Here is a 121,896-nt window from a genome sequence, read left to right as displayed (position 1 = left end):
GCGTTGCCGCGCGCGGGTGCCGCCGCTGCAGTACCGGCTCCGGCCGGCCAGGGGGCGCTGGCGGCGGGCGCGGCGCTGCGGCGCGGGGCGTGGCCCTCGCTGGGCGTGGCCGGGGGCGTGGCTGATGACGTAGCGCCGCAAGCCCCGCCCCGGTCAGCTGAGCGCGCCGCACCGCCCCCCCCGCGCCCCCCCCCGCCCCCCGATCCCCCCCTCGTCCTCCTCCCTCTTCCCTCCGCCCTCCGCATCCCTGCGCCGCCACCCGCAGCCTCGCCCGGCCGTGCGCGCCTCGGGGTGCCCCCCCCATACCCCCCCTCCAGCCGCTGCGCCGCCCCCCCCCGGCACGGAGACATGGCCCCCATCGGACTCAAGGCTGTGGTGGGAGAGAGTAAGATCCGCGCCCCCCCTCCCCTCTCCCCGCGGGGTTTGGGGGGTGGGGGGGCAGCGCGGGGAAGCCGCGGGGGCGGGGGGTCGGAGCGGCCCGGCCGGGGGTGGGGGGGATGCTGCGGATGCGCAATACGGACCCTCGGGGGGGAGCGGGGGGGACACACGGCCACGCGGGACACCCCCGTGGGGACACGCTGGCGCTGTGGGCTAGGGGGGGGTCGGAGGTGCTGTCACCTTCCGGGGTTTATTTGTTTAATTTTTGCGGGTGTCCGGGGCTTTTTCTGCAGTGCTGGGGCGGGGGGGGATTGGTGACGGGGCGACGGTGGAAAAGCGGGGGGGGGGGGGGACCAGGGAAGCCAGAGACCCTCGAACCCCCCACGGTTTTATCCCCCCTCGGCCCCCGTGGTCCCCAATCTCCTAAAGGGCCGAGGGGCCTTCCCCCCACGGGAGGCTGAGCCCCGGGGGGGGGCACAGAGGGGTGCAGACCCCCCCAAACCCTCCCCCAGCGCAGTGCCAGGCCGGGCCCTCCCGCTTTGTCTGCAGCGAATCCCGCTCAAACGCTGCTTTGTATTTTCATTATTATTATTATTATTATTATTATTATTTCTATTATTATTATTATTATTTCCCCGGATGCGCCTTTCCTCTCCCAGTTGGGGGTGTCCCTGTGTGTCCCCCTCATCCCCGGGCATCCCTTGCCCGCGGGGGTCCCGCTCCCCCGCGCTATTCCCGGCCGGGAATATTCCTGGGAGCCGCGGGCGGGGGCACGGCACCATCGTCCCCGGCTCCGCTTCCTCCTTCCCGGCTGTTGCAAGGCGATATTTTCCCGGGGGGGGAGCAGGGGGGGGGGGGTTTGTTCTCCAAAACACCCGAGGCTGGACGAGGAAGGAGGGGCGCTGCTTTCCCCGGGGGCGAAATTAAGGCGGAAAAACTCCGCATGATATATTAAAAAAAAAAAAAGAGGGGAAAAAAAAGAAGAAAATGAAAGGGCAGGAACCGGTGGGAACTTCCCCCCGCAGCCATGAGCCTTCCTCCTCCTCCTCCTCCTCCTCCTCCTCCTCCTCCTCCCCGCCTCTCGCAGGGTTTATTTCCGTGGCACCGTGGCCGGCCGCGGCCGGATCTTGGTGTTTTTTTGGGTTTTTTTGGTGATTTTGGGGGTGTTCTTGGCGTGCCAGCCGTGCCCGTGGCCGTCCCCCCGCCCTCCCGCGCCCGCTGCAGATGGCGCGGCCGGGGCTGGTGGTGTGATCGGGTGGGTGGTGATGGCGAGGGGGGGAAATCGGGGGGGATTCCCGTGGATTGATGGCCCTGCTGCCCTCCCGACATCATGAGGGGGGGCTGCGCCATCCCCCCGCCCACCCCAAGGTGCTGCAGCGAGGAGAGAGCCCAAAATGGAAGGGGAAAAAGGCAGGGAAATGTCCCGGTGTTTGTCTGCTGCAGGATGAGCGCTGGGGAGGGGGGGGGGGGGTTGGCTCTGGGGCTTTGCTGGGGTTTATTTGGAGTGGGGACAGGGGCAGCCCCCAGCCCGGTGGGATGCAGGGAGGGGGGTTTGGTGCCCACGCACCCCCTCCCCTGGCAGTGCCACATGCGGTGCCCTCGCCGGAGAGGGGACAGAGCCCAGCGCCACTGCGTGTCCCTTATTTCCATTCATTGTCTCTGCGCCGGAATAGAGAGAGCACAGACACACACACAGACACGCAGAGAGAGGTTCGAGGCAGCAGCAGGGAAATCTGACTCAATCCTCCCCTTCAGGGTTTAGTGACAAACCGCTCCGTTCTTCCCTGAAAAACATCATTCCCGACTGAAAATGATAATGTGGAGCCGGGCAGCAGCGCCGGAGCGGGGCTGGCGGGGGAGCGTGGGTGGCTGCAGGGGGGGAGCGGGGTTTGTGCAGGCAGAATGCTGCAGAGGAGCGAGGGGTGGCACCGGGGGAAGCACCCTCGGGTCCAGCCCTCCCCCAGAGTTGGGAGCAGCCCGCAGGGTCCCCAAACCCCCTGTCCGTGGGCACCGCTGCGGCTGGCAGGAGATCTCCTGGGCTGCACCAGCCTGCCCTGGGGCTGGCACTCCCTGGAGGTTTTTCTTCGGGAAAAGCAGGAGCAAGAGGGTCAAGCTCGGGGCTGACCCCGAGGCAGGACCTCTCCTCTGAGCTCGTTCTCCAGGAGGGAGGGAAGGATGGATGGGGAGGATGAGGAGCATGCTGCCGCGTTGCCATGGCTCGCTCCGCCAGCCCCCCCTCCCGAGCTGCATTCTGCCCTGGCTTCCCTCCAGACCCGGATTATTCCTCTGACCAGCTGGTGCCATAACAAGACGGGGTTTGGAGGCCTCTGAGGAGGTGGGAGGCAGTGGGCAGGAGGTGAGGTGGGCCAGGGCTGCAGGAGGAGAAGGGCAGAGGTGGATTGTCACCCCCCAGAGCTGTGGGGTGTGTGCTGAGGGGTGTCCCTGCACCTTCCCGAGGTATCCAGCGGCGGTGGCTGCGTCCTCCTGGACGTGCTGTCATCTGGGCAGGGTTGGAGCTGAGTGTGCTCGTCCCCAGAGGTGATGCCTGAGGACCAGGTCCTCCTGCTGTGGTTTGTGTTCCCTCTGTGTCCCCTCCCAGGGAGCCCCGCTGGAGAACTGGCCCTGCTGCTCTGGTGCTGGTTGGGAAAATCTCACCTGAGAGTGGTAGCTCTGAGGACACCCATCCCCAAATCTTCACCTGACCCCCACCACATGGACACCCATCCCCGAATCTTCACCTGACCCCCACCACATGGACATCCCTCCCATCCTCCTGTGCCCCTTGCATCTTCTCAGGGCCACCTGCCCCGAGCTTCGCCTGCCCAGCCCGGTGTTGGCTGTCCTGCAGCAGCCTGCAGTGGAGAGGAGGAGGAGGAGGCTGGTTTTACTTCACTGACCTGTCAGCAGCAAGGAGAGACGGGCCCTGCTGCAGGGGTGACACCTGTGCAGCGCCTGCTGGCACAGGACATGGAGCTGGAGCATATGGATGTGATTCCATGCTGGATCCAGAGATCCCTGTGCCCCTTCAGCCGTTCCCAAAGGCTCCTTTCTCTCCCGCTGCTGTCCCGGGCAGCTGGGAGAATCAGAGGAGCCCTGGGATAAGGAAGCATCTTGCAGAGACAGCAAGAAAACACCTTTGCCCCAGGCTACCAGGTGATCTTCCCACACCTGCTCAGCCTCCCCCAGAGCTGGCCTGTGCCCGGTGCCTCCTGCCAGGGCCGTGCCCGGGAGCCCCACGGCCAAATCCTGCCTGGACAAGGTCTGACAGCGCCCACGTGCAGCACTCCCTGCCCAGTGTCACTCATGTCCCCAGCTGGGCCTCTCCAGGGTCCAGCCCTGCCTGGTGGTGACTCAGGGGCTTGGGTTGTGCTGCACCTGCAGGGACAGGGAGGTGGCAGGGGCAGGGCTGGTACCTGCTGGTACCTGACTCACCCCGGCTGTTTGGGGCACCTTGCAGCTGCCCCCAGCTCCTGCTGAGGGCACAGGGAGCCTTGGAGGGTCAGGTGCTGCTCGTGGAGGATGTTCTGAGCCCACCTCAGTGCCCAGGGGACACGGCTGCCCCGTGCCAGGCCTGGCAAGGGCTGTGCCAGGCAGAGAGGAAGAGGAGGCAGCGAAGGGCACAGGGGCCATTGAGGGGTGCACGTGGCATCCTCCTGCCTGCACAGGGCACAGCCTGCTGCAGAAGGGGATGGGTGAGGAGCAGGAGGTCTCTGCACCCTGAATGGGAGTAAACCTTGAATCCAGTGGCTCCCTGGGCAGCCCATCCTCGCAATTCCCACCTTCCAGGAGCCCCCGTGGTGCCACCAGCCTGCTGTGTGACTACAGGAATGGGCAAAGCCTCTGCTGGGGCTGTGGCTCTGTCACCAGGCTCTGTCTCACCTCCGGTGTTGGCCAAAAAGTTGGAAAAGCTTGAAAAAATCATTGTAAAATTCAGCGTTCACCATCCCAGGCGCTGCAGAACAATTTCAGTCTCTGGACCACAGCCTGCACCAGGGGCTGAGAAACTCCTGCCCTTGTGTGACCATGGAAGGTGACCAAGAGTGACAAACCTCAGTTTGGCAGGACTGCATCCCCTCAGCAGGGTCTGCACGTCTGAGGAGGTTTAAAAAAATCCACCAGTGGAGAGAATTCAGAGTCTTTCCCTCTTAACAAGAAAAGAAAAAATGAGCTCTGTGTCTGATTCCTCCACACCTCTTGGAGAAAATGTCCCAGGAGAGATTCCCTCCTCCTTCCCACAAAATCAACACCTTTCAGAGGAGAATCGTCGCCATCACATGGCTTTTGGTCGCACGCTGAGGAGCAGATGCTGCTCCCTCCAACTCACGGTGCGGGGAAGGAGCTTGGCTCTGGAGAGTGCAAAAATAGAGCAGGGCTGAAGGTGCTTTAATCTGTGGGCTCAGGGTGTGAGGAAACCTGGGAATGTGCACGCAGGAACACGGGAATGTGCGCACACCTGCTGGCACCTGGGCTAGAGGGCCTTTTGCGGAGCCCATCAGATGGTTTGACCCTGGGTCAGGGAGCAGCAGGGATCACTCAGCCACGTGCCAGCTGCCCTCCAGCCTGTCCTGGTGTCCCCGAGGCCACAGGAGCCTGGCCCAGCCTGGATTCCCACCAAAGAACCCCAATTTGTTGGTGTTTTGCTCCGTTTTGGTTCAAGGCACACAAGAACCAGCTCGGAACGTCATGGCCACACGTGTGGGAGCGTGAGGGTCACCTCCCCTCGGGAATGCTGTGACAGCCTGTGTGTGCTGTCCTGCTCAAGGACAGCTCTGGGCTTCTCCTGGCACTGAAACACCACCAGCACCACAGCCAGGGACAGCATCTGCTGGGATGGAGCAGGAGGACAGGTGCTGGTGAAGGGTGGTGATGCCTTCAGCAGGGACCTGAGGGGCTGCGGGTTGTTGCTTCTGCTGGCACAGGGAAACTCTGCTCAACCCCCAGATCCTTGTGCAGGCTCAAGGAAATTGTCTGGAGTTACCACAGAATATCCTGAGCTGGAATGTCCCTCAAGGATCATCAAAGTTCAGCTCCTGTCCCTGCACAGGACACCCCAACAATCCCAGCCTGTGCCTGATCCCGCAGTGGAAAGCTGAATTTTCCTGTTTCTCCAGGGCACTCGGAGGGTTCACGGGTGTGATCACGTGTGTCATTTCCCTTTTTCACTTCTGGCTGTGTTCCTTGACTTCTACAGAGTTCAAGACCTCCAGGTCTCCATCCTCCTCCTCCCCAGGCTGTGCAGCTTTCCCAGGGCTTTGCCCAGCAGGGATAAATGTGGGCATCCTCCACGAGAGCAGTGCAAACAGGAAAAGGAGGAATTAAACACAGGTTACTGATGACTGGGACTAATCCCTGGATTCCTGGGGGACGAATGTGTCCTCCAGGAAGGCTGAGGGCTTCCAGGTGGGCATAGTCCAGCAGGAAAAATGGGTGTTCAGGACTTGGGCTGCTGAAGGGGAGGTGTTTAGGACTTGTTTGGGTTATGGGCACAGCGGTGTCCAGACTCAGATCATCCCTGGATGGTTCTTGGATGTGCTGAGGGACAGCAGCTGGGCTTCGTCCCCTCTCGGTGATTCTCCATCTGCTGGGTGGTGTTGGTGGCCATGGAGGGCCCTCCTGCCACCCTCTGGGCTGTTGGAGGTGGGGATGGCACAGTGGCACCTGAAGAGCCCCGGCTGGGGACGTTTGGAGGTGGGGACGTGCTCCACTCGGTCCAGCCGTGCTTGGATCAGGGTAACATTCACACTGGCTTGAGCAATTAGTTAATGAACCAGCACAAAAGCAGTTGCCAGGCCAACCCAAAGCCAAACGTGTCCGTCTGGGAGATGCAGCCTGACAGCTTTTTAGGAGAAGTGGGACTCCAGCAAACCTCGCCGTGGATTTGTGATCCGGCTCTCCGGAGCTGCCCCGAGATTTGGGATTGCAGGGTGTGTGAGGGGAGTGAAAAACCCACGGTTGGGATCAATTCCTGCCCATCCATAAAGCAGCTCCATCTTCCTGTGCCACATCAGGCGAGGTCCCGGGATGTGGCAGCCAAGGAAGCGTTTCTGAGCAGCAGGAATTTGGGTTTGGCCGTCGTTGCTGGCACTGGGGTCAGCACAGCAGCTGGAGTGTCCCTGGCTGCAGCATTGCCACCATCCTGGTGTCCCAGCGTGGGGTGGTGGCCAGGACAAGGCTTTACCACTTCCACTGGAGAGGTCAGGGCTGCTCATCAGCTTCCAGGCCTGTTCTGATGGGTAATGGGTTTGGGGAACCCCAAAATGGGTCTGTCACCTGGGGCATCCCAAAATGAGTGCATCTCTTGGGGCATCCCAAAAAGGGTCCATGTCTTGGGGAACCCCAAAAAGGGTCCATCTCTCGGGGATGCTGCTGTGTTGGTGCAGGCACCAGCCATGGCAGGGATGCTCTGTCCTTCCCCAAATCCCGTTGGACACATGGGGCTGGTTCTGTGTCCATGACCAGGGTGGGACTGGGCAAAGGCCAGGGTACAAATAACGTGGGATAAACCTCTTGGAGGGATGGATGGGCTCAAGTCCTACTAGGCCAGCGTGTCACCCGCTTGGAAATGATGTCCATACCTTGTGTCACCCTGAGAACGAGCCTGGCTGCTGGTGGTGGGCTGGATCTCCAACGTGTCACCTTCCTGGTGGCACTTTTAGGGCCATATTGCTCCAGAGGTTCTCCATCCACAGCCCTGTCCATGGCTCTGATGCTGGAGGAGGATCCAGAGCTGTCTGTGTTCCCTGTTCCTGGGGGAAATTGTGGTTAAAATTCTGCAGCCTGAAGGAAGCAGATGTGACGTGGTGGGTCCAGACAAGCCAAGGGTTGGGGGTACTGCATGAGAGGCTCATATGGATTTTTTTTTCCTCTGAAACCTGGTTTTATCTCCAAGATGAAAAACTTGGCTGTGAACGTCACCCACTGATGTCAGACCCCAAAAACTCTGGCTGGCCAGATGTTTGAGGACATGGACAGCAGCATCTGGCCTGCTGATGTGGAATGGGACAGCACCACTACCGGGAGGGGACTGGGCATGACTTGAGGACCTTGGGACCTCCATTTCCCCTGGGAGTCCAGAGCACTCTTCCCTAGGCTGGGGTTTAATGGCTGTTGCAGGGACACCCCACAGGGGAAGTTTGTGGCCACTTCTCCCTGAATGTGGCCCCAGTCTCCAGCTTTTGCTCGAGTTTGTGCCCTTTGGCAGGACCCTGGAGCTCTTTGGAGGATGCTCTGTGGATCTGCCTCTTTCCCGGCCCTGTCTGGGCTCTGAGCTGGCTCTGGCAGCCTGTGAAGAGCCAAAATTTGGAACCAGATCTGACCCATGGTCAGGGCAGGAGAGGACTTCGATGTAGGGAATGACTGTGCCTGGGGATCGGAGGACTGACACCCTAAACCCCCAAAGCTCAGAGCAATCACCCTCTGAGGTGCCCAGTTCCCACTTTGGGAGGCCCATCTTGGTTCCAGGGCTGGGCTGGGATGTGGCAGCACTTTCTGCAGCCACGCAGATGCTCCCCCCCTCAGGCATCCTCGGTGCAGCCCAGCCCATCCCATCCCCCTGCAGGAGGGACACGGCGTTCCCACAAAGCCACAGCGTCCCCTGCAGCGGCTGCTGCAGCGAGGACACGCTCGGGAGGGGGCTGAGGCAGCAATTTGGGAGCCCTTTCTGGGCTCTCGTGCCCTTGGGCCCCCTTTCCTGATGGGAACACCATCCAGTTGCACCATGGCAGCTTCCCCTGGGCCACAGGATCCGATCCTCTCCTCTCCTCTCCTCTCCTCTCCTCTCCTCTCCTCTCCTCTCCTCTCCTCTCCTCTCCTCTCCTCTCCTCTCCTCTCCTCTCCTCTCCTCTCCTCTCCTCTCCTCTCCTCTCCTCTCCTCTCCTCTCCTCTCCTCTCCTCTCCTCTCCTCTCCTCTCCTCTCCTCTCCTCTCCTCTCCTCTCCTCTCCTCTCCTCTCCTCTCCTCTCTTCCCCTTTTTTTCCCTTCCCCTTTTCCCCTTTTTTTTCCCTTCCCCTCTCCCTGTCCCCAGATTTCCATTGCAGGGGTAAGAATTCTTCCTGGCTGCTGCTTTTTCCCGGCCCCTTCCATGGTGCACCCCTGTGGCCCCCTGTGTTTATTGGGATGGAGCTGATGCGATGGGATGGGATGGGATGGGATGGGATGGGATGATGGAGCCTCAGAGCTGCCATGTAAACAGTGCTGTTGTTGCTGGGTCCTGGCTCCGGGGCAGGAGCCAAATGTGAGTAATGGCAGGAAGGGCAGGGAGGCGCTGGCATCGCTCCTTCCCGAGTCAGGGACGGAGCCCTGGGGTGCACGGGCAGCCCTCGCTGCCAGCTGCTGCCCACAGGGGACAGTTCCTGGTGCGTTTGATGGATGCAGGTGGGCAGCACGCGTGGGCACAGGCAGCAGCTTTGCCTGCCCAGTTCAGGTAGCCTCCATGCCCCCTTTCCCAGCCTGGAGCTGCCCTGCACCCCCTGGCCCCATGGAGAGGCCGAAGGATGTGACCAAGGGCAGGAAGGACCCCGAGTGCAAGCCCTGTGTCCTTCTGGGGCTGCCCCCAGGCTGGGAAAGGAGCTGGATGGATGTGCAGTGGCAGGAATGGTGTTTGGGAATGGCTGTTTTCTCCAGGTTTTGCAGCAGGACAGACAGACAGCGACGCTCAGAGGCTCCTGTTTTATCCCTGCTGGCACCAGTGCCAGCTCTGGACCCTGCTGAGCTTTACCCAGGGAACCAGCACCCACAGGGAAGGGTCCCAGGGCTGAGGCCACCAGGGTGACACCCTCACACCTCTGGTTTGTGATTAGGGACATTCCTTAACTGGCTTTTTATTGGGCATTTCCATCCCCATCCCTGGGACCAGGGGCTCAGAGCAAAGCCCTGCAGGGATGAAATCCAGGGGAAAATGCTCTGTGAGGATATGGCATGGACTCTTCCTGAGGCTCAGCTCTGCGAGGGACAGTGATTCACACACCAGGGTCAAAGCAGACCTGCAGGGTTTGGGGAGCACCTTGCTCCCCCAAAACAGATGTTTAGGCAGGAGGGCAAGGCTTGAACCCCCCTTCCTACAACCTGACCCCAAAGGTGACGTCTCTGTCCCACTGCCACTTCCTCATGTCCCTGAACCTGCATCTCACAGGGAGCTGGCCCGGGGTAGGAGCAGGGGAATTTTGGGTGGGGGGCTCCCAGGGGTGCTGCTGTCCTGCCTGGTTGCATAAGCCCAGCAGCCACGGGAGGTGAAATGGGATTGTGAGGGATTACAAGGAACAGGCTCAGGCCGCTGGATTCTTGTTTCTAAAAGGAGCTCTTAAGCTGCTGTTGTTTTTCCAGCACTTTGGATTAGGGCTGAACCTCAGGGGGCAGCCTCCAGGCTCCCCAAAGGGACCCCCCAACCAGCCCATGCTCCCCACCAGCCTGGGGTCTGTCTGTGAGTGCCAAGCATGAGAGAAAAACAGGGCTGGGGGGTGACTACCCTTCCCTGGGTACCCCAAAACCAGCCCCATCCCCTCCTTCATCCCCAGTGAGGCACGGGGTGAGGGGGGCTCAGCGTGACCCTGCACATGGGTGGGGGTGTGGTGCCCCCAGTGCAGCCCCTGGGGTGCTGTAGGAGGGACACTGGAGTCTCACCCTTGCCCATATCCCCTTTCTTCCAGAGATTATGCACGATGTGATCCGGAAGGTGAAGAAGAAGGGGGAATGGAAGGTGAGCACCAAAACCGGGGTGGGGCCAGGAGAGGAGGAGGAGGGGAGGAAGCAGGGAAGGGGGCAGGTGTGGGCAGGGTGGGGAAGGGGAGGGGAAGGGCAGGACGTGTGTTCCCAGCTCCCAGGGAGCTCCCAGGGCGCTCACAGGGCGCTCACAGGGCGCTCACCTGTCCCCAGGTGCTGGTGGTGGACCAGCTGAGCATGCGCATGCTCTCGTCCTGCTGCAAGATGACCGACATCATGACAGAGGGCATCACCAGTGAGTACCCCCTCCCTGCCTCCCACATGCCCTGCAGGAAGGGCCAAATCTCCCTCAGCACCAGGGCACCCGCAAAGGCATCTCCAGGCTGGCACGGGGCGGTTGGCACAGCCCCCACCCTGCCCTGTCCCACTTGGGATGGAGCCACCCCAGCTCCCAGCGCCCATGGCCAGCTCCTGCTGCCAGGCTGGAGTTCCACAGGTCCCTCCTTGCCTGCTGGGGCTGGAGCAGCCAGAACACTTTGTCTCCTGACACTCCTTCAGTTCGAGGAGGGGACCAGGTGTTGGTTTTTATCAGCCCAATAATTAAACAGCTCCTGCAACACTTGGGAAGGAGAAGGAAACTTCAGGCTGGGTCGTGGGAGGTGTTGGGGACAGTGGGTACAGCCAGAGCTTCAGCTCCAGGTGGTCTCCTCTGTCAGGGAGATGTGAGGATGAACCCAGGGAACAGCAGCACAGGAGCACGGACAGATCCATGGCCCCTGGCCAGGTGCTCGCACCCTCAGCTCCAGCAGGGACCACGGGGCTGGGATGGGGTGGGCAGGGGTTCCCCAACTCCTGGGTGGGCAGGGATGAGTGGCTGGGGGGGTTTTGGACATGGAGGGGTTGGCAGGGCTGGTCTTGGGCTGCCATTGGGTGTCCAACAGCCCTGCATGGCTGAGTGCCCTGCCCTCACCCTCCCTGCCATGATCCCTGCATCCCTGCTTTTCCCCCCAAGTTGTGGAAGACATCAACAAGCGCCGGGAGCCGCTGCCCAGCCTGGAGGCCGTGTACCTCATCACCCCCTCCGAGAAGGTGAGCACGCTGTGGGACACAGGGACAGGGCCTCTGGCTGGGGTGAGATGCTGGGGCGGGCAGCTGTGCCCATGGGAAGCATCCTGGCTCCAGTGAGGCTGCCAGGGTGGTGGGATGGAGGTGCAGAGCTTGCCCCCAGTGCCATCCTGCCCAGCCCAGCTGCTCCCTCTCTCTTGCAGTCCATCCACTCCCTCATCAACGACTTCAAGGATCCCCCCACCTCCAAGTACAGAGCTGCCCACGTCTTCTTCACTGACTGTGAGTACCCGGAGGGCAGGGACAGTCGCTGAAACGGTGCCAGCAGGTGGGGAGGGATTTGGGATGGAGAGATGCTGAGCACCACCCTCCTCCTCCCCTCGCAGCCTGTCCCGACGCCCTCTTCAACGAGCTGGTGAAATCCCGCGCTGCCAAGGTCATCAAAACCCTGACGGAGATCAACATTGCCTTCCTCCCTTCCGAGTCCCAGGTGAGCTTGGGCTGGGGTGGGACAGGGGCTGGGACAGCTTGGGGGGGGCTCCAGGTCCCTCTGCAGCCCCTCAGGGTTTGTGTTACAGCCTTGCACCCCCAGCTGGCTCAGCCCTTCCTCCCTGTCTCCTGAGATTACTGCCCAGGCTGATCCTGAGGGGGATTTAGCGGGTGCTGTGCCTTGGCCCCGTGCCCACAGCTGCACTGGTCAGCTCTGCCACCAGCACAGCCACCAGCCAGGGGCACCAGGGAGCTGGCCCCGGGCCATCTGCTGCTGCTGGGGACAAAGGGACCAGGGGGCAGACAGTGCCAGACCTGCTTGGTGCCATTAACCCTTCAGTCCTCAGCATTCCTAGGGAGCAACCTCTTGGCGTCTTCATGTGCAGCCAAAATGGCTGCTGGTTTTTACTGGGGGCACAGCTGGTGTGTTTCTGCTTGTCCCCAGGTCTCTGGTTCCCTGCCTGAGAGCGGGTGACTGCTGAGGGCAAGGGTCTTCTGCCTCCTCTGCTCACCTGGGATAGGGATCCTACCATGGAGCTGGAGCTGGGGTCCAGGGGGCTGGAAATTCTGAGGGATGTCCCAAGCATCACTGAGCTCCAGCTCCCTGGTCCCAGGCTTGGCTGGGTCCATCTGGGGATGAATCTGGTTTCCAAATCCCGCTGGGGTGGGGCTGCTCTCCTGCAGACATCCCCCTCTGACCTCCCTCCCACTGCACCCCCAGGTTTATTCTCTGGATTCGGCCGACTCCTTCCAAAGCTTTTACAGCCCCCACAAGGCCCAGATGAAGAACCCGATCCTGGAGCGCCTGGCAGAGCAGATTGCCACGCTCTGTGCCACCCTGAAGGAGTACCCGGCTGTGCGGTACCGCGGGTAAGGCCAGGGTGGGCATCACAGGCCATGCCGTGATGGTCAGGGCGTGGGGGTGGACGGGGTGGTGGCATGGACAGACATCCGTGCTCAGTGTAAACAGGCCCAGACTGATGCTCTGGAGAGCTGGGGGGGTTGGGATCCTGAAATCTTAAGAGGCACCAGGCAAAGTGGAGCTTGTCGAGGAGAGGTGCAACAAAACCTCCTCAGGTCCCTCCTCTGCCACGAGCCAAGGATGTTGCACAGGGAAGCCAACATCTCCTCCCATCCCGTGCCCTGTGGGGCTGACCTGTCCCCCTGCCTCCCCCAGGGATTACAAGGACAATGCCATGCTGGCACAGCTCATCCAGGACAAGCTGGACGCCTACAAGGCTGATGACCCCACCATGGGTGAGGTGAGCGGTGCTGGCAGCCCCGGGGGAGGGTGTGGGATGTAAAGTCCCGCTCAACCTCTGCCCTGTGGCAGCCACAGACCCCGAGTGGGGACCCCAGAACAGCCCCCTGAGCACCTGTGGGGCCGAGGGAGCCCCAGCCCGGTGCTGATGGCTCTGCTGTGTCCGCAGGGTCCGGACAAGGCTCGCTCCCAGCTCCTCATCCTGGACCGTGGCTTTGACCCTGCATCCCCGGTGCTGCACGAGCTGACCTTCCAGGCCATGAGCTACGACCTGCTGCCCATCGAGAACGATGTCTACAAGTGAGTGCTGTGCTGCCATCCCCACCAGCCCTGGGACAGCCCTGAGGCCAATCCTAGAGCAGGAGTTGGGAGCTCAGCAGCCCTCCATCCGTCACGAGTCATCCACTGGGAGCCACCAGTGCTGCCAGCACTCTGGCCGGGCTGATGGGCAGGGTTGGGACAAAAAGGGCTTTACCAGCCTTCAGCCCTCGGCCCCTTGCCAACATTTAGGAGTTGAAGGGGTACAAGGAGGCAAGAGGTCAATTCCAGTTGAAATCGCTTTGCTGCTGGCACAGCCAAGAAGAGCCCTCATGTCCCCCCATGTCCCCAACCTCCCTAAACCCAGCAGCGAGGGGGCTGTGTGTGCCCTCAGCCCCATCCCCAGCCTGACATCGCTCCCCTCATCCCAGGTACGAGACGAGCGGCATCGGCGAGGCCCGGATCAAGGAGGTTCTCCTGGACGAGGACGATGACCTGTGGGTCACCTTGCGCCACAAACACATCGCCGAGGTGTCCCAGTGAGTGTCCCTGGGGTGGTTTGCTGGCTGGGTGGGATGCTGGCTTGCCATTGCCGCCCACCCCGCTGTGAGGGTCCCCTCCCCCTCACAGCTCTGCTCTCCTCCTCTCCCCAGGGAGGTGACTCGGTCCCTGAAGGAGTTCTCTTCCAGCAAGAGGATGAACACGGGTGACAAGGTGACCTGGTGCATCCACCGAGCTGGGGACGGGCTCAGCCGTGGGTTGGCACATGGTGGGGTCTCCTGGGCGCACTTCGCCGAGGAAGAAGGGTGGTCAAGTTCCTGGTGGGGAGTGGCAGGGAGTGCCAGCCCTACAGCTGGGGCTGGAAATGGGGTGCTTTGGGAGAGCTCTGCACCCAGGGATCAGTTTGTCCCCTGCACAGAGTCTGTGCACCTCCCACAGCAGCTGCTCTGTCCCCATTCCCTGAGTTGGTGGCGGGGAGGGGACCCTGGTGGCAGTAGGATGTAAAAGTGGCCAGGGCTGAAAGGACCATCTGAGCCCCAGCCAGGCACATGGGGATCCTGGAGGAAGATCCTCAGGGGATTTCTCCCCACTACACCCCAGGCTGCAGAGCTGCAGACCCCCACTGCCTCTCCTCTTCAGTGAAGGAGGTCTGGCAGTGACACGTCAGATGTCACCAAACCCCCACGGGGGGCTCAGTGGGGACAGAAATCCTTGGCAGGGTCATCCCCTCTGTGCTGGTGGCCCCCAGGTTGCTGAGGGTGAGTGACCATGTCCCCTTCCCTCGCAGACCACCATGAGAGACCTGTCCCAGATGCTGAAGAAGATGCCGCAGTACCAGAAGGAGCTCAGCAAGGTACAGGGAGGGGACACAGTGTGTTCAGTGACCGAGCCCACCCGGGAGCAGGGGGTGGCAGCTCTCCCCTGGCCACGGCTGGTGGCACAGGGGCCCTCAGCTGCTGCCAGCACTGCAGAGGTGACCGCTCTTGTGTCCCCAGTACTCGACCCACCTGCACCTGGCTGAGGACTGCATGAAGCACTACCAGGGCACTGTGGACAAGCTGTGCCGAGTCGAGCAGGTACCAAACACCTCCTCCAGCCCCACATTCCCACAGGAACAGCAGGGGCTGCGGCTCCACCCTCCCAGGATGGAGGGGTGACGAGCACATGTCCCCTACAGGACCTGGCCATGGGCACCGATGCTGAAGGTGAGAAGATCAAAGACCCCATGAGGGCCATTGTCCCCATCCTGCTGGATGGCAACGTCAGCACCTATGACAAGATCCGCATCATCCTGCTCTACATCTTCCTGAAGAACGGTGAGGGGGACGCCCGGGCAGGGGTGGGGGTGGGCAGATGCAGGTTTGGCCAGGACGATCCAGCTGCGAAAACCCAGCCCTGCCTCCCTGACCAGCACCAGGCTGAGTGTCCTAAGGTGGCAGCAGAGGGGCTGTGTCCCCTTGGTGACACGTTCCCGAGGAGAACACCCCCTCCCTGTTGCATTCCCAGGAATCACCGAGGAGAACCTGAACAAGCTGATCCAGCATGCCCAGATCCCGGCAGAGGACAGCGAGATCATCACCAACATGGCTCACCTCGGGGTGCCCATCATCACAGACGTGAGTGTCTTCCTCCTGCTGCCCTGCCCCTCTGCCCTGGCGGTCCTGTCCCTCCCGGGGTGGCCTCGGGGGTGTCCCTGCCGTGTCTCAGGGTGTCCCTGTGCTCTCTCTGTGCCCAGTCCACGCTGCGCCGCCGGAGCAAGCCAGAGCGCAAGGAACGCATCAGCGAGCAGACCTACCAGCTGTCCCGGTGGACCCCGGTGATCAAGGACATCATGGAGGTGAGCCAGCGAGAGGACAGGGCTGGGGGACAAAGCAGGGAATTCCAGAGCCACCCAGGAAAGGAGCTTTGCTCCCAGCCCAAAGCCCGACACCTCTCTCCGAGCACTCGTCCTCCAGGCTGCTCCCTGTCCGGGATGGCAGCACGGTTGGGGTATTTTGGGAGGCTTTCCTGGCCTCACGAGCCTGCTGGCCCAGGTGGGATGCAGAGAATCACAGAATGTGCTGAGCTGGAAGGGATACCAAGGATCAGCCAGTCCAACCCCTGGCCCTGCACAGACCCCCCAACAGCCCCACCCTGGGCATCCCTGGCAGCGCTGTCCCAACGCTCCTGGAGCTCTGGCAGCCTCGAGGCCGTGCCCATTCCCTGGGGAGCCTGGGCAGTGCCCAGCAGCCTCTGGGGGAAGAACCTTTCCCTGCTCTCAGCCTGAGCCTGCCCTGGCCCAGCTCCAGCCGCTCCCTGGGTGCTGTCCCTGGCCCAGGAGCAGAGATCGGAGCTGCCCCTTCTCTTCCCCTCATGAGGAAGTTTTAGACTCCAGTGAGGTCTCCCCTCAGTCTTCATGGCCCAAACCAGGCTTGCCCAGCACCCCTGCAGTACAAATGCAGTAACAAACTGGCTGGTTGTGTGTGTGCCCCCACAGCCACCAAGGCTGGGTGGCCTTGTCACAGCCTTGCTCACGTCCCAGCTGAGCCAGGGGACTGATGTGGCTCTGTACAGCCGTGCCTGTACCCTCAGGAGCTGTCCCAGGAGCTCTGCACTTGGACAGCCCTGGGCAGTTCAGTGCTGCCTCTGCCCTCAGGCCAGCAGAGCTCCCTCAGGTCCCAAAAGCACAGAGCTTTGTCACAACCCCCACCCCGGGATGGCTTCACCCCCAGAACACCCCTCAGCCTCACGCCCGGGACAGAGGGGCCTCCCCAGGGCAGCAGCACCTCAGCAAGGACCCCCAGGTGGCACTGACCCTCGGCCACTGGTGATGCAGCAGCGGGTCCCCTGTGCTGGAGGGGGATCCCGGGGCTGAAACCTCCTGCTCCTGAGCTCCTCAGGAGGGGAATCCTGGGTGCAGCCCTCCCGAGGGGCTGTGGGGCGGGGGGCTGTGCCTGGCTCCTCGCTGACCCTGGCCCCGTGGCTCTCTGCCCTCAGGATGCCATCGATGACAAGCTGGACACCAAGCACTACCCGTACATCTCCACCCGCTCCTCCGCCTCCTTCAGCACCACTGCCGTCAGGTGGGTGCCCCTCCTGCCCTGTCCATCCCCACCCGGATCACTGTCAGCGTCCACCCAGAGGGGCTGGATCCGGCAGCAGCTCTGGGGGCTGCTCTGAGGGCATTCAGACATCCGTGCCTCAGTTTCCCCTCAGACACTTCATGTCTCCATTCCCTTGAGGCATCCCATTCCTCAGTGTCCCTCCAGACAGCCTGTGCCTCTGTATTCCTTTAGGAATCCCTTGTCTCCGTTTCCTTCAGTCATCCTGTGCCTCAGTTTCCCTTCAGGCATCCTGTATCTCAGTTTTTCTTTAGGTATCCTGTGCTCCAGTTTCCCTACAGATATCCCATGTCTCCGTTTCCCTTTAGGAATCCCACGCCTTCATTTCCCTTCAGGCATCCCGTGCCTCAGTTTCCCTTGGGGCATCCCATTCCTCAGTTTTCCTCCAGGCATCCTGTGCTTCTGTTCCCCTTTAGGAATCCCATGCCTCATTTTCCCTTCCGACTCCTGGTGCCTCAGTTTCCCTTTAGGAATCCCGTGCCTCAGTTTCCCTCCAGGCATCGTGTGCCTCAGTTTCCCTGCCTGTAACAGCGAGCAGCCACTCGTGGCTGGAGCACTGGACTTGCCCTGCTGTGGCAGCAGTGTCTGTGGGATTTAATGAAGATGTGGTGCCTCGTGCCCCTCCTTCACCCTCCTCTTCCTCTCCTCAGTGCCCGCTACGGCCACTGGCACAAGAACAAGGCCCCCGGCGAGTACCGGAGCGGCCCCCGCCTCATCATCTTCATCCTGGGCGGGGTGAGCATGAACGAGATGCGCTGCGCCTACGAGGTGACACAAGCCAGCGGCAAGTGGGAGGTGCTAATAGGTGAGTGGTGGCCCCGGGGCTGGCCCCTCCTGCTGGCTGCTCATCCCACGCTCCATCCCGCAAATTCCCGGCTCCAGAGGACTGCGGGAGCTGGAACTCTGCGGAAAGGTTTTCTCCGGACATCTGTTATCACCCCTGTGTGTCCCCTCCCCTTCCCCATGTGGGTTGCGTCACTCCAAAACATCCTCATTTTTGCTTCCATTTTCTCGTCTCCCTTGGCTGGTTTTGTCCGAGCGGGGCTGGGTGAGAGGGGAGGAGGTTTGGCAGCTTGGATTGCTCCTTGGTTTTGGGGTCATTACAGGAGGAAAAGTGCAAAATAAAGAGGGGTGCAAACAGGAACCGCGGTTTTGAGTTGCACAGGACGTGCAACAGGACATGCTCAGGGTCAGCTCCCATCTCTGCTCCCAGGGGAGCTGTTGAGGCAGGCACAGAGGACACGGTGGAAGCTCTACCAGGAGCTGTTAGGTCCCCTAAAATTCCTCCGGGAAGCACAGCTTGGATACACGCCTCACAGGGCAGAGGCAGGTGTCCTTCACCATCTCATCTGAGCCCTGCATTCTTGCCCTGGATGCCTGGTGGAGCCTGTCCCTGGCATCTCTCCTGCTCTTTGGGAGCAGCATCCCAGTCTCCACCACTCGCTGCCCCAGCTGTGTCCCCCCTGTCACCGGCCACCCATCCCAGCTCCATCCCGCCTGTCACCCACCCCATCCCGCCTCTCTCCGGGGTCCATCCCCTGCATGCGCCTCCGAAGCTCCGTCCTTCCTCTTCCTCGCCCCAAAAGCAGCTGCTGGTGGTGGTGGTGGCGCGGGGGAGCCTCAGCGCAGCCGTCAGCCCCGCTCTGTTCTCCCGCAGGTTCTACTCACATTCTCACTCCCACCAAATTTCTCATGGACCTGAGGCACCCCGACTTCAGGGACTCCACTAGGGTATCATTTGAGGATCAGGCTCCAGCAATGGAGTGAGCCAAAGAAACCAAGTAAAGGCAGCTTACTAATGAAAAAGAAACTCTTCCTCCCCGAAGGGTTTTCTTTGATTCTTCCGTTCCTCCTTTCTTTGGTTGTTGTTTTGGGGTTTGTCGGGTTCTCCGATAAGAAAATGCTTGCGGTTCCTCCGACCAGGTGGAAAAGCATCCGGCGTCGCTCCATCATCCCTCAGCCATGTCCCCTGGCCGGCTCCTTCATGCCATGAGTTCCCCCTCGCCAGGGCCAGAGGGGTCAGGGTCCTGCCTGCCCCACAGAGGCGTCCCAGGGCCGGGCAGGGGGATGAAGCTCCCGGGATGCTGCTGCAGCGGGGCTGGGGGAGAGGGGCAGCAGTGGAGACCCCAGCACTCGTCCTGGTCCGTCCCCACAGGCTGGGCACTGCTGGGAGACCCCAGCTCTGCGGTGCCTTGGGGCTGGAATCCCACTCAGCTCTCGGACCCCTTGGATAGGCAGGAGCCTCCCGACATTGCAGACCCCAAACCCTGCTCTGGGGTTTAGCTGCTGCTGGTTTCACCAGTGAGTGCCACCCTGGCATCCCCCGTGTGCTGGTCCCTGCAGTGCCAGGGTGGCTGTGGGGCTGAGCCACTGTGGGCACCGTGCTGGGGGACCCCCGAGCGAGGGGCAGCAGGAGGCGAGAGCCCTTTTCCTCCTCTCCTCCCACCCCTCGCAGCCACCTCTGTGTCCCCAGGATGCTCTGTGCAGGTTGGGGGACCTGGGGAAGGTCCCTCCGTGCCGGCTGTTCCCTGCATCCCGCACCCCTGCACCCCACCAGTGCCTCCTGCATCCCCCGTGGGTCCTGGAGCGACCCCAGTGCCACAACCCCCCTGCACAGGCACCTCCCGGCCCCCGCCTCACCCCGCCAGCTCCATCCCTCACTTCCATCCCTCCTTCTCCATCCTTTTCCCGTTCTCCCTGCCCCCACAACCTCCCCCCCGTCCCCACAGACTGCATTTCCTCGCAAGCATTTCCAGCGGTGCGGGGCCGGCGCCGCCAGGTAAGGGGGACCCGGGACAGCGGGGATGGCGGTCGGGGCGCAGCGGGGTGGTCCCAAAGCCATCGCTGATCCCCTCCCACCCCTTCTCCTCTGCTCCCACAGGGTCCACGCACATCCTCACCCCACAGAAACTGCTGGACACGCTGAAGAAACTCAATAAAACAGAGGAAGAGAGCAGCAGTTAAAAGGAAACGCTGTCACCACTCGATGCCAACCCCACGTCCCCGCTGGGCGCCCGGCCCCGGGTGCCACCCTGCACCCAGTGGGCCCAGCTTCTCTCTTGTTCTTGTGTTGACCCCCTCCTCTCCCCTCCCAGCGCCTCCCCCATCTCATTTTATCCACAGGGAGGGGATAACAGCCAAAAAAAAAAAAAAGAAAAATAATATATATATATATATATAAAGAAAATGGATGCATTGTGTTTAAGAGAAAAAGGAAAAAAAACCCAAATCTATATATTTGTAGCTGCAGCTGTGGGAAGTGCCCAGGAGCTCATTGCTGAGTACCCATCTGCCCATTGCTAGTGAATGTGGTGGGGAAATGACAGAAAACCACATTTTTTTGGGGAATGCTCCTCCTTGGGGTCTTGTGTGGATGGGAGGACAGATGGACGGACGCCCCACACCGCTCCAGCCGCTGCCCAGGCGGGCACCGGGCTGGCACCACCCTCTGTCCCATGGCTTTTGGGGTGGTGGGTGCTCCTTCCAGATGTGCACGCCAGCATCTGGATGGGAATTTGGGATGAGGGTGCAGCCAGGACACTTCACACCGTGGCAATTCCCATGTGAAAAAGGGACCAAACCGGTCAAAACTGGGAGCTGGGGCCTGTCTGCTTGCACGGCCCTGCTGCAGCCCCGCCTCCCTCTCTCTGGGAATTCCTTATATATATATATATATATATATAAAACAAAAATCTGGTTTTTATATATATATATATATATATATCTCTGTGCTATCTCTCCATGGATACCTCTCCCCATCCATCCCCACGGGAGCTCGGTCCCCGTGCCCGGCTCCGCTCGTGTCGTCCTGTGGTGAAGCGTTTCTGAGCGTGCCGTCACCCTGAGGCCCCCCCAAAAACCCTCTGGGGCTCCCTAAAACCCCTCTGGGCCCTCCCCAAAAACCCTCTGGGCCTTCCCCAAATCCCTCTGGGGCCTCCCCAACCCTCCAGGCCCCCCTCCAAACCCTCTGGACTCTGTGTATATTAATGACTGTGTCTTGTGACGTTCTTACGAGCTTGGTGTATAGTGATTTCCCCAAACCTCTGATTTGAGTTGGGTTTTTATTTGACTCCCCTGGATTGCCCCCTCTCCCCTTGCCATTAGATGCACTGCAATATTTTGGGGTCTATGGTTTTGTTCTCTTCCCCCTGAAGGCTGTGACCCCCCCTTTTCCTTCCCCAAAATTGCTCTTTCTTGCCTCGTTGGTGGTTTAGCCCCCCCCCCCCCTCCTTTTTCCTTTCCCTTCCCGTCTGCTCCTTGCCCATAAAGTTAAATATATATTTTTAGGGCAAAGGCTGTATCATTGCACTGATATTTGTTGGTTCCCCCTCGGTCTCCCAGCCCGTTTCTGTTCCTCCTTGGTTTAGCAATGCAAATGCTTCAGGATCTTGTATGTTGGACATTATTATTATTATTTTTTTTTCTGTTACAGTTATTTATATAAAAAATAATTTATCAAAAAGGAAAACTTTAAAAAAAAATAATCTAGTCTGTCTTGGAACTTGTTTACCTTGAAATTACTGGAATCTAAATGTTTGAAAGTGTTGAAGCACAAACATGTATCATCTCTGTATATCTGTTCTTCTGTACTAAAGCACTCGAGTGACTAAATAAAAGCGATCTCCATCCCTAGTGCAACTGGGGCTGTGCTGTGCTGCTCCCTCAGGGCCAGGAGAACAGGGAAAAGGCATGGGAAAATATTCCATCCGACCCCAAGGGAGGGCTCCTGGTGTGGTGATGCCAAACCTCCCCTGAGGAGTGGCTTTGGGGAAGGAGAATCAGCACACGAGTCATCCAACGGCGTTTATTTCCTTCAAAAATAGGCGATTTCTTCGTACAAAATGCCACCCCAGGGCGTTAAAAAATAGGGGATAAGGAAAAAAACCCCATCATTTGGTCCTGGCTACTGCTTTTGGGATAATTAACCACACTTCCCACACACTCCCATCACACCCTGGCTGGGCTGGGGCAAGTCACAGCTTCCAGCTTGGGGACAAACATGAGCAGAGGCAACCAGAGATGCATAAAACTTCTTTTAAATCCCCCAAACTTCTTTAAAATGCCCCAAACTTCTTTAAAATCCCCTAAAAAAGGGGGACAGACAGGCCCATTCCCAGCCCCTCTGGGCTCGTGTCAGGATCAGGCTCAGGGAGAGCTTGGACGGCTCCAGGCCTGAGTCACGCACTGATCCCACCCCCCACATGTGGGTATTTGTACAACAAATAAAAGCAAAAATAAATACATTTGACACTGGCACTTCAGGTAGGTCCTACAGATAAACACAGGCTGGGGTGTTGGGGATGGAGCAGGGCATTAGGCTGGAAAAGCTGCCCCGACCACATCGTTTTCCCTAAAGAACAGGCGTTAACTCATTAGAAACCCAGCTGGGAGGGACCAGGGGCTCTGCAAACCCCACACCTGCTTTGGTCTCAGCAGGTGGTTTTTCCTCTTCCAGCCCAGATCCCCTGAAAATCCCAGGGGGAAAAACCTCAAATCCTTCATTTTATTTGATGCTGTGGGCGGCCACATCCAGGCATGAGCAGAAAAAACCCCACAAATGCCCTAAGGGTTGTGCTGGAAATGAAAACCAGAATTTATATAGAGATATATATATATATATGTATCCATAAGAAGATATATCTGTGGAATCAGATACAATCTGTATATACACAGATCTATTTATATCTGTCTCTCTAGATATAGATCTATAAATATAGATAAGGTCTATATCCAGATATATCCGTTTATAGATACACATATATCGCACACACACATTACAGACCATCAATCAACACTCAAAAGAGTGATTGAGCTGCTCACTAGCTACAAAAATTCACATAAAAACCACCAAAAAAAGAGCTTCCCCAAGGAGGATTGTGCTGGGTTCAAGTCCAAGGGCAGAGGGGTTGAGCCCCCTGAGGAGGCCTAAAGGTTGGGAAAGGGGTGGGATAGGGAATCCCAGGGAATCTCAGGAATCCCGGGGAATCCCAGGTATTGCTGCCCACACAGGCACAGAGGTAACACAGCTGCCAAGGGGGCTCGACCTGTGCAGGGCCCACACGAGGTCAGAGCATCCCCACAAGTGCTCAGGGTGGGGTGGCCACTGCCTTGGGGGGACACAGGCCCACCCCATTGGTCCCAAGGGATGCTGCAGGTCCCAGGAGATTTCTGCCCACGCCATCCCCCCCCTCCTGCAGCTTGAGGGGGTCCCAAAAACGGCCAGACAGACGGACAAGCCATGCAGGAACTGCAGGGAGAGCGGGAAGGGGGGTGGGAGCCAGGGCAGGACACCCTGGAGACACCTCCAGCCCTGCTGCCCCCAGACTTGGCAGGGAGCACCCAGTGCCGGGATGCTGAGGGGGCCCATCCTCCTCCTCCTCATGGCAGGGAGGCTTTGGAGGTGCTGGCGGGACCCTCAGAAGAGGCAGGAGCCGCGCAGGCCCCGCGCCCGGCCCAGCTCTGCGGCCAGTGCCCGGCTCATGCGGGTTGTGGTCAGCCTCACGCTCTGGGCAGCCTCCACGGCCCGGCTCAGTGACCAGTTCAGCTCCTCCAGCTCCTCCAGGTCCAGGCTCAGGCAGCGGTGGTGGCCCTGGGGCCGGGGGGGGCTCTCTGCCTGCCGGGGTCCCACGGGGACACCGAGGGGGACCCCGGCCAGGACTGGGGCTGAGGTAGGAACTGTGGGGGAGCAGTAGCTGGGAAGGAGAAGGGACATGGGCTCAGCATTGCTCAGTGGCTGTGGCCCCACACCACCTTATCTGCATCCCTCTTCCCCATCCCCTAAACACAGATCCCCCCCCCCCAACAGGAGCTGGTGGCCGTGTCACCCCATTGCCATGGGCAAGCCAGCGGGTCCCTGGGGGGGATGGACAACCCTGCACCCCTGGGGGATGCTGACCCCTTCCCTAAGCCCCCTCCCAGCCCCAGGGCATCCTTACAGCATGGAGGGCACATAAGGCACGAGGGGGACGGGTGCCAGGCAGACAGTGGCAGCGGTGGCAGCAGGGGTGGCTGCCAAGTACCAAAGGCCGCGTTGCTCCGGCTTCTTGGCTCCAACGCGGGGGCCTGGGGGACAGGTGCCACCAGGGCCACGCTCTGCTGAGGGGAGGGAGGTGGTTAGATGTACCCAGAAGGGTTAGGTGTCCCCAGGGGGGTTAGGTGTCCCCAGAGGCGTTAGGTGTCCCCAGGGCTGCGCATCGAGTGGCAGCCCCAGGTGCCATCACCCCCTGTGCCACACCAGGCAGCCACTGCTGGGTGAGCACACCTGAACCCCAGGTGCCAGGTGGCACCACTAGCTGCCACTTCTGTCCCAAAGCAGCGTCAGGGGGCTGAGGTTGTTCCCTGTCCCCCCACCCAGCCCCCACACAGGGATGAGCTGTGCCAGGCATGTGTCACCCTTGTCACCCACCAGATGTGGCTCTGTCCCTGCTGCCTGGTGCACCCACGGGTGCCCGGCAAGTGGGGCAGGACGTCCTCCTCGGGGTGCTGTGCTGGGGCTGCCAAGTGGCATCACCCCCCCCAAATCCACCTGTGGAGAGAGGAAATTGGGAATGTCCTGTGGGACCCAGCCAGGGATGTTTGGGAAGAGCTGAGGGGTTTGAGGGGGCTGATGGGATGGGAGGGAAGGGAAGGAGGGTCTGCAAAGGTGGGCTCTGCACTGGAACCTGGGACAGAGCTGGGGACAGGTGACACCGATCCCGGTGACACCAGGAATCCCAGGGAATCCCAGGAAACCCCAGCGAATCCCAGGAAACCCCAGGTATTTCTGCCCCCACAGGCACAGAGGTAACAGAGCTGCCAAGGGGGGACCTACACGAGGTCAGAGCATTCCCAGAGCTGCTCAGATTGGTCCCCCTGGGGATGGTGGGGTCTGGCTGAGGGACAGTGGGGACAGCCTCAGGCCATGAGGAGTGGGTTTTCTATTCCCTCCTTGAGTCTCCCCAGTTAATGAATTAATTAAAGTCGTTAGCAGCCGTTAGGGGTGGTAGGGAGAGCTGGAAGGGGCTGGGGGCCACTCACCTGATGCCATCCTGCCCCTGTGACATCGGGGACACCCCGAGGTGCCTGGCTCCTCTCGGGGTGCCGGGGTGGCACGTGGTGTCCCCGCCTGGTACCGTGTCCCTGCCAAAGCCCAGCGTGAGCACGGCCAGGGTCCCCGAGGCGAGGGTGGCCGCCCTCAGCCCCACCACCGAGCGCCAGCAGCACCCACCTGTGTACTGTCCCCGAAATGTCACCGCCCCCGGCGGGTTCCCACGGTGCCTCCGCAGGGACGGCGGTGCCCGGGGCCCGGCGGGTGAGGGCTCTGACCCCGAGGCTGCGGCGGAGGACAGGGAAGCGCGGCGGGATCCGCTGGGATCCTCCAGACCTGCAGGACCCGCCCGGGGCTGAGCGCTGAGGGGTCCCGTGGGACCACCAGGACCCAGCCCCACAGTCCTGCAGCCCCAGAACATCCTGCTCCGTTTGGGGAGGGGACGTGGTGTGCAGGGAGCAGCGCGTGTCCTCTGTCCCCTCTGTCCCCACCCTGGTGAGGTCCCACTTACCGAGGTCCAGCTCCGGCCTGTGCCGTGGCAGCGAAGCTGACCTCTCCCTCCATGTGGGTGTGACCCCGGGGGCCACCCTGCCCCGCACCGGGGGACTCGGGTCCCTGCGGAGGGGACAGAGATGCTGTCACCAGGCTGGCAGCCAAACCTCTCCCTGGTCACAGCAGAGGTGTGGACAGGCCGAGGCTGGGGGTGTCCCCACGCCGCCCCCACATGCCCAGGTCCCTCCTGCCACCTACCCCGAGGGTGCTGCATCCTGGGGGGACGATGGTCCGCTGGCCACTGGCGGCCTCCTGGCCGGGGTGCCACGGGGAGTGGCTTTTCCCTCGGGGTAGCTGCGGGAGCGGCGCAGACTCTCCTCCAGCCTCCGCCTCAGCCGCCACACCTCGTCCTGCAGCGCCCGGATGGCCTGGCTGCCCCAGGACAGATGTCACAGTGAGGGGGGCTGCAGCCAGCGGGGACCCCAACAGTGCTGGGTGCCCTGGGGGAGCACCAGCGACTCCCTCCCAGAACCCCCATCCCAGCACCAGCACCCAGCAGCTGTGACGCTCCCCAAAACCAAGCCTGGGGCTGGGCTGGGCTGGAGTCCGGTCTCAGCCGCCACATGGGTGCCCAGTGGGTGCCTTTGGGGGGTCCCTGTGTCACCCAGTGGGGTTTGAGGAGGTGGGGACACCGACACTCACTCGCGCTCCAGACGGGAGCCCAGGAGGTCACAGGGAGCCGGGTCGAGGGACGGCAGGTCGGGGGACAGGAGGGTGGGGGATGGCGTTTGGGGGGATGGCAGGGGGCTGGTTGGGCTCCTGGCCATGGCTGCAGGGTGGCCACCGGCGCTGGCACAGCTCCTGTCTCCCACCTCTGAGTCCGTGTGAGCTGGGGAGGAAGGGGAGCACAGCGAGCCAAGGTCAGAGAGCAGAGATTGGCACACACCTCCCTCCAGGAGGTTTGGGAACCCCAAAAACCAGAGCCACAGAGCCGGGGCCTCCCCAGATCTCTGTCCCTCGCCAAGCCCTGTGCACTCACTGCCATCACCGTCGGGGTCCGGCCCTGCCTCGCTGCTCTCGGCCCAGCGAGGGGGGGAGCTGCTCTGCGAGGGGCTGCTGGGGGGCAGCCGGGGCCCCCCTGTGCCCCCCGGGGGGTAGATGCCCATCAGTGCTGTCTCGGAGGGAAGCGGGGTCATCTCTCTCTTCCGTGGGGTGAGGAGGGTGGTGGGGATGGGGATGGACGGTCCCAGAGAGCCCGGAGTCCTGGGGAAGGGACAGGCAGCCCCCAGGGCTCATCCCGGGCCACGGGCACCCTGCACATCTCCAACCTCCCCTGAACCCCGCTCCCCACACCCTCACTGCCTCTCCTGCAGTGCCTGCTCCTCCTCAATCCCCCAAATCTCGCAGGCAGAGCCGAATTCCCGCAGGCAGGAGCGCGGGCCCTACCCTGTGCCAGCGGGATGGTGCTCGGGGGTGTGCACGGGGGGTGACACCCTGCTGGCCTCCGAGCCCACGAAGCCACTGTCGGTCTCTGGGGACACGATGCGCTGCTCCTGCAGAGGCACGGGGAGAGCAGGATCGGTGCCCAGCACCCCGGGACCCTCTGGGGGTGCAGGCAGGTGGGGTCCTGCAGTCGCAGGGACTCTCACCTTGCAGGGCCCGTGCTGGGTGGCAGCGCTGCCCGTCCCACTGCTGCGGCGGGACAGGGGCACCCGTGGTGGCCCAGGGACACCCAGCGGGGGCTTGGCAGAGGCTGGCGGCTCCTCAGCAGTGGCAGGGGATGGGTGGCCCCGTGTGTCGCCCAGGTTTGGGGGTCCTCTGGGGGGAAGTGTCGCAGCTCTTCTCTCCGGGAGGTGCCTGTGGGGACGGGATGGAGCAGGAATGATGGGGCAGAACAACCCCAAAGGTGACGAATGTCCTGGTGCAGCTCTGTCATGGAGGCCGTTTGCTCTGAGGTAAAACTGGAGACCCTGAGGTAAATCTGCTCACCCCTGCCTGGGGACTCGACTCGACAGCACTTACAGAGGGAGGCTCTCGATGTTGGCCCCCTCCTCGAGTGACCGGGTCCTGCAGGGGACCTTGCTGGGGCCACCATCCCCTGCTGTGGCTGCATCCACCTCCTCCTGGGACCCGCTCTCCGCCAGGCTCAGCTGCTCCAGGCTCAGTGACTCCGGTAAGGACTTGAAGTGCTGGTACCTGGGGGACCCACGTGTGGGTTTGGGGATGTGCTCCGTGCCCGTGTCCCCACTGCCCCGCTGCCAGGGCACTCACTGCTCCAGCAGGTCCCCGAAATCCTCCTCCACTTGGCGCTGCTTGTGCCACAGGGGCCAGGGCAGCCCCCCTGCCACCCCCTCGCTGTCCCCCGCTGTCCCCCGGGGACTCTCCACCAGCGCAGGGCTCTGCTGGGCACAGCAAAAGAGGCTGAGAGAGGCAACCCCCACAACTGCAGTGGGGTGGGGAACCTTTGCACCCCCAGCTCACCTCGGGGCGGGGGGAGTGGACGACCGGCGGTGGGGACGGGGCTGCGGGGCAGCGGGGCTGCGGGGGGGGCTGCGGGAGGGGCTGCCGCCTGCCCCCCGGCTCCAGCCGCTCTTTCAGCCCCTCCAGGCGCAGCCCCAGGCGGTAAATCTCCCCTTCCACCACCCTGCAAGACACCAGCCATCAGTGCAGGGGGGACAGCGACCCCCGGGGACTCTCCGGGGGCTCTGGGGAGGGGGGTGGCAGGGGGATCGAGCACGTACCGGTCAGGATCAAAACCCCCCGCAGCCCCCGGGAGCTGCTGCCGGCCCCGCAGGTATTCCCGCTCCAGCGCATCCTGTGCGTCCTTCAGCATCCTCATCCTCTGCGGCACAAGGGTGCGGGGTCCGAGCCTGCCCACTCGGCTCCGGGCACCGCCACCCCCCTGCTCCTGCCAGGGCTGGGCTGGTGGTCCGGGAAGGGGCTGACGCACCTGGAGCTGTTCCGAGGGTGTGGGAGTCCCTGCACGCATCCAGCTTTCGAAGGATTCCACCTGGCCGGGATTGCACGGGCTGAGCCCGGCCCTGCAGCCCCCCCCTCCGCAGCTCCCCCCAGACCCCCTCCCTGCCGCCCCCCATATGCAGCATCCCCACAGACTGCTCCAGAGCAATCCCCCACCGCAGACCCCTCCCCAGCCCTTCCTTCCTTCCTTCCCAGCTCCTTCCCAGCACTGCACAACACTCCCGCTCCCCACAGGCCCCTCTGGCAGCATCTCCCCCAACCCTCCAATCCAGACCCCCTCCCCAGCTCGCCCCAGCACCCTCCTCAAACCCCCTCTGCCCCCAGCCCCCCCCCAGCTCACCACCATAACCTCCCTCCCCTCAGGCTCCCCAGAACCCCCCCAAATCCCCTCCCTGCAGCCCCCACAGACCCCACCAGCACTGTCCCCAAGAGCCCTCCTCCATGCAGCCCCTCTAAAGCCCCCTCCAGCCCCTTCCCGCATCCCCCCAAGTCCTCCTCCCGGCCCCCCCAGTAGGCCCCCGGTCCTTACCTGTGCCTGCAGCCTGCGGCTCTGCCCCGCCAGCGCCCGGGTGAGCCGGGGGCCGGGGCAGCAGCACGGCCCGGGGCAGGCGGGGCAGCCCCCCCCGGGCGGAGGAGGGGACCGAGGTTGGGGTGAACCCCCCCGCTCTGACGGTCCCGAGGCTGCAGCTGCGAGAAAACACGAGGACAAAGTGACCCCGCAGCACCGGTGACGGCAGCGTGAGGAAGGGGCTGCGGGGGAGCATCCCCCCCCCAGAACCGGAGCAGGAGGGCGGCGAGCGGGACAAGGGACACGGATCAACACACCTGCACCTGGCGGGGCTGGGGCTGCGGCCGGGGCTGTGGCCATGCCCAGAGCCGCTGTCCGCGCCTGCGGGATGCTGAGGGTCATCACCCGGCACCCGGTGGCCACGGTGCCCACGGCGAGGCTGCGGCTGGGCTGCGGTGGGTCGGAGAACAGGCTCACCTGGGCAGGGAGAGCGGGTTCGGGAACTCAGCCTGCACCGTGCCCCGGGGACACCCCGGGCACAGCAGGGGAGAGGGGTGAAGGCGGCGACACGCGTGGGGGGGGGCGGTTGGCACAGCCCTGCCTCAGTTTCCCCACCCGCGCAGGGCGGGAGGTGGCGGAGGTGACCCGGGGACGCGCTTCCGCCTGTAACCCTGCCATCTCAGGGACGCGCCCCGCCATTCCGGGGACAATCCGGCTCAGCCACCGCCCTGGCACGGAGGGGACCCTGCCAGGCGAGGGGGGCACGGTGGCCCCCCAGTCTCAACCCCCTCTCCCTGGGCTGGGACTGCTCAACCGCAGCTCCCCGGGAGGAGGAAGAGGAGGGGGGCCGGGGGAGGAAGACACAACAGATAAACTCAGGGAGAAGCGAGCAGAGTGAGGACCCCCCCCCCCAGGCACCCTGACCCCCCACCCACCCTGGCGCCCAGGCGCAGCTGGTCGATGGTGTTCTCAGCCTCGGCGTACTTGGTCAGCAGCTTGTGGTAGTCGTCCTGTGGGGAGGGGACAGCAATGGGTGACAGCGGGGGGAGGGGGAATGCCCGAGGGGTGGGTGATAAAAAGGGGAGGCAGCCTTGAGTGGGGTGCGGAAACCTCCCCCTCCAGAACACCCGACCCATCTGTGGCCCCCGTTTCTCCATGCGGGGAGAGCTCCCCTCTTCTCCCAGGGGGACAAGCATCCTGAGGGTGACAAACTGTGGGGGGGTGATCAGCATCCCAGGGGGACACGAGCATCCTGTCCCCAGCCTGAGCGCTGCCCACATCCCTGCTCCTTCCCTCCTCGCCAGCTCCAAGCAGGACCGGGAAGGGGTGACCAGCACCAACCCCCCCATCGGTGTCCCAGAGACAGCGACACCTCCATTTCCCCTGCACCCCCTGCTGCTCCCAGCCCGGATTCCCTCCCAGTTCGCCCTCTCTGGCTGAACTGGGGGGAGCCGGGCGTTACCTGGAGCTGCTGCACCAGCGCCGTGGCTTGTCTGGGGGACCTGAACTCCTGCGGCAGCGCGGCCGTGCTGGGGGGCTGCGAAGGGACCCCCTCCCCATTGCTCAGCAGCACCTCCCGCACGATTTCGGCCGGAGATTTGAAGCCGATGGGGCCGCCGGGGCCGCGGGGGCGGGCGGGCAGCACCCGGCCCCGGGGTGGGCGGTAGCTCTGGTCGAACTTCACCCGCGCCTCCACCTTGGAGAGGTCGGGCAGGGGGTGGTTGAGGCGCCCTCGGCCGTACTGGGTGCCCTCGGTGCCCGTTCCCGAGGGATCCCTCGTCCCCTTGCCACCCGCTCGCCTCCTGGGGCTCAGGGACCGGGACTGCCGGGCGGGCTTGGGCGGCACCACGGCGGGCGCTGCTTTCTTGGGCACTCGGGATCTGTCGTGCCCTTGGGCTGCCGGGGGGTTCCCGGTGTCTCGAGGCTCCCCGGTGGGTGCCAAGCCGGCGGTGCTGGGGGCTGGCAGCCCTGTGCCAGCTGTCTGCGGCTCGGGGACAGGCTCAGGGCTGGGGTCATCGGTGGAGAGCTGCAGAGGGAGGCTCCGTCTCGGGGTCCACTCCTGCCTGTGCCCCCCGATGGTGTCGCCGGCCGTGCCCCAGCCCCGGTGCTGGCGGGACGGGGTGGCAGGGCCAGGGCTGGTGTCCGACAGCCCTGAGATGTCCCCCCCGTCCGTGCTGCAGCCCCGGGGCTGGCGGAGAGCCCGGCCGTCCCTCAGCACCTCGGGGCTGCCGCTGGAGCCCGAGCCCCAGCGGCCCTCCGAGGACAGCTCGGGGTAGGGCTCCCCATCGCTCTCCGCCCCCCAGGGCCCCTCGCTCCCCCCGGAGCTGCCCCGCTCCTCATCCTCCTGGGCCAGGTCCTGCCGTGGGTGCCAGCGCCCCTCGTCTGCCGGGGACCCCTCCTCCAGGTCCTCACTGTCACCTGCAAAACACCCGCACCGCGGGGCTGTCGCCACCCAGACCCAGTCGGTGGCCCCGTCCCCCTCGCAGCGCCCTTGGCTCCAGCAGCTCCTGGGACATTTGGGACCACCCTTTTTGGGCAGGAGGGAGGGCAGGACTCACCCCACGGTGGGCTCCTGGCAGCCTCCCCCAGGCCGATGACCCCATCCTCGTCCATCCGCCTTTCAAAGTCGTCTTCTTCCTCCTCCTCCTCCTCCTCCTCGCCGTGCCAGCGCGTCAGCTCTGTTTGTGTCCAGCGCAGCCATGGTGCCGGGCTGGCCATGGCCGCGGGCGCGCCGGCCCCGTCACTTGTGCCGCTTCATGGCCCGGCGGCGGTGGCGGCGGGCTGGGGACCTTCCTTGTCGCGAATGTAGGTCACAGCATCGCCGCCGCGTCCTGGGGGGGCCGGGGGAGAGGGAGGGATGCTCAGCGGGACATGGTGGGCTCTGCTTGAGGTGTCTCCCCCACGCTGGTGGGGTTTGCCGTGTCCCCCAAATCGCGGGGACAACACCAATCCCCGATGATGGGGGGGGGACGCCCTCGGATCAGGCCCCCCCGCTCTGCATGCCACCACGAAGCTGGAGCTGCCACATCGCTCACAGCCGTGAGGTCCTCGTGGGGAAAGGCCACCTCTCAGGGCCACCCCAAAAGGTTTGTCCCCCTTGCAGGGAACACCCAGCCCGTGCTGGCACCCTGTGGATGTCACCCCAGCTGGGCAGCCGCAGCACCCTGGTGATCACCAGCAGTGCTGATGGGGAGGGGGCAGGAGCACCCCAAGACCCCTCTGGATTGTGGGGGCTGACAGTGAGAGGGATCCCAGCAGAGACCTGGCACACTCATTCCACAGATGACCCCAAAGCAGGAGCTCCCCCCTCACCCCCTCCCAGGAGCTCCAGCAGCAGCCGGAGGAACGCCGGATGCTGAAACCCCAAATGTGGGGTGTGGCAAGAAAGGCCGCGGGGTTTTCCCAGCGATGTCCCCTCTGCAAGATTTGAACCCTATAAGCCCAAATTTTGGCCATGAAAGGCCACAGCAGGCTCAACCAGCCCCATGCAGGGGACACTCACCCTGTACCAGCATCCCCAGGACAGCCCCATTACTGTGACCCCATGGGGAGTCCTTCCGAGCACCCCAAAACCTTCCTGTGCCTGTGAGGCAGCCGAGCTTTTGCAGAAGGAGGAAATGATGTTTCCTGCAAGTTTGCAGGTGGCCACAAAAGTTTTAACCCCATCCGGCCCTGCGCAGTGGGGGCTGAACCCTCCTCCTGCAGCATTTTCCACCAAAACCTTTGTTTTTTAATCCAGTTCAGAGCAAAATGCTGTGGGAAGGCAGGGGAGGGAGATCCCTGGGACCGTCAGCAGCTGGTCTAAAGACATCAGCATGGGGATCTTCCAGGAGACCCAAAATTAAGCCTAAAAGCGCCAAAATTCAGCCAGGTGGAGCCTCCCTTTGGAAATCTGGGGAAATTTCCAAGGCTGGGGTCCAGCTGGCCCCATCCTGGGACACTGCTCACAATCCCAGGGGTGCTGTGGCAGGACCCAGGCTCTGAGGCCCGTCCTGGCACATTTGCAGGCAGACAATTAAGGCAGCTCGTTACTGTGTAATTAGTGGCACGCAGAGGACAGCTTGACGAGCTAATGAAACCGAAGCACAGTGCCTGGGGTGGCTGCTCTCAGCCAGAGGGTGCTGCGGTGATTTTGGGGTGCTGCTGCCTCAGGGATGATGGTGATGAGGTGTAAACCTATCCATGGCACCCACATGCTCCAGGAAAAGTCCTCTAACCCACTCCCAAGCCTCAGATCTGCAAATTCCCTGGGTGTTTGTGAGGTTTGGGGTTATTTTCCAGCAGCACCTGGCATCAAGGGCATCGTCCTTGCACCTGCCTTGCTCCCAACCCTGCCTGCATCCTTGGGGCATTCCAGGCAGGAGCAAAGCCCAAAGCATCCCTTAGGGTCTTGCAAACCTCCTGGGGGGGGGGGTTTACATGAGGTTTTTCCCCACACACCGAGGGGTAACTCCATTCTCCACACCTGGAGATGATCCACAGCTTCTCCTGGCACCGGGAAGGACGGGGCTGCCTGTGGGATGCTTTGGGCTCTGAGCTAATGAAACCAAAGAGGGATTTTGGCTTTAGCTCCTCCCTGAGCTGGGATGTTTCCAGCACGACGTCCTCACTCACATCCCAGAGATCTCCCCCCTCAAAGTGCCTCCTATCCCACCTTGAGCCCTGCAGGATCCCAGAGCGATGGGGAGCCCCAAACAGCACCCCCAGCATTCCCAGAAGGAGAGTGCTGGGTGAAAGCAGCCTGTGCTGCTGTTTTATCCCTTTATCTTGGCATAAAGGGTTAAAACATTCCCTACCCATTTCTGGTGGTTCTTTAAAGAGATTTTGCATCTCTTGAAGGAGGCCATGCCTCACCCACACACCATTGGCTGTCACCCCATTTCTGAGCAGCGGTCTCACGTGCACAGTCCACAGCAGCCATAGTCTGCAGGATCCACTTCCAGACCCAGCCACATTTATGGCTTTCCCAGAAAGTCCCTCTGCTGATGGTCACGGGGTGGCAAGAGTGAAAAAGCTCGGATTTTTTTCACCCCCTCTAAGTGATTTTCTCACTGTTATGGGAGCACAGAAAAGCTTGAAAAATGATGTGGCTCTGTGCTCAGCAGCCACAAAGCAAACACAAACAACCCCAAATGTGTGTGCATAAATACATCCACATATTTTAATTTTCCTCTTTGAAAGCCAGGATTTTTGCAACAGGGCAACTGCAAGAAGAGCTAAAAAGAAATGTAAAGGCCTCAGCTAGAAAACTCTGACCTCTGCTGTGCCCCAGCCCCTCAGCCCCTCTCCTGCCCCACAAATCTCAGCCAAATTATGAAGGGAGGGATGCTCCCAGCAGCGATGAGTGCTGCCAGGTCTCTGCCTGTCCCTGCCCTCAGCTCCAAACCCCTGATCCTTTCCGTGGGCAGCGATCCCATCCCCATCCTGCTCCCTGCCCAGTGGGAAAGGCGGAGGTGCGAGGTCAGCCCGCCCAGCTCGTTACACGTGTGCGGCAGGGAGGCAGCAGCAACCAAGGCCAGCACGAAGCCATCGTGGCTCCTGGGTTTATGAGCGGTGACAGCGGAGGAGACAGGAGCATCCTCCGCCCCAGGGCTCGCTCGGTGACAGGGAGGGGGGGACAGCGCTGCTGTCACTCTGCCTTCACTGCCTTGTCAACCCTGGGCACAGCAGGCAGGGCTGGGGGGGCTCTAAACCCCACACCTCCATCCCCACAACCCCTGAGGCACGGGAAATAACCCCCCTTCCCTGTGCCCCCCAAATCACTTGCCTGCGAGGGGTTAAAGCCCCCCTGCACATCTGGGATGCTGAGGGAGCTTAATCCCCGTCCCAGGCAAAAGATGGATATTTTGAGTCTCGTTTAAGGAGGTTTGAAGGAGGCCAGAACGGCTTCGGGCTGGAACTTGGCAAGGGGCGTCTGCGCTCCAGGAGGGAGGAATTCGTGGTGTATAAACCCTTTTTTAAAGCCCACAGAGTCCCGTTTTTATAGGCATGAAAGAGGGCAGAGAAGCGGAAACGCTGCGTTCTGAGTTTGCATTATTTCCTACCAGAACAAGAGAGGCACCATCGCAGCGAGGAAGAGCCTGACAAACCTCCCTGGTCCTCTGGAAGCACATGCCTGTCACCATCACTGCGACGCCCACGTGTCACCTCAATTCCAGCGGCTGGAGGGGCCATGTCCCTCCCAGATCCCCCACGGAAAGGCACCAAAACCCCGTGGAAATGTCATTTTCCCATCACTTGCACTGAAGCAAAGCCCCACAGCAGGACAGGGAACTCCTCTTTCCTACCTCCCCCTGGCACAGGGACCCTCCTGTCCTCGCTGGGGACACTCTGGGTGCATCCCCAGGGCTGAACTCCAGCACACCAGCACAGCCAGGGTTGGATGGCCATAATTCCCGTGAAGGACAGCCCTAATCCCTGTCTGGAGAGCGCTGCCGCTGTCACCGCGCCACAGCCGGTGGCACCGAGATCCCTTCTTAGCACAGGGCAGCCAGAGGCAGCGGGGACACGGCAGGGCAGGTGGCCGAGGAGATTGTGCTGGGGTGAACCAGCCACAGCTTCTCTGGGTAGCCTCTGCCAGGGCTTCACCACCCTCACAGGGAAGAATTTCTCCCCAATATCCCATCTAATCCTGCCCTTTGTCAGTTTGAAGCCATCCACCGCATCCTGTCACTCCAGGCCCTTGTCCCAAGTCCCTCTGCAGCTCTCCTGGAGCCCCTTTAGGCACTGGAAAGTACTCTAAGAGCTCCCTGAAGCTTTTTCATCCAGAGGCTGAAGAGCCCCAGCTCTCCCAGCCTGTACAGACAATGCCGTGCTTTCCGGCAGCCCTTGAACTTTAAGAACCGATTTCAGCCCTGCCCTGAAGGTACCGAAAGGCTGCGGCTGAGCACGGGACACCCACGACACCCGCGGGCACCCGCCGGCTGCCAGGATCACGGCTGCCTTTGAAATAAAACACGGAACTGAAGCTGAACGCTGCTGCCCCGGCGACTTCCTCGGAGGAGCCGCCGGCAGCCACCCGGCCCCGCAGCCTCCGCCGAGCCCCGGCCGTGCCTCCGAGCCGCCTCCGCAGCCCCTGACGAAACTCTCCCGGAATCCTCCGGCCCCGGCGGGGAGGAGGCACCGCCAGGAGAAAAGTTATGACAAGTTTCCTCGGGGCCACGAAGGCTGCGATGGCGTGGGGAGGGCACGCCTCGGCCAGGAGCGGCGTGTCCCGCATCCTTCCCGGCGTGTCCCGCATCCTTCCCGGCGTGTTCCGCATCCCTCCCGGCGTGTTCCGCATCCCTCTCGGCGTGTCCCATCTCCTCGGCCGCAGGGACCCCGCCAGGGCTGGGGGCTCTCCTCCTCCACCCAGGGACCCCGAGCAGCTCCCGGCTGCGGGCCAGCCCTGCCCGAGCCGCGCTCAGCAGAGCCGGGGGCTCTGGATGCGGCCCCGGAACGGGGCCCGCGGGCTGTGCCTCCAGCTGTGTCTCCAGCTGTGCTCCGGCGGCGCCCCGGGGCCCCTCTCCTTCCTTCCAGCTGCAGCAGGCGGCTTGCAGGGGGCAGCCGAGCCATTCCCGGCCCCCCCGGGCACAGCTGGGGCACATCTGGCCCGAGGGCACCGCTGGAGAGACACCCCCCGCCCCGCGAGCGCCCCGCGCTGCCCACCTGTAGGGAGAGCCCGGCGGGCGCCTCCTCGGCCGGCGCTGGGCGGCTCCGGTCCCGATCCCGATCCCGGTGCCGATTGTGATCCCGATCCCGGTCCCGACCCCGGTCCCGGCCCGGCCCCGCCGGACAAAAGCGCGGCCCGCGGCGCCAGGGGGCGTGGCCTCCCTTGATTAGCATATCCGCCGCACTCCGCCAATCCGCGCCCCGAGCGGGAGGTCGTTAGCATAACCCCCGCCCACTCTATATTTGCATAGCCCGCGGCTGGCACCCAATCAGAGCCGCGGTGGGCGGACTCATTGGCATAATTTATGCAGCGCGGGCACCCCCTGGCGGGGCGCTGCCCATTCCCCGAATCCCATGGGACGGGACGGGACGGGACGGGACGGGACGGGACGGGATGGGATGGGATGGGATGGGATGGGATGGGACGAGATCCCCGATTCCGGGGATCCTTGGCAGGGATTGAAATGAGAATGGGGAAGGGATGGGGTAGGAATGAGGAGCAGATGCGATGGGAAAGAACGAGATGGGATGGAGCAACATGGGGATAATGGGGCATGGGGTAGGATGGGAATAAGAACTGGATAGGTCAAGGATGGGATGGGGCTGACACAGAGCATCCCCTCCCAGACCACCACCACCACCACCACTCCCACCCGCCCTGCCAGCCCTGGGCAACTCCCAGGATATTAGGGAAAATATCCTGGCACCCCTGCCCCTTCTCACCCCCTCATCCCAGACCCGGAACACCCCCCAAGCGCAGCCTTTTTTCTACCCTGATAGATTTATTGAAAAATTAAAAGCACAAGCTCTGTATATATAAATACGACGACATTGCCAGCGATTTACAAGGCCTCCGGTTGCTCTCTCTGCATCCCCACCCATGGCCAGTGCCACCCACCTGGGCACCTTGGGGACGAGCACCCAAGGGAGCAGCAACCCCCCGAAAACCCCTCCAGCCTGAGCCACGGGCCCACCTCGCTCTGTGTGTGGCACTCAAATGACAGCAGGGACACCCAGACTCTGCCGCCCTCCCACCCCGCTCCCAGCCTGGCCGAGGGGGAGAGGATGTTCCCTGCCCCAGAGAGGACAGGGATGGGGACTTCAAGGGACGTGCACTGATCTCTGCCCGTTCTCAGCCTGCCCTACGCAGGCAGTGAGTCTGCAGCGGGCGCAGGGACATTTGGGGACAAGCCGGGGGTGTCTGCGCGTGCGGGGTGGCGCAGCGGGCGAGGGCTGCGTGCTGTGAGACGCTGCTGTCACCCCTCAGCGCCGTCCTTCATCCCCATCCCAGTGCTCCCCATCCACCAAAGCCCCGCTCCTAAAGGGCGACGTTGAATTCTGTGACCAAGAAATCGATGTAGTCCTTTTCCTTCAGCTTAAAGGCCTCGGCGATGATCCGGGCGGCTTCCCGGTGCTCTTTTCCTCGGAGCCCTGTGCCGTTCACCTCCAAAATGACGTGTCCCACCTTCAGCTTCCCGCAGTTGTGTGCTGAGCCTCCCCGCTGCAGGAGAGAGAGGTGTCAGCTCATGCTCCCACCACTCCCTGCATCAAGCAGGGGTGAGGGAAAAAATGGAGAATATTTCATATCTGATATGATGAAGGTGAAATATTTTGCTTTTTGCAGAGAGGGGATGAATTTGGCTTCTCTCCCCTGCTTGCTCCTGGAGTGTGAAGCCAGCTGGGGTGGCCAAGAATAACCAAGGCAGAGTTGGCTTTGCTTTTTTTTGCCATAAGTAACTTGAATTTTGCCCCAAGTAAACAGCAAACAGGGGGACAGCTCCAGAGGGCTCAGTTCTCTGGCTCCCATCCACCATTCCCCCTCCTCAATCCTCTGTCTGGCAGTTTCCAGACATCTGGAGACAGCAGCCAAGCTTTCAGGGCTGTCCTGACCTCCTTTGAGATGTCTGGAGCAAATAGCTGGCTCGCAGGAGGTGTGTTCTGGGATGGGATCATCCACGGGACATGGATGCCATCCCTCAGCACAGCAGAACCGTGCCTGTGGAGGTGCAGGGCTGTAGTGGGGGGTAAACCTCCGAAATCCCCGTGGCCACAGCTCAAGGGCTTTCCCCAGCCGGTCCAGGGAGAAGAAGGATGGGATGGGATGGGATGGGATGGGATGGGCATGGAATTCTCCCATCCCAGCCCGCCCTACCTGGATGGTGACGATGCGGGGCAGCGGCTGCCGCGTGTTCGCGCCGCCCTCGATGGCGATGCCCAAGGTGGGAGCGCTCTTGGACACCCGGATCAGACATGACGTGGGCTCCAGGAGCCCTGGCTGTGGGGACAGAGGGCAGCGCTGCTGAGGGGGCCTGGACACCACGTGCCAGCCGTGCTCCCTCGGCCAGGGCACCACAGCAGGCAGGGACGCTCTGGCTGCCACCACAGAGGGACAGACACAGCCTGCAGTTGCTTTCTGACTCCTGACATCCAAAACCCCAACTCTGGGCAGGTCTGGAAGGGTTTGGGGAGGAGCAGAGCAGCTCTCTGCCTGCCTGCCTGCCTGTGTCCCTCAGCCTCACCACCTGCAGAAACACCCAGCTTATATCTGAGAGCTGCTGCCGCCTTCCCTTTTGGGCGATGGGTGACTTCACTCATGTGGCCCGTGGATGTCCCAGGAATTCTCCCATGCCCCAGGCAGCTGCTTGCTGGAGCTGGGAGGGATGGGATTTACCCAGGACAGAGTGAATCAGCCCTACAGCGCCCTTCTCATCCACTCCTGACCCCTTTCCCCACAACTCAGCCCCCCAGAGAGCTGACTGGGTTCAGCAAAGAGGATAAATATCCCAGCAAAGCACAGACGAGTGGTTGCTGCCTGTGGGCAGAGGGAGTGGAACAGGCAGCCAAGGCAGTGCGGCACAGCCCCGGGTGCCCCCTCCCACACAGAGCAGCACCCCAGGCCCCCCTCACCGGCTTGGAGGCCCCTTCTGGCACCCCCTCGCTCCTCGCGGCCTCCTTGAGGCTCCGGCTTTTCCCGGGGCCTGGCTGCTGGCTCTTGTCCTTGCCGCTCGTCTCGACCTCCCCGATGTCCACCCCGCTGTCCTCGCTGAGGGTCTGCCCGCTGTCCGACAGCTGGGAGAGCGTGGAGGCTGGGGAGAGACGTGGCGTTAGCAGGTGGGCAGTGCCAGGGCCGGGGCCGGCTGAGCGCCCCTGGGCCACGGAGCGAGGGCAGCTCCTGCTCCCAGGGCTGGGCAGCTTCCCTGGGATTCACACCGGGGCTGCAGGGCAAGGTTCCCAAACAGGCTCTTTCAGAACCATGGAGTTGCTTAGGTGGGAAAAGCCCTCTCAGATCATTGAGTCCAACCACAAGACCAGCACTGCCAAGGCCACTTTCTAAACCGTGGCCCCAAGCGCCACATCTACATGGCTTTAAAATTCCTCCAGGGACAGGATCTCCACCACTGGGCAGCCTCTCCCAATGCCTGACCTCTCTCTCAGTGAAGAAATTTTCCCAATATCCAACGTGAACCTCCCCTGGCACAGCTTGAGGCTGTTCCCTCTTGTCCTGTCCTTGTTTCCTGGGAGGAGAGATTGACCCCAACTCACTGCAGCCCCCAGTCAGAAGAGCAGAGCTGTGCACAGGCAGCATCAAGGGACAAGTGGCCTCAAACTCTCGTCTGGGATCCAACCCAGACCCCAGACTGGGATGGAGGGAGAGAGTGCTGAATTCAGGCATCCTGCTAGAGGCCAGTTTATGCAGCCCACGCTCCACAGCAGGGTCAGGGAGGAGACAGGCACGAAGCCAAGCGAAGAGGCGCTGCCATGTAGGAGCTTTCTGCCCTTTGAGGATGACGGCCAAGTGCAGATGGAGACTGGAAATGCCAGGAGCAGCGGCGCAGCAGCACCTGCAGGGAGAGCCGGGGGTCCGGCACAGCGGCACCGCCGCCCCTCGCCCGCACTGACCTGCAGTGACGGCACCGCGCCACACGAGGGCGACATTGCCACTCGTGTGGGCCCCGCAGCGCGGGGGGCGGGGACCCCCCCTGGATCCCCTTCCCTCTCCATCTCCGAGAGCCCATGGGACCCCTCTTCCCTCTCCATCTCCGAGAGCCCATGGGACCCCTCTTCCCTCTCCATCTCCGAGAGCCCATGGGACCCCTCTTCCCTCTCCATCTCCGAGGGACGCATGGAGCCCTGCACGCTGCTCCCTCACCTCCACTTCTTTTTCCCGGGATAAATGTGACTCCCGAGCGGAGTGTGGGCACTATTAGATTCCCCCCCCCCCCCCAAATACACAGTTAATTGGAAAACACCAGAATTATTTCTGGTCCTTGAGATCACAGAATGGCCTGGGTTGGAAGGGATCTTAAGGCTCCTCTTATCCCACTCCCTGCCATGGGCAGGGACACATCCCACTAGACCAAGCCCCAATGTCCAGCCTGGCCTTGGGCACTGCCAGGGATCCAGGGGCAGCCCCAGCTGCTCTGGGTACCCTGTGCCAGGGCCTGCCCACCCTCCCAGGGAACAATTCCTGCCCAATCTCCCATCCAGCCCCGCCCTCTGGCAGTGGGAAGCCATTCCCTGTGTCCTGTCCCTCCATGCCTTGTCCCCAGTCCCTCTGCAGCTCTCCTGGAGCCCCTTTAGGCCCTGCAAGGGGCTCTGAGCTCTCCCTGGAGCCTTCTCCTCTCCAGGCTGAACACCCCCAGCTCTCTCACTCTCCATAACAGAGCTGCTCCATCCCTTGGATCATGAGATCCATCATGAGACCTGAAACCTTGAGATCTGCCTCCTGTCCCGTTCCTCTCTCTCGGAACACCCCAGGGATGGTTTTTTCCAGCTGCTAAGGTGACACCCACCTCTGGCCTGGGGTAGGGGCCTCACTTCGTTGACGTCGGGCTCGCTGTTGGGCTGGTGCACCTCCACCATGATGAAATGCTGGTTGGCCACGGCCTGGGGGCTGCCCTTGTCCGGGGGAGGGGGTGCCGGGTGCGGGGGCGGGGGAGGAGGGGACGGGGATGGGGGGCTCTGAAGCCCCTCCGGGGATGGGCTCTTCAATCTGGTTGGGGACTGGACCCTGGGGAAGGGCCCGATGGGGTGCTGGCTGACCACGGAGAGCTGGGCGTCCGCCGGCCGGCGGGAGCTGTGCAGGGACGGCGAGATGGTGGCGTAGATGGCGCTGGGGGCGGAATCCTCGGTGGACGTGGAGGCCGTGGAGGTCACGCTGACCGTGTCCTTCTCGGGGGGGTTGGGAGGGGGAGAGGGGTTTCGGGGGGCCACGAAGAAAAGGCCAGACTGGGAGGACTCGGAGGAGGGGCGCTTGGGCTTGTCCTTCCCTGGGATCCGGTGCTGGGCAGAGGAGGGGTCCAGGGTCTGGGGGGCTGATGGAGGAGGAGGAGGCTTGAAGTTGGGTGGTTCCTCTGGGAAGGAGGAGAGATCATCCTGCCAAAGCAAGAACAGTTTTTAGGATGCCATGCCCAGGCTCAGTGTCTTCATCTTCTCACACTGACCATGGCTAAAGGAGCTGGTTGCTATAGAAACACCTTCCTCACCTTCTGACCATGTTCCAGAAACACCTTCCTGACCTTCTGACCGTAAGAACATGACTCACAGATGAGCACAATTACAGGACAAACCACCCAACCTCTGCTTTGGTTTGCACAAGGCTGTTCCTATCCAGCCAGAATCCCTCTCCTAAACCCATCTGATCAGCTGGGTTCAGTGACGCCTCTGGGGGGTTGACACGGCAGAGCTGCTGAAGCTGAGGCACATCCCAGTACCCCCCAGTTTGCCTCCTGCTCCCACCCAGCTCCGTGCAGGGCTTTCCTTACCAGGGACACGTCTGGCAGGGTGTTGATGCTGCTCTGGTGGCAGTCCCCAGCTCCCTCCAGCTCTGACGTGTTCTGAGAGGGCAGAGAAGGAAGAGAAAGCCGTGGCACAGCAGCAGGAGCCACCAGCGCAGTGCCAGCGTCACAGGGAACGGGCAGAGGGATGCTCCAAACCCCTCCCCATGCAGGGCCAGTCTCACCCAAAGGTTTTTGCCTCCTTGGGGGTTCCCTGGAGACCCCCAGCCCTCCCAAGCATGCTGTGGACCTGATAAGTTGGGGTGAGCTCCTCTAGGCCCAAATCAGCTCCTCCTGCTGAATTTGGAAGCAAGGCAGGAACCTGAGGGCTGCACGTTCAATACCTGGACTTTTTTCCCCGAGGAAGGAAAATAGAAATTTAAAACCCTTCCCCGCATCCAAAGCAGTGGGTCTGAGACACAGAGAAGCCGCTGCCACGGCTTTATGAGTCAAAAACGTCACCAGGAAATGCCACACCACCGTTCTGAGGATCTCACAGCTCCAGCAATCCGGAAGGGCTGTGGGAATCTGTCAGCAGGGCTGGGCCCACGGAGAGGCCATGGATGCAGCCAAGGAGAGCAAACCAGCACCTGGCTAGGTCAGGGTGGCAGAGTGCGGGGCACAGCAGAGCTGTGCCTGGCCCTGCTGAGGGAATCCTCTGCCAGGGGGGACATCCCCAGCTCCCCCAGTGCCCCTGCCAGGGCAAACTCAGCCTCAGGCCCCCCTCCCACAGCAACTCCTGCTCTGCAGAGAGGCTGCTGCTGCTCAGAAAGGCTGAACTCGGCTCCTGTCACGCTCGCAGGGCTGTGTGGATGGGGCAGGGCACGGTTTGTGTGTGAGTGCCCGCTGTTTATTGCAGGGTAAACAGCTGATTAGCTGAAACGCCGCTGCATCTGCATCCCCCCCAGCTGCTGGAGGCTGCTGCTGTGCCTGTGAGATGTTCGCCTCCCAAAATAGACATGGGAGACAATTAAGACCATTAGAGGAACAGCAAAAACATTGATGCAAAGTGCTTTTATCTCCGTGGCTTCTGAAGGAGCCCTGGAGAATGGGAACACAAAGAAACAGCTTGTTCAGGGAGTGACAGGTAAAGGCTTCACTTGGGAAAGTTTCCTTCCTCGGGCAAAGGGTGGCTTCATCCTCAATTATTGCAACATAAGGGCAGGTGGCTTTTAAACGGGAAGCACAGAAGGATTTGGGTTGGAAAAGGATTTTAAAGATCATCTAATTCCAACACCCTGCCATGGGCAGGGACACCTTCCACTGTCCCAGGCTGCTCCAAGCCCTGTCCAACTTGGCCTTGGACACTTCCAAGGATCCAGGGACAGCCACAGCTGCTCTGGGGAATAGGACTGGGAGCAGCCAAACTGACACAGTTGTGTCACTACTAAAATGGGAAGAATCTGCCCAATGTCCCCCTAAAATCTCCCAGGGCCATGTCCCCCAACCCTGTGCCCATCACAGGCCACGTCCCCCAGCTCTGGCCCGGCAGCAAGGACCAGTCTGTCCTGAGCTGTGGCTCCTCTGCAGAAGCTGGGTGGGCACAGCAGCTGTCCCTGTGCCCCCCAATGCCACTGCCAGGGACACTGATGCTGCTGCTCCTCCTCAGGGCAGCTCTGGCTGCTGCAGGGTGTGAGCAGGAGATTTGCCTTTCCCCAGGCTCAGTTCTTCGGGGGCAGAAGCAATTAAGCAGTGATTGCTCTGGGCCATAAAACACGATGGCTTTTAAGCACATTTGCTTTCAGGAATTGGCTATTTCCAGGCTGTGCCTTCCTGGATTTCCCTGGAAAGATTCATGGAAGCCACTGCCCTGAAAAATGAGGCTCTATTGAGGAAACTGCTCCCTGCTGCTCCTCTACCCCATCTATTTTCCAGTTCTCCACAGAAACTGGGGCCAGGTGAGGCCTTTCCAGCCCCTTCTCAGAGCAGCTGGGAAATGTTTGTACTTCTTATCCTACAAAGAGTCCCCAGCAGGAGTGAGGGAGCTGCAGAGCATCTTTCAGACAGGCAGACAGTTTTCACTTGCAGATTAAAGGGTGGAGAAACTGACACCTCCCCAGGGAACGAAGCCCAACCTTTAATTAACCTCTCAGCTCCAAATCAGTCCCCTAATTTCCAGTTACTGCTAACGAGAGCTTTGCTGAGCTACTCAGCCTGAGTCCTGCGGGGTTTCAATTTTGAACAACTGCACCAGCCTGGGAATAAGCCTGTCTTTCCTCCTCTCTTCCCTTCCATCTCCCACTCCAGAATGCAGCCACAGGGATGGAGGAGCCCCAAGCCCTTGGTCCAGATTTTAGGGGCTCTGAGGGTGCACAATGACCCCCATGCAATGGTTTCACTGTCTCCATCCTCATCCTCTGAGAGGATCATTCCCAGCACGTGGGAACCCTCCAGGTGGGATATCCCAGGGAGCTGGGGTAAGCCAGCACCTCTGGAACCAGTCCTGGGAGGAGAAGACACCTCTGGATGGCAGCAGCTTTGCCAGGAGGTGGTGGAGAGGAAAAACAAAACCTACAGGGATATCAATTCCTTCATCCCAACACTGAGGGCTGGGCTGGAGGCAGGGACAAAGGGAATGCCAGGAAAAAACAGGAATTTCCACTGCTCTGGTCAGACATGCTGCACCTGCTTATTGCAGTCTGCAGCCAATCTCTGCCCTGCAGGACTCATCTCGAGTCCCAGGATTTCCAGGAGGTGCTGGTGACACTCAAGACAGCGGCTGAGCATCCGTGGCTGGCACTGTCAACCACAGCATTGTCTCATTCCCAAGAATCCTTCAAGCATTCCTTAACGGAATCCCTTATCCCACGGCAGGGCCTGCCCAGCCTCACCCTGCTGATTTTTGGTGGAAGTTCACCTGCCAACCCACGGGACAGCTGGCCTGGCCTGGTGTCACAAAGCCAAAAAGATCAGTGTCCCACGGTTTGGGGTGCCTGGGATAAACTCCACCTGGGAATGCTACAGCACTCTGCTGGATAAGCGCCATTCCCACAGGGAATTCCCCCAGCTCACAGCTGCAGCTCCTCTCTCCCAGCTCTCAGCTCCACCCTTTGCTCTCTGTGCTTCCACTGACCCTGTGATTCCCTCCCGGCCGAGGAGCAGGGAATGAGCTGCACACCCTGGAGCCTGCAGCTCCCCCCAGCCCTGATGGGCACTGGGGTTCCTGGGGCTCTGCCACGTCCCTGCTGCAGCCCACGCGAGGATTTCTCGCACGCATTTCGAGTGCACTGAACTGCCCACGGATCTCTGCACACCCACGGCCCATGAGGAAAAATTCTGCCCCATCCTGAGGTGTGCTGGGATGTGAGCAGCCAGCTGAGAGAGCTGGGGCTGCTCAGCCTGGAGAAGAGGAGGCTCTGCAGACACCTTGTGTGGCATTTCACTACTTGAAGAGGGCTCTAAGAAAGATGGGGACAGATTTTTTAACAGGGCTTGTTGTGATAACACGAAGCGGAATAGTTTTAAACTAAAATAGGGGCAGGTTAGATTAGATTAGATTAGATTAGATAGAAGGAAAATGTTTTTTCACAGGGAGGTAAGGCCCTGGCACAGGGTGCCCAGAGAAGCTGTGGCTACCCCATCCCTGGGAACATCCAAGGCCAGGCTGGAGCAACCTGGGATAGTGGAAGATGTCCCTGCTCACTGCAGGGGCATTGAATTAGATGGACTTTAAAGATCCTTTCAACCCAAACCATTCTGTGTTCTATGATTTTTCTACTGGTATTTAGCCAGGGTGCCCACACAGCCACATAGCCCAGCAGCAGGCAGGGCAGGGAGGGCAGGCTGGGCTCTGACAGGCTCCAAAACCCCATCCCCGAGGTGTCCGTGGCCCTCAGGTAGCAGCTGGGTCTGGTTCAAGCTGAGCCTTGTGTGCACTGCAGCGCCAAGGACTGGGGGAAGGAGCTCTCCTCAGCAGAGCCACGGGAGGAAAGCAGAGATGGGTGGCAAGAGGTGGCCGTGCAGGTGCAGGAGCCGCAGCTCTCCCTGGCCAGCCCGGCCCTCCCCCTGCCCACACACACACACTGACCCAGCCCCTGCAGCCCCTACCTCCATCAGGTCTATGAGCCACAGGAGCCGCTCCTGGGGATGTGCCAGGGGGAGGGCAGAGGAAAACAAGCAAAAAAGCGAAAATGTAACGTCAGGGAAGGCGCAGAACAAACGAGTGAGCTGAGCAAATCCCGACCCCAAAAGCCTCCCTGCAGAATCCACACCCAGTGGCATCCAGGGCTGGGTGGGAAGGCTGGAGTGAGCCCCTCCTGAGAGGGGTGCTGGGGAGGGGAACAGCAGCAGGGGCTGAGGGCAGAGAGAGCAGTTTGGGAGCCCTGCCCTGCATCTCTCCTGCTATCCAAGCACCCATCCACCGTGAGCTGGTGCTTGGCAGCTGTTTCAGCACGAGTGGGCACAACCATCTGCAGCGCCAGCATTCCCATCACCGGGCAGCGCCTGGAGCAGGGTGTGTTCTCACACCCATGGGAAGAGGTGCCACACAGCCAGGGATGCCCTGCAGTGGCACTGAGGGACACTGCTCTTGAAGGAAACTTTGAAAGCAGTGCCCACTCCCTTCTCTGTGCTGCAGCAGCACCCTGGTGTCTCTCCCCGAGCTCTGGGCTCATGTGCCAGGTGGGGTCAGGCCATTGCTCACACACCAGACCCAGCAGCCATGCCTGGCACATGCTGAGCAGCAGGAAGCACACCTGGGAGCATGTGGCACCAGCCCCGGGCACTGGCACAGCCTGAGAGCAGGGTGTCACGCTCAGCACACAGTCCTGGCAGACCTGTGCCAGCCCTCAGAAGAATTTTCCCAGCAGCTCCTTAGAGAGCAGAGCCAAACTCACTTTGTTTATGTGGATCCAGAAAGGATCTCACCGAAATCCCTCCTGACCAGAGCAGGTGGCTCTGCTACGGGTACTTGTGGATTTAACAGGACAAAAGCACAGCTCTGATGCTCTGACACGCTCTGAGGTCTCTCACAGGCAGGCAGAGGCCCAGGAAAGCCCCCTCCTCAGGGTGGACCCTCCCCAGCCCCATCCCAGCACCGCGGGCTGCTTTCCTTGCTGAGGAACCAGCACAGAGCCCATTGTTTCTCCTCCTTTCCACAAAGGGTTTAATTTCCAAGGTTACTAATGCATTTATGATGAAAGGCATTTTATGGCGAGGAAATTAATTTGGGGGCTGAGTGCCTGCACAGTCTGAGGTGATTACAGTAACTTAATTAGACGGTGCGTGCGACAGGGGCCTGGCAGAGACGTGGGAGTGCTGCTGCTGCTGCTGCTGCCGAGTGCTGGAGAATGGGCTGGGAATGGGATGCAGCTGCCTGGCCACTGTGGCTCCCACTGGGATGGGGAGCAGGCAGGCAGCATCTTCAGGGAGGTGACTGAAGAGCTGGCGATGAGCAGCAGGCACGGCATGGCAGCAGTGCACTGCTGGGATTTCAGTGTGGGTGCAGCTCCAGTGGATTTCTGGAAGCAAGGCAGGCTCCATCCCTCACTGGGATGAAGGGACACGCAGCCCTCAAGCAGGGGACAGCAGCATCTCAGTGTCAGGAGCACAGAGATACCCAGCACATGTCATGGCATCACCAACAAATCACCCAGACTGCACGGAAAAATTCCTTTGGGGGAGTCCATAGGGGAAACGGACCGGACAGGGTTCCCTGTGGGGTAAATGCCTTTACACCGCTCCAGGGAAAGCAGTTTGCTGTAGGGACTGCCAGGAGGAGGTGCTGAAAGGAGCGGGATCAGGCAGGAGGGACCTACCCGGGCCGAGCTGACGGTGGTGGCAGTGAAGTGGCTGCTGGAGGACGAGACGGTGTCACTGTAGGACATCATGGAGTAGGAGTCGGTGCTGGGCCCCACAGGCTGCCGGGCCTTCATGGACTCGATCTCCCTCTTCAGCACCAGGTTGTCAAAGCGGTCGAGGTCTTGTGGGGAGATCACCCCCCGCACCTCGGAGAGCAGCGAGAACTGGCCAGGCACACACAGCCAGAGACACGTTGGAGCACAATCACATTCCTGGGAAGCTGGAGACCTCCCTCCCACCATGGGCAGCAGTGGCAGTGAGATTTACTGGCAGGTAATGCAGGAGGTTTGGTCCTAAATGTGACCAGAAGCTCCTCTGCCACTGAACACCAGGGTGCATCCCCCCGAATGGCCCTGGCACAGGGTGCCCAGAGCAGCTGTGGCTGCCCCTGCATCCCTGGAAGTGTCCAAGGCCAGGCTGGACAGGGCTTGGAGCAACCTGGGATAGTGGAAAGTGTCCCTGCCCACGGCAGGGGGTGGAAAGAGATGATTTTTAAGGTCCCTTTTAACCCAAACCAGTCTGGGATTCTGTGATGGTTCCATGATAATGTGGATTTGGCTTCCATACCCTCCCCCTTTCCCTGAGCAGATCACTGGGCCACACTGTGACCATGTCCACACTGTGCCAGTGACTCTGCTCAGCCCACCAGGCCCAAGAAGCCGTCCCTGCCCCAGCGTGGGCCTCACCTTGGCGTGCGTGTTGAGCAGCTCGAAGAGTGCCATGACCAGAGCGTCCACGGAGATGTTGCCCTCCTTGTACTCGTCCAGGTAGTAGCCCATGGTGGCCCGCTCCTGCTCGTTGAGCAGGTGCCGGGCCTGCTCCTCCAGCATGACGCGGGTCTGGCTCACCATGGTGCTCAGGGTCACCTGCGAGCCGGCCAGCCCCCGGTAGAACACGGGCTGCAGGGGACAGGGGACAGGCTGGGAGGCCAAGGGGTTGGCAGTGGGAAGGAGGGCAGTGCTCTGCTCAGACAGCCGGGCTGGACCAAGGAGTGTCCCTGCTCTGGACTCTGCCCACCAGCCCACTGTGCCTGCGTGTCAGACACTGCCTGTGGCAGAGCTGGGAATCACACTGGAAGGAGGATTTTGGGAATGACTGGAAGGAGGTATCCTCAGGAATTCATCAGCAAGGCTGTTCAGTGTCACCACTTTTTTGGGTAGCTGCAGAGCCATGATCAGAGGAGCTGAGCTCTGCTCCTGGGCCAGGGACAGCAGCCAGGGAGCGGCTGGAGCTGGGCCAGGGCAGGCTCAGGCTGAGAGCAGGGAAAGGTTCTTCCCCCAGAGGGTGCTGGGCACTGCCCAGGCTCCCCAGGGAATGGGCACGGCCCCGAGGCTGCCAGAGCTCCAGGAGCGTTTGGACAGCGCTGCCAGGGATGCCCAGGGTGGGGCTGTTGGGGGGTCTGTGCAGGGCCAGGGGTTGGACTGGATGGTCCTGGTGGGGTCCCTTCCAGCTCGGGATACTCTGTGATACTCTGATTCTCTGAGTTCATGCAGCACCAGTTGAAAAACAAAACAGCTTCCCAGCCCTTTTCAGCAACTGTCCCCCACCGAGGCACTGATTTAACCCCAGGCTGTGCTCCTCCCTGGCAGAGCTGGGGGAACTGGGGCCACGGGAGACAGGCCAGCTCCCCATCCTGTGGAAAAGGCACATTTACCCCCACTGCCAGCTTGAAGCAGACCTCGGTGAAGAAAGAGCCACTGGCAACCAAAGGAGCCCCAGGGAGAGACAAGCCTGGCTGCAGATGAAAGACGTTTTTCCTTTGAGAGGGATTTCTGAGGGGAGATCCTTGCTGTTTCCTCCCAGGCAGAGCTGGCACAGGGATACAGAGCCAGACAAGACCCTGACTATCCCAGAGACAGAGAGGAGCTGAGGCTGGGGAACATGTTTTGCCAGCAAAGAGTACAAAGCTGTTATCATCGAGAGCCACCTGTGAAACCTCCCTTCATTTCCATTTAAAAGCAATGTGCTTTGCAAAGAGGTGCGGGGAGAAGATGCTGGCACGGGGCTGCAGGCACAGCACGGGATGAGTCCCTGTGCCTGGTGAGCTGCAGAGGGCTGGGACAGATCCCAGCAGCTGCCAGGGCCCAGAGACAGCCACCATGAGGAAGGAATCATGGTAGGGTGGAGGGGGTGCCCACGGTCCTTGGCCATGGGTGATCATTGCCCCTTGCCCATTAAGGTGCTCATTGCCAGGCCAGAGGGCACCAGATGTGCTCAGAAGTGACACAGGAGAGGGGACACCACTGTGTCACTGTCTGCAGAACCCAGCAGAACCCTAACCCAACACGGGGTGGGGAGCAGAAAGGCCCATTAAAACCCTGCTAAAACCAGGAGCACAGATCCCTCCCTCCCACAGAAAATAAAACACAATAGCAATGAGATTTTTTCCCAAGGCATCAGGAATGTCTTACCCTGGCTGCCACGTCCATAGCATGGTCACCCACTGCCCTGCGAGGAGGGAGAAGACCAGTTACCACTGAGTGCCTGGCACCACACCTGGCACCACACCTGGCACCTTCTCTCCTCTCTGGAGAGCCAAAAGCTTCTGGCCTGGGAGAAGGGGAAGGGACAGCACAATATTGTCCAGACCTGCTCCACCTTACAGGCCAGAGATGCTTCAATGGACCCCAGAACTGGGAGCTCCATGGACAGGCTGGGGACCCCCACCCTCCTGGGGAAGCACGAGCACCCCCAGGGACTCTGAGCTGACAGAACCCCCCTCAAAAAGCTCCCTGGGCACATACCCTGCTGAGCTGAGCAGGGTCTCTCCGAGCTGGGAGCTGGTGATCCAGCGCGTCTCGTCCACGGTGGTGCGGGCGTGGGGCAGGCGCCCGATGTCCTTGACCGTCATGATGAGGTGACGGGAGGACTTGAGCAGCTTCACGGCCTCGTCGTGGGGGATGCTCAGGAAGCTCCGGCCGTTCACCTCCAGGATCTGGTCTCCCACCTGTGGAATCAGGATGGGGGGAGCCTGGCAAGTCCATGGAGCTTTCCTCTTGGGAATAACACCTTCCTCTCCCAGCAGGGAGGAGCTGCCCAGTCTAACCCAGCACCAAATTAGGGACACAGCAACTGGAGGGACCAGGGGAAAAAAAAAAAAGCTGCTGGATGGAGACCAAGCCCTCAAGCTGGGAGCCAGTGAGGACCAGTCTGTGATGCCTGGAGGAGCCTGTTGAGGATCTCAACTCAGACTGATCTGCCCAGTCTCCTCCATCAACCAGACCAACCCCAAAGAACATCAGGGCCTCCAGCCCCAGTCCCTCCTGCTGCTCCAGGAGGCCAGGAACCCTCTGTGGAAGCCCCAAACCTCAGATCTCTGCATGCAGCAGGGAGGGTCTCACCACAGCCTCCAGCACTCTGCAAACTGCACCATCTGGGACAGCTGCATTCCATCTCCCCTCTCCTGTTTCCTCCCCAGCTGCTCCTAAGAGATTTCATTTTGTGGGCAAGGCCTTTGCTGGAATGAGGAGCTTCCCTGACAGCCAGGCCTTGTCTGAGACACAGCACCCATCTGGTGTTTCATCCTTCATCCCAGCTCCTCTTCCTCTGCGCTTCCAGGGCATCCAGAGCTGCTCCTCCTCACTCCCGTATCACAATTCACCCTTTTTCTGATAAAGCACAGTTTTGAAACTGCCCTTTCCTATCTTTGCTTAACCACAGGCCTCAGCTCAGCTCCACCAAAACACAGTGGGGTTTTCTTCTCTGCCCTCCCAGCAAGGAGACACAGGGAGGGAAAAGTTGCAGAGAAGTGAAACAAAAATAATCAGAGGCAGATGAAGGTGCCTGTGAAAGGACAGATGGAAGAGATTAGGCCTGTTAAATTTAGAGAGGAGATGATGGGGGTGGGACTGGATGGAGCTCTACAAAATACTGCTGGTAATAATGAGAGGCCAGAGAAGGGCTCCTGTTCGCCCTTCCCTCTGCTCAAAGGGCAGAGGAGGCGCAGTGAGGCCGGGAGGATGCTCAGAGTGGTCCTGAGGGGAAAAACGGAGCATCACGGAATCATCTGGGTTGGAAAAGACCTTTAGGATCATTGAGTCCAGATGCAGCAGAGCTCAGCTCCACGTTCAGCTCCACCCAGGGACCTCGAGTGGATTTGCCTCATTCTCCGTCATAAAACACGATGCTTTGTGTTGGAAGTGACCCAAAACACCCAGAAATGGGAAGGGAGGGAGCCCAGGGGAAGGCAAATGACACAAATGGCCACATTCCCAACCATGGGGCTCCACAAATACCTCAGGTTCCCTTGGAGCTCTGTCAGCTTTAAATCCCCTGTCAGAAAATTGCTGACTGCTCACATAACATGGGAGGGGAATTAAAAACTGCCAAGAGAAGCACCCGCTCAGGTGCAAGGAGTATCATCTCCAGGTCTATCTGATCCATCAGGCAGTGCCCTGAAATGCCTTTTGCTGGTTCACTGCAGCACCAAAACAATAAAAATCCCAATTTGATTAGGCAGTTTTATTGCAATTACGAATCTTTAATAGTGTTCCATAGCAGGGATTAAATTTTCATGATTTTTTGGTTCAGGACAGTTACACAGGTTTAATAATCTTTCTTTAATTTCTCCTTTTAAGAGTGAACCAGGAGGAGCTTGGCAAGCTCTTGTAACATCAGGGAGACCACAGGGGTCCGGGATTTTTTGCTAATTAACATAGACAATAATTATATTTTCCCAGCCCCAAAGTCAAAGACAAGTGGAGAAGTAACAAAAAAACTGCAGAGGTGCAAAAGAACCATTTACCAGAGCAAAGGCTGACCCTGAGAAATGATTTGCTGGATTCACAGCTCCAAAATGGCACAGAATAAAAGAAGTAATGATAAGACATTAAAAAAAAAAAAAAATAGCCACAATAAAACACAGGAAAACTATTGCCGTGGATATTTCAGGAATTACTTTTCAGCTATGGTGGGTGGATACCCAGGACACGCTGAATGCTTGAACACCTCGGAAAATGTGGATTATTCTCATTTCCTAGGGAAAAATGTAGCCTGAAATGCAGGGGCTGAACGTGACATGCAAAAGGTGACAGACCGTGACAGGAAGAGAGCTTGGAAAGAACACCTCGATGACAGCCTTGGCTCCTGCTCCTTCTGGAGACAGTGGGGAAGAGGAGACGCAGTCAAGAGAAACTTAATGGGCTTCAGACAAGGGTTCTGAGCTCCTAAAAAGAATCAGAATTGGCTCTGGGAGAAATTCAATCACACAGACAGAAAAACAGGTGAGAGATTTTAAATGTGAGTTGATGTTAAATGACACCAAACTGAGCTGGGAATAACAGGGCCAAGGGGATGCCAAATGGGTTGGCACTGGCATCAGTCCTCTTTAATGCCACTAAAAGGCCAGGAGAGAGGCTAAATGATGCTGGAGATACCACTAAAGTAGAAGGAGCCTCTCTCCAGCACAAATAATTACCAAAAGCCCCTCAAGAAATTAAAAATACGGGCAGGAAAATGTATGGATCAATTTGGAATTGACCAAATTAAGGCTTGTGGAAAAATAAGGCAGTGCTCAGCTTTTCCAGGAGGGAAACGGGTCAGGGCAGATGATCCATGTCCAACACAGGATCCAGGACAGATGTGGGAGCAAGGCAGGGAATGAGGGATGCCGTGGCTGTCTGAAAATGGGCCCTTTCCCCGAACACTGGGCAGCCCAAAGAGGAGGAACAGTCCAGGCACAGGGTGGAGATGAAAGCCCAGGCAGGGAAGGGGCTCTCTGGGCGTGGCAGTGGTTGTGGCACTGCTGGGGGGAGGATTCTGGTTGCCTCTCAGCTTTCTGTCCCCATCAAGGTGACAACATTGGAAGGAGCAGGAGAAATGCCCCATCTTGGGTACCACGAATCTCCTCGGTGACTTTCTCACCGTGGAGCTCATCCCCCACACTCTGAGGGAGCCACTTCGTTTTTTCCTGTGTCCAGACCTCAAACACAAAGCAGCTTTCAAGGCTTTTGGGATGAGGGGATTGACGGCACCCCCAGGGAGTTTTCAGATGGCACCAAATTGTGTCCAGGGAAGGGGCTGGAGCCCCAGGAGAGGCTGAGGGAGCTGGGAAAGGGGCTCAGCCTGGAGCAAAGGAGGCTCAGGGGGGACCTTGTGGCTCTGCACAAGTCCCTGACAGGAGGGGGCAGCCGGGGGGGTCGGGCTCTGCTCGCAGGGAACAGGGACAGGAGGAGAGGGAACGGCCTCAGGCTGGGCCAGGGGAGGTTTAGATTGGATCTTAGGGAAAATAAGGAGAATGTTGTCCAGCACAGGCTGCCCAGGGCAGTGGTGGTGTCCCCATCCCTGGGGGGATTTAAAATCCGTGTGGATGTGGCAGCTGGGGACATGGGTCAGTGGTGGAATGGTTGGACACGATGATCTTGGAGATGTTCTCCAGCTTAAATTACTCTCTGTTCTGTGACAGCCACTGCTGATGTAAAATCATCCACCTCTCCCTATTTACAGTCTCCCTTTCCCTCTCCTCTTATATCTGGATAAATACGGATCGTGGCAGCCCTTCTCACCCCAGCCCTCATTCTGGGAACTCAATATTGAGTTGTTTGCTCAAAGCAAGCTCCCTGAAATCCACTATTTCTGATTTAAAGGTCAAGGAGAGAAAACAAAAGTTGCTTAAGAAGGAAAAAAAAAACCAACCCCACTGACAAGAAACAGCACCAGGAAAAATGAACAAGGAAGAAATCAGGGCCAGCAGAGCCAGGAACAGCATCAGGAGCTCAGCTCGTGCATGGCACCGCTGGGAATGTCACGAAGGAGGCAGGAAGGACAGAAGCTGAAAGCAAACAAGGCTGACTCACCTCCCTCCTCTGCAGCTCTCTGCTAACCCCCACTTTTCACTCTCAGAACTTCCTCGGAGGCAGCAGATTTTAAAACATGCCCGAAGAACACATTGTCAGAAGTTTCATGAATGAATAAACATCAAGAAGGCCAAGGTCAAGACTATGAATATTTAGTTATTGACTGACTGCAGAGACCCAGCCTGGTTTCTGCTGGAATTCTGCCTGCTGAGGGAGCAGGACAGCAGCACCTGGACCGGCACAGCAGGGCTGGAGCTCCTCTGGGACCCTCATCCAGGACCTTGGTCCCTGTTCTCAGAGCTGGCAAAAGCTTCTGGGCCTCAGAGAAAGCCCCTTGGTTTTGCCTGGCTTTCGATGCCTTTTGTTTGCCCTTCGAGCAAAATTTAAGGGAAGTGTAAAATATTTATTATTTATTTTAGTTATTATTAAAACAGTATAAAATTCTGATTTGGTGCCATAGATACCAGGAGGTAAAAATGGAATGTGTGGCAAAATCACAGATGGGTTTGGGATGGGAGGGATCTTAAAGCTCATCCAGTGCCACCCCTGCCATGGGCAGGGACACCTCCCACTGTCCCAGGCTGCTCCAAGCCCCAATGTCCAGCCTGGCCTTGGGCACTGCCAGGGATCCAGGGGCAGCCCCAGCTGCTCTGGGCACCCTGTGCCAGGGCCTGCCCACTCTCCCAGGGAAGGAATTCTTGTGTCTCATCTAAACATCACCTCAGAATGAGCTCAATTCTGGTAACGAACTCAGAGAAAGCAGCAAACCCCACAGAAGGATCCACTCCTGGGAAGTCAGCAGGAACCTCCTCATCAACCCAGCAAGGCTGTGTTGAGCCCACATTGAACAAACCCCCAATTTTTCCATTTTAGAGAGCAACAAATTACCTGGAAATCACATTTATCCACCAGTTCTTGCTTCCTTGTGGCATCACATCCCTTCCACCACCTCCTGGAGCAGCAGTCTACACCCAACCATGTCTAACAGCAGGACATAAAAGGCCTTTTGTGCCCCCAAACCTCCAGGCAGCACTAAATTTACAGCCCGTAGCACACACAAATCAGGGTGGGAAATGCCTGTGAGGACCTGAAATCACACCAAGGCTGACATTGAGCACAGCAGGAGCCTGCTGGACACACAAATCACTGCCTGGAGAACAGAGCAGCGAGAGGGGAGATCTCCAGAATCAACAAGCAGAGGCTCAGGTGTGCAAACAACAGTGGCAGGAGCTGGGGGGACAGGGACAGGGACTGGCACTGCTCCGGGTGCTGAGTGTGGCTATTCCCTGGCATTCCAAGCAGGCATGGGATGAGGATGGAGGGATTCAGCTGGGTGTTCTGCTGTTGGGACTGTCCCTGTGGCATCTCCTCTGCTGAGCTCACTGGCAGGGGGATGGAAAAGAAAGAAAAGCAGCGATTTCCCCAGCGCAGCAAAACCGGGGATTTGGAGCAGTACGGAATCAAACAGGAACAAAAACCCCCAAGGAGAACAATGCAGCTTCTTTTTTCTTATCCTGTGTTTAAACCTTCAGGCTTCTGGTGTTTAGGAGATGGATCCTGACTCTGGCACAGGGGACAAATGGTGGCATCAGCAAGGTCACCCATGGCACCTCCAGCCAGTCCCTCCCTTTTCCAGCTCTACCAAGCAGAAACAAATTGTCCTGTGCCTCTTTTTGTCCCTGCCTTGAAATCCTGGCACCCCAGAGCACTGCCACTGACATCCCTGGGACACAGCTGGGCACCCAGCCAGGGGTGTGGGCAGAGGTGCCAGCCCAGAGGAGCATCCTGCACTCTGGGAGAGACCAAGGATCTGCAGGGAGCTTCCAGCGGCATTTCTGCTGCCTGAAAAGCACTCTGCCATCTCTAGGATGCTCCTACAGTCCCTGTCCCATGCCCCAGCGACCCTCTCATGGCCCAGGGTCCATTTTCCTGCTTAGAACCTGAAAGAGATTAAAACTTGGATTGATCCAAACCTCCAAGTGCAGCGTTTTTATTCTGTGACAAAAAGGGAAACAGGAGTCTGCAGCGCTCAGGACAGCTCAGCAGTGGCTGCATTTCCCCTAAAAGTCTCTTTGGCTACGAAGGGAACCCTGGTGACCTCAGTGCCACAACAATTTGAGGGACAGGATCGTGTCTGTCCCAGCCCTCTCCACCAGACTGTCCCCAGCTCGTGCTGCCAGCTTTGACAGATTTAAGGGACTTTACGGGGCCACTGAACAAAGCTAAGGCTGAGCCCTAAACAGGCCAGGGCTGATCGATGGAGAAATCACAGAATCACAGAATTTTAGGTTGGAAAACACCTTTAGGATCAGTGAGTCCAAGAAATGCCTCCCTGCACAGACAGAGAGGGGATCAGAGCAGATCACCCCTCACCCTCAGCAGCCCAGCACCAGCCCAGGGGACTGGGAGAACATTTCAGAGTTTAACATCCATCAGATGTTGACTGATATAAGGAATAGGAAAGAACTGACCCTCAGAGCCCATGAGATTGCACTGGAGGAAGCAGTGATTGGATGTCATTGCAGGGAATTGGGTCATTTCGAGAGAAAAACACACCAGAAAAGAAACATTGACCGAAGTAAAATGATCCAGCCTGAGGAGTCAAACGTGCCCCATCCCTGAGAGGCACAGAGATCCCTCCAGTGGCTCCCTTTCCAACTCATTTCACTGGTGAACACACACAATTTTAACCCCAAATGTCCCTTCCAGGATCAGCTGTGACCCCAGGCTGTTCAGAGAAGGGAACATCCTGGGATCTCCAGGGAAGGCTGGAGGAGCTCGGGGGTGATGTGTGTGCACGTGATGGGGTGAGTGAGGTGTAGATCTCCCTTCACAAGAGCTCTGCAGCCAGCTCTGAGCAGTGCAGCCTCAGAAGGGCCCAGCCAAACCCCAGAGCATCGCTGAGGAACCTGAGTGTGGACTGAGATGGATGCAGCCGAGGCCAGCCTGCTGATGGATGAGGATCAGCCCTGTTTTGTTGATGCCTGATGTTTTTTGTCTTTTTTCTTTTATATATCCTCTGTATTCTTCACACATACATTTGGAGCTCTGTAGCCTGGTATATCCATGGCTAGTTTTCCCAGTGCTTTTCCCTACTTTTTCCCTAAGCAGAAAGACAAAACACCTTCCAAAGCCCTTATCCCATCTCGGTTCTCCTCGGGAACCAAGGCCAAAACCAGCTCTTCGAGACACATTTTCATCAACAAAGTTCAGTCCCATCTGAGGGGGGAGGATTTAGAAGAGGCTTTGACCTGGGGGGGAATTGCATCACCTCTTGTGCTCCTAATTGGGGATTTTTGTCAATTATGCTAATTTGCTAAACGTATAAAAACTGTGCTCACCCCATGTGGGTGGGCTTTCGTGGACATTTTCCATGTTTGCCCCAGAGGCCTCCAGTAAAGACCAACCTTTATATCACCTCCTCCACTGATGTTACCTGGGAAGGGTGTGTTGTTTCATTTATAGGTTCTTAAGGCATCCCTATCCCGAGGGTGATCCCACTGGTTCTGCTCGGTAACACAGGATCCCTGTGAATGCCAGTGCTGCAGGAGGAGCCAGCACACCCCAGCTGAGAGCTGGCCTCTAAAATCGTGCCCTGCAGGCAGTGAGAGCACCTCGAGCACAGCACTGGCTCCAAACCGAGCGGCTTTGGATGCAGGATGAAGGAAGAGGGCACCAGACCAGGATCTTTAATGGAAAACTCCTCCCTGCCAGCTCAGCAAGGTGAGAGGGACTTTGTCATGAGGACACTGCGGGAGCTGGGCCTGGTTAGTGTGGAGAGCAGAGGACTGAGAGGAGATCCCATCAATCCATATAAATATCTCCAAGAGGTGTCAGAGGATGGTGCCAGACTCTTTTCAGTGAGAGGACAAGCAGCAACACCACAAACTAAAACACAAGAGGTTCCACTTTAACATGAGGAAGAAATTCTTTCCCTGAGGGTGGAAGAGCTCTGGAACAGCTGCCCAGGGAGGATGTGGAGTTCCCCTCTCTGGAGACATCCCAAACCCACCTGGACACGTTCCTGTGTCGCTGCCCACCCCCTCTGGGATCACTCTCACCTTCAAGCCAGTGCTCTCTGCCTCAGAGCCTTTGTCCACACCCGTGATGTAGATGCCCAGGGAATATTCTGCCCCTCCTCGGATCATGAGGCCCAGGGATTTCCCTTCGTTCAGGACCAGATTCACCTGCAGAGGAAGAGGAAGGGACATTTATGTGGTGTCCAAGTGCTGCCCCAAAGAGAGGTGGGACACAGCCACAGAGCTGCACCCCTGCTGTGCCCTGGGTTGGACAGCAGCTCCTGTGGGACTGAGGGGGCAGCAGGGACACCAGGAGGAAAAGCCAGCTCTGGAGGCTGAGAGGCTCAGCTAAATATCGGTGGATTTTGAGCCATAAATCAGCAGATCCACGGCAGTTTTCCACTCTCTCCTCTTACAGGTATCTCTCAGGGCTAGAGGCCGACCTGAGAGCAACCCCCAAAACCCCATGAGCACCAGTGGGGTGATGCCAGCCAGCACTGGCTGTGAATCCCCCCTCTGGCACCCCTGCCCTGTGCAAACAGAGCCATGATCCCTCTCCACCCAGACTGGGAATGAGCCCAGCCCAGTCCTCTGCCCTTCCTGGTGCAGTGCTGGCTGTGCAGGGCCACTCCAGGTGCTCTCCCCACAGGGGCATGTGCCTGATTATCTCCAATTAACAATGCCAGGACAAACTTCCCATCAAACAAACATCCAGCACATACTGCAGAAGATATTTCACATTTCCCACACCCTGCCAGGCAGCACCTGCACAGATGTTCTCGCCACCAAATGCTGATTTGCAAACCCAGCTCCCACCTGCCTTCCTCCACCCTCTCCTCCTCCCAGGGCCTGACAATATTTGGAGGTTCAGCTGATAATTTTGAGTGCATGAGCCAGCCTGTGCTCTGCTCCCTCGAGGACTCTCCATTTAAAATGGCCTTTGTTCACTCGCTGCATGACACTTTCTAAATGAATAACTCCAGGCTTGTTTTTTTGCTTTGCTCCCAAGTTTTAAGTCACTTCTGGAGAAAAGTAGACAGCGGGAATAAAAACAAATGAGAAAAGCCAAAATGTGTTTCACATTGATAGAAACAACCAGGAACAGGCTGTTCGTAAAGGGCTTTTATACTGAAACTCCTTCACTGCAGTCAACCCAAAATCTTGCACATTTACCTGGATGGAAAAATAATTCCCAGCCTCAAGTCAGTAATTAATCCATCTTTCTAGAGGACACAGCATCACAGAGGGAATTCAGGCCAGTCTTAGAGTGGCTGGTATTGAAAACCCATTTTCTGTCTTGGTGATAGAAACACAGCAATCAGCAGCAGGACACAAATCTACCTAAGGCTGCACATTTTGGACTTACAGAAATGGATGCAAAGCTGGAATGAGAACTGTCAGACATCAACTACCTGTACCAGCATCCTTCTCTGAAAAAAACCTGATGTTCCCTGGTTTCCTTTCCCTGCTTTAGAGTGCAGAAAGTGCTGGAAACAATTTTAGCATTGAAGGATTGTAAAGGAATTGTAGAGACCTTCACGCTTCAGGCTGGAGAGATGAGCTGGGCATTGAACCCACCCCAAGGAGCAGCTGCCTGTCACATCCAAGGGCAGTTTGGTTTTCTCTTCACACAGAAACCTTACTCTGGACCACAGAACACTTTGCTGAGTGGTTTTGAAAATTAGGAAAATATTCAACTTTTCTGAAGGGCTGTTCCCTCCCAATCTGTCTGATGGCATTTGGGATTTCCCTGCTGTAAGTTTTTCACCCCACTGTGGCTGTAGCTCACAAAAATTCCCCAATGTCGAGAAAAATACAAGTAGGAGGGATGCAGCAAGGTGCCTGGAATCACAGATCAGGGCAAAATACACTGGGAATGACAACATTCCCTCTCTAAGTCCCTGCATGACATTTATATGTGCTGGGCTTAGCAACAGGAGGGGCAGCTCTGCATCCAGACATTTCCATTTCCCTTTAACACTATCCTGGTAAGCTGAGAAGCTGCTCCCCCCACATGGGGAGAGCATCAGGTGGAGTAAGAGATACCCCCTGTCCCTCTGCAGCTGAGGTGCTGCCACGTGAGCTTCGTCCACCCCTGCACCGGGCAAACCTGCCCTTCCAGAGGCAGGAAAGCCACGGCTACAGAAAGCCTGGAGCCATGAAAACCAGCAAACCCGAGCTGTGTGGAAAAACCTCAGCGCTCCTGGAAAATACATCGCTGCTGGCAGCCCAGAAAGTCGGGTTGCTGAGGGCTTAATTGCATCTCTTAATCAGCTAATAGCTACAGCTCCCTGAATGAGCCCTGCGGCAGGAGCTGCCGGGAACAGAGTGGCAGGGAAACAGCCAGGGAGCATCCAGCTCATGGACACACTGCAGGTTTTGGGAAGGGCTGGGGAAGGGAGTGAGTGCTGGCAGGCTCAGGGGGGTCAGGCTGGGAGGGAAGGAGGAATGCAGGGATAAGCTGATGGCCGGGATGAAGCGAAGGCTGAGCCACTCCATGCCAAGGGCTTAGGGATCACAGGGGACAATTTGCACTCCCTTCCCAAGGGTCTCTGTCTCCAGGGATGGGCACAGCGCAGGCGTGGTGATGGCAGGGGTGGCCCTGCCATGCTGGCTGTCCCAGGCACGGCACTGCCACACTCCTGCAGCCTGGCCCCACACACGGCTCTGCGGTCACACTGCGGCACGAGCGCAGCTGTGCTGCCCAAGGAGGGAGCTCAACCGGTGACCAGGCTGACCTTCCCAGTGGTTCCCAGTGCTTCCCAGTGGACAGTGATGATCCAGGGCCCCTCTGGGAACAGACCCTCGACACAGCATTCCCTGGGCCAGGCCCTTCGGCTTGGGCTTTTCCACTCAGGCTGGCACACGTGTGATGAACCCTCCGGTGCCAAGGCTCGGGCCAAAGAGGGCATTTTGGTTCCATTTCCACTTCATGCTTCTTCCCTCCTCCCTGGCTGAAGCTCACCGAGGGTGAGAAGCTGTAACACCCCTCAGGGAGAGCTGGGATCACTCTGAGCTCCTAAATCCAGACTGTGCTGACACCATCCTAAACCAGGCAGCAAACAAGGGCAGCTGTTCTGTGGGGAAAACTGAGGACTTAGGAGAGTGATAGAATGGTTTGGGTTGGAAGGGAACTTAAAGCTCATCCAGTGCCACCCCTGCCATGGGCAGGGACACCTCCCACTGTCCCAGGCTGCTCCAAGCCCCAATGTCCAGCCTGGCCTTGGGCAGTGCCAGGGATCCAGGGGCAGCCCCAGCTGCTCTGGGCACCCTGTGCCAGGGCCTGCCCACCCTTCCAGGGAACAATTCCTTCCCAATATCCCATCTAATTCTATCATCCTTCAGCTTAAAGCCATTCCCTGCGTTCTGTCCCTCCATGCCCTTGTCCCCAGTCCCTCTCCAGCTCTCCTGGAGCCCCTTTGGGTACTAAAGGCACAGTAACATCCAGGCAAGGTCACCCCCCACACCTCGCCAGGCATTCCCAGGCTCACCATGGCACCGTCACTGCCCAGTGTCCACCTCCTTCCCTGTGCCATTCCCAGGCTGTGCCCAGCCCCAGGCAACTCCTGCGTGCATCACACAGGAACATTGGGAAGTTCAAGGTCACAGTTTTAATTTCTGTCTCAACACTGAAACATCTGCCATCTCCTGTAGCAGGAAATGAAGGGGGGAAAAAAAAAAAAGCCATCATCAGTGAGGCATTTGCTCCAAGCTGATTCCTGCACAGGATTCCTTCTGTCTGGGTTTATGGAATTACCTGTTGACAGATTCAATTTGGCCATTAGAAAAAGGCCTTTCAGACAGGAATTAGCCTGCCCCAGTACGGCTCAGCACACGGCTGTGTGGCTGAGGAGCTTTCAGCCACGCTGACAGCTATCTCCAGGCCATTACTGCTGCCACACAACACAAACGGCACTTCGGGAGGCTGGCAGGGCTCATCCTCCTCCTGCTTCCCGAGGAAACCCCACAGTTTGTGTCTAGACATCCTACAAACAGCGAGTGCCGGGAGGCAGAGCTGGCTCCCAGCCATTCACTGAGTCCTGGGAGCAGCTGGGGGGTGCCAGAGCCACCAGAGCTGTCCCAGTGTCACCCCCTGCCCAGGGCAGCTCCCTAAGGCCACACCAGGACTCGGGCTGCCACTTCCAAGGGTGTTCAACAGCACCACTGGGGACGGGGAGCAGCTCCCAGGGCTGAGAGGTGACACCAGAGCACAGGGACAGTGACCAAATCAAGTCCTCTGCCCATGCCAAGCCTCAGTCCAGCTCCTGCTGAGCCCAGCACTGCCTCCTCACGGGACAAGGCATGGCTCACCCAGCAATTGCCACTTTTGGGTGCTTTTTCTGCTCAAAGTGCCTAAAAAACCAATGAAATGGAACTGCTGCCCCTGAGGTGTGACCCAAAGGACATTTTGGGGTAAGTCTGCTGGGACAGAGCTACAGAATGCCTGAGGCAGAAGGATGACTCCTGGAAACATTCAAGGCCAGGTTGGATGTGGCTCAGGGCAAGCTGGTGTAGCTGAAGATGCCCCTGCTCACTGCAGCGGGTTGGATTAGATGGGATTTAAAGATCCTTTCCAACCCGAATCATTCCACGCCTTTAATCCCCAAGGCACCAGTGGCTCACACCCCATATCCCAATCCCACAGGGAACCAAACCAGCCCCCCACCAGCGTGGATATCCTTAAAGCTGTAAACAAAATCAACCCCCAGCAAGGTCAGAGCGAGCAAACTGTGAGAGATGTGGGGAGCTGGATCATCCACACTGAAAATGTCATCACAAACCAACAGAAAGAAATCCTTCCTTTCCCTCTCCTGCATCTCTTATTCTTCAAGTAGGCACCAGCAGTGTCTCACACATTCAAGCCATGCAATATTAGTGTGGATATTATATATATATATATATATATATATATATTTATTTTTAATAATAATTTCAGCTACTTTTGGCTGCAGAACTGCCTGAAGAAGAGGAGATGTTCACACTCTCTTTATGGTGTTTTCTTTCTTCTGCTGCACCGAGAGCTTGAAGGAATAAGCAGCTCCCCTGGCAATAAGCACATTAAGGCACCAATTCAGCTGATGGAATGGTGCTTCTCAGAGAACTCGCAGCCCAGCACTGCCAGAGTGCTCTGCACACTTCATCTTCCTCCCAGCTCAGCAGCACCTCCGAGTTTTCGCTGTCTGAGGGTTCCCAAAGTGCTTCTAATGAAATCAGCTGTTGATCCAAGTCCATCAATGACAATTCACAGCACAAATGGCCCTTGCTGCTGCTGTGACAAATCCTGAGGACTTTAAGCCTGGAGAGATGATAAAAATCCAAGTGCTCTGAAGCAGAAGGGGAGCAGAAGGGAAGCAGGTCCCCGCTTTCCAGCGAGCAGTGACATCCTGGATGGGGCTGGGGGCTGTCACCTGTGTGTCTGACACCTGCTGTGTCTGGCCTGGCTCCAGCAATGTTTCCCAGAGCTTTGCACTAGTGCAAACCCTCCCTTTCACACCTCCTGACCACTGGTGACTCCACCTGCGGGCTCAGGGCTCTGACGAGACGCTGGATTCACCAATTCCAACCACAGGAAAATGCTAAATTTGGAGAATACGGCACCTGCCACACACAGCACAGACAGGGAAAACAAGGATCTGTAACACCTTGCACAGCCCCAGGCTGAACCTGCCAGCAACTCCTTCAGCCCAGCACTCCCTGTATTCTCACATCCCGTCTCCAGAGCCATCACTCGTGGTAGGTCAGGTCTGCACCAAAAAGCTGGCCCAGATCTCAGCACCCCCCCAGCTCACCCAGAACAGCCTCTGACCCGAGCTTGGGGAAGGCTGGATTCTGCCCAGGGTAGGATGGGCAAAGCCAAGCCAGCTGCCAAATCCCAATCCCCAAATCCCTTTGGTGGGGATTCTTCCGCAGCTGGAGGTGAAGGAATCCCAGTGTCCACAGGAAAATGTGGACAAAGCCACAGGGCAGGAAAGCTTCCTTTGGAGCTGAACCACACTGCCCAAAGCCATGCGAGCTCAGCCAGAGCCCAACCACCCTGTTCCACACCTCATCCCACCAGGATGCTCCCACAGATCCCTGGACAGAGCAGTTACACCATCACACACCTCACAGTGGTGGCTTCCATTTCAAACCTTGGGATAACAAATCCTTCACTTCTGGATAATCATTTTGTTAAACTTGGTGACAAAGCCATCCTTCCAGGCATGCAGATGTGCTGCAGGAAGAGGCAGCCACACAGGGATATTTCCATTGCCTGAAGAACGCCAGATGCCTCCACCAGCCTTGAATTTAACCTTGGAAAAGCTGGAAATATCCCTCAGACTCCGGTGGTGCCGCAGCCGTGCTGAGCTGCAGCAGTGGATTCGCTCGCTCCAGCCTCCTGCTGCAGGGCTGGAGCTGCTCTGCTGTGCTCCCCCAAACCCTGCCTGTTTGAAAGCTTTGGCAGATTCATTCCAGGACATTCAGATCGATTGGAAATAGGAGAGAGTGGGGATAAAAAAACCAACCAACTAATTCTTCCTTCAGAGTGTAAAACCGCCCACAAATCAAACAGGCCTCAGTGCCTGTCAATTCTGGTTGACTGGCCTGCATTAACCAGGGATTTGTTGCATTTATTTGCATTTTTGTGAACAGAATAACCCCACTTTCAGCAGTTAACTACATCTCTGTAGCTACCTATAAATCTACACACACAAATGAAAAGAGAGAAAACTGGAGGCAGGTTGTTCCCCCGCTCTGGGACACGTTTTCACCCCTCCATGGGGCTCAGTAATTCAGGACACAGCGACTCAGCTCATCCATGCCCTGCAGGCATGTGCACAGAGTGTCACAGCAAATAAGCCCTCTGCACCACCAGCCAGGGCAGGCTCTGCTTGCTGCCAGCAGCCTTGGATCGGGGGGAATTGCTTCCCCCATCAGCTGGCACAGCAAGGCACCTCTGGATACGGAGGTGTCTGGGCAGCCTTGAGCATTTCAGAGCTGTGGCAGGCAGTAATTTTCTTGTTTTCTGGTCTTGCAGATGGGAAATCAGGAGTGGAGGCTATTGCAAAGTGCATTCCAAGCCCTGTGCACTTAAAGCAGTGACGAGTGTCCCTACTGGCATGTCACCAAGGAGTGGGGCCAGCAGAAGGCTGAACATTCCCGCTGCATCCCATCCCTGAGAGCTTCAAATATTTCCTGCAATTTTCATGGATTCTTCCCAGGTTAACAGAGGGGCCTCCAGTCCCTGTCCTGGGGTCAAAGCGTGATCCTCTCCTGGAGAGAGTCCAGAGGAGGCACCAGGGGGATCAGAGGGATGGAGCAGCTCTGCTGGGAGAGCTGGGATTGTTCAGCCTGGAGAGGAGAAGCTTTGGGGAGACCTCAGTGTGCCCTTGCAGGGCCTGAAGGAGCCACCAGGAAACCTGGAGAGAGACAAATTCCAAAGGATGGAGCGGCAGGATGAGGAGGAAGAGCTTCAAACTGTCAGATAGTAGGGTTAGATGGGATATTAGGAAAGAATCCTTCCCTGGGAGGGTGGGCAGGCCCTGGCACAGGGTGCCCAGAGCAGCTGGGGCTGCCCCTGGATCCCTGGCAGTGCCCAAGGCCAGGCTGGACATTGGGGCTTGGAGCAGCCTGGGACAGTGGGAGGTGTCCCTGGCCATGGCAGGGGTGGCACTGGATGAGCTTTAAGTTCCCTTCCAACCCAAACCAGTCTGGGATTCTCTGCTGAAGCCAAAGGGCCGCCTGACTGTGTGGAGCAGCACCAAGGAACGGAAGGACACAAGCTCAGATTTCCGAAGAGCCACTCCTCACACCTGGGCAAAGGCTGCTGAGGCCAGGAGGTCACCAGGACGAGCAGGAGCACACCCAGGGCTGGCACATCTTCCCAGGCATCTGCAAGTGGCCAGGACCACACGAGGCTGAGACAGAGGCAGGGGACACTCAGCTGCAGGGTTTTGAGCATTTCATGTCCACACACAGCGAGGACTGAAGGAATGCTGTGCACAGAAACAACTCCTCCCCACAGCTTTGCAGAGCTGCTGCTGCTCTGTCAAGGTGACACGGGGTGGCAGGGGGTGGGGGACACCAGCCAGCAGCGCCTGCTTTTCTCCTCTCCTTAAAAGTAAAAATAATAGGCCTTTCTCCCTTGTGGCCCACATGAATATTTCATCAGCAAACTGCCTCATCCTGTATTAGATTTTTCTCTCCCTCTGGCTGAGATGGGAAGCTTCCAGACCCTTCCACAGCATTTCCAGGAGCTGAGGACATTTTGGGCACAGACAGAGCGACAGCAGGATAAAAGGATGGAAACAGTCGGGGCTCTGAGCAATTCTGTGTCTTTGGGAAGCCAGTGCTCCCTCCTGGGACAGTGTTTTGATATCCCATGGGTGGCAAGGAGGAAATCCACATCCTGCTTGTATAGGCTGGGGCTCCCTGTCCATCCGTCCCTTCGCTCCACGGGCACCTGGAGCAGTCTGCAGTGACAACCTGCAGGCCTGGCTGTGAGGGAGAGGAGACATCAAATCCCTGGGATCAGGTATTGCAGCTCGGACACTCTGTGCTGGCTTCCCTTACACCGAGGTCTGTTTAAAGGAGGGCAGCTCACAGCAAGAGAGCAGAGCTGGAAATTCCAGGTGCTGATGGTTTCCTTCTGTCAGAGGCCCGGGATGCAGGCCCAGCACTGGCCACACTCCCCTGGTGTCACTACAGAAAACATTCCTTTTTTCCCTCACCGGGGTTTTCCCTCAGGCTGCCTCTCCCCAAATGGAAAAGGAAAATAATCTGGTTTATTTTAGAGCTTTCTTGGAAGAGAAAAATTGGGGGTGAGGTTTTTTTTTTTGTTTTTTTTTTTTTTTTTGTTTTTTTTTTTTTGTTTTTTTTTTTTTTTTACTTAGACAAAATTGCCAAGAGATCCAAGAAAGCCTCACAGGAACACCTGAGGAAAGATCTGGAATGCAGGAGGACAGGCAGGAATGCACTCTGGGATCCAGCCCTCCACATCCACGAGTGGCACAGATTGGAAGAGACCTTAAAGATCACCCAGTGCCACCTCCTTGCCATGGGCAGGGACACCTTCCACTGTCCCAGATTGCTCCAAGCCCCAATGTCCAGCCTGGCCTTGGGCACTGCCAGGGATCCAGGGGCAGCCCCAGCTGCTCTGGGCACCCTGTGCCAGGGCCTGCCCACCCTCCCAGGGAACAATTCCTTCCCAATCTCCCATCCAGCCCTGCCCTCTGGCAGTGGGAAGCCATTCCCTCTTGTCCTGGCACTCCAGGTCTTGCCCAAAGTTCCTCTGCAGCTCTCTTGGAGCCCCTTTAGGCCCTGAAAGGTGCTCTGAGGTCTCCCCAGAGCTTTCCTGTCTCCAGGCGGGACATGGATGTCAGTCCCTCGATGTCCAGCCAAACATCCATGTGTTGGGAAAAGCCTTAAAACCCACTCCTGGTTTGGTGGCTGTTCCTGGCAGGACCCTCCCTGCCAGAGCAGGCTGGACAATTCCTTCCCTCCAGCTCAGCTTCTCCCTGTTTCAAAGGGGAACAAAGCCAACCCATCCCATCCTACTGCACTCCTCGGGGCATACAGGGGAAAGCTACAGCCCAAGGGAGCAAACCAGGATGCTGAAGGAGAGCCAGGCCATCCCAACAGAGAATCACACAGATGACAAACCCAGGGGGAACAAAGAGGGTTGGGATCTACATGGGAAGAGGCCCCCAGGGCTGTGTCTGATCCCTCTTTGCTCACCTTCTTCTCATCGCCCTCCTGCAGGAGCTGGAGGTGGCTCCTCTTCTCGCTGTCCCTGCGCAGGGAGCTGTTCTGGTGGTGGGGCAGCCCCGTGGGAGGGGACACGCTGCGGCCCTGCGGGTCCACCCACGTGTAGATGTGGTTGGTGACATAACCCCCGGGGATGCGTCCCACCGAGTGCACCGACAGGTTCAGCTTCTTGCAGCCCTTCAGCACCTGCAAGACAAGCCAAGGACAAGGGGTTAATGCCCACCTGGACTTCAGGGGGACACGGCTTTGCACTTCTTGAGGCTCAAAGATCTCCAGCTCCTCTGCAGCCACCAGCTGAATGATGGAGCTGCATAAAGAGGTGTTGGGAAAAGCTGGGATTTTTCTATTCTCTCCTGGTGGCAACAGAGTTAAGGCAAAGCTGCTGCTGCTGGGGAAGCATGGAGAAAACCTTTCCCGTCAGCCAGGGAAAGAACAGAGTGAAGCAAAGTGGGGAGGTGAGGTGAGCAGAGCTGTGCCCAGGATGGGCTGAACCCAGGACTGAGCAGCTTCTGCAGCTCTGGAGAGGAGTCAGAGCAGGACAGGGAGCAGTGCTGGAGGAAAGCAGCACTGGTCCCTGTCCAAAGTCCCTCTCCAGCTCTCAAGGAGCCCCTTTAAGCATTGGAAAGTGCTCCAAGATCTCTCTGGAGCCTTCTCCCCCTCCAGGCTGAACATGGATTTCAGCCTCTCAGTGACCGTGCTGGCAGCAAACAACAGCCAGTGTGGGAAAAGCCTCAGCTCAGCCCCAGCTTTGTCCCCACAACTCCAGCCATTGGAACAGCTCCTGATGCCTTCAGGGAACATCGACAGCATTCCCAGAAATTCAGCCACGGAGTTACCAGCTGCCTTCCCCGGCACAAGCAGTCAATTAACGAGTGCAATAATTACTAAACGCGCACACACACTTACACCAGCACGCACAGAGATGACCTTGGGGCCCAGAGGTGATTTGCAATCACTCCTCTGCCCCTCCAGCTTCCACTGTGAGCAGCTGACACAGGAAACTTAAATTAACACAGAGGAGCTCTCCCTGGGGACAGCTGTAAACGCTGATCCCTCCAGAGGCCTCGGGAACGTCAGCACTGCAGCTCTGCTCTCAGAAAGGAGGTGTTTAGGGGTTTTTTTCCCCATATATACATCATTTTGATGAGCTGCTCCTGCAAGGTCTCCTGTCCCCACTGAGCAGAGAAGCTGCTGAGCAAAGCTTGTGGCTGGGAAGAACTAAAACCAGCAGCTCCTCAGTAAAGGGTGAAATTGTCAGTAACACTGGGCTGGCTGGATCCCAGCCCTGAGCTGGCAGAGCTCCTGTCCCTCCCTGCCAGAGCCACAGAGGATCCAGCTCAAACCTCACTTCAGCCTCTCCATCACACAGAGCAACTTGGCTGCCAACTTGTCACGTGCTGGCAAGGTCACCGTGTGCCCTGAGGGCTGGCACAGGGGCTGCCAAGCCAACAGCCCCAGCAGGATACCTGCAGAGCGCTTCACCCCCCTGGGCTGCTCACCAGCTCCAGTCCCTGTTCCTGCAGCTTCCCATCCCTCAAACACATCCCTGCTGTGATCTCCTCCCTCCCTGCAGGCACACGGAGCCCAGCTGGGCTGGCAGAGGTGCTCACCGTGCCCAGTCTCACTGGGATGATGGAGCAAGTTCTAAACCCTCTGCCTGCTCCATGGGACCACTCTCCCATGGGCACTGTGGCCGTGCCAGGCTTCAAGGGCACAGAGCAGCTTCCTGAGCCAAAGCTGCCACCCAGCCAGGCTCAGGATGGGCTGAACTCCATGGAAATCAATGAACTGTGGGGGGCAGGGACCCTTCTCAGCTACCCCAGAGCTACCAGGGCAAGGGATCCCTGTGAGATGGGGTACAGGACCCCCTGAAATGTTCTTTGTTCATCCAAACTGGAGCCATCTCTATAAAACCTCTTCTGAGTCTGCATAACATCATCGTACTCCTGTACCTCAAATCCTGTGTCCAGTTCTGGGCCCCTCAATTTGGGAAGGACATTGAGGGGCTGGAGCGTGTCCAGGGCAGGGAACGGAGCTGGGAAGGGGCTGGAGCCCCAGGAGAGGCTGAGGGAGCTGGAAAGGGGCTCAGGCTGGAGCAAAGGAGGCTCAGGGGGGACCTTGTGGCTCTGCACAAGTCCCTGACAGGAGGGGGCAGCCGGGGGGGGTCGGGCTCTGCTCGCAGGGAACAGGGACAGGAGGAGAGGGAACGGCCTCAGGCTGGGCCAGGGCAGGCTCAGAGTGGGCAGCAGCAGGAATTTCTTCATGGAAAGGATGATTAAACATTGGAAGGGGCTGCCTGGGGAGGTTTGGAGTCCCCATCCCTGGAGGTGTTTAAGGAAAGACTGGACACGGCACAGGAATCCCCTCCCTTCCTCAGACAATCCATCCTGGCAGGGCAGAGAAGGAGCAAAGGAAACCCTCTGGGCTTTGTACCACACAGGGGAGACACCGGGCACAGGAGAAGGGACCAGGCACAGGCAGGGGTTCCACGCTGGGCACCGTGGAGCATCACAGCCTGCCCCGGGGACAGGGCAGAGGTGGCGGCTGAAGCCTGGCACAGCCACTTAACCTCAGCCAAATGCCATCCCCTGGCAGGGCAGGCACAGAGCAGAGCTGCTCTCTGCAGGCACAGTGAAGTTAGCAGGGAGGAGAGGCCAGAGATTTACACGGGGATTTTTATGTCCCCCTGCAGCTCCCTTGACAGGGCCACCATGAGCACAGATCTCGGGTGCAGGAAGATGTTTTATGCATGAAGGTGACAGCAGAGAGCCCCAGGGGAGGGGAGCAGCTGCACAGCTGGAGGCAGCAGGACCGGTCAGGGCTCCCTGGCAGCCTCCAAACAAGAGGGGACACAAAAGGAGGAGTGAACAGAAGCTGGCAGTGCCCACCAGGACATTGCTGGTGACACTCTGGGGAGTCCTTTATACATTTACTGAGGTCTCTCCAGCACTCAGTGAGAGAAGCAGTTTCCTGCCCAGCACAGAGTTCCCTTCCCAAAAAACCCTCAGCCCCGGGCAGGGCTGGAAGAGGAGCCCATCAGAGACCCTCCTGTCCTTAGGAGCCCTTCAGGACACAGCTCTGGTGGCCTCTGAGCCACCTGCACTGGCTCAGTGACCAGCTCCTTTTGGACTTGGCCACTTACTGACCTGCATCTTTCGGAGACCCTTTGGGTGATCACAGGCGGGGGAGGACAGTGACACCCACAAAAGATTTTAAAGGGACTTTTAGAGGGACTTTTCACAAGGATATGTAGTAATAGGACAAGGGGGAATGGCTTCACGCTGAGGGATGGTGGAATTAGAAGGGATATTGGGAAGGAACTCTTTCCTGTGAGGGGTGCAAACCCCTTCCCCAACCTGGTGACCACTAAAGTCAGTTCTGCTCAAACATCAGAGCTTCCAGGAAGCTTTTTGTTCGCCAGGCACCAGCTCTTCAAACTGCAGCTGCCACGGCTGCGAGAGGACATGAGAGGGAAGCAGCTTTCCCTCGCTTTCACTGGGATAACAGCACGGCATGTGCTCCACACTGAAGCACAGCAGGCACGGGGACAGGATCTGGCACAGATCTGCAAAACCTTTGTGCAGCCACACTCTGAACCAGACTTTAACAAAGCGCTTGGCACCAGGAGCTGCAGAGTGACGAGGCACCAGGTGAGCCCAGTGGGAGAAGCTTCCACCTGCATCCAAACCAGGACAGAATCCACCAGCAGCTGCTGTGCTGAGCTCCGGGAGAGCAGAGTTTCCATCCATCTCCCCGCACAGGGAGAAATGCTGCACTTCCCCTCTCTTTCGGGTTTTTTTTCCCCCTCAGGTTTTACCAAGGCCAGACCTCACCCCTGGGTGTCCCTGTCTGCAGGGAGGGCTCAGAGCAGGGCCCAGGTTCTGCTCTGTGGGGCCCAGCAATGGGACAAGAGGAACGGGCAGGAACTGATCCCAGGAAGTTGCATCTGGACGTGAGGAAGAACTTCTTCCCTGGACAGTGACCGAGCTCTGGGACAGGAGCCCAAAGAAGGTTTCACCACTGTGTCCTCCCCCTTGGAAGCCTTAATCCTGCTGGTCCCTGTGCCCAGCTGCTGCTCAAGCATTGAGCACTTCACTGTCCCCATTCCCAGTGAGGTGCCACCGTGCCACCAGGCTGGCACCAGCCCTCCAACACTGATTTTGCTGCCAGTCCTGCTTATGAACCCACCACAGCAAGAGAGAGGGCCAGAACCTGCCCACACAGACAACACAGATCATCCCAGCTCCCTGGGAACAAAAGGAGAAGCTTTTCAGCAGAGTTCTTATCACAGAATCCCAGGATCACTGAGGTTGGAAAAGACCTCCAAGGCCATCAAGCCCAAGCTCTGACTGATCACCACTTTGTCCCCAGCCCAGAGCAGAGTGCCACATTCAGCCCTTCCCTGGACACCTCCAGGGGTGGTGGCTCCAAACCTGCCTGGGCAGCCCCTTCCAAGGCCTGACCACCCTTTCCATGGGGAAATTCCTGCTGGTGTCCACCCTGAGCCTGCCCAGGCCCAGCCTGAGGCCGTTCCCTCTCCTCCTGTCCCTGTTCCCTGCGAGCAGAGCCCGACCCCCCCGGCTGCCCCCTCCTGTCAGGGACTTGTGCAGAGCCACAAGGTCCCCCCGGAGCCTCCTTTGCTCCAGGCTGAGCCCCTTTCCCAGCTCCCTCAGCCTCTCCTGGGGCTCCAGCCCCTTCCCAGCTCTGTTCCCTGCCCTGGACACGCTCCAGCCCCTCAATGTCCTTCCCAAATTGAGGAGCCCAGAACTGGACACAGGATTTGAGGTGGCCCCAGCAGTGCCCAGCACAGGGGGACACTGACAAAGGACAGGCTCTGGGTGGGAATTCTACAAGGGGGAATTTTTTCCTCCCACACTTTGTCCTGTGCACAGTGACTGCAGAGATACCCCACAAACCCACAGCAGAACTCATCCTGCGAGTTTTCTGGGATATCAGGTTATCTGATGGGCACACTGAACCTTACCCAGCCACCACGAAATACCAAATTTCACCTCCTTAATGCTGTGTGCAGAATCACACAGCACAGGCTGCATCTCCATCTCCTTTCTCAAGCCATTCCAGGGATTTGTTGTTCAGTGCTGCTGGGTTTTGCTCCAGCCTCAGATAAGATTTGGCTGTGCCCCATCTCTGATGTGTTTGAGGACCGAGGGGTGGAAGGTTTAGGGCTGGCACCACAGCGTGCAAGCTCACCTGCCAGCAGTCCAGCTCAAAGAAATCATTGATGTGAATTAGTGCCAAAACCTTTAGCAGGGAAGCAGTCACCAAGTGCCCAGAAATGTCATCAGAAGCAGCAAGTGCCAGAGAGAGGGGCAGATTGATTCCATGAGGCCACTGATCTCCTAACAACACTCCATTTAATTATCTGTCGAGCCCTCTGAGAGGGAAGGAGATCGTTTAAAGTGATGAAAAAAGGCAACACACATCTCATGTGCCACAATTACCTTTAAAAAAAACCCCATAAAACCCAAACAGCTCCCAGTGCATCATATCCTTTCCTAGGATCCAGCCTTGCAGCCACCACCCTTCTGAAACCCTGCCAGTCTCACATCACTGAGGGCCTTCCTCTCCCATCTTCCCCATTTCCCCCCTCATATTCCCCACTTCCCAAGGGCCCTGAGAGGCTGTGTAACAGCAGCTCCAAAAATCCCCCCGGGAGGAGCACAGATGTCAGAAATCCATGGCAATTCATCACCGGGATCCTTGGGGCAGCCTGCCCAAACCTGCCTCTCGCAGGGACGCAGCCCCCTCCCTTCACCTTCCCTACTCGTGAAAGGAGCCATCGGCTCCCCTTGAGGCCGGAGTGGGGAGATCCCAGCTGGATACCAGGAGCATTAACTAGGACCCATCCTCCCCCTTGCCACAGCCTCAAGCTGCTTTTTCTCCCGGCAGGAACAGCCCCGCTGGAGCTGGTTTGGCTCAGGGATAATGGGCACTGGGATAATGGGCACTGGGATAATGGGCACTGGGATAATGGGCAGCGCTCTGCTGGCCAGCTCCAAAGGTCAGTGCGGAGGTCATCCATCAGCAAAGCATCAGGAATTTGGCACCACGTCCCAAAAAAAGTTAGGCACAGTCTTGGAATAAAGCAGCAAAGGGAAAGAATTGCTGAGATACCACAGGAGGGAGGCAGAGGGAGCTTTTCCAGCACATTCCGGCACCGTGCAGGCAGCGATCGCAGGAGTTTGTCCAGCCACTGTTTCCTGCTCCATCCCAGGGTGCTCCTGCTGGACCGAGGGGCTCAGGTGGGTTTAGGCTTGTGGGATCAGATGGACTGAGCAAAACAACCCTACTGCCCGTGGGAATGGAGCAGCTCCCTGTGGCTGCTGCGGAGGGAGGGGGCTGCAGGGCAGGACCACAGGAGCTTTTACAGGGAGAGGGATTGAGCCACGGCAGCTAAAAGGCTCCTCTGCAGAGACAGGACAGCAGGCACGGGCACTTCCTGCCCGCAGAACGTCTGCTCCAGGGATCAGCTGCAGGCAGGAGGGATAAAAGGCCATGGCAGCTCCCACTGCACACCTGGCTAAGGCCAAATTTGCCAGGTGAAGCAGGCAGAGACTGTCCCTGCCCCAGTCTGCAGATGTAAATAAGATGTTTTGGATCAAGTGTTGCCCCGAGAAGCTGTGGCTGCCCCTGTGTCCCTGGAAGTGTCCAAGGCCGGGCTGGATGGAGCTTGGAGCAGCCTGGGATAGTGGGAGCTGTCCCTGCCCATGGCACTGGATGAACTTCAACCCAAACCAGTGTGGGATTCCATGAATTTAAGTCTATCCCATGCCCATGCTGCCTGACAAAGCACAGGGAGCTGGATCTGAGCAGAGGAAAGGGGAGCCTGGAATACTCTGATGTGGTCAAACAGCTCATCCCTGAGTGGGAACAAGAACTGGAACGAGGAAAAGGGAAAAGGTGACACAGAGGAGGTGGGGAGAGCAGGACATGGAAGGACGCTGAGGGTGATGCCTTAGGTTTTAACTTTCATATTTTTCAAATCCTGCACTGCCTGGTGTGTCACTCTGGAGTTTCTTGGAGCCTGTTCACTTCTGCTCTCTCGTGCTGGGCAGACATAACAAAGCCTCTCCAGGCCTGCTCTCCAAGGACACCCAGACTGCCCTAGGCCCAAAAGTATAAACCAAAAGCCTCTAAAGTGGGGGGGCAAGCTGTGGGGAAAACTAAAGCTTTAATTGGAGAATTAACCCTGCTATGCCAATGAACCAAACCTATAAAAGTGTGAAGAACTCATGACCTGGGGTCCATCTTGGGGTCCATTTTAAGAATAGCTTCAGGCTCCCCAGGGATACCTTTGAAGGCCTTTCAGATAAATGCCTCTTTTATTCCCTTGCTCCTGTCTAGTCTCTGTTTCTAGGAGGTCTCTTAAGGCATCAAGGGAAGCACAGATGGAGGGATGGCAGCGGTGCCAGGGTGACACAGGGGGATGCAGGGGTGACACAGCCTCCCTGCAGGAAGGCAAATGCAGGAGGCCCAGTCCAACCTCCCCCCCTCTCCCAAGGCAAAGGACAGCAGTTGGGCTTTCAAGTAGCGGCACTTATGCAAATCAATGCAAATCGATGTATAATTATGGTGATTGCACACATTTAGCCCCACGGCACCGGGAAGCCCACGTCCCTTTCACCGGGAAAGGTCAAGTGAAACCTTAGCTCCAGCACCTTGTCCCCAGGCCCTCCAAGGGCTGGCACACCTCCCCATGCCCACTCTGCAACCTCCCGCCCCTCCGAGCCGGTCCCTGCCCGGTGCAGCCCTCAGGCAAGCCCAGGACAATTCTAAAAAGAGCAGAAAACGCCACATAATTGTGGAAACAAAACCAAACCAAAGCTGTTTGGGTGCTTTTAGTGCAGGGGGAAGGCATGAGGGAAATGTAGATTAAAGCTCCCTCCTGCTTCCTGGGGTCTTCTCTTTCTGCTCCACAGCAAGCACTGCTGCAAGGAGCGATGTGAAGCACCACCAAGGGCACGCTGTCTAAACAGGGTTCATCCCTTGGTGGAAAAACTTGGGAAGGATCAATGGGGCGAAGTGAGGAAGACTCTGGGTTAAGCCCCAGGGACACCCAGGCAGAGCCTGCACAGAGCAGAGCCCCCTCCAGCCTTCCCTGCCAGCACCTCCCACCCCGAGGGGCTCCGAGGCAATTCCTGAGCCCAGCAAGAAGCAGCTGGCAGGAGCAGAGCTCCTCCAGGGCTCGGCTTCACCTGGATTTACCAAGCACTTGGTGCTCGTGACAGGGAGAACTCACGGAGCATCCAGTCAAAAGAACCCAAAGCAAATCAAGTGCTTTGTCACTTTAACTGAGGGCATTTAGAGCTGAATAATTCTCCCTGGAGTTGAGGAAAGTGTCCATAAATACCCATCCTCTTCCCCGGGGGAACTGGGTAAAGGATATTTTAATTCACCACTTCTGACACTTTTGTTTTCTTCCAATGGCCACCAGAAGGAAATAAGAGTTTATTCAGGTTATCTTATAAATTTCTCAGCTGAGGCAAAACTGTTTCTTTACAAGGAGCCCACTAAATACCATTGATGCTGCAAGAACTCCAGGATGCCCTGACAATGCTCACCCTGATGAACAAGCCAGTCCTGCTGCCAAGTCCCATCATCCTTGCATTATGAGGAGAGGAGAGATTAAGGCCCTCGTTCCAATCTTTTGCATCAGTATAAAGTCATTTGATTTCATTAGGGCCGATTGTGATTTGCTGGGGAAATGAAGGGAAACAGATGAGTAACGAACTTGCCCACTGAGGGAAATCAGTGGCAGAGCAGCAAATACAACTCCTAACCCAGGTGGAGCAGCCAAACCCTCATTCCCACAGCCCCTGGCTGGGTGTGCAGGTTCACCCCACCCCAGGCCGCACGAGGAATTCATGTGGAAGCTCAGAGGAGCTCACAGGGCCAGGGCAGCAGCACCTGGGCCCCGTGGGCAGCTCCAGTGCCCAAAGCTGCTCCACCACAGCTCCAGATCTGCCTCTGGAACCAGGAGCATCCCTTGCCCCATCCATGCTCTGCGACTGCCATCAGCCCTCCCCCTTTAAGGAGCTTTAAAAATCATTTTAAATGCTGATACCTCCAAGCTCAAGAGTGACCATTTTCCCTCCCCCTTTTTCCTAGAGGGAGATCCCGCTGCCTTTACACTTTCCACCCTCTCCCTCCAAGCCCAGCTGACCACAGGAACTGAAATGGAATCCGTTTGCAGGACAGAAGGGCCCAGCAGGAGCCCCTGGCATCGCACAGCACCTGCCTTTTAAGCTGGGAGCGCTTTTTTTGAGCGCAGTTTTGGGATTTTTGTTTCTAAGCAGATCCAGAGACGAAGGAAGAGATTACCACTCTAACTGTTGGGGTGGATGCGAGCCACATCCTCCTTTTCCACGCTCCAGCTCCCCGGGCTCCCTTGGGAAGGGGAGAAGTTTCAAGCCTCTTTCTTTAGTGCCTTCTAAAAATACAGAGCTGGCGATAAGCACGCAGCAGTTAAAGGAACACAGCTGATATCCTCACAGAATCAGGGATCAATGGATTCCCTTCACTCCTCAGCCATCCCAGCTGTGGCTCAGGGTGTTCATCTGCAGCTCCAAGCACTTGGAAGGGTCAAAACCCAACCCAGCCAAGCTGCATTCGTTCCTCTGAGCTGTGCCCACAGTGCTGTGGTGATTAAATAATCAGTGTCAGGTCATGAAAATCAATTAATTAGGCATCACAAGAAACAATGAAATGAAATTTGCTTTACTGTAAGCTGTCTGGAAAGAAAAATTGCTCTAAATATGTTTCTGAAGCTCAGGGCTGCACATCTCTGCTGTCATTTCTGAGAGGTCTTTCAGCAATCCCACACCTGGGGCCCTTTCTGCCTCTTATGAAATATTAAGGTCCCTGAAGAGATTTCCTTGTTTGCCAGCATGAAAACCCACAGTAATAGGACATAAAAGGAATTTTAGTGTCCTTTTAATTATTTTTAAATGCCCACTTGACACTTCCATCAGAGCAGGAGATGGAAAGGCTGGAGGGAGTGAAAAGCCCTGCTGGACCAGAGAGATGGTGGTGGCTGGGGATGGGATCCCCCTTCATCCTGGGGTGGGGTGTGATGTGATCCCCCCTGAGGCAATCCTCTTCCACCACAGGTCAGGGAGGCGATGGGATCCCTTTGGATGTGATCCCCCTCCCTCCCCAGGCAGGGCTGTCCCAGGGACACACAGGGCATCACGGCAGTGCCGTATTCCGGACGCCTCTGCCTTGTCACCCGCAGCTCTGCCTCATCCCAAGCTCTCCCCAAACCCCTCCAGCGCCTCTCCACAGCTGGAAAACCCAAAACAGGGCACTGGAACACTTGAACTACCCCAGTTCCTCCAGAATAAACTCAATTCCAGCCCGGTGACTTTGGCAAAGCCACCACCCATTTACACCAACACCGAAGAATCAAACTCCCCAAGCCCAGCACAGACTAATTAGTGGAGTTCTTGTGGTTTTGGTCAAGCTGATCCAGATTTGCCCAGCTGTCAGTAGGAAAAGCAGGGCCAATGGTGGAACCAGTGCAGCTCTTTGAGCCTGGTGTAGCTCATTAAGCCAAATTCTAAATCAGGAATTTTTCCACTTTTCACTTTCTCTCATCCCTCCCCTCCCTAAACGTCCTTTTATTCAAAGGACACAAAAACCTACAGCAAAGCAAGGAAAGTAAAGGGTGGGGAAGAAAGGAGTGTGAATTTAATGCCAACCCCAGAGTATTGGGGAAACACCTCCCTGGATAACATTTTGATGGTCTAAAGCCACGAACACGTCGATTTTAAATCCTCTTGGATAAAATGTGACAGCTTATCAATACAAACTCTCAGCACCACTGCTAAAATACAGCAGTATACGCTAAAACACAGCAGTATATATGCTATAAATAGTAAAAGAAATATATATATAGTGTACAGACACAATATAATGTCCTAAATAGCAAGGCTGATAAAAGCCAAGCGAGCTCTAAAAATATGGCAGACAACACAAACTTCTCCACTCACCCCATAATTCAAATGCTGGTGATCTTTTGCTAAAGTGCACTCTTGAATGCTGCAATGATGGAGCTGTAATTGTAATGGAGTCATTTAATTTGGATTTGGATGAAACAGCTGAGGGCGGAGCAGACAAGGCATCAAACTGCCGTGCTCACAGAAAGGTTAAGAAGCTGGGCATTAAGGGAATTGATTTGGAGTGCTGAGGTAATCTCGTGGTTGAAGTCAGAGCGCCACTTTTTATCTAATTTTCACTGAAACATCTGCAAGCACCGCTGCACTGGTCAGAGGCCACCAGCGAGTTTTGAGCTGGGACATCACGCAGGTTGCTCTGCCCAGCATTGTGGCAGGTCTCATCTGCTGCCACCGTTTCACTTTGGGTGCATCACTGAGCGATGCCTGAAAATTCCAGGAGTGAACAGAAATTGCTGCTACCCCACAGCCAGCGCCTCTCTCCTCCTTGAGAGGAGGGATAAAAGCAGCTGGGCTGCTCCAGCACGGAAAGGCAACAGAGCTCCCACGACTCGTAAAAGGAATGCAGTGGCTGCTGTGGGAACGCTCATCCAAGGCTGCACAAACAAATCCAGACCTTGCATTTACTCCCTGCTCTGTCTGAGCAGCTGCCTCGCTGCCACTGCCACAGCCGGGCACCCCGGCAGGCACCGAGTGGGTCTGTGGCTCAGGAAGTTTGTCACGCTCAGTCCAGGCTGCACCATGTGCCCGGGAGCTTTCCCGAGCCTGGCACTGCAAGAAGGAGCTCTGACAACTTCTGTCAGCGCAGCACGTTGTGCCTGTGATGGAGAGCAGGGCTGCCCTGGCCAGACAGCTCCGTGCTGCAGGACAGCCAGGAGGGACGAGCAGCAGCAGCCGGAGCATCGCTGCACGCGCAGGGACAGGAGCCGAGCTTTGATCAGACACGCTCTGGCTGAGGGAGCTCGCACAGCCCCTCCTCTGAAGCAGCAGGCAGTGTCTGAGAGATCAGCTACACAGCCAGGGGCTTGTGTTAGCGGAGTCTCTCTCCTCAGCTTTCTCTCTCTCTATTTGATCCTGAATACAGTATACGCACGAATTCCAGGACCAAACTCAGCTCTGGTTTACCACAGTATCATGGAATATTCCGAGTTGGAAGGGATCACAAGGATCATCGAGTCCAACTCTAAAGTGAACAGCCCATAAAGGGGTCAAATCCCCAGTCCTGGGGTTATGAGCACCATGCTCTGACCAGCTGAGCTGATGTTTCCCCGCCCACTGACCCGCTGCAGGGCACACCAAGAGCCACCAGTGAGGAGGGCAGGACACAGCGAGGTTTGCTCTGCCTGAGGACACCAGACCACAGCCAGAGGCCTTTGTAGAGCGGTCAGTGTGCCCAGCCTGAGCCCCAGATCTCCCAGGTTTCAAGGGAAAGCAGAGAGCACAGGACCAAGCCACCCACCACCACCTCTTGTCCCCGCAGCTCTGACACTCTGAACGACACCCCAAACATTGGGCTGAGGTATTTGCACCTTAAACCTTCAAATGCTGCCCTCGAGTATTGCTGAACACGATCTCTTCTCTTCCCCCCTCCCAAAAGCAGCACCTGAGGGCAAATTAACACTTACTGCATTTTAGAATCTCCAAAGGATTTATTAGAGCTGTACTGTAAATCACTCTGCCACTCTTCCCAAGCAAAATGTTTCCACCACCACGACGTGGGTCATAAAAACCCTTCCCAGCTGTGAAAAGAACCCAGGAGCTCAAGAAGGTGCCAGCGCAGGGTGAGTGATGAATTTGTTGTTGAAAGAAGTTCAGTTCACAAGGAGACAATTTCTAAGCTGCTTTTTCCTATCAGGCTCATATTAACAAAATATAGCTCTTGGCAAGCCACATCCTCCAGGAATTATTTCTGCGCAGGAAGCACTTAGTTTCACTCAAAATTAATAATGTCTAAAAGGCATCAATTACATTTTATTAGAGAACAAACAGAAAGTGATGTGAATTACCCAGCAGAGTGGGATGAATTGGAGATGAAGTCATGGAGCAGAGCATTCCTGACACCTGGTTCCTCTCCATCCCAATGCCATAACCAAAATATGGGGGTGTTTGCAGTCTCCAAGGCACAAAATTGCAGACTAACAACTGAAAGCTTGCCCTGCTGTTATCCTGTCATTAGGAACAAGAAAAAAAGAATTCCTACAAACCTTTCCTTTGGTCTCAGGATTGCCAGGGACTCATTTCCAGCCTGGAAGTTGTGCCCTGGCCCAGGGCACTGATTTAAAGCCGAGACAGGGAACACGCACAGGTCGGCAGGGAAGAAGTGTTCAAAGCTGCGACAGATTAATGCGCTGTTGGAGGAACGCTCCACATGGAACAGGCTCCCAACAGAACCACTTTAGCTTATTACGGAAAAATTAAAGCACAAACAGCTGGAGAACAGCCTTGTCACGCCAGATCCCAGCCCTCCATACGCTGCCTACAAATTGCTCCTCTAGAAGTCGATTCTCCAGCTCGATGGGTTTGTGCCTCGGGAACGCTCCGAGCGCAGCCCACCAGCCCCCAGATCAGCTCTGGGAATGGTTTGGGACACTCAAACCTGGATTTGCCTCAGAACCCCGCGTTTCAGCTGAAAAATCTCACAGTTTATGGAGTTCTCCCCCCCCACATTAAAGCTTTTATCGATAGCCCCCATGCTGCTACGGACCACAACAGGTCTCCGGGGCATGTGGAGCCGTGCTGGGAGAGTGGGAGCCCTTCAGTTGTGTAACCGTTCTCCTTCTCCCCCTGGAACATTCAAGGGGGGATCGGGGATCTGCTCCTGCCCCGGGCACGATGCAGCCCTGGGAGGGGGCTGCTCTGCTTCTCCGTGCCTCAGTCTCCCCATCTTTGCGAGGAGAACCCGCTCTAGTAGCGGCTGGAGTACATCCCTTAAAACGCGGCTCACGCAGATTTCCAGGTTCCACGAGCTCCTCAGGCTGCAAGCGAGCCACGAGCAGCATCGCTGCGTTTCAGAGGCGCGACAAAAGCGCAGCACGAGCCCGCCGTGCCCAGAGCCACCCCGGCAGCTCGGTCCCTGCCGGGCCATCAGCGGCACCGCTATTGCCACCGCAAACTTTGCGGCCGGGCTCCGCGCACGGCTGGTCCCGCACGATGTCGCCGGCGCGATGCAAACCCGGAGCTGCTCCGCTCCGCCGAGGGCTGCGGGGTCCCAGCACCGCGTCCCGGAGAGCGGCCCCGGGGGGCTCCGGTCCCACCGGCTGGCGGGGATGGAGCCGGGGAGGGATGCGGCTGGACGGGGCGCACGGGGACAAGAGCCAAGGAGGGAAGGAAGCAGCGGGGGGACACGGGCAGGCAGCGGAGAGGCAGAGCGGGACGGGGCGCGCAGCAGAGCCCGGGATAAGGCGGGATGGAGGAAGCACCTACCGGAGCCCGGTGCGGAGCAGCCTTACCTTGACCGCCTCGGCGTGGGTCACCCTGTCCAGGGACTTGCCGTTGACCCCCAGGATCTGATCGCCGACGCGCAGCCCCTCCCGCTCGGCCAGGGAGCCCGGCTCCACCAGCGACACGTAGATGCCCACGCCGTGCTCGGCGCCGCCGCGGATGCTGAAGCCCAGACCCTCGTGGGCTTTGCTCCGGCGCAGCGTCACCTGCCGCAGCTCGCCCGGGACCACCGGCGGCGGGGCAGGGGGCGGCGGGGGGCGGCCGGGCGGCGGCAGGTAGGGCCCCTCGGCCGTGTACTGGTCGAAGAGGAGCTGGTCGGAGCGCGGCAGGACGAGGCGCAGCAGCGGCAGCAGCTGCCGGCGGCGGGGCCCGTCGAGGAGGGCGCGCAGGGAGCGCACCAGGTCGCAGACGTTGCGGCGGCCGTGGTAGGCGTTGAGGCAGAGGATGAAGCGCTCCCGCTCCGCCTCGCTCAGCAGCGCCGTGAGCGCCTGGTGCAGCCGCCGCACGTTCGCCGAGAGCGGCCGCGGCGCCGGCCCCGCCGCCGAGCCCAGCGAGCCCGACGAGGACGAGGAGGAGTGCACGGACACGCCGTCCAGCTCCGCGCTCATCGCGGCGGCACCAGAGCCGCACCGGGGGATGGAGCGGCCGGAGCGCGCCGCGCCGCGCAGGAGCAGAGCCAGGCGGGGCAGGAGCGCAGCCCCCCGGGCAGCACCGGTGCCGGCCGGCCCCGCCGCTCCACCTGTCCGTGCGCTCGCCGGCGGCTCCCCAGGAAGTGACGCGGCCGCTGTTGCCGGGAGACGGGTTATACAGAGCGGCCCCGGCGGCGGGACCGGACCCCCCCGCCCCGCCCCAGCGCCCGCCCCCGCGGGACCCGCAATTAGCGCGCCCGCTCATCAGCGCTCATCGCCGGGCCGAGCCCTGCCCTGCCGTGCCCGCCGCTCGGCGCAGCGCGGAGCCCGCGCAGGTGGGAGCTGCGCAGGATGGAAAGTCTTGCCACCCTTCCTCAGCGCTCCCGGGATGGATCGCGTCCATCTCAGAGCTTCCTCAGCTTCCCGCCAGCCCAGCATGGCGAGGACGCTCGGGATGGAGGACACATGGCAGAGGACACTCGGCAGGGATTGGCTTACACCTGAGAACAGCCTGGCCCGGCACACGGAGCCGTTACCTGACCCGCGGGGCTGTTTTTCCATTGCCCGGCGTGCCAGGTGTGGGACTGTTGTTACCTCACAGCGATGGTCACGTTAACTGCAGAGTTACGGCGCTGGGGATGCACCCGTTCAGCCCAGAACCTCAGCTCAGGCTTTGTTTTAATCACACCTAAGCGAAATTCAGACACATTTGTTACTGACACGGTGCTGAAGGAATTTATGATTAGGGAAACAGTTTTTAGAAAAGGAGAGATTTAGATTAGATCTTAGGAAGAAATTGTTCTTAAGAATTGAGTGAGGGTGGGCAGGCCCTGGCACAGGGTGCCCGGAGAAGCTGTGGCTGTCCCTGCATCCCTGGAAGTGTCCAAGGCCAGGTTGGACGGGGCTTGGAGCAGCCTGGGACAGGGGAAGGTGTCCCTGCCCATGGCAGGGAGTGGAATGGGATGATCTTTAAGGTCTCTTCCAACCCAAACCACTCTGTGATGTTGGGCTTGGAGTCCGCACCAAACTCACAGCAATTAACCCCTCCTCGTTCAGCAAACACAGCCCCCCCACGAGAAGCCCTTCCTGTGAGGGATCCTGGTGATCCAGAAGCTGGCAGGGCCTCAGGCACACGGTATTGCAATCCTGGGCAGGTGGGATTCAGGGAAGTACATTCCCACCTGGGATGCTGCTGCACAAGTAGCCACCCTCTTGCCTCCACACCCTTAACTTGTGACCTCAGACCCAAAAAAGAAGCACCAGGAATCGGTGCAGAAATCCAGGGACTGCTTTTTTGGTTGCTGGATGAATTATTTCCTAATACATGAGGTTTTAGTTTCTTTTATGTCTCTGGCACACTGAGCAAAGACCATTTTCCATCTCAGTCATTTGAAATCTTTCTGTCTTTGTTGAAGTGCCTTCCATCTGCTACAGTAGAGGAGGATTAAACCTAATTCATCAGATGCATCTTGATAGCAGTGGAATTCATTTTGTTCATGGATATGATAGAAGAGCTTAAACAGCTGCATTACAAGTAGCTTTATGTATTAAAGCTTTGTTGGAGCTCTCAATGCCTTGTTTAAAACAAAACTAAACAAAGCAGATTGCTAATTGAAATTCGCATTCGAACTGTGGGTGATAAATAAGCAGATGGAACAGTCAACATTACTGGAAAGAAAAGGGACAATATAGGACAGAGAAGTGAGTAAAAACAAAAATACGCCTACATCAGCCAAACAAAGTGAGAGAAGGGCAAACAAGGTATTGCAAGTCTTTGAATTGCACTCAAACATGATGTTAGTGCTCAGAACCCGCTCAGACTCCTCTATTTAAAGCACTGCTGTTCCCACCAGCGCAGTGTCTGAGCTTCTCCAGCCTTTTTTAATCCTACAGAAGGTTCTGAATGTGTGAACATGAGCAGATGAGGCGAGAGCTGCCCCTGCTCTGTGCTAGCTCCAGGCTGGAGCAGCACATCCCTGGCTTCCCTCTTCAGCAGAGCACAGCACTGCCCAAAGCACAGCCCTGCCCAGAGCACAGCCCTGCCCAGAGCACAGCCCTGCCCAAAGCACAGCACTGCCCAGAGCACAGCCCTGCCCAAAGCACAGCACTGCCCAAAGCACAGCCCTGCCCAGAGCACAGCCCTGCCCAAAGCACAGCACTGCCCAAAGCACAGCACTGCCCAAAGCACAGCCCTGCCCAGAGCACAGCACTGCCCAGAGCACAGCACTGCCCAGAGCACAGCCCTGCCCAAAGCACAGCCCTGCCCAGAGCACAGCCCTGCCCAGAGCACAGCACTGCCCAAAGCACAGCCCTGCCCAAAGCACAGCACTGCCCAGAGCACAGCACTGCCCAAAGCACAGCCCTGCCCAGAGCACAGCCCTGCCCAGAGCACAGCCCTGCCCAGAGCACAGCACTGCCCAGAGCACAGCCCTGCCCAGAGCACAGCACTGCCCAGAGCACAGCCCTGCCCAGAGCACAGCCACCAGGCAGGGCTGCTCGATGGCCAGAGCTGCCCAGCGGTCCCAGATCTTTAGACCACTACTCTGGAATATCACAAAGCCAGTTTCCCAGTCCTAGGACAACTCCAATCCAATGCTGCCCAGCAGAAACACACACAGCATCCACAGGGTAGCTGCATTTGGGAATAATTCTGTTGTCTTGCTGCCACTACAGCCCTGCCAGCAGGGACTGCTCATCCTTGGGATGCCCCATCCACCTGCTGCTGCCACAGGACAGCTCTGAGGCTCCCCTTTGAGTGTGATCCCTGTTTTAGTTTCTCCTCAGAGAAGCTTTACATTTAGATTGTTCACACATTGGCAAGTTGGATCTTTACCACACACTCCAGACAGGGGATCCCACTGCTTTTCCTTTGGAGAAGAAAAGGATGGAGATCTTCTCATGGAGCCCCAGATTTGAAGTGAAATCTGATGGATTTCTGGGGGCTTTATCCTTTCCACTGCTGTAAACACAAAAGCCTTTTGGGGGTTGGAACAAGGTGATCTTTAAGGACCTCCTAACCCAAACCATTGATGGTGGAGTCCCTGGAGGTGTCCAAGGAAGACCTGGATGTGGCACTCAGTGCTTTGGGCTGGGTGACAAGGTGAGGATCAGTCAAAGGTTGGGCTTGATGATCTTGGAGGTCTTTTTCAACCTCAATGATTCTGTGATGATTTGGGAAGGGAGCTCTGCCAGGGAGAATTGACGGCAAGTGCTCAAGGTGGAAGATCAATGCCAGGTACAAACGGAATCACCTGCAAACATCCTCTGGAGGCAAGATTAATTAACACTGAGAGTCCACAATAATTCCTGGGACAACTCCTGGCTGAACTGGACCTTTGTTAACTGGCAGGACCCGACAGACACTGGCAATGGAACCTCAGCACCCACTCACAGTGGAGAGCTCCAGAGCAGCTGAGCTCTGCTCATTCCCAAACAGCCTTTCAGCTCCACCACCTGCCTTGCCCGCAGAGTCCCTCCAGGCCAGCAGGAGCCCAAAAAGTGTTATTCATGTGAATTTTTAAGATCATCCTTGCAGCACAAAATAATCCGATGCGTTTGGTAAGTGCCACCTGAATAAATTGCCTAACCTTTCTGCTTTAATCCGCTATAATCACTTTCTAGAGGCGCTCTTTGAAAAGTGAGCTCCGTGTTTCCAGAGCAGCTGTGCTCCTAATTAAAAGGCACTGTAGCAAGAAGCCAACAAAACCTAATTCTGCTTGGAAATGCCTTGCTGCAGTTGGAGGACTGAGGTGAGTTGTGAGGAGGGCCAGGGAGGAAGCAGCAGCTGCCTGTGCAGCTTAAGAGAGTATTAGGAGAGGACTGGCACTCGGGGCTGCCTCTTGGCTAAATCCCTGTTTAGCAGATTGGCTCCCAATCCTCTGTCCCTGGCCAGGCTGGTTTGCACAGCTTGGACATGTGCAGGAATCAGCTGAGTGCTGCAGCTGAGTGCTCACAGAAGGAGCCAGCGCAGAGGGAAATGTATCCAGAGGGTTTTCCAGCAGAATTCCTGGGTGCTTTGGCTTCCAGCACCATTCCTGCTGCAGCAAAGCTGAATCCAGCACAGTTCAGGCACAAGGTCCCCACAGTGCAGGGAGCAGGCCCGTGCTCCATCTCTTCAGCTGCAGATATAACAGGCAGAAGTTGGATTTGAAGGAAAGCCGTAGGAGCAGTGAGAAATCATCATTTCAAGGGAGATTTTTTAAGCTCTGCATTATGAGCATAAACCACTCGCAGCAGGAATGTTTCCAATGAGTGGAGGTTGCTGTGCTTAATCAGACCAAGTTCGGTTTGACACATTCCTGCTGGGGCAGATCCTGAAGAGCAGGGTCCAAGCAGGCAGAGGGGGTAGGAAACTCTGGCAATTCTTAAACCCTTCTATATCTGCATATCTTCAAATCTCCTACAGCTCAGTGCCACCCTCAGACTGTACCTGAGCAAAGCCAACCCGAAACAGCTTCATTTGAGTGGGAATTTGGTGGTTTCCACTGTGCAAGAGAAGACCAAAGATGAGAATTTTAGCTCCAAACCATAATGTTTCCATGGGGTGGATACCACAGGGTTAGAGTTTATCAGTCATTTAGATAGTAGGGATTAATAACTTAATCAAATCAAACAGACAGCAATCGTTTCACCTGCATTCCCAGCCATATTTTGATTTCAAGCCATTGGAATGCTGTGACACTTCCTAAAACCCGAAATCAAAGCAATTCACATTCAAACAAGCCTCCATTTGCCCCATTTTCTGACGAAAAAGCCTTTCCAAGGAGCAGAAGCTCTCCCCCCCCCCAATTTGCCTGCAGTGATCTCTCCACTGTGCCAACACCGCTGAGCGTAACCCTGCATCGCAGAGCCAGATGATTTAAGAGCTGCAATCCTCCTCCCCTCTCCGGCAATTTCTTGCACTTATGCACTCTCCAGTCCTGCTTGAAATGCCTGAAAGAAAAAGCCACTTGCGTCATCAGCTTTTTTTTTTTCTTTTAATGCCCAGCACAAATCATGGCTAAGTCACGATGTGGGCCTGGGTGTCACGGACGGGCAGAGCTGACACTGGCAGAGGATCAGCTCAGTGCCTGCTGTCTGATTTGGGCACCTTGGCTGTTAAATTTGGTGGTGAAGGACACAGAGCCTGTTCCCGAGGGCTGACTGTCCTCGGATGGGACAGGTGAAGTTTGGTGACCCTGGTTAGTGGGAGGTGTCCCTGCCCGTGGCAGGGGGCTGGAGCTGGATGAGCTTTAAGGTCCCTTCCAACCCAAACCACTCTCTGATTCCATGATTCTAAGGCCATTCTATGATTTTATGATTGTGGGGCCATGCCACAGGGAGCACCTGCAGAAGGAGGCAGCCTTAGGGCTGTAAGTAACTTACTCCACAGGGCTGGGTTTATTTCCATTGTAGAAATTGTCAAGTAAGTCCAGTATTCCCACTCAGATGAGCTGGATGGCAGAGGATTGGCTGGGAAGTTGCAGGTGGAAGGGGGAGCACAGACTCTTTGTGCTCAGTGCCGCCTTTATGCAGGATTTGGGGTTGGCCTTCTGCACAGTGCAGATTGATGCCTCCAACCCTGAATTCTCCTTGGGCAGGGACTTCACCCTGCTGGAGGTTGGCACACCAGAGCCTTGGCTTCTCTTGGAGTGCAGCACCTCACACACAGGCTGTGACGCTTTACTGATAGAACCATGGAACGGTTTCGATTGGAAGGGACCTTAAAGCCCATCCCATCCCACCCCCTGCCATAGCAGGGACACCTTCCACTGTCCCAGGCTGCTCCAAGCCCCAGTGTCCAGCCTGGCCTTGGGCACTGCCAGGGATCCAGGGGCAGCCCCAGCTGCTCTGGGCACCCTGTGCCAGGGCCTGCCCACCCTGCCAGGGAACAATTCCTTCCCCATATCCCATCCAGCCCTGCCCTCTGGCAGTGGGAAGCCATTTCCCCTTGTCCTGGCACTCCATCCCTTGTCCCAAATCCCTCTCCAGCTCTCTTGGAGCCCCTTTAGACACTGGAAGGGGCTCTGAGGTCCCCCTGAAGCCTTCTCCAGGTTGAGCAAGTCCAGCTCTCTCCATCTCCAGAGCAGAGGGGCTCTGGCCCCCAGAGCACCTTCACAGTCTCCTCTGGATTCACTTCAGCAGCTCCACGTCCTTCTTATGTCGGGGGCTGACTGGGGAGAACCAAATGAATCTGGGGGAAGCACAGTCCCTTCCTGAAGAGCTCTGTTAATATATCCAACAATTTCACATCAGACCTGAGCACTGCAGAGCTCATTTGCACAAGTTCAACCTCCCAGCAGGTGGGAAAATCAGGGGCTTCACTCACACTGGGAATTGACAAACACACACAGAGCTAATCTAATTGGAAGGTATTTATCTCATTTGAAAACATTTATCTAATTCAAATACATTTATCAGTCTGCTGGCTGTGAAAGCCTGTCAGTCTGGCAGGATTTACGGGCCAGGTTCCCAAGCATTTCTGCAGTGGTATGAACTATCCCTGCAGGTTTGCATCAGGAGCACGAGTGAGCCCTGCCAGCAGGAGAACTCAGCTCCAATGTCTGACTGCACAGATTTGGGGGGACAAACTCCAGGGCAGGAAGGGGGTTGCTCCTTATGGTGTCTTAGGATTTTAGCTTTTATATTTTTAATATATTTGTGATCCTGCAATTCTTTAGTGTGTAACTCTGAACTCCACAGAGTTAGCTGCTGTTCTCCCATTTTGGGCAGACAAAACAATTCCTCTCTAGGCCTGAAACTCAAGGACACCTTCCTGTCTTAGACCCCGAGAAAAGTAAACAACAGTGAGTTGGGGGGGAGCAAACTTGGGATAAATGACTTCATTACCTGAAGCTGTAATTGGAGGATTAATCCCCGATATGCAAATGGACCAAACTTATACAAGTATGAAAACCTGTGACCCCGTCATCCATTTTGGGTGTAGCCCCTGGGGGCTCTGTCTGCCCTAAATGTACCTGAAGGCCCTTCAATAAATACCTGCTTTTATTCTCTTAATTCTGTCTGGCCTCTGTTTCTAGGCAGCCCCATCAAGGTATCACTTACAGCTCCTCACTGAGGCTGGTCCTTTCCCTGTGCACCTATCTAGAGACTGTCCGTGTCCCAGGGGGAAGTGCAGCACCAAAAATTCCCCAGGGAGCAGCTCATGCCTGCTGTGACAGCCCTGCAATGCTGCCAGAGCACCGGGAAATTCTCTCACCCTCAATTCCTCACCCCAGCTTTGCACTGCTGGGAGTTTTGCTCCCTGTTCAACCATTGCCACAGGAATACAGGACTGAGATCTTTGCCAGCCTGGAGGTGGTGGAACCTCCCCATGAGCATCTCTGCTGGTGGGGATGATTTACACCGAGATTCCTCCACTCACTCCAAGGATGATGGGGCTGCAGTGTCACACTCTTCATCCAAAGCATCACTCCAACCTGCAAACCCATCCCTGCCAGGCTGGAGAGGGATGCAGAGCTCTGGGCTCCTTTATTCCAACACTGCAGGAAGACAATCAAAAGAAAAGAAAAGGTAAATGAGGTACTAATCGTTATAGATTTGTGGTATATAATGCAATAAATACCCACTGCCATTGATTAAATGTAGCGAGGCAAAGACATCTCATCCATCACATTGGCCATTTGATTTTCCAAAATTCATTTCCTGCCATCAGGGAGAGGCTGGGAGATGCCAGAGGCCCAATCTCCTGCCCAAGGAGCTCGGCTGGCTCCATTCCTTCCCAGCACCCATCACACTGTGGCCAGCCCAGACCTTCTGATGAGGCTCTGTGAGGTTCCACTGAAAACCCCACACTGAGGAATTGGGAACTTGGAGAGATAGGAAAAATAGGCAGGACGAGCTTGAATCCTGGGTCCTTTCTCTGCAGGTTTTTATTTGTTTGCTTCCAGCCCAACCCCTCCTGTTTTCTTGCAGAAATGAGGCTTTTGGGAGAATAAATATTAGTTTTAGAAGAAAAAGAAAAAAAAAAAAATCTGTTCTGAATGCTTAAAGTTCTCCTAAAGTGACAAATGGCCAAGAGAAAACAGATCAAAAAACCCTCTCCGAGATGTCATCACAGTTCTGAAACTTGCCAGAAGACAGGAAAAAGCGCTCGAGCTTCTCTGAGGGAGAGAAAGGTGCTAAAACCCAGCTACAACCAGGTGTTGGTGATGGGCAGTGCTGTGGTAAAGGCTGAGTAACTCCGGAGCAGCGGGCAGGCAAAGTGGCTGCGCTGGCAGCAGAGGATGAGACTAATTAGGGCTGCGATCCCCTGCCTCACACGCGCTAATGCCCGTGGATAGATCGCTAATGCTCTCAATTCATGCTCATTAGCACCGGCAGCAAAGACAAGACAAGCGTGTTATGTCATCGTTTAAATCCTGTCGCATTTCCCCAGTGACTCTGATTGCGTTTTGAAATATTCATTCTCCTCCCCCGAGGAAGGGCTGCCTTGCCCTGGCAGCTCCAGATCCGAGATTCGCTCCAAGGACTGAGCCCCAGCCCTTCCCCGCATCCTCAGGGAAGAGGAATCCCGTGTTGGAAACATTCAAGGGATCAGCTCGTGCTCCCCTAATTTTCCACATGACTTTACACCTAGAGTTAAACTGAGTATTTTCCAGTCACCTTTGCACGAGGAGGGAGTTTGGGGCCGTGTATGAGGAAGAACACTCCAACAAGCACAAAACACCTTTGCAGCAGGAGGAGTCAATGGTTCTCGTGAGTCAGCTGGCAGGAGGGAAAAGAATAAATATTTACAGCCACATCCTGCACTGATCTGTGCCAACTGGATTTGTATCAGCTCTCAGAGGTGGGTTTCAGCCTTCTGCCCTCGCTGCCCAGTGACCTGCTGGTGATGGGTGGGTTGGAAGGGCTGGAACTCCTTCCAACTCTGACCAGGGAATAGCCAGGAACACTCAGCAGAGAGAGCAGCAGGTGTGGGAGGGCTGTGAAATCAGCCCTCATGCCCTGGCAGGGGGCAGGGCACACGGAAATGGTCACAAACACACCCTGACCAAGGGGAGGGAACGTCTCCTCCTGAGTTCAGCACAGGCTGCATCAGGCCCGTTCACTCTCCCTTGAAACAAACCATTTCCACAATGATTTTGCAGATTCCTCAGAGGGAGAAGACCTGTCCAGGGGCACGTGGGACAGCCCAGAGCAGCTGTGCCATCCCACAGGCACAGACTGAACCCCACAGCCCATCCATCCCATCCCATTGCTGCTTGGTTTCCTCAGCTTGGTTGTGGAATAGGTGTTGGTGTAGCTCTGGGACTTTTAGCACTGCAGACAGCACCAGGAGGGCTTGGTGAGGTTTTTTGCAGCAGAATCTCCTGGGAAAGGGCTGAATTGCTTTTGTTCCAGCAGCTGAGGGTTTCAGAGCTTGCACATGAATGCTGGGAAAGGAAGAAATAACAGAAATAGCTGGATGGAGTCGGATGTGCGTTAAGAGGAAGGGTTTACACTAGATGGCACCTGATCTCATCGCTTTAGATGCAGAGGGTAAAGCCAGCAGGATTATTGTAGGGAATGATGTTATTCCTTCTCCAGGAGCTGCCTTTGTGTCCCTCCCCGAGCTCCCAGCGATGCAGGAGGAGCAGCTCACCCTGCAGCCAGCACTGTCGTGAATGTTAAACACTCTTTGCGTAACCCCACTTGGAATCTCTTTCCAGGTGCTGGAGTTCCCTGCTTTGCTCAGCCCAAGGTGCTTCCAGAGGCACTTCCAAAGGCTAAAACATGCCCAGCGTGTTTCCAGCCACGTTTCTCTCAGTGGAAGAACAACCTCACTGCATGAAGGCAAAAGGGAATAAGAAGGGCTCTGTCCCTCAGGGATTTAACTCGGTGCTAAGAGGCAGCAAAGCTGCTGCAGGGCCATGACGTGGATAATCCAGAGATCCACCCCAGTACGACACAGCAGCCACTTGGGCACGTGGGGACACTCCAGCTCTGCCACAGGTGTGGCACAGAGACACCGGAGCTCCAGGCCCTGATCCCAGATGCTCCCTGCGAGGACACGGGAAGTGCTGGAGACACAAAATAAGTGGCCGTGGTTTCGGCAGAGGATGAAGGGTTTGCAGGAACCACTGCTCCACACACACATCCACACACACAGGGAATGATTCAGGGAATCGCTTTGGCAAGAGAGGGAAATGCTGCCAGCTGGGAAGAGGAGAAGAGGGGCTGAACCTCATCCTTCCTCCTGCTGCCATCAGGAGCCAAACACACTGGAGGGGAAAGCTGACCTCAGTCCATGGGCACAATGGCCATGCCTGAATTACCAGCCTGGACCTGGATCTAGGCTGGATGGATCGGGCTTGGAGCAACCTGGTCTAGGGGAATGTGTCCCGAGTGGGTGGAACAAGATGGTTTTTAAGGTCCCTTTCAACCCAAACCAGTCTGTGGTTGTACAACCTGAGCTAGAGCTGCCCACCCCATCATCCACTTTCTGCCCCTAAATACCATCAACGAGACTACCATTAAATAAAAGCTGGTAAATAAATAAATAAAATCTAAATGGTGAGTGAGGAAATGATTCCTCTACAGAGCCAGCAACAAGTCTCAGCCCTCTCCTGGAGTATTTTTCCTGCTCTTGGAGCCTCCCTGGGCTCAGGAGGGATTTCTGCTCGAGGCAGCTCAGCAGCCCCTCTGTCACAAGTCCCAGAGCAAGGTCACAGTCGTGCTGCTCTGAAGACATTTGCAGGGAAATTACTCTGCCTCTCCCAAGCACAGACACTCATTGCTCCAGCAGGAGGTGGCGAGCAGATTACACGAGATAATTTAGTAGCTGACATTAAAAACACCTCATTTAGCCTGGAATAAAAATATCTTCATTCAGCCTAAACTATATTAAGATAACTGCATTCATAGTAGGTTTTGAGTCGCTGCTTACCTGGGCAGCTGAATGAAGACTCCAAGCCAACATCTCCCTGTCACCGTGTCCTTCCTGGAAAGCAGGAATGCCAGCAGGGAATACTGGAGTAACAGGATTGTCATGTGGCCTAAACCCCCTCTCTCTGGTACAACAGATTGAATTTTCCAGCTTTCTTGTATGAATTGCTTTTTGCCTTCTCCCTGGTGTGGGCCAAGGCCTGCAGCTCAGAGAGCAGAGAGATGAATTTTGCTGCACCTCAAGCAGCTGTTGCTCTGTTTGGTTTAATGCTGTGCTGTGAGCAGAGCCACGGCTCCAGAGAGCGAGTTAATAATATCCTGAATGAGACAAGCGACAGCGAGAGGAGATGGAATGGGATGCAGGGAGGAGGGATACTTTAAACTCTGGTTTATCTGACAAATTGTGCAGTTTCACATCCTCTACTCTGCTTTCCAGCAGACAGATGAAAACAATTTTGACATGGCATAAGCAGAGGAGAAGCAATCGAACTCTTGCTCCCAGTGCAAGACTCAGCTGCACAGGTGCCACCTCTGTAACCTTTGGAGACCTCCATAATTAAGGAATTACCAAAAAGAGGGAATATATAATCCTTGTCTGACACCATTTCACCGACAGCAGATGCTCTGAGGTGTTTGGGATTCACTCAGGCACCAGTCCAGGAGAATCTTCCCCCAGCAGCTCCAAGTTCCTGACTTTCAGCAGCAGAACTCGGAGCTCTTTGTGCACAGTGCTGTTACCACCCCTGCTCTCCCAGCCCCCCATTGGCAATGCCCAGAGTGGCTTTAATTTGGGATTCTCCATCTCAGTGCTTCTTTTTCTGTTATCCAGAGCTGAAGAGTCAGAATTTGCCATTCCCCCTGCTATGGAGGCTGCCAGCAGTTCCAGGTGCTGGTGCTCCCTGTACCTGCCCAGGTAGGGAGGATTCCCTGGAGGTGCACAGGTGCTGTCCCAGCTCTCTGCTCCCACCACACCATCAGCACAGCACTTTTCAGAGAAAAACAATCAAAGCCAAAGCCCTGTGGTGCCCTGGTCCTTGGGATCCCTTCCAGAGGTGCCCTGCTCTCTTCAGACTCTCTGGGTCATGACTTCAGACTCTCCCAGCTCAAGGCTGGTGGTGCTCCAGTCCCCATCCTATCTGTGAACACAACACCGAGTCACCTTCCACAGGGATTTGGTCTGAGCTGATGCTTTTTGGGTCAGAAGCTCCTGAAAGTGATGGACAGAGGGACTTCCAGCCATGAGGAATTGCAGAACAAACTCACCGGGTATAAATCACAACAGCTCCTTTGGCTGCAACAGAGCTGCCTGATTTAAAATCTCAGGACATCCTGAGCTGGAAGGGACCCACAAGGATCATCAAAGTCCAACTGCTGGCCCTGCACAGGGCAGCCCCAAGGGCATTGTCTAAACACTTCTTGAACCTCTGAGGACCAGACCCCAAGGAATCCCACAGGGCAACTCCAAAGGCTGGGTGGACTGGGCGTGGAGCATGAAACCAAGCTCTGCCTGCCCATGGACTGCAGGAAACGCTGATGAACCAGAGGAGAAGTCACTGTCCTTCTGGATTTGCTCCCTGGAGCTCTGTCAGGGAAGTCAGAAGGCATTTGGCATGTGCAGCTGAATATCAGACTTACAATGAGGCTGTCTGGGCTTGTTTCCCAGCTTTGAGACTGACACACTTTGCAAGCTCAGTCCGTTCCCCTTCCTCCCCAGGCCCGATTTCTCCCCACTCTGCACCTTCCCGAGTCATTTTGTACCTGCACAAAGCACTCACCCAGCCAGAACATTTTGCTCACTTAGATGGGTGTCACATTTAACTCCAAGAGGGGAGCACTTTCAGCATCGCTTAATGAGGCTTTTCTGCTTTGCATAAAAACTTGGCGATGAGCTGGGCAGGATGATAAAGGAGGAGGAGAGCTGCCAGCTGCCAGGCAGGAGAGACAGACACCTCCTGACACCCCCCTTCCCCTTGGACACACGCAGGAGGGGCTGGGAAGGCGACCAGGCTGCTGCTTTGGGGCTCCAGCAGCCCTTGGGGTCTGTGTTCACATCCCCTCAGGCTTCCCCAGCCCAAAGGGGCTGTGGTAACCCTTGATTCCTGCTCTCCCAGCAGTGCCTGTCCCAGATCCCAGCGTTTCCCCACTGATTTGTAAGTTATTATTCTTTATTACTGCCGCCTACAAACCTCCAGCTCTTCCAATCCACACAGCCCCAGGCTGGTGCAGCCAAATTCTCTTCCCCGAGCTCTGCCCTCCCCTCTCACACCCTCCAGCCCCCTTTCTCCTGCCACCAATAAACACTCCCAGGGTTTCAAGTCTTCCTCTTCCAAGTTCCTTCTGCATTCCTTGCAGGATTTCTATCGGGGAAGATGCAGCTGGATGGACCCTGCTCCATTGCTTTTCTGGAAATGGTTCTTTTCCCCTTTTCCCCTTTTTCCCTTTGCTCCCTTAGCTCAGAGAGGCTCTCAGAGCTGCAGAGGATCCTCAGGCTGGCTGGGTCCATCTGCAGCTCCTTCTGGGCTGTTGGGGACACCAAAGAGCAGAGTCCCCAGTGCCACCTCAGCTTCCCACCCCTCCTGCTGTCTCCTTGCACTGTCCACAGCTTTGCTGGCTCAGGATGTGCCTTTCCTCTCCAAGAAAAGGGAGATTTTTAGTTGCAAACAAGTTTCTGGTGACAGGACATTTGCTGAGTTTTGGCACAAGTAATTGCTGTTTAAATTCATTTCTCTCTGCGAGGGGTCAGTGTGTGGCTGCGGCTGCAGCTTTGATTGCACCACACACGACTGCTGTTCCTGCAGCTCCCGGAGCTGCTCTCCCTGCAGGATGAGCCCTGTTCCACAGCATTCTAGCCGAGTTTATTAGGAGACACTGCCTAGTGTTTGATCTTGGAAGCTTTTCTCCCTCCTGGTACAAACCAGAGCATTTAAGTGGTAAATGAGATGCATTTGGGATATGTATCAAAATGCAGACCCATAGGCCAGGAGGCTGCCTGCATTGTTAAGCTTGGAAATTCTGAATTACACTTTAGGCAGGAGACTTGGCAGGTATTTTAACAAGAAATGCTAGAAAAAGCAAGGCTTGTTCTCACATGGGTGACTATGCAGCCTGCAGCAAATTGTAAAGGACTTTGGTTTTTTTTTTTTGCAAACACCACTGAACTTCCTTTGGCTTTCTAAGAACCAGATCCTTTCCCTGATTTGGGGCATATCCTCCAAAACAAAGCCTGTCTGTAGTGTTGCACATTTAACTATCAACCAGCTACACCAAAGATCCACTCTCCCCAAGCACCAGACTCTGGTCACCTCTTTCTTCTGAAGGCACAGGCAGAAAAACCCAAATTTTAATAGGCTGAGTGCTTGCTGTTGCTATAAACAGCAACACCCAGTAAACAGGAGCTCAACTCTAGGTGTCACTTCAGGACACTGCAGAAATCCCCAGCACTGGGGGGTCGTGGCACCAGAACAACAACTGAGACCTTTTATTTGATAAATAGCACATGATGCTTTAGAACAACTTGGAGAGAGAAAACACTTAAAGCCCAGATTTAAGTGGAAAATAGCATGAAAGCCAACGTGGCTAATGATCTGACAAGGAACACCAAGGCTAATTTGGGACTTCTTTAAGTGGAATGCTTGATTAGGCACCAGAAAGGCATTAAATCATGTAGGTGTTCCTTGGGAAAAGCATCTCTAATGAGGCTGTGGTGGGAAAGTTTGAGTGAAGTTGGGGCAAACAGAGACGAAGAGAACAAAGAGATGATCTGGTGCAAGGGGAGATGGCAGCAGCCACTGACACTGCTGAGTGCAAGGAACACAGGGAGGGCAGTACCAAAGCCAGGGAAGACACTTCATCTGCACATCCTACCCTTAATTTAGGAGTTATTAAGCAAAATGAGTCCTTAAAAGAACTCCATCTCTGTGTTCCACCTGGGTCTGGCAGCCCCACTCGGGGGTCTCACCCCTGGCTGTCACTGGAGGGCTCAGGAGATGAATTTCAGCTGTGTCAGGAGATGAATTTTGTGCTGTGTCATGTGTGGGTTTGTTCCTTGGGTTCCTGACTGGTTCCCTGGGAATCTGCCTGGAAATAAAAGGATTCCTACTCAACCTAGAGCTCCTCTTCTTCTCACAAAGGTGCTGTGCTCTCCTTGGTGCTGCCCTTTGCTCCCGGTTCACCCTCCCTGGAACAACAACTCCTTTTTACTGTTCCCACCAGAGCCGTAGCAGGAATGTCACGCCCTGAGGAGCTGTGATGCCGTGCCCGGGCTGTAGGGTTGTGTATGGGACATGATATGGCAAAAAAAGGGTGAGGAGTGATCATTGCTAAGTTGTGTTGTCACATTCCAGTTCAGGAGCCTGGGAAGTAACAGCAAAAGTCACTGGATGAGAAGAGGCAAGTTAAAAAGGGCATGAAAATGAGGTGTTTGCCAGCAGCCACGTTCAGGTTTGAAGAGGAAACTCCTGACTTCTGATTTAGATGGGAAGCTGCCCAACCTGTTGGCTGCTGGTTTTGCTTTGCTGTGCAGGCACCTGAGGCCAGGGGCTGCCTCCCCTCTTGTTCCTAGCGGTGAGATGCTTTGTTGGAGCTGTGGGGCTCAGCTTTTCCTGCTCTGCTGTTTGCCCAGGAGAGGTCAGGAGCCAGCTCTGCCTGGTGGCTGCTGCCTGGAGCACTCCCACCACTCCCCTCTGTGCTCATGGGATGGTGACAAAGCCCTCCCACAGCAGCGCTTGCGCTTGTTTGATGCTGTTTGGCCAGTTTTGGGTGCTCCTTTTGAAAAGCCAACAGCTGATGAATAACCTGGTGTTTCACACGTGATTATGGCCCTCACAGCCTCAGTCAATAAATACAATAAGCTTGAACAGCCTGGTGTTGTGAGCTCTTTAAAATCATGTCCTCTATTAGAGACAGCAGTCGATGGTGCTTATTCCAGTTCAGCAGTGATTGTGTGCTGGGTACTGCAAAAAGCTACCTGCAAGCCAAAGTGGGGACTGTAACTCCCTGCTGGTGTGCAGCACACCTGTCCTGCTCTATGAATCCTAGTTTTTAACTAAAGTGGATAAAATGCTTCAGGAAACGCGATGTGCTTGTTTAAATACCGTCAGTCAGGGCAAAGGTATTTAAACAGGGAAGTTTGGGCTTTTTGCAATGAAATGCGTATCTGCTGTCATGTGTGGGTTTGTTCCCTGGGTTCCTGACTGGTTCCCTGGGAATCTGCCTGGAAATAAAAGGATTCCTACTCAACCTAGAGCTCCTCTCCTTCTCACAAAGGTGCTGTGCTCTCCTTGGTGCTGCCCTTTGCTCCCTGTTCACCCTCCCTGGAACAACAACTCCTTTTTGCTGTTCCCACCAGAGCCGTAGCAGGAATGTCACGCCCTGAGGAGCAGGGTTGTGTATGGGACATGATACAGCAAAAAAAGGGTGAGGAGTGATCATTGATAAATTAGGATCATTGATAAGATAGGGTTAGTCATGGCAAAGGGATTTAAACAGGGAAGTTTGGGCTTTTTGCAATGAAATGCGTATCTGGTGTCTCTCTTAGCTCCGTGCAATCCATCCAGAGAATCCAGCCCTGAATTCCACGTGCTCTCTAAACAAGAGGGAGAGAAGGAAAGGGATGTCCAGTTGATAGATATGAAAGGTTTGGGTTTGGTGACAAACATCTTTATTGAAGTGGTGGAAATCAGAAAACAAACAAAACTGGGAGTTAACCTCAGCACATTGACGTGAGGAACACGAGGGAGCTGGAGCTGGCCACTGGTGAAGAAAATTCCAGCTGTGGATGTGCGGATCTGCTGCTTTGGATCTTACCTGCTGGAGCATTGGTGATAGAGAAGATGAATTCCTCCTGAGCAAAATCCCAGGATTTAGGCCTCCTGTACCAATAAACCAGGATCAGAATTGGAGAGGGGATTTTACCCATCACAAATGTGTTTTCCTGTAGGACAACAGTAAAACCAGGTTTCCTGGAGTGATGGACAAGGTGTCTGTGGTAGGAACAAGCAAAACTGGTCCCATTCCCGTGGCCAGGCTGGCTGGAATGGAGCTGGAGTTTGGACTCTGCCAGAGTCCTACCCAGCAGCAGAATGAGATGGCAAAGGGAAACTCCACATGTTTTTCCCCTTTTTATTGCTAATTCACTGTATTTGATTTTTGAGGTGGGCACAACAACCAAGGCAGTGAGGCAGGAGCTGTGCGCTGGTGCCAGGTGGGCTTGAGAGTGTTCCACAGGGACTGCTCTGGGCTGCTCCAAGGGGTGGGTCACGGGATCAGTGTGAGCTGGATATAGGGATGCAGGATGGGATACTGATGGACTTTTCCTATGGGAGGGAATTCTGCAGCACTCAGGGCTCACTTTGACCTTGCTCTGGGGCTCTGCAGGGAAGGTCTGGCAGCCTGGAGCTGATTTACAGCCCAGGCTGAGTTACCTGGGAAAGCAGCAGCTTGTCCACTGTTACTTGCTGCTCCCAGGAGAAGTGGGGACTGAGGGTGTGTGGATCAGCTCTGTGTTCTGTGTGCTGCAGCAATGGGAAGGGGAGTCTGGGAGCTCTGCTGGAAGAGGTACCAGTTCTCCCACCTGCATCCCAGACTTTCCAAGCCCTGACTCCACCACCACTGCAATGTGTGCCAGGCTTTGGGACACCCCATCTGCCAGTCCCTCTCTGGATTCCTCCTGGCCCAGACATGGCTCTCTACAAAGCTCCTTCTGGGGGTTCAGGGGAGCCTTGCTGCAGTTCCCAATAAATCTCCAAGCCCTGTGGGTGTTTTTCCTCTGATGCCAATATTAATCCAGGTCAGCAGATTCCATGGTACCAGCTGACCCAATCCCTGGGTGTCTCAGTGATCTCCTTGACGTGGATCTAATTTCTGTCACTGGCTGTAAATCATTCCCAAACTAAAGCAGTTTGAATTGGATGGATGGACTTGCTTTGACTTATTGATGGCAGCAGTTGGCACTTCTTGTCCCATCTGTCTCTGTGAAGACTCCTGCTCAGCTCTCACCCTCGGTACAAGGAGCAGCTGTGATGTAATTCCTCAAGCACTGGAGAGCCAGAGGGCTGGGAAGGGTCTGATTCCCAGTGCAGATGAGAGTTGATGGAAGGGACGGGGACCTTCTGAGCTGTAGAAATACCTGAGCACTTTCCTACAGCTGAACTGCACTTGAGAGCACCCCGGAGACAGCTGAAAGTGAAAAGAGCCCTGGCACTGGTGAGCTCCAAGTCCTGCTGTGTGGATAGGGACTGGCTTTAGCAGAAGAAGACTCCAATCCCAAACCAAATGGCTCTTTTTCTGCTTCTGTGCCTGTGGAATATTTTAAAATTACCCCCTGAAATGTTCCTTGATGTTATAAATAGCGTGCTTCAGAGGCTGAGAGGCACACCCTTTTTCCCTCTCAGCCATGCTCCTCTCCAGCTCCGGGGATGTGGATTTGACATGGTCAAGGAATCTGCCCCAAGGCAGGGAATAATTCACCTCCCTGGGTGAGAGCAGGGCCCTTCCTGGGGCTCACTCAATGTTTCCTGTCTGCATCAGGAGTCGAGAGCAGATGACTCCAGTCCACGTGCAGGAGTTATTCACTCGTGCCTCCACGGAAATGAGAGTTCACATTCCAGCTGTGGATTTTGTGGGGTGGATTTGGGTATCTGGTGCTTCGATGCCCTTCAAACACTGCAGCTCTGTGGGATCCCTGTTCCTGTAGGGGGAAGGCAGCTGGATCCAGCGGGGCTGAGCCTTTAGCAGTAACCCTTCTGCATTCCAAGGGCTGTGTATGGAAAATTGCATGAGCAAATCCAGGGAGCTCAAGGCTCTGGGATGCAGGGGGAGCTGGCCATCACTCAACTGCTGGATGCTGAAGTAGCCACACTCCTTCCCATGTCCTTCATGCCCAGAGCAGCCACATCTTGTCCTGGCTCCAGGCCCTGCAAAGTCATTCCCAAAGTCTTCTGGAAAGGACTGGTCAGCAGGTGGAGGTGGGGAGGGGCAGCAAAAGAAGTCACATTGCTTGTGTCCATATCTTAGAGCTGCAAAATCCAGCAGCCTTCTCCCTCTTTTCCTTCTGCATTCCCAAAAGAGTTTAATCATATTTTGGTTGGCTTCTTCCTGGGTATTGCTCCGTGCTGGGGGTTGTTACAGTCCTGTAGACAAACTCATGGCTTTACAATGCAAAAAACCCCCGGGCTACCTGCATGTGTGAGATGATTTATTGTTCTTGATAATCAATTTGTTACCGCAGCCATTTCAGGTTAATCCTGCTATTAATATCCCGAAACCACTGATGTGCAATCCCATTACACAGAGCCCAAACTCTGCTCCTGTGCCCCTGCCTGTGGCACAGTCAGGCAGATCATTGCAGCCCCTGCTCCAGCAGCTCTGCAACTCGGTGACCAAATGGCCCTGGGCTGCTTTGGTGGTGGCCAGCTGCTGGGGAGCTCATCCTGCCAGCATGGAGCTCAATGCCGGGTGGAGCATGAAGCTGCTGGATGAGGGAGTGGAAAAACTGATTGATTTTATTTTTCCCTGCAGCTGAGAGCTGTGTGGCAAATGGCAATGGAAATCAAGCGGGATGAAGCAGGGGTTTGATCTGGGGAGAGGAGAGCAGTGAGAGAACGAGGGGGTAATTCAGGTAAACTGGGTGGGTTTGGTTCTGCACTGAGCTGGGTAATTAGGAGTCTGAACTGGGGGTGCAGTGTGGCCACAGCAGGGCAGCAGCTTTTGGGTTGGTTTTGACAAAATCAGGACTGTGAGAGGGTCTTGCTGGCTGTGGGTTTATTTTTGCCTTTTTCCCGCAGCCCCACAGGAGTGGATGGGGACAGTGAGCACAGGGATGCAGAGCTCGGATTTTCAAAGGCATTTAGGCTAAATATAGAAATTGGTTATTAAGATTTTTCCATGAACGTTGTAAACAAATTAGTTCCACTAGGTAGCTATCTGCATGCCTAGGTGCTTATGTACCTCTACAAAACCTTCCTGGTGGAGCTATTTGCTGTCTGGCTTCAGGATCCAAACTTTCTGAGCTGGGAACGAGGGAAGTTCACTTCACCTTCCTGGGGTAATTCCGAGCGTTTGGGTGAACTTGTGCAGTGAAGGCTCTATCGCTCCACTGCCTTTATGGAGAAAAAGCTGCTTCATTTAGCAGGCAGGAGCCCTGGAGCTGAGTGATGTGAGCAGTCCCATGAGGAAGCTGCACATCAGCAGCTCTTGTTCTACATCTCCTCAGGCCCCCGAGGCCGCAGGGATATTTGCTGGAGTTCCAGACATTGTCACTTCCTGGCATCACTTTTGTTTGAACAAGTGTTGGAGAAGGATCCCCCAGCACCCACAGCTCCTTCCCCCGTGGCCTAGAAATTCATCAGCTGCTCGAGGCTGCTTGGCATCACTGCTGCAGTGTTTTGTTATTGTCACACATTTCCATTTCTCCCGAGCTTATGATAAGCATCCAAATTAAACTGCGGCCTCTGATGTTTCTGATATTTCCAGGCAATATTGATAATGAGGCTTGTGCTGCCGTGTGTCATTTACTCAAAGAGCTCCGAGCACCGAACAATCTCCGTGCACAGGGATTGTCTCATCCATCACTGGAAGTCAGCAGCGCCCGTACCACGGTGCACAGTGACATTACTCAGTGGTTTGGGGCAGAGAAAGCGGAACCAAGAAGACAAGAGATCTTTTATGGTGGTGTAAAAATAAGATTTTCTGTGTGTTTGTTGCCAGTGGAGCGGGAGGAACGCTCTTGTGAAGAACTGGAAGCTGCCTTCAGCAGCCAAAACTTTGGTGCAGCCCATTACAGGAGATGTTATTTATTACTGTGCTCCAGGACCTGCTTTGTTTGGCTGTCAGATCCAAAAATCCTGGTCCAGACAGTCTGTGCTGAGTCCACGACAGCCCTGACAGGGTATTCCCAGATGGAGGGATCCCAAGGGATGGGACACACGGATGCCCCATGGGGAACATTCAGTCTCGTGTCCATTCATCCTCCCAGCCACGTCCTTTGCAAAGGACACTTGACCTCTGATTAAGGATGGATGCCAGGAGGTGTCAAGGAAACAGGAATGGAGATTTCCTTTGATGGACAAGGAATTAATAAGGTCTGCTGACACTTCATCACAACAGAAGAATAAACAAACAGAGCTTCCAAGCTGGCTCTTACAAAAGCTCCTGATTGATATGAAACCGAGCCTGGCGGGTGATGTGAGCCACTGGCACAGCCAAGCATCACCCCAAAGCAGCTCTCTTATCCCGAAGGAGGATAACAGGGGCTGACACAGAAATATGGCTTCTTAAACTGCTTTTACAAAAATCAATTCTTACCACATCAGTGTAAGTCCATTCTGGTGTAATTCCATCACTGCAATCGGGTTACTCCAGGCTTTAAATCGTCCTTGATCACAGAGCAACTCCAAATGATAAATGGAGCTTTCTTTCTCTTTTTGGGATATTTGGGCCAAATTCTTGGCGCAGGTCAGGTACAGACAAGTGGCACCAACTTATGAACTTCAGGGTTTAATTGGTTTTTCTATGTAAATTCTACTGCTATGCTGTACTTTGATTTTTAATCCTCTGTTTATAAATTTAAAAATCCCTCCAAAATATGAATGCTCATTAATAATCATTCATTGACCATCCTGTAATAATCAACCAATGATCTTTTATCAACATCCAACAGCTGCATCACCTCAATGCATTCCTGTTAATGAATTAAACCTCAGAAGAGAGAGATCAGCTCAGTTCCCAGGGGTGAACACAAAACCTCTTTGAAAGAACAGACAATTGCACAGCGTAACAGCTTAACTTGGGGAATGGAGAATAATAACGGATCCAATTGAAAGTGCAAGGGAATTTAGAGAGGAAAAATGTAATTACCTGCTCTGGAAAGTGGCCAGACACTGTTTAAAATCTCATTCTTCCCAAATATGTCTGGGAATCTGTAATGACGGCAGGATCATGAGACACGGAGTGTGTTGCGTGGGCTTGGGAACTAAAAGAAAAGCAAAAACAAGCTGTATTTTTTTTTCCTTGATTCTAGAAGTATCTGCTGGTATTTCAGGAACCTGTGTGACACATGCTTGGAGTTGTGACCCAGCATAGAACAAAAGCAGAGCGAGGAAAGATGCAGCTCCAAAATGAAAAGAAGTATTTGATGCTTGCAAGAAAGTAAAAAAGGTTTTGGAAAAAGAATGAAAATTAATTAAGAGATTTGTTTAATTTAATTTTCATTCTCATGATCTGTGGAAGCAGCTAAAAAAAGAAAGAACATGCTTTCATTTCTTTATTTTAATAATTTGTTTTCCCATCCTAGTGAGCAGGACCAGCCTCAGTCTCCTATAAATATCCTTCCCTCAGCCTCCGTTGAATGTGAGGTGCATAAAATTTAGGATTGGTCAAGTTTATCACCCTCAGATATCTTTTGCCCAGTGCTGGACAAAGAAAGGGATGCCAATGTCAGTGTGAGCAAGAGCTGCCTCCTCTAACAGCAAGTGACAAGCTCATGTTCCGTGAATCTGGGGGAATAAAAGCCAAGTACTCCTGATGTTAATTAATTATCAACCCATTGCTGGTAGAATTCAAGTGGTTCCAGCAGCTTTTATTTATACCTGTGCAAGTCTGAGGATGGGAAATGATGGGTTTTGGTTTGTTTTTGTTTTTTGCAACCAGCAAGAAGTGATTTTTTCAAACGTTAAGTGAATGGAGAAGTTGTTCCAACAGCTTTTGGATTCACATGCCTTTCATGTGACACATACCGTGAGGTTTCAATTAGCTTTTGGGCAGTTGTAAACTAGAAAGCAACACAACCAAGCAAAAGATTGTTTTAAAAACAAACTGTTACTGTCTCATTTGTTAACTGTCAAAATGAAATTGCTACAAACTCATCGCGTGTTTTTTTAAGTGACCCAGAATTGAAATTCAGAGGGATTTTTGTCTGAAAATGTAGTGTGATTAGAGCCAAAGTATTTCTGGGGCAGAACAGGGCAGTGCTATCATTATCACCTTACAGACAGAAGCTGTGAGTCTGAAAATCACCAACACCCCAGTGCTGCCTGTGACTTCAGGGCAGAGCCAGACCCCTTCGGAGCCCTTTGCTCCAAACCCTGTTTGATCCCTGGTATCCCCTTCAGAGCATCCTACTCTGGGGTCATCTCTGGGTTCAGCTCAAATTAACAGGGAACATTCCTGAAACCACGGGAGCAGCTAATGAGCATGGTGGGTTTCTAGATGGGAATGAGGCTGAGGGGCATCATCTGAGGGTTGTGGGAGTCAGAGGGAGAGTTTAATGATTTTGTGGCTTTGGCCTGAGGTGGGAGGAGGGCAGGGGCTCCCGGGGTTTGGGATGAGATGAGAAGAACCTCATTTCTGGGTTGTTCCTGCTGTAAAGGAGCCTGGATCTACCCCAGCTGACCCCACCAGTTTCTTTGGCTGTGACATATTTTGGAATAGAGACAGCATGTCAGGGTGGGTTGGAACTAAACTAAACAAGGCCCCTTCCAACCAAAACCATTTTATGATTTCTTGGCTCCCTGATAACCACCCAGCACCTGAGCCGTGTCCCCTTGGCTGGAGCAGCCCCATCCATGACAGATGATGTAGGACCAGATTTCCTGGGTTTCCCTTCTGCCAGCACAGCCTGGATGTGATGCCACAGCTCATCCTTTTGCTCCCAGTGGCTCCCAGTGGCTCCCAGTGGCTCCCAGTGCCCCATCCCAGCATCCCAGCCTTGCTTCAAACCCCGGAATTATGGTCCAAGCTCTTCTCCCCATCTTTCCTTTTATCTTTCACTGAAGAAAATATCCCCCTGAATGGATGGGCACACTAAGGCCATTTACTTAATCGCTGGGCCCAGCTGAAGGTCACCCTGAAAACACTCATAATTCCTATTCAGCACTATAAATACACATTTGATTCATTGTCTCCTGTCCCTTCCATCACGGGGGATGGAGGAGGAGGAGGAGGACCGGCAGCCCCCCCGCCTCTCCCGGCAGCGATGAGTCACTGTCCTGGCTCTGAGGCTTCATCAGAGTGATATTATTTGACAATAATTGTAATTTATGCTCCAAAAGTCCTGGGGGAGCTGCACTCAGGGCTTTAAATGGGCCCTGGGATGTGATGGGTGAGCGTGGGGTGGGATGGGGTGAAGCGTGGGGGCGTTCAGGGGACACTTGGCTCTCCTGGGAGCCCCTGGAAAAGGTGGTCCAGGATGACTGTGAAGTCCTCCGAGCATCGGTGGCTCCGTGCTGGGGGTGACACCCCGCATGCCGGCAGTGGGGAGGAGACGCCACAGCCCGGGAGGGACCGAAGCATCCCTGGCGCTCATGTCACTGCTCATCAGGGGGCTGCCGCAGTTCCAGCGATTACAAACCACGAAAGAAACAAAAATAAACCCCCACCAGCGCCTTCCTCAAGGTTTTTAAGTGGGTTTTGTGGCAGGGGGTACAGAAAGGGCTCGGGCACGGGGGACGGGGCGGTGGGAACGGGACTGGGGGGGGGGGCCCTCCCCTCACAAACCGAGGGGGCGGGGCCAGGCGCGATGGGGCGGGGCTGTGGGTGGGGCCGAGCGGAGGGGGCGGGGCCATAGGCGGGGCTTAGCACGTGTGGGCGGGGCTATCAGCGCGAGGGGGCGGGCCAGGGGCGTGGCCTGCGCGGTGTGGGCGTGGCCCGCCTGACGCAGTGACGCTGCCGCGGCCCGGCCGGACGGAGCGGCCGCCATGGCGAGCCAGTCGCAGGGCATCCAGCAGCTGCTGCAGGCCGAGAAACGCGCCGCGGAGAAGGTGGCCGAAGCCCGCAAGAGTGAGTACGGCACGGCCCGGCTCCGCCAGGCCCCCGCCGCGGGGGGTGTGGTGGCGGGGGAGCCCGGCCCAGCCCGGTCTGGCCTATCCCGGCGCGGCCGCCTCAGGCCTTGCGGCCCGGCGCTGAGGGCGGTGGGGCAGCGGGGATCCCCCAGCCCCGGGGCTCGGTGGGGCCTTCGGGAGAGCAGCGCTGGAGGCTCCCCCCGAAGGCTGAGTGCGGTGTGAGGGGTCGCAGCCGCACCGGGAGCCTCCTGCCAGAGCCCAGCGCAGGGCTCAGGAGCTCCGGGCTCTCTGTAGGACACCACCGCCACAACCCGGCCTTCGCTTGGGACACGGCTGTGCTTCTCTCTGCCCTTCCTACCTTCTGCCGCTTTTTTCCTGATGAAAACAGCGTGTCTCCATATCGGTGATTACAGAGCTGTTCCTTATGGATCTAAGGTAGCTTTTCCTGTTAAGCAAGAGAAATTCTGGTTGCAAAGACCCCCAGCTTTGCAAACCTTTTCTGCTTCAAACAAATACATACATCTATATTTGTATTTTTATATTTGCCTTGGCTTGCGGTTCAACCCCCTGACAGTGTTGCAAGAGGCAGAGTTTTGGAGCAGTGATGATAATGTTGGAGGGGAGAATGTGGAGGGAAGTCCAGGAGGGGAAGTTGAGGCAGTGGCCAGCTCTGCATTTGGTTTCACAGTTGGTCTGGCAACATTAAGATTTAATGCTCTTTCTTCTGGGCTCTTTTTGGGATCTCTCAGAAGCTGCACACTCACGTGGGTTGGGGCAATCCCTAAAGTGGGTACAGACTGGGAAAAGAACTTGCTGTGAGAAGCCCTGCAGAGAAGAACTTGGGGGGTTCTGGTGGACGAGGGGCTGGACATGAGCCTGCAGTGCATTTGCAGCCCTGAGGGCCAAACACATCCTGGGCTGAGCCCCAGCGTGGGCAGCAGGGGAGAGGGATTCTGCTCCTCTGCCCTGCTCAGGTGAGACCCCACCTGCAGAGCTGCCCCAGCCCTGGGGCTCAGCACAGGAAGGACCTGGAGAGAGTCCAGAGGAGGCCATGGAGATGCTCTGAGGGCTGGAGCCCCTCTGCTGTGGAGCCAGGCTGGGAGAGCTGGGGGTGTTCACCTGGAGAAGAAGAGGTTCCAGGGAGATCTCAAAGCCCCTTCCAGTGACTTAAAGAGGCTTTTGAAAAGGAGGGAGAGGGAATTCTTATATGAAAACTGCCAGAGGGCAGGGTTAGATGGTATATTGGGAAGGAATTGTTCCCTGGGAGGTGAACCCCTCAGGGTGCCCAGAGCAGCTGTGGCTGCCCTTGGATCCCTGGCAGTGCCCAAGGCCAGGCTGGACATTGGGGCTGGGAGCAGCCTGGGACAGTGGAAGGTGTCCCTGCCCATGGCAGGGGTGGCACTGGATGGGCTTTAAGGTTCCTTCAACCCAAACCAGTCTGGGACTCATTCTGTGACTAAAGCCAGACCTGAATGCTGCCTGATGCATCCACATGCTCCGAGATGCTCTCCACTGCTCAGTGCTGGAAGCTCAAGGCTTGGTGGCCGTGGCCGAGGTTTGCTGGGGTCCTCCTGAGATCAGCGAACTCTGGGAGGGGGCTGGGCCGATCCCTCCTGCAGAAGGAGCAAACACTGTGGTGATGGCTGGGCATCAGGAAAACAAGCTCTCAGTGCTTTCTCTTCTTTCTTTCCCTTGGTTTGTCCTTGGGGAGCAGGGAAGAACCGGAGGCTGAAGCAGGCCAAGGAGGAAGCCCAGGCAGAGATCGAGCAGTACCGCCTGCAGCGGGAGAAGGAGTTCAAGGCCAAGGAGGCAGCGGTTGGTTTCCTCCATCGTTCACTTATTTCCAGCCCCTTTGCCTTGTGCTGGGGGTTCCTTGCTCTGGCAGCACCCTCAGGGTGGAGTGAGTTACAGCAGGAGCACTTCCCCAAGTGCCTTCCTGTGAGGCACAGCCACGTGTCCCAGAAAAACCCGTGCAAGTGGCTCAGGACACGGTGTGCTGCATCTCAACAAGCAGGGAAACAGCTTAATAAGCTCCTGGGTGCCCTGAGGGGTGACAGCCTCCCCAAACTGTGCTGTTGTGTAGCAGTGTCCAAAAGAGACCAGGCTCATTCATCCTGTCACAGGCTCGTTTCCATGGTGCTGACGTGGCAGAGGCCACTTGCCTTGTCCCTGCTCACCAGAAGGGAGGGCTGAAGGAAGATTTTTAGAAAGATTCTCCAAGGGTAGAAGGAATGGGATGACGGGAATTGTGCTTAAACTGACTCCTGGGTGTTACTTTTCTGGCACTCTCTAGTACAGTTGTGCCATGGGGTTCCAGTTGTCTGTACAGCAGCACCTTTGTTTTGGGCACTCCTTAGAAACTCATGGTCTAAACTGGTGGATCATGAATAAATGGCAGGCAGTTGGAACAAGATGATCTTTAAGGTCCCTTCCAACCCAAAGCATTTGATGATTCTATAAAAGAGGATAAAAGGCAGGGGCTGAGGATGAAATACTTGGACAAGTTTAGGGTGAAATCTGAGGAAAAAATCCAGCAGTACTTTTGTCTCTTTGGCATAAACATTAACATTAATCTTCCCTCAACAAAGATTAATGGCTGAGATGGTCCAAAATAACAAAATACAGAGCTTGGCATGGTAACTCCTCTTTCCTTTGCTGTTTGTAGGCTCTTGGCTCCCATGGCAGCTGCACCACTGAAGTTGAGAAGGAGACTCAGGAAAAGATGAGCGTAATCCAGCAGAACTTCCAGAAGAACCGGGAGGTGGTGATGTCCCAGCTGCTGTCACTGGTGTGTGACATCAAACCCGAGATCCATGTGAATTACCGCATCAATGGGTAGTGCTGGGAGGAGGGAGGAATGTCCTGGGAGTGCTGGGAGTAAAGTCTGAGCTTCAGGTGGAATGTACAGCCCTTAGCCATACCTTACCTGTCCTCCTTGTACATGTGTTAAATTATTTCAGTGAGCTCTTGGAGTTCTCTTAGTTTCTCTTTTGACATGGATTCAGAGCTTATTCAAACATGAAGTGGCCATGTCTCAGATCTGTGCTAAGTTATTAAATAGATAGTCCAGCTGGCACAGGAATGCTCCCTTTTTATGGTGATAGTTTTCAGTGAGAGGCTTCCCTCTGTGAAATAGAGAAGGGAGAGAGCTGCTGGCCTGTGTCAGTAATTGTTAAACCTGTGTACCTGTATTCTTGTTGACCAAACTGCATTTTCCAGTGTGTTGTTAAACCTCTGCACAGGGTTTAAACCCTGTAAGAAGAATTCCCTGGCTGTGGCAAGTCCTGGCTGATCATTTTCAGGTGCTTGAGTTTCTCTGTATTGAATCCTCTGTATATTCTGCTGTTAGCTTGAGGTACAAGCCTGGCACTATGACACCTGAAAGTAAAAACACTTCACTCCAAAGCCTCTGCTCAGTCTGGTTCTTCCTGCTGACCTGTTCTGGGAGTGCTGGCAGGTCTCACTGGGCACCTTGGGAGTCTGGACTCTGCAGAGTGACCATCAAGTATTGATAAAAGAAAGTTTAAGAGAGACAGCCAATATCTGAAGGTCACAGCAGGTAAGTTAAAACCCATTACAGAGCTCCTCCTCTTGGCTCCAGTCTGATGCTTCACCTGCCAGATCGTTCTGAAAACCTTCAGGAACAAATGTTCTTGTGACCATTAGGGGAAATAAAATGGTGCCAGTTCATTGGAATAGTTTGATAGCCAGGTGCTGCACAGTAATTACCCTTCCTTGGGTCCAGTGCTGGTCACTGTGTGTTTATACCAAGGTCATCCTGAATCCTGCAGCATCCCCTGCCTGGGAACAGTGGGAAAGAAGAGTTTTGGAGTTGTCTGCATCAATCTTTCTAGCTCTTTAATCGAAAATACACACAAATACATCATGGGGTTTCATGTTTCAGTGGTTTCTTCCTCTCACCAGCAGAACATTAAATGCAGCTTTGCTTTTTTGTTGAGTTTAATTCCAGGCTTTTTGTGGAAAAGGGACCTCAGCGTGTCCCTGATCTGGCCCAGGAGTTGTGCAGTTTGGCATCTTTGCAAGGAGTCTCATGGATGCTGTTCCTCAGAACATCTTGACTTCCCCAGCCCCTCAGTGAGGCATTGCAAAGCCTCTTGGGCCTCTGGAGTTGTGATGGGGAGGGAAAAAAGCAGGATGGATGTGGATGTGAATCCTGCAGGCAGGAGCAGACAGCTGCGGGGTCTCCTCTTGCCATATTTTATCACTGTACTCCTGAAAAGATCTCTTCAGGAATTCAAGCTATTAAACGGGTTATAAAATTGAAACAAAAGCTGCTTGCAAAGTCAAATGTGCCAGGCTGGGGGAGAAGCCAGGTGGGTACAAGCAGAACAGGATCAAAGCAGTTTTAATCCATGTGCTGTAATGTGGAGAGGTGTTATGGCCTCATAAAAGGTTGCAGCCATGCTAATTCCTCTCTGTCCTTTGGAGATGAGACATCTCTCCCTGTTGAGAGCAGGTGCTCAGGCTCCAGCAGGACACTCCTCAAAGCCCTCCTTGCTGCAGGCTGTAATTAGCAATTTCATTCCCTCTCTTATCAGTGACAGACTGAGCCTCTGTCCAGAAAAAAATGAAGTGTGTGCTCCACTTTCTCATATTGGTTCCTAAGTTTCCCGTGGTTAATGAGGACTTTTATCCTTCTTTAGAACAGGCAGGAGAAAAAGGGGAAGAAAAAAATCCTCTCTGATTATTTCTCCTTGGCAAATGTGCTGTGAAGAAGCTCCCTTTAGAACATGCAGAAGTGGCAATGTCTTGCAAGAATAATAATTTTCTGTTAATACTTCCCTGGAACTTAACTGTTGAGAATGACTCCAAGTTTGCACTGAAGGACTTAATTTACTGCTCTCCAGGAAGGCTGGCTTTGTGCAGTGCTGTGCAGAGATTTTATTTCCAGTTGAGATTCTTTCATCTTGCCCTGTGATGGTCTGGGAAAAGGAGCCCTGTGTGCCTAAGCCAGGCTGTGCCAGGGAACAGTCCTGACATGGGGATGGAGTGGGACATGCTGCTTCCTGCCCCTGAAATCTGATTTTTGGGGCATTTTGCAGCAAGTTTGAGGAGTAGGAGTGAAGCCCACACCAGCTGTTAGAACAAATCTGTATCTGAATTCTTCCTGCTGCTCCTCTGCCCAGAGCAGCTGTGGCTGCCCCTGGATCCCTGGCAGCGTCCAAGGCCAGGCTGGAGCAGCCTGGGATAGTGGGAGGTGTCCCTGCCCATGACAGGGGGTGGAACTGGGTGATCTTTAAGGTCTCTTCCAACCTAAGCGAGTCTGGGAGTCTGTGACAATCCCTCAGGACTGAGCCACAGCCTGCTCGTGTACCACAGAAAGAGCAGAAGCTGCTTTGGGCACACACACCACTGTGATTCCCTTGATTTGGGCTCCCATCCCTGGAAATTCCACCTGGTTCCTGCTCCTGGGGGCAGTTTGGGCACTACAATGGGAGAAAGTGTCCAAAGGAGGGACACGGGGATGGGGAAGGGTCTGGAGGGGCCCGTGAGGAGCAGCTGAGGGCACTGGGATTGTTCAGCTGGAGCAGACTGAGGGCAGAGCTCCCCGGGGGCTGCAGCTCCTCCCGAGGGGCAGCTCCGATCTCTGCTCCTGGGCCAGGGACAGCAGCCAGGGAGCGGCTGGAGCTGGGCCAGGGCAGGCTCAGGCTGAGAGCAGGGAAAGGTTCTTCCCCCAGAGGGTGCTGGGCACTGCCCAGGCTCCCCAGGGAATGGGCACGGCCCCGAGGCTGCCAGAGCTCCAGGAGCGTTTGGACAGCGCTGCCAGGGATGCCCAGGGTGGGGCTCTTGGGGGGTCTGTGCAGGGCCAGGGTTGGACTGGATGATCCTGGTGGGTCCCTTCCAGCTCCGGATATTCTGTGATCTTGCGATCTTGTGAAATAAGGGAGGGAAATCACCTCTAAGCCCAGATCTGGAGTCCAGAGAGCTCTCATGAGGAGGGCAGCAATTCTGGCTGGCAGTGCTTTAGCAGGAGCTCCCCTGACAGCTGGATTTGGGCAGTTTCAGAAACAGGGAGAGGACCCTACATTTTCCTGCTTCTTCCCCTCTCTGCCTCGAGCTGCCAGGCTGGTTGTGCTGGATGGCAGCATCAGGGAGTTGTTCAGGGTCTTCCAGGGGGCAAGTCCACATTTGGCAACCTTAAATTCCTCATTCTTCTGCTTTTGTGAGTTCACTACGCATTTCCTGATGATCTTTATTAAATCTGGAGCTATTTTAATGCCAGATACAGCCCAGTGAGCTGCTGGCAGTCTCTCTATGCCTTTCCTACCATCCCCAGCTTTGGGTTCCTGCTGTTTTCTCCCACCCTGGAGCCCAGCTGACCCCGGAGCAGACAGAATTTGGTAACCCTACAGAAAATGCAGCAGTTTCTGGCCCCTGGGGCAGCTCCTGGGAGGTGTGAGCAGCAGGATGGGGTATCCCGGGTGCTGTCCTGCTGTTGTGGGGCGGGACCACCCTGCAGTGTCCCCTGTAGGTGACAGCTGACTGTGTAAAAATAGTGCAGCTCCTCTCCTTTCTCTCTGCCTGCATTAAACCTGCTCTGTTTTCCCTCTTTCCCTCTGCTTTCCTCATCTGGAATCTCTTTCCCCTTTATCTCTCTTCACTAGTTCTTGCATTAATGCATAATGGGAGAGACAAGCCAAGAACCTGCTGATCCCAGCTGAGGTTTTGGCTTTAAAGTCTTAACAGAAAATACTATCAAGAACCCTCTAGATCAATGTTCTGCTGAAAAAGTTTTCCCAAACTAATCCAAGGAAGGAGCATTGTGTAATCTTTCTTTGAGGTTGAAAGGAGAAAGTGCTAATTTCATGCAGAAAAGATTGTATCTTGTGCCGGCATAGGAATAGAAAATAAATTGGTATTAAATTACATTCGTCTGCCTCAAAATAATCTAATAAAGCATCTTCTGGATCAATAGCTGAATCATTATCCCAGGCACACAGTGAGCTTTCCCTCTTTTAATTTGAGATTCAAGAAAGAGTTTTTTGCATTACCATAGTAAAAAGAATAATACTTTAAGTCTTCATAGGAAAAAGGCAGAAGTAGGAAAAAAAAGATAAGAGCCACACTTTGTGCCTTAAGCAGCTGTCATTCTTCATTTGAAACTTGTAATTTATGGGTAGTGTGAAATAAATTTTTATATTTAATGACTGTCAATCTGTCAGCTTTGCTGACAAAAAAATCCAACAACGCAGAGCAAAAGGACTTTGTGTGCAGGAAGGGAGGAGAAGGGCAAGATAAGGCTTTCAATAACTTTGTTCTCCTAATTAAAGCTCACTAGGGAAAAAAAAAGGAGAAAATGGTACAGTTCTCCCCTGAAAATGCAGTTTCATCAAAAGAAAATGAGATGTGTCGGCATTGGCTGCAGTGTGCACAGTCCAAACAAGGCTGACGTGGGGAGAAACTGCAACCACATGCAGACTGTGGCCAAAAAAGCTGGAATCACAGGGCTGTGGATTCCAAATACTGCAAAAGAGCTCAGTTTATCAAAGCATGGAGTAAATATAGAGAGAACATGGTCAGAATAGGCAAAAGCAGACTAAAAGTGTATGTCTGATTATTTAAAGCAGTGAGACTTCAAATAGGGACTGAAGAATGACCTCAGAAATGACATTAAGGACGTGATGGAGGGTGAGGTTATTCCTGAGGCCGGGAGGGGTTGGTGGGCGCTGTCAGCCTGGGGCAGTCCTCAAACTTCTTCTGTCTTCAAACAGCAGATTTTTTTCTTTTCCCTGGAATCAGGTTCCCTGTAATATATTCATTAATGCAGCAGGTGGAACAGGGAGTACAATGTAAGTCCAGGGCACCAAGCTGGGAAGAGATACAAACTGTACAGAGCACTGAATCACAATTCCAAATGATCTTGATAAGTGGGAGAAATTATCTGAAACCAATAGCCTGCAACTCCCTGCAGGGAAGAGAAACTGAGAAAGGTGAAATCAAATACATCAACTCCAAGCAATCCATAACCAGCTGCACAGCACTGCAGGAATTTGGGAAAACGGGATGGGGGGAACTCCCCCAGAGGCAGAAAATGCGGTAAAGGGGAGGGTGAGGCCAGGCTGGACAGGGCTTGGGGCAGCCTGGGCTGGTGGGATGTTTCCTGCTTGCCGGAGGGTGGAATGAGCTGGCCTTTAAGGCCCTTCCAACCCAAACCATCCTGGGATTCCAGCCTCTGGTGATCCCAACACTTCTCTCAAATGAGCAGGAGTTTTCTGCTGGGGGTGTTGATGCCAAGACCTTGCATGTCTTGCCAAACAAGAGGGGTGCAGGGGATGTGCTGCAGCTCATTATCCACATTCTTTGAAGTGTATTGTCCCACATGGATTTGCCTGGGGTGTTTCCCCGTGGACAGCTGCCAGTGCTCTTGGCTTCTCATGTTCCCTGTCAGCATCTCTGTGTGGGTGAGGAGCAAACAAAACCAAAACTTTTGATGAGCAGCCTTTGCAAAAGAACCCAAAGCTTCCCATGGCCCTGTCTTGGGTGGGGATTGGAGCTGGGCCCTGAGCTGGTGACAGATTTATGGGATTTTTCCTGGTACCTGGATGGTGTTGCCTGTTCCCAGTGTAACAAGATCCCATGAGGGTGAGTGGCTTTGGAGTTGTTCCCGTTGCCTGTGGAGCCACGTGAGGGGATGAACCCACAGCTCAGCAATGCCTGGAGCAGGCAGGGCTGCAGAACCCATCCCTCCAGGAGGAGAGCAGCCTTTGCTCCAGGAAATGCACACAGGCACTGCAAGGAGCTCCTTTTTTTTTTTTTTTTTTTTTTTTTCTTCAACCATTCACCACTGGATTTGCTTTGTTCCAACCCTCCACGGATCCTGCAGCTTTTGGGGAGCTCTGACACCACCATTCCCAGGCTAAGGAGTTTTGTTTTCATGGTGTCTCTCAGTGTTGTCAGGCAAACAGCTCCAGCATGTGCAGCCGCTCTGGAGGATCCATCTGTGCCTGAGCCTCCTGCTTTTCTTCTGGAGCTGCTGAAGGGGAAACTTGCTCCACATCAGCACAGCCTCCTGTTGTGAGGAGGGCTCCAACTCCTGCCCTGCCTGTTATCCCTGTTCCTGTGTGCTTTCCATGACCTGATAAAGAGAGAGCGACCTCTTGTCAGCCTTGAGATCTTCCTTCACCTCCCCGGATGTCCCCAGCCTTGTCTAGGGTGTTTGGCTTTGACTGAAACACTCCCAGGAACAGAGAGGGTGCAACTGTGGGATCTGTAGTATCTGAATCCTGACTGGCTGATCCAAGAGGAGGAGGAGGAGGGGGAAGCCTCGTGTCTGTGCCGCTCTTCAGCCCTTCGCACTCCTCAGGCTCCAGCTCTGGACCCCCGCCCTGCCGAAGGTGAGGGAACTCCTGGGGAGGGGGAAGAATCTCCCCTTGTGGCTGTGCCTTCGGTGCGGGAACACTTTTGAGGAAACTACAGAGGGTTAAAAACCACATTTCTGAACCCAGCCCAGGGCAAGAGTCACATGCACCGGGGAGATTTTGCAAGTCGGTGCTTGCAGCTCAGGGTGAGGAGAGGGAGGCAGGGGCACAGGCCCGCTTAATCCCTGGTTCCAGGAGGCGCAGGGGACACAGGGACCTTCTCCAGCACAGGCTGGGACCTTCCTGCTTGGTGGTGGCACAGTGTGGCACCCGTGCAGTGCAGAGTGGGACAGTGGCACATACAGGACAGGCAGCAGCAGCAGGAGGGAGCTGAGCTGCATTCCCGGCGCCAGGAGTGAGCTGGACCAGGTAAGGCTCTGCTGGCTGCTCTGGGAATGAGGCAGAAGGACCTGCTGGGTGTTCTCTGCTGTTTGGTGAGGGCTTGGAGGTGTCCAAAAAAGAAGGAAGCGAATTCACCAGAGGGATGTTGGCATTGCATAAAGAATAAGAGATGTGGAGAGACACAGAGCCCAGGAGTGCAGGAGAGGAGAGGCTGCTCCTCGACGTAGCTCAGGAGGCAGCAGAGGAAGGTTTGGGGGGATCCAAACCCCAAAATGGGCACTTCAGGAAAAGGCAACAGAGCCAAACTGTGCTGCTCTAAGAGGTAAAAGCAAAGCTGCATCGGCTGAGGAGCTCCCAGCACTTGGGGAAGGCTTTCCCTCCTGGGGATGGCTGAGCTGCACCTTTGCTGTCACCTGGGGACTGTCCTCCAGCGACCCCAAATTCCCATCCTGTGGGCCAGAGAGCCTTGATTCATCTCCAAACGGATGTGCCAGCAGCAGCAACAGGGTGGTTGGTTTTAAGCAGGTTTTTCTTCAGTTTCTAATTAGTTTTTTCTTTAGTCTCCTCTGGTTTTTCACTCTTTGCTTCTGTCTTCTGTGGGCTTTTCTGTCTTGATTTTACACCCCCTTGTGTTTGATGGAAAAGAGGGAGAAAATTCAGTCTGAATGCACCTTTTGGTGCTGGGATGTGCCCTGTGACACGTGGCTGCCCATGATCCTCATGGCAGAGCTGTGCCCAGGGGAGTCTCTCCTCAGCTGTGCAGGTGAGGAGCAGGTGCTGTGCCCATCCTGTGTGCCCACACTCACTGCTCACCCTCTGTGCTTTGATCCTTTAAGTGGGAGTTTTTATCCCTTTATGGTTTTTTTCTCTGTGATCAAAAGACTGTCTTGTGTTGTTTGTCTTGCCTCCATTTCCTTTTGGACATTGTTCAACCAGGGACTGTCCTGGCTTTGTGTGAGGGGGAAACTGCAGCAACTGTCAGAAAGAAACCAGAAAAAAGGTTAGAAAAAAACAGAAAAAAAGGTCAGAAAAAACCCCAATCCTCTTTGGAGGGAGAGTGGGTGAGATCCTTGAGGGATCCTCCCACCAGGAGACAGCGAGAGGCTCCTGGTTTGAGCAGAGGTTAAAAAGTAAATGGTGGTTTTGGAGAGCTGGAGTGGAAGGTAATTGAAAAGTAAACTCCAGCGTCCTCCAAGCATTTAACAGCCGCCCACAGGTGCTGGCAGGAGGTTAGAGAGCTTTGTCAGCAGGGAAAGAAACACCTGGGAAACCTTGGGCAGGGTGCCTGCTGTGAGAACTTCCCTGAGGAGAGGGGAAAGGAAAGCAGAGACCCTCAAAGGCTTCACTGCTGCTGGGTGGGAGCTCCTGCTTGACTCTGCCTTCAGCAGATGCATTTTTCTTCCTTATCTGCACTTCTCCCTTCCTGTGGTGAGGATTTGTCCCTGTGTCACTGAGCAGGAGTGGCACTTCCAGGGAGGGACATTTGCACCAGCTCCAGGTTCTTCTGAAGGTGATGGCAAAGAGGCTTGGCAAGGAGAAGTCCTGCCTGTTCCTTGCTAATTGCTTACAAAATGGGAATGCTGAGGGATGTCAGGACAATTTAAGGAATATTTAGGGGTGACTTTTCTACCTCTCAACAAAAAACAAATATAAAAAGTGAGTCTGTGTGTACTGAGCTCACACTGGCCAACACCAGGTGCTGACATCCCCAAGTAGCACAGTCACTGCTGTTATCCTTCATCTCTGCAAGATTTGGGATTTTCTTCTTCACTTTTCAGGGCTTGAAAATGCCTCGTGGCTCATGGAAAGCAGGATCCCAAGGAAGGCAGCAGTGGGAGTGCGAGTGAGGGTTTCACAATCTGCTCCCCACTCTGGTGCTGTGGGGCTGGTTGTTGCTTCCCAGCAGGAAGAGAGAGAAATGCTGAATTAGAGACATCAAAGCTGAATTTCTGGCCAGACAACACAGAATCCTTCAAGGAGAGGCACCTCCAGCATGGCCCAGAAAAGCCAAACTGGTGGAACTGAGAAAAATGGATCCTCCCTCCCCTACTGCAAGAGTGATTTCAAGGAAGGAGCCCTGCAGTGGGTGACAGGTAAGGGAGCAGCTTGTTGATAAGGGGAGAGGCAGATCTGAGCTCAGTGTCCCTAAAATAACCACTGACAGATTTTATCAAAGACGCTCTTTAACAGCATCTCACTTGCCAAAGTACCCAAACATTGTGGATGTTTCAGCAATTTGGGAAGGGGATGGAGATGCTTTGGGGTTTTTTTTTGGAATGCCTGATGTGCAGGAATGAGTGAATTGACCAATTGAAATGCAGCCCCCTGCAAGTCCTCTCCTCTTGGCCTTTGAAGTCAGGAAATCTTTGGGAAACTTGACCTGTGCTGAGGCAGCAGGGCAGGGGGATTGTGCCCCTGTGCCCCTGTGCTCAGGTGAGACCCCACCTGCAGAGCTGCCCCAGCCCCGGGGCCCAGCACAGGAAGGACCTGGAGCTGCTGGAGAGAGGCCAGAGGAGGCTCCAGGGGGATCAGAGGGATGGAGCAGCTCTGCTGGGAGGAAAGGCTGGGAGAGCTGGGATTGTTCAGCCTGGAGAGGAGAAGCTTTGGGGTGACCTCAGTGTGGCCTTGCAGGGCCTGAAGGAGCTGCAGGAAAGATGGAGAGAGACAATTTCCAAGGGTTTGGAGTGGCAGGACACAGGGAATGGCTTCCCACTGCCAGAGGGCAGGGATGGATGGGAGATTGGGCAGGAATTGTTCCCTGGGAGGGTGGGCAGGCCCTGGCACAGGGTGCCCAGAGCAGCTGTGGCTGCCCCTGGATCCCTGGCAGTGCCCAAGGCCAGGCTGGATGGGGGCTTGGAGCAGCCTGGCAGAAGGCAGAGCCATGGATGGCTGTTCACTCACATCCCCCTGCACCCTCCAGCAGGGCCCCTTTTTGCCCAAAGTGTGTCCAGGAGCAGCCCAGGGACACCTGGCTGACCTTGGAGCTGCAAAGGGGAAGGAAATTTGGGTGAAACCTTTCAGCAAAGCAGGATCTCAGCTGAACCAGCCACTTCTTTTGACCCAAACTCTTCCTCTTGCTGTAGCACAGCTTGTGTAAGCTCTAGGTGATGCCAGATGGGCTGCCTGGAGATCACAGCTCTCCTGTGCTGCTCCTCAAATCTAGGACAGGCTGTCCTCACACTTTTTAGGCTCCTAACATGAGTGAGTCTCTAGGATGCATCTCTGATCCTGGCCCAAGCTGACACTGGAGGAGCCTTGAGCAGAGCCACGCTCCAGGAATGCTGCTGGAGGATCTGTGGGTGCTCCAGGGCAGCCCTGCCACATTCCCAAGCAATGGGATTCCTGGAAAACACTTTAATTAATCGCTGAAGTTGGTTTTTGTGGTGGGTGGGCAATGGGGGGGTCTCTAAGAGGGAAATGAGCCTTGGCATCACCCAGCAGCCTGAGTCCTCCCAGTCAGGGGTTGTTGGGGCAGGACATGGTTGTGCTGCAGATCAGAGCATGGTGTTATCTCCTGTTATCTCTGGCTGCTCCCTCCTGGGATGTTTTTGGACTTTCCTCCCTCTCTGCAGTTTGTTTCCTTACAGGGGCGTCTCAGGCTGCTTCCAGAGCTCCTTAGCAATGCCCAAGGAAGGGATTCTGGAGCTGTTTAAAACACACCAGGGTGCTTTGTGCTCTCAGCCTCCCCTTTGCCAGGTGCTCCTTGGCTGTGGGATAAAACCCCCCCAGTCCTGTGCTCACAGCTCCTTTGGGCTCTTGCAGAACCCCCCCAAGGCCGGGTGCTGCTGGTGCTCAGCGTGGACAACACCTGCCCCAGCTCCTCCTTCGACATGGACCTTTGTGCCGAGAAGCTGCAGTCCCTCGGTGTCCAGGTGAGCTCCCCTGGGAGGTAATTCCAGCTGGATTTGCATCATTTGCATTTACACCCACAAATGCAGCAAATGGCTTTGGGGTTTTTTTGGTTTGAGAGTCACAGAATCACAGAAT

General features: G+C 56.2%; 5 protein-coding genes across 5 annotated transcripts in view; 3 read left to right on the top strand and 2 right to left on the bottom strand.

The window, feature by feature from the left end:
• The first annotated feature begins 205 nt into the window (after window positions 1-205).
• Window positions 206-21,320, top strand: LOC309580998 (syntaxin-binding protein 1). The gene is made up of 19 exons (XM_082295357.1): window positions 206-385; window positions 10,022-10,071; window positions 10,248-10,329; window positions 11,047-11,123; window positions 11,303-11,381; window positions 11,486-11,589; window positions 12,310-12,458; window positions 12,766-12,850; window positions 13,019-13,149; window positions 13,539-13,646; window positions 13,761-13,821; window positions 14,396-14,461; window positions 14,604-14,684; window positions 14,786-14,924; window positions 15,115-15,224; window positions 15,344-15,445; window positions 16,585-16,670; window positions 17,360-17,514; window positions 19,591-21,320. Exons 1-19 carry the CDS (start codon window positions 349-351, stop codon window positions 19,671-19,673), a joined length of 1,785 nt encoding a protein of 594 aa, XP_082151483.1. The 5' UTR covers window positions 206-348; the 3' UTR covers window positions 19,674-21,320.
• Window positions 21,321-23,124: 1,804 nt separating this feature from the next.
• Window positions 23,125-35,996, bottom strand: AKNA (AT-hook transcription factor; the record flags this gene model as incomplete). Its single annotated transcript, XM_082295491.1, is given in 25 exon segments — window positions 23,125-23,401; window positions 23,645-23,804; window positions 24,115-24,234; window positions 24,726-24,827; window positions 24,916-25,071; window positions 25,247-25,350; window positions 25,486-25,659; window positions 25,930-26,116; window positions 26,267-26,490; window positions 26,674-26,780; window positions 26,877-27,084; window positions 27,250-27,423; window positions 27,499-27,626; window positions 27,709-27,871; window positions 27,969-28,069; window positions 28,178-28,237; window positions 28,736-28,893; window positions 29,032-29,191; window positions 29,650-29,724; window positions 30,177-31,132; window positions 31,273-31,446; window positions 31,449-31,503; window positions 31,505-31,545; window positions 34,101-34,252; window positions 35,584-35,996. Coding segments are annotated over 25 exon segments (4,629 nt in total).
• A 1,686-nt stretch (window positions 35,997-37,682) lies between these two features.
• Window positions 37,683-83,525, bottom strand: WHRN (whirlin; the record flags this gene model as incomplete). Its single annotated transcript, XM_082294979.1, has 13 exons — window positions 37,683-37,865; window positions 38,517-38,639; window positions 39,272-39,450; window positions 41,158-41,740; window positions 42,130-42,201; window positions 46,189-46,221; window positions 47,898-48,104; window positions 48,627-48,839; window positions 50,352-50,388; window positions 50,685-50,887; window positions 58,796-58,921; window positions 68,471-68,686; window positions 82,926-83,525. The coding sequence occupies 13 exons, from the start codon at window positions 83,523-83,525 to the stop codon at window positions 37,683-37,685; spliced, it is 2,775 nt and encodes a 924-aa protein (XP_082151105.1).
• A 24,521-nt stretch (window positions 83,526-108,046) lies between these two features.
• On the top strand, window positions 108,047-111,592 carry ATP6V1G1 (ATPase H+ transporting V1 subunit G1). Its single transcript, XM_082295438.1, has 3 exons — window positions 108,047-108,185; window positions 109,902-110,002; window positions 110,853-111,592. Exons 1-3 carry the CDS (start codon window positions 108,104-108,106, stop codon window positions 111,024-111,026), a joined length of 357 nt encoding a protein of 118 aa, XP_082151564.1. The 5' UTR covers window positions 108,047-108,103; the 3' UTR covers window positions 111,027-111,592.
• Window positions 111,593-119,902: 8,310 nt separating this feature from the next.
• Window positions 119,903-121,896, top strand: part of TMEM268 (transmembrane protein 268) — a gene marked incomplete at its 5' end in the record, with an annotated part of 9,872 nt that continues 7,878 nt past the window's right edge. Inside the window, 2 exons of the mRNA XM_082295311.1 lie at window positions 119,903-120,002; window positions 121,672-121,781. Coding sequence (XP_082151437.1) covers window positions 119,903-120,002; window positions 121,672-121,781 — 210 coding nt within the window. The remainder of the gene's footprint in view (window positions 120,003-121,671; window positions 121,782-121,896) is intronic.

This window comes from Coloeus monedula, assembly GCF_965178545.1.
Source record: "Coloeus monedula genome assembly, chromosome: 21".
In the NCBI taxonomy this organism is placed as follows: Eukaryota; Metazoa; Chordata; class Aves; order Passeriformes; family Corvidae; genus Coloeus; species Coloeus monedula.
The sequence above is the reverse complement of the archived record's forward strand: the minus strand, read 5'-3'. Positions and strand labels throughout refer to the sequence as shown.

Coding starts and splice junctions, on each gene's coding strand:
- LOC309580998 (XM_082295357.1), top strand. CDS start 349: ATGGCCCCCATCGGACTCAAGGCTGTGGTGGGAGAGA. Junction 14,685..14,785: donor AGCTGTGCCGAGTCGAGCAG/GTACCAAACACC, acceptor TGTCCCCTACAG/GACCTGGCCATGGGCACCGA. Junction 15,446..16,584: donor TGATCAAGGACATCATGGAG/GTGAGCCAGCGA, acceptor CTCTGCCCTCAG/GATGCCATCGATGACAAGCT.
- ATP6V1G1 (XM_082295438.1), top strand. CDS start 108,104: ATGGCGAGCCAGTCGCAGGGCATCCAGCAGCTGCTGCAGGCCGAGAAA. Junction 108,186..109,901: donor GGTGGCCGAAGCCCGCAAGA/GTGAGTACGGCA, acceptor CTTGGGGAGCAG/GGAAGAACCGGAGGCTGAAG. Junction 110,003..110,852: donor TCAAGGCCAAGGAGGCAGCG/GTTGGTTTCCTC, acceptor TGCTGTTTGTAG/GCTCTTGGCTCCCATGGCAG.